Source organism: Lygodium microphyllum, chromosome 27, assembly GCF_053477565.2.
Source record: "Lygodium microphyllum isolate KBCC chromosome 27, Lygodium_microphyllum_v1.1.10, whole genome shotgun sequence".
Taxonomy (NCBI): Eukaryota; Viridiplantae; Streptophyta; class Polypodiopsida; order Schizaeales; family Lygodiaceae; genus Lygodium; species Lygodium microphyllum.
Genome location: NC_141161.1, coordinates 34366254 through 34510432, shown reverse-complemented (window position 1 = coordinate 34510432; position 144179 = coordinate 34366254). Strand labels below are relative to the sequence as shown.

At 40.7% G+C, this 144179-nt stretch overlaps 1 protein-coding gene across 8 annotated transcripts; it reads left to right on the top strand.

The window, feature by feature from the left end:
• The first annotated feature begins 42456 nt into the window (after positions 1-42456).
• On the top strand, positions 42457-103445 carry LOC148012202 (RING/U-box superfamily protein). 8 transcript variants are annotated; one of them, XM_087669486.1, is made up of 10 exons: positions 42459-42574; positions 43864-44668; positions 44781-44869; positions 70849-71877; positions 72237-72329; positions 100490-100717; positions 100888-100970; positions 101081-101180; positions 102885-102986; positions 103092-103445. In XM_087669486.1, exons 4-10 carry the CDS (start codon positions 70945-70947, stop codon positions 103149-103151), a joined length of 1599 nt encoding a protein of 532 aa, XP_087525612.1. In that variant the 5' UTR covers positions 42459-42574; positions 43864-44668; positions 44781-44869; positions 70849-70944; the 3' UTR covers positions 103152-103445. The 8 variants fall into 8 exon arrangements, with proteins under 8 accessions (XP_087525613.1, XP_087525612.1, XP_087525610.1 ...); XM_087669484.1 differs by having other exon boundaries at positions 44781-44888; XM_087669490.1 differs by having other exon boundaries at positions 43864-44888; positions 70849-71398; positions 71483-71877.
• Positions 103446-144179: the final 40734 nt, after the last annotated feature.

The following is a 144179-nucleotide window of genomic DNA, read 5'->3' as shown; positions in this document are numbered from 1 at the left end:
TAGGATAAAGTTAAAAGTTGTCTTAGAGAGAAGATGGGCAAGTTAGACCCTAATCCGACGTATCATGAAAAACATAAATGCATGTATTTGCCATTAAAGGGCTTAAGATGGGTTGATCTTCTACCCTAAATAGGTAGCCTTGATTAATAAAGGTCAAGGTGAAATCACATAGATCATTAAAAAGATCTAGAAGATAATCGTTAAAGTTGTTCCTTGAGCAAGCCTAGATCCCAAGGGGGAGAGTAAACCCTAGGGAGGCAGTATATCAAGACTGAAAATGATTTAAGTAGGGATAAGTTAAGTTTCAATGCAACGGTGGCTTAAGGGACTTGTTGAAGTGGTTTACCATTGATGTTTCTAATGAGGATTGACCTTATTTAAGATGGAAAAGAGGTTAGTAAGTAGAGTGGTTACTTGCTGGATTAGGAAAGGATGTTTTCCTAGTTAAAGGATGTTAGGTTGGTTGTTTCAGCTTGATTGTTTTCGAAAGGATACTTAAGGATTGGTTGTGGTTTTGGATGAATATCCAAGTGATTATATGTTCATGGCGGGAACTGTAAGGATTAATTGCCATGGGAACAAAAGGGATGTTTTTCCTAGTAAATGTTATTAGGCTGGTTGCTTCAGCTGTGTATGATTTCCTAAAGGGATAATTAAGGAAGGATGGCGCTAGCTACCCCCCGCAAACCGCCAAACCCTAACCAAGGGGGTTATGAATCCGCATCGGGAATGTGGACTGAATCCATGGATTTTTACAAAACATTGCCTAATGGAGTGAATTTGTGCTCGTGGGACATTAATGTGGTTGTGAATGATACATATATTCAATGGTAAGCCAAATTTAGCAACGACTTTTGAATCCACTGAGATTCTTCCACAAAATGATTTATGTACTTCACTAGAGATTTTGATGAAAATATTTTTAGTTCTACTTATGGTCTGGTTATGGTCAATAATTACTTTGAATATTAAAATTTATATATATTTCTTTGACAATGAAAGATCATTGATAACATGAGTAAAGGTTCCAATAAACTAATATGGAAAGAATTATGGATCTGCCAATGAGGAGGAATGCCCAATCTAAATACATTATTATTGATCTTATGAACAATGTGAAATGACCCATAATATCTTGGAGCTAGTTTGATTTATTGATGCCTTTCAATGGGCTTTCAATGTTGCGTAATCTTCTCTTTTCAATGAATAGTCATAATAGCATTATCTTCATAAGTAAATATAAGGATAGAATCTATTAAATCATGGTTGTATTACTTTTATAGGTGGATTATAGTCTCAACTCATTTCTGAGGATCTCTATCATAGAGTAATGAGAGATTGTTAGGTTTTGCTTGTAACCTCTTCTAGGATCTCACATCATTAGTGGCTAAAGCATTAGTTACTAGAATGCCATTGGCTATAGTAATATAAGGACATGTAATTTATTACCATAAACTTCCTCAATGGGTGTTTTGCTAGAATTTGAATAGACAAATAATCATAATTTGATAGCCAAATACTTTAAGACATATAGACACTTAAGTGAGTGATTGAACCCAAATAGTTGCTTATTGACTTTATTTGATTTCTTATTAGTAGCTTATTTATGCTTTCATGATCAAATGTACATTTAAAAAATAATAAAATTATCTAATGCATGAGACCATCAATGAATGGCACAATCTTTTGAAAAATTGACTATTCATTCACTCACACAATCAATTATAAAATATGTTGATAAACAATTCTACAAATAATGAAATTGCACAATCACTTGCATACACTTTTGAGAGAATAAACAATTGATTGTGTAATATCTTGACAACAAAAATTGCACAATCACTTAAATAGACTTTAAAAGATGATTTATTGGCTATGTTTAAAAATATATTACTTGATATAAATGTTGAGGTGTTCTTAAATAGCAAAGATACAGCAAGACTATAGCCACATGTGCATGGTCTATATTACTATATAGTGATGTGTACAAACACACTAAGGGATCATCAAGGCACTTTTTCTCTCTCTAGCAACTTTTCTCACACAGCCTTATATGTATGCCTATTCACTCTAGGATATAGTAAGTCTTGTAAATCTTTAACTTTGATATCACTCTGTGTAGGGTGCTCTAGCCATACCATAAGTTCCACATTTGCTTATCCAAGAGAGCTAGAGATACATGGGATACACAATTATATCAAGGAAGAAACGAGGCCTATGTTGCTTACTTACATAAGCAATTACAGCTAAACATATGGATGAAGGTGACCCTATTCACATCTTTTGGACAAAGATCAAATATCTTAAGGAACAAGTAATTGCTACAATTTAGATTTTACCAAAGAGTTTATATGTGCAAATTGCTCTTAATAATAATCTTTATGATTATTGTTAAAGACTTGCATATACTCTCCATCTGATAATGAAAGAAAATCCCAATTTTGTATCATTTGATGGTTTGGTTTTTTTCTTGCTATTGTAACAAGAATAATCTCGATAAAATAGATCCATTATGCATGTTGCACAAGCTTTTGTGTAGCTAGTCAAAAAAGCAAGAAAAAACTACATTTTTTGCTAGTAGCAAAAATTTGCAAATACTATTTAGACAAAGAAGATTGATAAGCATGAAAAGAAAAATGATAGTAAAATTTATCACAAATATTATTAGGCAAGAGGCCATATCATTAAGGAGTATCCTAAATTGGCTACAAGAGAGGATAAGAAGACAGAGGCTATTATGGCTATTGCCAATACCTCTCCTTCTACTTCAGAATCATCAGATATTGTGTAGAATATAGAGTGGGAATTTAATACATAATTCAATTTATGACCCTTCTTAATATGATTCTTATATGTTTATGGATTCAAATGCATGGTACTTTGATACTAGTACCACTATTAGCAACACAATTTGTTCAATTCTATTGAGTTTGCCTCTAAGGATAATATTATCACATATGTTAATAACTCCTCTTATCTTGTTTAAAGTTGGAAAATTTACATTGATTGCTGATAATAGGAGTACTTTACATTCTAAGATCCTTCCTATGTGCTACATATAAACAAGATTTAATGTTAGTCTTTCCACTTACCAAGATTGGCTTGATTGTGAAGTTTATGGATGAAAATTGTAATGTTCATGATCTCTCATGTGATGACATAATTATTTCATTTGGTTCACTATGTCATGGGTTGTACAAACTCAATAATTATAATTAAATTTATGAAAGATATGGCATCTGTAGTTGTAGATTCCCAAGCTATTTCAAATACAATTATCATCTGACTTTAACTAGTTTACTACACCTATAGAAATATGACATAGTGTCTTAATTGCCTACCCTTTAGGCACCTACAAAATACACATATGAGGTTTGCATATAGGGTAAAATGCAACATGATTTCTTTCCAAAATATGGTTCAATGAGAGTCATTTCAAACTATATCTTCTTGTACACAATCATATTTGTGGTCTAGTACAAATGCTATCTTTTGGTAACTACTTATACTTTGTGACTTTTATTGATGATTACTCTAGGCATACATGGATATATTCTTTAAACACTAAGTTTGACATGACTTGATGCTTCAGAGAATTTGCAACTATTGTTCGAAATTTTTTAGGATCTAAAGTGGGCACTCTCCTTGGGAGGTTACACCTAAAGTGTCACTTATAAATATGTAATTATATCATGTGGATTCAAAAGAAGGGATTTGTAAATGTATTTTTTACGTACTTTTTAGATATAAATGGGTTATTCATAGATTGAATAGAAAAGAGGGTGTGTTTTATTTAGAAAAAAATTACAGATAAGGGTATTTTTTAAATAAGACTTGAATGCACATGATATATGGGGCTTATATGCAATGAATTCCTCGCGCTCCATTTATCACATATGTGCACATGTGTTAAGACAAGGGTCCTGAGTGGAGAAGATCTGTAGGATAGCTTGACCATAGTGCTAATAGTAGGTAATGGACCACTATGTTAAGGTATTGATAGGGTTAAGAGGTCAAGAGATAGTCTACATTAGGGCACAATGATATATGGATCAAAGGGTCAAAGGATATGCAATCAGTGTGAATGGGCACATTAAAAGTTGAGGTCTAAAAATAGTCCATGGATCTGCCAAAATATACCAATGCAATGCAAAAAGAGATTATCATCCTGAGTGGGTAGGATATTAACCAAGCTTTTCCTAACTTCTATGCTTGTTGAAGGCAAGCCATTCATACGTGCATGATAGTGGTATTAAAGTGAGGTTGCAGTGATAGATCATGGATTTTGCAACACCATTCAATAGTAGTCAGGACGATTGGCCCTATAACCGCACAACTGCACGAATGTCCCACTCATACCAGTACCCTTTTATGGTGGCAACAATTAAGACATAGACTTTGATATACTTAGCAATGAGGCTATGAAGCTTCATTGGTAATGTTGGTTGTGCATGAGGTGAAAGCATTTGCTTGAAGATAAAACTACCCAAAAGGTCACCCATCCCACTATTGTCTACATCCAAGTATGCTTAACTCCAAGGCAACTAACCATCAAGTTAAGCCTTGGAGTTGCTCCAAATTACAAAGAAACTCTTCAAAATCCTATTGGGAGGAGATAAAGAGCTTTCAAGGTCTTTCAACTACCTCTTGGTATATAGCACCTATGGAGTTCTACCATAATGCTCTTCTAATTTGTGAATTGTTTCACTATGAAGACATTAAGGGTAAGCATTATTTTTTCTCTCTCAATTTCAAGCATTGCACCATGTTCTCACTTTCACATTCACATCATGACGAACATGTAAACATGCACAAGGATGGAACCATGAATGATTTAGATGCATTTGAACTAATGGACAAAGAAGAATTTGGTGCTCTAGTGGCTCACACAAAGGCACTAGAGAAAAATTTTCCTGCTCTCAACGAAAATGTTACATAGATCTCAAAACTTTTAAGGCAATTGGTACAACAACAAGCTTCACGTGTCCAAGTATGCCTCTTAAAGGTGGAGTTGCTCCTAGTGCTACTCTGTCAATAGGCCTACCTTAAGGTGCTGAGGCCTTTGTCTCTCTTGGTACACATGTGGCTAATAATATGTTAAATAAAATGAAGCTCTTGTGTTTCGAGGAGAGGAAGGAGATCATAACAAGGATGCACTTAACATTTTTTTTAAAAAGTGAAGTGACTTGCATCAGTTATATCGTACCCCAAATTTTGTTAAAGCAGTTGAGGTAAGCCTCGCACTTGAGGGCAAGGCCTACAATTGGTGGATGAGTCTTAATACCACTATTCATCTTACAACATAGACCAAGTTTGAGAAAATGTTTCAAAATGAATTTCTTCTGGAGAATGAGAAGAATCAAAATAGACTGCATAGGATAAGTGTCAAATGGAGGGTCTAATACTAACCTAGTACATCTCCAAATATAGTGAAATCATTCTCAAACTTGATGGCTTATATGATTTTCAAAAAGTTAGAGGATTCATTTGAGGCTTAGACAATGAGAACAAGGCCAACTTAGAAACTCAATATCCTAAAACACTAGAAGAAGCCATCAAGAGTGCACAAATTTTTGATGATATGCTAGATAGAAAAACATATCCATATGTATCTACATGTTCAAAAACTACATCGGCATTAGTAGGGAAGAGAAAGTTCAATGCAACATCCAAAGAGGAGAATACTAAGAAGCCTAAAGAGGCTAAAGGGCAACTCTTAAGCAAAGAGCTCATATGAGCACGTAAGGAGAAGTTATGTTTCAATTGCTTAGGCCCTCCTTGAAAAAAAGATGGGACAAAACTTAAAGCCAATAAGATTGATAAGAACAAGAACAAAGAAAAAGCACTACAAATGGTACATATGCTTTCTTTAGAAGCTTATTCTAAATATTTTGTTGTATAAGCTAGCCAACAAACATATGAGCATGAGTGATACTTGACTGTTACACCATGGCAGCCCATGTTTGGCCTCCATGACTTCATCCCAATGCAAAAAGTATGATTGATGGAAAACGAGTCCATATTCTCGTGGATTATGGGTCAACTCACAACTTCATTAATTATATGTTGGTTAAGAAGCTATATTTGTTCCCAAGTACCTAGGACTCATACTTATGTCAACTCTCTCATAAATGGGGATGAAAAGGATATGTGGGATACAAAAGTCCATGATGTTCCATTGAAAGTGCAATTGCATATTATGAAAATAAATTTTCAAGTTATGGACATGACTATAGCAGATGTGGCATTGAGCTGGGAATGGTTGTACATAGCCGGATGGCTAGACACGATCGCTAACAGTCATGTTGGCTTTTAGTCCCTTTTAGAGCTGTAAACTGACCCCCATATCCCCATTTGACTTTGGTCGAGTTGAGTAGTGTAGCACAAACCCTAGAGACCAAAGAGAGTAGCCAGTGATTGAGTATAAATCCCTATTTGTCCTAGAACTTAGACCAGAGTGCGGAAGCTGCATTTGTTGTCTCATCTTTCACACCCACATTGTTTTCAACACTTGAAGTGCACTTGGAAAAATTGAAAGCCTAATTTTTCACAATGCATGGAAAAGAGCACTACGCACACACTGAGTGAATGTAAATTGAGAATTGTTTATAAATAAAAAGAAACGCACCTAGACTTGATGAACAAAATGAATCCACCAATAGAAGATGACCCTCAAACCTAGACAAGTGATCAAGCAATCCCAATTGGGTAGGGCCGAGTCATGGACACAACACGGAAGGCTAGACGCATCGAAGAAGCAACACCATTGGGAGTGCAACACTGCTCATCGAATTGATCAACCTCATCAATAATTTAATGGAGCAAGAGACGACAGATTTGGCAAAACCCAATATAAATCGCAAAAACAGAGCTCAACTGGGAGATTTCCCAGTCGAAATCTAGCGAATGGTGAACAAATATGACTCATAAACCAGGTTGGATCACCATGGCAAACCATCAGAAGAGATCATAGCAGACCTCAAGGAGGAAAGAAAGCTGGCATAGAAAGCCTTGCAAAGCATAGTGGCATGCAACTAGCAGCAGTGGACCAGGAGATTGTGCAATAGGACATTGAAATGCAAGAAGTCCACTAGCTCTAGCAAATAGAAATCGAGCATGACCGAACGCAGAGAGAGAAAGAGCACTAGAGGCAGACTTAATGTTGATCGAGCTTCTCACGAAGTGACTAATAAACAACACATTAGCAAAACAAAGTGCGGCAACACTAGCAACATCATTGCTTGGAGGATTAGGAGTTACCCAGGGGCTCCACGAGCTAGTCGAGGATCCTCGCAGTTGCGAAGCAACTAGACAGGTACCAGCTAAGCAACAACCCGTACATTTTTGTAGAGATATTCGAGTAATTCTACGAGGCTAACAGCCTCACAAATTCTCGCTCAGCACTCACAAGCCTTCGGCCTATGCTTAGGCGATAAGCATAGAACATGGTACACAATCCTAGATGCTGCGGAGCGCAACAATTTCAATGACCTTAAGAGTCTCTTCATTAAGAGATTCTCGAAGGCCGGGTACTCAAATAATCTTATCGTGTGGCTGATGAATGTCAAGCAGGGGGAAAAAGAGGACATTAGGGACTATGTTACACACATGTAGAGTCTCTATAAGAGAATCCCCACTAACGAGCGACCCAACATCAAGAGAGCGATGTCCACAGTGTTCATCAACAAAATATGTAATGAGGAACTCTATAAGGCCTTGGCATGCAACTCAAGCTTGCAGAGAGGCACACTAGCCAGGGTTTTTGAAGAGGCCATACAAGTGGACGACCAGCTTAAGGAGAGAAGTTCCAAGGCCTCAAATTGAGACGATGTCGACTCTAGAATCCTAGAAAGGGCAATGCCATCTAGCGAACAATGAGGCCCAAGAAACCAAGGTAAAGGGAAGGGCGCTGACCCAAGCTCGGAGCTAGCAAATATGAAAATGGAGCTAGCCAAACTATACAAAATGATAAGGAGACCTACTTGATCACATGTCCAATGCATGTATTATGACAAAAACTACCTTCCATCTGAGTGTCAGGACCCTAGGTCCCGACCTTCACCCGTTGTGTGGAAGGTCTGGAGCTAGCAAAGATGAAAATGGACCTAGCCAGACTACATGAAATGATAAGGAGACCTACTTGATCACATGTCCAATGCGTGTATTGTGACGGAAACTACCTTCCAGTTGAGTGTCATGACCCTAGGTCCCAACCTTGCGCCAATTGTGAAAGGTTTGGCCATGATGCCATGGATTGCAGAGACTGCCTAGAGACTCCCATAATCACAGCTTTATAACCAACCTTACCTAGGGAATAGGCCTCTGAATTTCTTCAAGAGAGGAGTATCGTTGGCCCTTCTAGCACCTAGCGATGCAAAGCCAGCCATCCCTAGGATACAGATCAATCCCAGAGGCATACCTAGACTGCTTGGACCTTTCGTAACCCATCCACCACCAAGTGACACTCGAGTCCACTATGTGAAAGAATCGAATGATGAGGAGCCTTACGTGAACCCTATGTCTTGTACAACAAAAAGGGCAATCTAGTTCTCATGGACTATTGACTAGTGTCAGTGATGGCATTAGGGAAGAGGGAGAGGCAAAGGCTTAGGAGGGCAAACCCAAGATTTGATTTCTTGTTAGACTTGGTCACCTAGAGCACATCTCTTCGCGTTGCTTCGAGAGGGAGTAAGCCAATCAAGATAAGACTAATCTCAGATGCACTGAGTGTAGAATCACCCACCTAGAGCACATCTCTTCGCGTTGCTTCGCCAATCAAGATAAGACTAATCTCAGATGCACTGAGTGTAGAATCACCCACTTGTTTGCTGACTACCCTAGCCAAAGACCATCCTCTAGTTTGGCAATGGTACCATCAGATCCATTGGGGTTGTTTGGCAATGAGACACTCAACGGGGAGGCCACGCTCATCCCGTTGCATGTCATGACCCGTGCGCAGACAAAGCAAGCTAGCATATCATTGCTAGGGCCTAGTAACCTAAATGCAGCCTCAATCGAAAAGTAAAGTCGTAGATGAAGAAAGAAGAAAAGTGAAGAAAAGATCACATTGAAAACTGAGAGTGCAGCAACACTGACTATCGAAAAGAAAGTCACAAATGCTAAGGCCAAAACATCCACTCTAAAGACAATTGAAAAAAGAAGTGCCAAGGTAGGGGAGTATCCCAACCCGAAGTGCCAACTCAAAGCTATAGAAAAGATAAAGGAGTGGGTGAGAGAAGCCCAATAACATCTAAAGGATGCTGAGCCCATTTTGGAGGATGAGTTCAATGATCTCTCTAGCGTGAGCACACCAGTCTCTCCCACATGATGATTTTGCATAGAACTCTTAGAGGATATGAGCGACAGCCATATCACTAGCTGCAACCATCCCTTCCTATCCATTACTCCTCTTAACGCTCAAATAGGCCTAAAAGGATACATCCAAAGTAGACAATTTCCTTGCAAATCCATTAACGCTCCAACCTCTCCCTCTCATGACTCTGATGATGAAGACTAGATTTTCATCTGCTTTTTTTTTTTACAAGAAGAAGAAGAAGAAGAGAAAGAAAAGAAGAGAAGAGAAAAGATAATGAAAGAGAAAGAATAAGAGACCACTCGAAGGAAATCACAAGGGAAGCAACTCAATGATCTCGTTACATGTAGGCCACAATCACTACACCTAGGGATCCTCAAGTTAGGTGCACCGGTAGCTTCAGCCAATTGGGATCTGTCTCTAACCCCCTAGCCCATTTTTATTTTCCACATCACACTTAGGGCACATCAAGGGCAGGACATACCTAGGGAGGTAACCCTCACCTATGTTTAGACCTATCTCCCTAAGCCACACTCACTAAACCCCCTTAATTGGGTCCTCGAGTCTAGGACAACACCCAGGCGCAAGTTCTACTAGCACAAGCACAATGGACCACACAATAAGGTAGACACATCCCTAGGTAGTGTACCTTCTTTTCTTTATAGGTAACTCCAAACAATGCAAGCCACCAACTTTGATGGCCCCATCATCATCAGCCCATACGGCTGCCTCTCAAATCATTGAATCTTCATCAACTCAAGCCTGCGAGTGCCATGGGACTGGCACTCATCTAGGAGGAGGGTAATGTTACAAGACATGTCACAAACACGAACCATGTAGCCAAAATGAAGGAGAAAAAGACCAAGGAAACCTAAGTCAAAAAGTGAATGAAGAAGCTCATTCTGCCTAGAAGGCAAGAAAAGTGGAGGAGAAAGCAAGTGTTGGGGGTAAAGGCGCCTTTGCCTAGTCACCCGTGTATTACTACACTGGCAGTACCCACCACTACACACTGTAGGTGGCAGGCGCCCATCTCACCATCACTTTATTCTTTATTCTTTTAGTGATAGTTTGAATAAAGAAAGGCCCAATCACACATTGTGAGTGTTGGAGTTCCCATTTTGTGTCTCTCTCTTTCTTGCTCTTGCTCTCCTGCCATAGCTCTTCCAAGCAAGCTTCGATCCTTCTCACCTTTCAACTGGTATTAGAGCATGGTTTTTTGAGTATTCGAGCTTGGTTCATGACTCCTTCAGCTTCCTATTGAGTACATACTTCCTGGAGATGGGGTGGCAAGTGGTGGTTGTGATTGGGCTATGCTTCTAGGATTTCTCTTCATAGGCACACATATCCAAGTGTTGCCTTTGCAGTATCCTTGGGCTCGCAACATATCTTTGGGGATCCATTGCGGCTGGATTGTGTGCTCACTTAGGTTTCAAATGATAGTTGTTAGCCATGTGGGGCTGTGTTTGCCTACTGCACGTAGGGCACTTTTGGTGCCTTGGCACCCATTTAAGTGTGGGCTCTATCGCTTTGGGGATGGCCTTAGTTGGCGATGGTTTTGTGGTCTAGGTGGCCTTAGGTTTGGTCTTAGGTAGCTCTATTAGTGGCACAACATGCTTTGGTGGAGCCTTGCTGCCCTTGCTGGAGGCTGTCACAATTCAAACGTTGCCAATAGAAAGGTGAATCCGTTGCAGATCATAATCCATGTTGCAGTGTGCTTGCTTCTTGAAAGTGCATCCTAATAGCATTTCTTGACCTACATCCTTTCGTATTTGGCAATACATAGAAGATGACTAGTAGGCTCTTCGACTCGATAGAGACTACAATCTTGCACTTCCTCAAGAATGCATATGACTTGCGCAAGAATGGGCTGATTTTAGCATTGGTGGGTTGTAACCGTGGCTGACTAATCAGGGTCCAATGAGCATAGGTCAAGACATTGAAGTCAGCTCCCTCGTCAATCAAGACATCAAAAGCATGCATGTGCTGAGCGGTGGCCGTGATGCACAAGTATGCTGGTGCTACTACCTCTTCATCCTCGTCCTCTAGTTTGGTGATGGTGGCTACTGGAAATTGACAAGGGCTTCCAGCCCAGGGGGCTCATGCAGTGGGTGTGTGGGAGTATAGTACTTCTTCATGCAACTGCCATTGAAAAAGCCTATGCACTCACCTTCGAGGGTTTCAAGTTCGTGCCCATCCTACTAATGGTGTGCACTAGGAAAGGTCCTCAAAATTTCATTTTTTGCTTGTGGCCCTTTGCCGAGTAGAGCAAATCAAGGTCTCCCTGCTCAAACTCACGTTGTTTGATGTGCTTGTCACACCACATCTTCCCTTGTGCTTTTTCACTAATGGATTGGGAGTCCTTGTACTCATCATTGGAATTAGCTTTGCTTGACTGCTCATCATCCTCTAGACTCTTGTCTCTAGCCTATCCTTCGTCGGTGATTAAGGTTCAATTGTACATTAAGTTCAGATCTTTTAGTCGGGCAAAGTTTGCTTGCTTTCCTACATCTAAGCTAGTGTACCACATCCTACCTTTACTGCCTAAGTAGCACCCAAACGCCTGGGAGCGTTGTGCAAGGTCCGTGAGACCGTTGACCTCACAAACTTGCTCAAATTGCTCTACAAAGCCATATGTGTTGCTACTAGGTTGGTACTTGTCTAGTTGCTTGGCTACTGCAGGGGTTTTTTATTAGCTCTTCGTCCCCTGAGTAAATCCCAGGCGTGAGAGTACAGAGGTTGCTAGTGCTGCTGTGCTCTATTCGATAGCCGTGTTATCCATGAGCCGCTTGGTTTGCTCAGTGTGAGGTCTGCCTCTAGCATGCTCTCTCTCTCCACGTTTGGTCTCGCCTTGCTTTTACCAGCTAGGGCTAGCATGAGTCGAGCTTTGTGCACATCTACGTCCTGCTACAGCTTCCTAGCTCTCTGCTCGCGGTTGTAGGTCGCTATGCCTTGTAGCGCCTTTGTAACTGCTTTTCTTTCTTTCTTTAGGCTTGCCACTACCTCCTCTACTGGTCTACTATGGATTACTATTCTAGTTAGCAAGTCGTATTCATTGATCATGTCTTGGACCGCAACTGGGAATTCACCCAAAGTCTAGCTAATCGTCTCCCTGGTTGCTCTTGACATCAGTCTTGCTTCCTACTCTACAAGGTTGTGGATCAATCCGAGTTGCTTTGGTAGCGCTTTGCTCTCAATCTTGCTATCCTTTCGGTCCCCCTACCATCTTCGCGGGTTCTGTTAATGGGGCTTTGAGGTACCAGACTATGTTTTAGGGTCTCCTCCTGCTGGTGGGTTCCTTCGAGTTATTTATGTCTGAGTGTGTTCCTTGTTATTGAAAATAGTCCTCAACTTATGTACATTCAGTGATGGGTGCTCTGTTGTGCATGGTGCAAAATTAGGCTTTCCGTCCTTTTCTAGTGCACTTATGTGGAAGAAATCACTGTGTGGGTGCACCTGCAAAATGATTATGCAATACTAGCTATCCCCCCCTTTCTTGTCTACGACCTAATATGACTCTAACTGCGATCTTTGGTCGCTCCTAAGGATTGTGCTATTGCTTCTATATTCTATCAGGGCTGGGTTACAGTTTAGAGGCCAACCTTTGGGCTACACATCTAGTCAGCCATGTGACGAGCTCCTAGAGTTTACCTTTAGGCCGTACAATCACGATTTCCTCTAGTTACTGGCTTTGGCAATCCAAGGTGGGTTTCCAGGGGTGTTCTGGTTTCTCGATCCTAGCTGGCTTTGAGCCATGGAACTGGTCCTGAGTCTATACTTTCTTATTTTGCTTTGTTGGTATGATTCCCAGAATTGGACTATTCGCCGATTCTGGGTGGTTCGATAGAGTCGGATGGCCTGACTGGGCTGGTCCGATGAGTGGTCCGATATTGGATAGCTTGGTCCGATACCTAAGATGGTCCAATCATTGTGCCAAGTTTGACTATTCGATTGACACGGGTCCTATTGGATATGTCCGATAGGATCAGACAATGCTATTTGTCTGATTATAAGGGTCGATTGTCATGATCAGATGGTTCAAGCATCTCATCTCGGACGATAGATTGTGTGTCCGATTGGAGTTGGTTGTTCAATTCCTATGGTTGGTTCGACAAACCCAGACACAGTGGTCCAATTGTGAAGCGACGTGGGGCACATGATTATTTTGGTCGATTTCTTCAAGCTTGGTCCCTAGCTACTTGTGAGGCTCTCCAAATCACATCTATGCCAATTAAGGAAGGGTTTTGCATACCTAGATCAAAAGAATAGCTCCAAAATCAAGTGCTCCAATCTCTTCTACTCAGTAGCTCTCTCTCTCTCTGTCAAGATTTCCTTAATCACTTAAATGCAAAATGAGGCCTCCCTTGCCACTCCTGGTCTCTTATTGCCCTACATAGGCCTACATTCACCTTAATCTTGCTTCTCTTACCAACATTTAACCCAGAATTTCATTTTTTGCCCTTCTTTTTCATGTTTCAGCCTGTTATACAGCAGCAGAAACCCTGTTGTGTGCTCACACTGTTTTGCTCATATCCTATCTAAATGTAAACAAAAATCATTAGGAGAACATCTACACTACTCCAATATGCTTTTCCAAAATCTGAAAAATCAAAAACCTACTTGCTAAGGAGATCAAATACCTCTTCAACTCCCTCGCTTCCTACCTATCTACCTCAAACATCGGTTCAGGGAAAACCCTACTTCAATGCTCGATTCGAAGCGTGCAAGTGCTCAAGACTTGAATCCGTTGGTCTTGGCAACGGAACCAAAATGTAGAGGTGATCAATCACCGAGACCCCACGGACCGCTTATTGCTTCAAGCGTTCCAAGTCGAGCACTAATGGCTACCTCTCACATAGCCGATACACTATTCATCCCTACGAGTGTAGTGAGCTTACCTCCACGCTTGATCGAGTTGCCTCCTCTCCCAAGCACTCTGGTAGCTCTACGATCCAAGTGCAAGCTTCAAGAAAGCTCCATCCTCAAGCTCCACACTCCAAGCTCCATCACCATGAGAGCAAGAGAAGAGAAGAGAAGAGAAGAGAAGAGAAGAGAAGAAGAGAGGAGAAGATGGAGAGCTTCTCCACCACAGTCCCTCACCCTCACACACTCACTCCCTCTCTCAAGCACAAGCTCAAGTAAGCAATAAGAAGAAGAAGAGAGCTATTTTTGGCCACACACAAGAATGAGCTTCTCATTCACTTTTCAACTTTATATACAAAGCCCTAAATCCCTTTTGGGCGGTCATCCCCTTATCCCTTTTTTTACATGGCCGGCCATAGCATAGGCCCCTTTTTCCATTGTCCTCCTATCTTGCTAGCTTCCTTCCTACTATCCATCTACCTTTACAATTTGCACGAGTGAGAGCCCGACACTCTTAAAATAAATCGTGGTGCAAGACTTTTTTGCACTTTTGTGTTTCCACATTTCTCATGGCGCACCTTCACCTCCCGTTTCACTTTTGCCTTGACCTTATCTTTTGCTTCAGATTTTCCCGATTTTCCTTCTTGTTCATTTGAGGGTTAACACCCATAGGATCTACACATATGCCCAACAATCAAAACCTCTTCAACTCCAAAGATAGACTTTTGTCTAGAAAGAGTTAAATGCACCTCTTCTAGATGCGTCAAAATCCTCTTACAATCCACAATATGGTCAACAACAAACTATCTGCACCCATGAGCATCCATCTCTTCATTCTAATCATCCATTGCACACCCTTTGATTGGAACTTTATCAAAGAAAGGCATTGTCAATTGTGATATAAAATCCATGAGTACCCTATTCATAGCATTTGTCATGTGTGCCACTGAGTTTGTTGCACCCTGTGGAAGAGTACCCGTCTGTACTAACCCCAAGGGAGTCTTCATGGTTGTGATATCCTTGCTTTCAACTGCAAGTTGAAATTGATCATACCTCAAGTAAAGATCACCCAAATAATAGATCGCTCTACCTACAAAAGCCTCTACAAATTCATTAACTACAGGACCTACACCCACATTTCTTATGGTCACTTTATTGACCAGTTGCATGTCTTAAATAAATATCAAAGCCCCATTCTTTTTGGGTATAGTAAACCAATAATTTGAGTACGGGGCTGAAGAGGGCTCCAAGATCTTCATGCAAATCTTTTCATTTAGCAAATCCATGAGCCTTGGCAAGTAAGCTTTAGGCATTGGAATAGGCCTCAAGTTCCATGGTACATGTGGAATAGTAAATATTACCATAGGAGGGACAACATTTGGATCCACACAACCTATTTCAGTTGGCTGAAATGCAAATGCCTTTCCATGCCTAGCCAACATCATCATAAAATAATGTCTTTTAGTAGGCAAAAGAAACCCTTCTATACCAACTTTGAATTCCTGTAATGTTTCACATGTAAATTGATGACCTATATCTTTAGGATCTGGTAAGCTTGGCTGCCTTGACACTTTTTTATACAAACCCTCACTTTCTAGTGGAAGTGGCAAAGCAATTGGTTTCATTTTTTTATCAATTGTCTTATACTTTGTCTCCACAAGTGCTTCAACCCATTATAATCCTTCCTATTGAGAAAATAATGCTATAACTTCATACATGTCTAAAGAACATACTGGCAACACTCTATTTTCAGCCTCATTTTCTACATGTATAGTTGCTGAAATTTCAGCCATAGTGTCATTAATATTCAACCCATAAAAGATGCCTGAAATGCCTTTATTTTCAACTAACAGTCCCAATGCTTTCAATTCCTTAGTAGCCCGTTTCATAGATATGCGTTTAGCCTTCATCAAGCACCTTTGTTTCCATACGCACTCATGTAATATAGGGATGTCCCAAAATCACTACATATAAGGAATTATCTTACACAAAGAATTGTTGCTCTTCTTGTACATCACCAATCGTTACTTTTACATTAGGACATGCAGCATAGAGCTCTCCCGAAGAATTATCTGCATCCCTCATATGCCAACCATGATCAGTGTCCACAGGCCATGCACCATTTTCATACGATTCATGCTCATTAACATTAATCTCAGATCCAGAGCATAAAGTGACTAAACAAGCTTCAGCCCTAGAGTGTACAATAGTGATTTATTGTGTAAAATTGAGTATTTCATGCCACTAAATCAGCTCCAAATGATGGCCAATCAATATGCCGCTCGACCAATCTATCCACCCAAACAATAGTTGAATACCCTAGAATCATCTAAGCCCAAAGCACCCCAATAGCTACACAAGAGGAAGGCAATGCACCATCTATGCCATTGGAGTCACCCTTAGTACACCAAAGCAGCATTAGACACACGGATCTGACTACGGAGCCACCCTTAGACACACCATTGTCAAGTCCGCTGCCACTAGAACCATCATTTTCTAGCCCAATTCCACCCCAACCACCAACAGGCCTTGGGCCTTCCTATGAGTGATGTTCATTTCTAGTGGTCGCCAATGATCTTGTTGAGAATATGGGAGATGACTTGATGACTTACATCAAGCTCTTGGATGACATGTTTACCAAGTTCACTAGGAGCTATGACAGACTTGACCTCGGCTTGCTTGATGAACCCCTTGCCTCTGAGGTTTGTTCATTATCCTGCACTTGGGAAGAATACGAGTTTATAACCGTAACATCCCCCAAAGTGATCGATTAATGGTGAAATCTCAAAAGAGCACGCATTCATCATATGATTGATAACATCCTACTGCAAGTCCCAAAGTCCTGTGTCAACCATTGAGATTGAGAAACTTACTCGCCTCGCTGACTCTAACTCCTCGTTCCTATAAAAAATGGGGTAATCTACATCTCCAATGGGAGAAGCGGGGTTGCCAAATAATGACTAATGTTGAGCAGCGATGCGCCATCAAGACAACTCTGAGTATGACCCGACTTACATAGCACCAACCTTGTTTAGAGTCTTGGCCATCACTTGCTCTAAATACCTAGACAAATCCTTACATTGATCATATCCTTACGTAAGAAGAGCTATATGTGGCTAGCCACATCAACTCGAGTGACTTTCTAATTGATGTCCTGACTTACATTACCCAAGTATGCATTAGCCTTCATAATCTCGATCGTCATGCCCAATTGAAATACAACCCTGATTTCTATAATTGGCTGATGCCCAAGTTAATAGCACTGTTAACCCTCAAACGAACAAAGGTGGAAAATCCGGAAAAGCTAAAGTAAAAGACAAAGACAAAGGCCAAGGCAAAGAGAAACGGAAGGCAAAGACGCATAAGGAGAAGAGTCCTAAATAAGGGAGAAAAGCGCACAAGGAAAAGCGCAAGTCAAAACTTTTGTAAAAGAGCGTAAGCGCATCATGGTTTAATTCAAAGAGCGCCCGGCTCTCACCCGTGCAATTTGTAAATGTAGACAGGCGGTGGAAATGAAGCTAGGAAGATAGAAGGACAACGGGAAAAAGGGGCCTTGGCCATGTAAAAAAGGGGAAAAGGGGATGACTGCCCAAAAGGGATTTAGGGTTTTGTATATAAAGTTGAAAAGTGAATGAGAAGCTCATTCTTGTGTGTGGCCAAAAGTAGCTCTCCTCTTCTTCTTCTTCTTCTTCTTCTTCTTGCTTGCTTGAGCTTGTGCTTGAGAGAGGGAGTGTGAGAGTGTGAGGGAGTGAGTGTGTGAGGGTGAGGAACCGAGGAGGAGAAGCTCTCCATCTTCTCCTCTCTTCTTCTCTTCTCTTCTATTCTCTTCTCTTACTTGCGGCAATGGAGCTTGGAGCGTGGAGCTTGAGGATGGAGCTTGCTTGAAGCTTGCACTTGGATCGTGGAGCTACCGAAGTGCGCGGGAGAGGAGGTAACTCGAACGGCACGGAGGTAAGCTCACTACACCCATAGATATGGATGGCGCGTCAGCTATGTGAGAGGTAGCCATTAGTGCTAGGCTTGGAATGCTTGAAACAATAAGCGGTCCGAGGGTCTTGGCGGTCGAGCGAAAGCTCCCACATTTTGGTTCTGTTGTCGGGACAAACGAATTCAAGCCTTGAGCGCTTGCGCGCTTCGAATCGAGCATTGGGGTAGGATTTTCCCCGAACTAGTGCTTGAGGTAGATAGGTAGGAAGTGAGGGAGTCTGAAGAGGTATTTGATCTCCTTAGCAAGTAGGTTTTTGGTTTTTTGGATTTGGAAAAGCATGTTGGAGTAGTTTAGGTGATTGCTTTGTGATTTGTATGCATTTAGGATAGGAAAAAACAAAGAAAAAGAAGCAAACAGTAGGGTTTTCTATTGATGTATAACAGGCTAAAACAAGGAAATAGGGGCACAGATCCTTGGAGTGCCATTTGATTCGAGCACCACAGTGATTCCAGGCATGTCTGGCATTCCCTTGTAGTGTCTTGCACCTATCTGGAAGGCGCTGGACGATTCAGTGTAGTAGACGTCAGCCTAGAGGCATTGCGTGTAACTCGCGGGCCATCGGCCGCGTAGTCGGACCAACTCGTCCGAGTCCCAGAATCGGACCCGTCCAGAATCGGACCACCCAGAATCAAACCAGTCCATAATCGGACGCTCGGACAACCGTCCGATCGGACCACTCGGACCAACCCGTCCGATTTTGGAAATCGGACCACTTGGACACTCGGACTCAGACCATCCTATCCGATCAGACGCTCGTCCGATCGAGGCAATCGAACCACCCTGTCCGATCCGATTCCTAGAATCGGACCACTTTTTCGATCTGACTCCCAGAATCGAATGTGACCAAAATCGGACCACTGGGCCGATCGAACCACCCAGAATTGGACGTCCCATTCCGAAAATCAGACATTTGAAAATCAGACATCTGAAAATCAGACAGAAAACTATCGAAATCAGACAGGTATCTAGAACACAAATTTTGACACATCTAAACCCCAAGATTGACCCCAAAGGCTACGTAGAGCTAAAGGCACATCACAAATCCATCACTGGGCTAAAATTTAGAGCACGTAGTTCAAAATTTGGCTATAAACGGTCCTCCAAATTGTGCATGGCTTTTATCGTAACGGCGCTGCGGGCCGGGGGGATTCCCCCCCCCCCCCCTCCCCCCCCTCCCCCCTGCAGAGGGGGCTCTGCCTCCGCACCTCCCCCAAGTAGGTTGGAGGGAAAACGCACGTCATGACAGGTCCTCCAAATTGGACCCTAGTGAAGTAATGGCTCTATACGAGCATGGATTCTCACTTACAAAAGAGCAGCCAAAGGCCCATACCCGAACAAAGAGAAACAGAGACCCTACAGTGTTTGTTGTAAAGAAATTCCGGCACTATCTTTTGGCTACACCTTTTACTTTCTTTGTTAACCATCAAGCCTTGATGTATCTGGTCAACAAACCATGCGCCATAGGATGCATTGCCAGATGGCTTCTTGTGCTCTTGGAGTTTGATTTCTCCGTGACGGTGCGTAAGGGGAAACAACATTACATGGCTGACCATCTGTCTCGCATCCTCATGGGAGAACTGGCTGGACAAGGCATTATCATCGCTTTCATTATGCGATCTTGTATTTATTCTATGTACGATCAGTCTTATGGATTCAAGTACACTTTGCCTTCATTTTGATGAGCATTGTACACTTTATTGTAACTCTTTTGTATGGCCGCCCAACATGAGATGCATGACATACTGACAGAGACACATGATGGAGTTGTAGGAGGACACTTCAACAGAGACACAATAACCCGCAAAGTGTTGCAGTCCCAGCTGTGGTTGCATACCCTCTTCCGAGATGCGACACGATTCGCGAAGCATTGTGATGAGTGCCAATGAACTAAAGTACCTATTTTAAAGATCGCATGGAGCTAACTCCAATTATCACATGACAACCTTTCGAGAAATGAGGGATTGACTTCATTGGTCCCATCAGTCCTGCGGCATAATATTCATAGGCTAAATACATCATTGTGGGCACCGACTATCTAACCAAATGGGCAGAAGTGCGAGCTACAAGAAAGAATGATGCTTAGACCACTTCTAAGTTCCTGTGGGAGCATGTGATCTCACGATTCAGCTACCCCATCGAACTAGTTAGTGACCAAGGCACTCACTTCATCAACAAAGTGATAGCTCACCTCTTGCCCTCCTTTCTAATCATCCATCAGAAATCTTCACCATATTACCCACATGCCAATGGTCAAGCTGAATCAACAAATAAAATCCTAGTGAACGTCCTAACCAAGGTCATCTCCACGTCACGCAATGATTGGGATAACAAATTGATGGCGGCCTTGTGGGCCTACCGCACGACTTACAAGACGACGGTAGGACAGAGCCCCTTTGGATTGAAATATGGCACAGAGGCAATCCTTCCCTTGGAATTCTTCGTACCAAGCCTCAGAATCGCCCTTCAAGAAAGATGGGATGGGAAGGGGGCATGGACCAAACTCTTGATTGCACTTCGCTTAACGAAAACCCGGTTTCTAGCCACCAATGCGCTCATATGAGAGAAGGCAAGATGCAAAAGATGGTTCAAAAAGCATGTCAAGCATCGCAACTTCAAATAGGGTGACTTAGTACTGCTGTACTCAGTCAAAGGACATAAGCAAAAACTGAAATTCTAGGGGCTAGGACCTTTCAAGGTTCGAACCAATAGCCGAACTGGCAACATAGAACTTGAAACCCTAGAGGGAAAGGGATAGGCTTCTTCAATGGCAGCCGCATAAAGAAGTACTTTCCCCCCACACACACCCATTGCATGAACCCCCAATGCCAACGCTACTTGTCACAACGTACGAGTATCCATTATCACTGAGATGGACAGTGAGGATGAGGAAGCAGTACCACCAGCTTATCTACGCATGACGGTCACTGCCAAACACACATGCACCATCAACACATTGATTGATGAGGGAGTTGATTTTAATATCTTGACTCATGACCATTCGACCCAAATTGGCAAACCGCAATTGCAGCCCACTAATGCTAGTCTCACCTCTTATGGAGGCTGACCCTCCAAACTTCTGGGAAAGTGCAAGGTTGCAGTTTCTATCGAGTCTGAAAGCATGCCGATAATTTTCAATGTGTTGCCCAACACTAAGAATGCAGGCACATATTCGTTGTTGGGACGAACTTTCAAGAAGCAAGCTTGTTGCAATGTCGACTACGAGTCGCAGCACATCCACCTCACCATGGGTAAGGTCCGCATAGTTACAGCTTTCATCAAGGGCGGTGTGACCCTTTCCAAGTCCACAATGCCACCAATAGAGAAACCCACCACCAAGGCTAAGGAGGGGGGTCGTGACTCATCACAACCCACCCAATCTCGGGGCCAGCAACCCACTAGAACCCACACTGAAGCCCATGAACCCTAGTTCAAATGGGTACCTACATAGGGAGCGCCACTAGGAATGGAAACCCACGACCTTGCAAAGCTCATCATCTGCACTACGAATAGCGCTTACTAAGGGCTTCCCCCCTTAGCGGCAACAAATAAAAGAGTTTCTTTTAGGACACCCAACAAAATCAATAAGTTGCCAATAGCACCTTGGAGCCTCTGGCTCACTTGCTCCGGCAATATAAAGTGGTTTTCTAGTGTCTAATCTTATTTCCGTTTTTTCAAGCTCACTGCATGCTAAGCTAAAGACTATTTGTTTCTAATGATACTTGTGTAAAAAACAAGAGCCCATAATTTATAACACATAGATATCTCATAGCCAAATGGTTTTGCACCTTCACATTTGAAACCTTGCAAACATAATAAGGTTTCATCAGCACACAAAACATCATTCCAAAAATACGGAGCCAGATCAGATGCACAGAAATTTTGTTGGCTTTAGTCATCAAATAAGCTATCTCTTTTTCATACAGGATATAATTGGTTGATTTGTCTGTCTTCCTTTCCAACTTATCTATCATAACTGACATGAAGCACTCCTTGCTGTTCTTATCCTAACATATATTGATATTATTGCAAAAATGGATCCTAATCTTGCTTGCCTTTCTGTCTGCCAGCGTTTCCGAGGCAAAAGAGAGAAAATCTGCTTTATTTAAATCTCTTAGGTTAATCCATTTTCAGTTCCTCTTCACAACGCATATAAGCCATAATAATATTGCGCGTATCATGGAGATAACTCAATAGAGAGACACCAAGTCAACCTCAAAAAGGTCTCAAAGAACAATTGCACAATAACATTTGTATATGCGAATAGATTTCTTTTTATGTCTATAGATATATTTATGATTAGACATTTATTTATTCGTGTATGCGTATACGGGTGGTTTGGAAATGTTGTCTAATGAAATTTTACTTTCCATAGAAATAGATGACAGTTTATTTTCTTTGGTTACAAGTTTGAATTGCATTGCCTTTTCATTTTTTCACCCTATCCATTCGGTCAAGTATGGCAAGCAGACGAAAAAAAGTTTATTACATTTAGCCAAAAAAAGCTATTTTTAGGTCCTAAGATTCCAAGCAATTTGCACCATGGGCTTTCCAAACCGTAAAAGAAAGATAGTTGATTTTATTCGCGATGCATCGTGATGCAAATTAAATGGACCCTTGCCCTCACAATAGCCAGCTCATATAGTAATTTTTCTTAATTAAAGCATAGTTATAAGTTATTGTACAACATTTTTGTCCAGACTCCGCTTGCCTGATGACAAAAGATGGGCCTTTAGACGGCTCTTAAGCGTACTTTCATAGCTTTTAATATAACCTTATATCATATCGGAGTGTTGGTTAGGGTTTATAGCATACTCTCTATTTTATTTGGGGATATTTTGCTTATAAGCAAATCAGTGGAATTTTCTTTACGTATATATTCAAAAAACCTAACCACTCAATGCTGCAATGTCTAATCTTAAATAACATAAATAAGGTTTATTTGATGTAATCACCAGCTCTTATCCTAACCGATAAATAGTTCATCTTTTTACATTAAATCGGACCAATGGCTTATATGATCAAGGCCAAAGACTCAATTTGTCCAATCAATTTAGTTTAGGTTATTGTATGCTCCAAAGCAATCCATAATAGATATACAAAAGTTTATGTAATTAAGTGTTCCTAGCCCCAGTGGACATCTTAGTGAATGTCTTAAAGAGGGCCTCTCCAGCCCGATGAAATAGATATCCATTCGCTTCGACCATTCCCAGCTTGTCTCAGGTCACGCTCATTCCAAAAGAAAGTAAAGATAAGGGCACTTAAGGGATCCTTGGAAGGACCCAAGAAAACACATAACATCACACCTCCGGAACTTCCACTCTTAAAGACATCTATTCCGCTCTATTCTTTCTAATTCCAACTCTGCGCTGAGGACTTTATCCATCGTGAAATGAAATAGAGGCCATGTTTATATGGATCGAAATCGAATCTCCCTGCATAGTCAATCAGCCTGTCGACATTGCTTAAGGATGTTTATCTAACAAATAAAATTATATATACATAGAATAGTTTGTATGTGAACCTCTATACATATATAGACAAAAATACGTATAAATATGTGTATTGGTAATTGGCCAGTCGTACCCAAACAATAATATTCCAAAAGAGGATTCACTTAGAATAAAGTATTTTAAGGCAGCTTCTGTAGAAAATTCAAAATTTCTTCTCGAGGCTACGATCACATAAAAACATAAGCTTTAGGGCTCGATGGCTAGATACATGGCAATTGAATCACAAGCTGAAATCATAAAAGGCATGCTACGGATGGAAAGTGGAATCAACACGATAGATTCAAGGGCATTTAATCCTTCCCGCCCGAAATAATCAAGGCACATAGCAGGAATACTAACTATACTTAACAATAAAAAGATTTCAAAAAAATAGGTTAAATCATCTTTTATACAAGTATTATAAAGTAAATTAGCAAACATTATAGGTGCGACGGCAGCGACTTGTATAAAGGTTATTGGAAACCGGTGAAATAGATTTTAATATTCCGATCAGAACCATACATGCAAGTTTCCTTGCATATGGCTCATTTATGATAACTTCTAAGAATTGACGAAACAAAAAAAGACCAAACCTGTATATAATGGAATGTGCTTTTTGCATAAGCTAACCTTTTGGACATCTATTTTTATATTCAATGCATATAGCTATATTATGCCTTCGTTCATTGTCCATCCATTTGCGGTGTTCAGCCAAACGATGGCGAAGCAAAACTAAAAAAACAAGTCCGCTGACATACGACGGCATTACTTGTAATAATGTAGCTTCGTTATTTCAATATAACTCTGACAAAAAACAAAAATAAACAAAGGGTGAAGAGAAAAGGTCAGTTTTTCACAGTCACAAATTAAACTAAAAGAATTCGTTACTTCCTTTTTTTGAGTGCTATGAAACAAAATAGTTTCTTATGTGCTCTGCAGTTTCCTAACCAGCCATTCAAATCAGATAGTTTCCAAGCCACCTATCCAATTCGGTTAGCTTGTGAAACAAAGACCAAAATGAGAGGAAGCTTTGATTGGGTACTAAAGGTCCTATGATCGCCAATTGGGGATTTATTTTACCCTTGGATTTTGCCGATATAGCTCATCATCTGCACCACGGCCTTGCAAAGCTCATCATCTGCACCCAAAACCTAGGAAGCCAAGACTTTTCCATAAATGTTGATGCACGGTCAAGCCACGATGGGCCCCCAAGACCTTATTGCAAGCGTAAGACTACTATGCGGGTAACACCTAGATTTGGCTACCTAAAGCCAAAATGACCAAAGGTCTTACTCAAATGCTACCCTCAAACTTGACCACATGGAACATCATGCCAAAGACACTCACAACACAAGAGAATCAGGCTGCTAAGTCCGTAGAACCTCCAAAGTCTAGCTAAGCAAGACCTGAACCAATTTATCGCCCAAAATCATAACCCGCTACTAGCAAAATTTCTAGCTCTAGCGCTAATAATACCTCTCACATCTCAAAGGCATCTACTGGCACAATAATCGCAACTCCCACTAAACCCATCGAATGTGAGGCCAAGCTCCAACCTAATGAACAACCCAAATTGCAACTATTGGCTATTGAACTCTCTAGTCTTGTTAAGCCTCAACCCCCCCACCGACCTTCGACCCTCTTATGAGCGACGATCAATCTTAACCTTGGCCACGGACTTAGCTGAAAATACAGGGGATGACTTGGTTTCTTGCCTATGATGCTTGGACACTACCTTCATGACCCTGACTAAAAGATACGAACGATTAGACTTAGGCCTCTTGGGTGAACCTCTAGCAATGAAAGTATGAGCACTCCCTTGCTCTTGGGAAGAGTCAGAATTTGTATTTGTCAAGGCTTTTGAAGCAGCTAAGAAATTAATTATAACTGAGATATCCCACAAACAAACCATCAAGAAACATCTCATTATGTCATATAACAAGACTACAACCCCGGCCACAAAGCAAGAAATCACAGAGTTAAAACAACTTGCCGACCATAACTCCTCCTTCTTACGGAAATGGTACACTCTACGATTGCAATGGGAGCAAGTGGGACACCAAATAATGACTAATGCTAAATAGTGGCATGCAATCAAGGCATCTAAATATGACCCAATCTATGTCGCTTCTACTTCCTATAGGGTGTTGTCTTCTATTCGTAACCGACCCCTAGAAGAGCACATTGAGGGACATCCATTTTTAGATCGCATCATCACAGAGGAGGAGTTGCATGTCGCTAGTCGAACGGACTTCGATGACTTCTTGCTTGACATCCTCACTTATATTATGCACATAGGCATTCGCCCTTTTGACATGGACAATTATGCTAATCTCGAGTATAACCCGAATTTCTATGCCTGGCTCATGCAAATGTAAAACTCTCACATTAGGGCATCCTCTAACCCTTTAATCCTAGGAAGGATTCTTCTCAATTCAAAGAGGGGGACGTATGGTAAAACAAACCAAAACACATAACAATAACCATAAAGGAAAATAACACATGCGGGACATGAGGAACCTCAATGGTAGGATGAAGTAACTTGTGACTAAGGAATTGACAATAAAACTTGAAAGCAATGGGCTTAGACTATTGAAGGAAAAAGTCTAATCATGTACTAAAAATAGGTTTATCTACCTAGCATGAAGTCTTGTCTTTCGATAAAGCTACGTGGAAAAGCACTAATGGTAAACCATGGCTTATGACAAGAGCTAAAGATGTCACAGCAAGACCGAGCCCATCGCCTACCTTTCACAGAAGAGGAAAGAGCAAAGTATGGCCTATCCCTTGAAAATTGGGCGTACAACCAACTCAGGTTTAGGAGCATCCACAATATCGAAGGAGTGGTGAGCAGCAAAGAAGCTATAAGGAGGATTATGCATTAGTGAAACCTTGCCACGTAAATTGAAAAGTTCGGACAACCACACTAGGTGTGTGGAATTCATGAGGACGTATGACCCTGACAAGAAGAGTGGGACAGTGTCCTTGGTGAGCAGGGAAGGAACTAAGCAAGTGTTGCAGGTCCTGCTTAGCAAGACCTTAGTGGAAAAGGCATTGGGGTTGGAACCCAAAGGTGGAGAAGAGGCACAAAAGAGACATCTATGCCATGCTGGGGATAAAGAAGGAAAGTGTCTTAACAAATGATGGCATAAGCATCCAGGACATCCCTGATGTGGATATTAGATTGCAAGCAAAGGTGATCCACACCCTCTTCTCCAGCCTAAGGTACAATTCACTCATGTATAGAATCGGCGTGCTCGTGTTGGAGAACGTGACGGCTCATTCGTTGCATGAAGTAGATTGGAACGGCTATGTTAGGAAAACCATTAGACCAACCAACCAAGACGCTCGCCCTCGAAAGTAGACCGGCGGGTGGAGAATCCCTAGCATCAAAGGAAACTGACAAAAAGAAGCCCTCGGACAAGGCCACATTCATAGGGTATGGAGGAGTCTTGATTGCCCTTATCCGAGAGGCTATAAAAGAGGCACAAGACAGAGAAGAGGGATATGGTGAAACACCTGAGAAGTCACCTCCTTGTCACAACAAAGAACCATCAAGTGAGAGGACGACTAGTGAAGAAGAGGAAGAGCAAGAAGCTCAATCCATCAAACGGAAGGTGAAGACGCCTAAAAGGAAGGCAAAAAAGAAGAAGCAAGAGGAAGAGACAAAGAAACAAGATGAAGTAGACCTACTTAAAGCCAAGGCTGAGTCAAAAAGAGCTACAGAATAAGAAGAGGAGTCGAGAAGAAAAGAAAAGGAGGACCTAGCATAAGCTGTACACATGTCCATTGAACATCAGTGTAGGTAGGAGGAACTAGCATCAATGAGCCCGCCTGGGCAGGACAGGCCGAGAACCAGTACCCAAGTGGTAGAAGACTTGCCTCCACCCGTCCCGAAAGGAAAGGGCAAAGCCACACTCTACCCTCTTTCCCACTATCCCAACCATTACAGCAATGCTAGGCACCCTAGCCATAGTGGACTCCAGCAACCTCATGGCATGGGCGTAGTTCTCAGTCAATCAGGCACATACCCCAATGCCCACCTCCAATGCAGGAACCCCAACCACAGGAGTGAAAAGATCAACTGGTGCAGACACCAAGTCTCAACAGGAACCCCAGCGACCAAAGGTAGATGCCATCACCATGGAGCCACAGGCTGTAGACTAAGACGAGCATGTCAAGGAGCTCTACACATACCCCAATGCCCACCTCCAATGCAGGAACCCCAACCACACGAGTGAAAAGATCAACTGGTGCAGACACCAAGTCTCAACAGGAACCCCAGCGACCAAAGGTAGATGCCATCACCATGGAGCCACAGGCTGTAGACCAAGACGAGCATGTCAAGGAGCTCTACACTCAGTTGGAAAGGAAAAATGAGGAGAAGAGATCAACGGTGGCAATGCTAGACATGGAAAGGAAAATGGCAAATGCCTCCCAGCTAGAAAAGACCCACCAAGTGGCCTTGCAACACAAACAAATCCATGCGCTGAAATCAAAGCTAAGGGCCAAGGAAGAGGACGAAGAATAGTGGTGAAAAAGACTTGAGGAAGAGAACCAGGAGTTGGTCATAATGCAAAGGGAATACAAGCTCCTAGTTCTACAGAAAATAGAGCTCGAAGCACATGTGAGAAAACTTCAAGAGGGCATGAAAGATTTGTCATGCTAGAAGCAGAGAGAGCACAAGAGCAGAAAGAATGGAAGCAGAGAGAGCACAAGAGCAGAAAGAATGGAAGCAGAGAGAGCATAAGAGCAGAAAGAATGGAAAAAAGAGAGAGAAGAAGTAGAACGTGGAACACAATGACAAAGGGAAGAACGAGCAACACTAGAGGAGAAGATTAGGTGCCTAACAGAAGAAAAAGAGGACCTTGTACAAAAATGGAAAAGGTAGGAGCTAGTGATAGTGGCGCTGTCACAAAGGCAAAGCGAGGGCTTGGAAGAAATGAGAGAGAAGGCAAGGGAATGGGAAGCCAAGAGCGAGAAGCAAGTGAAGGATCTAACGAGCCGCTTGGCCCTTGTAGAGGGAGGCCAAATATTAGCAGAAGGCAAGGCGGCAGGCACCACTCAAGTTAGCCTTGAAATCCAACAACGTACCTTCCTTAGCACAATCTTAGACATCACACTCTCTGAGGAGGAGGAGGAGGCAGTTGATGTGATTAAAAGGAAACTAGAAATAGCCCGGAACGCGATCAAAAAAGGGTTGTGCTCTCAGGTCCAAGATGCAAGCCTTGACCCGATCAGTCAAGATCAGCAAGAGAAACGGTTTGGAATAGGCTTGACACCAAAGGAGATTGATGCCCTGAAACTTCAAGAACAACAACCCCAGGAGGTAGGGTAGGGTCAAGCTGTGAAGGAAATCAACAAGATGAGGAGTGGATCCCACCACAACCAGAGCCCCCTTGAGAACAAGATGCCACAGCAGAAAGGAAGGCAGAAGTAAAAAAAGAAGAGGGCCGTAATGTTAGATCAAGCACGCAAAAAAGCTCAACCACTTGCAGTTCCACAACTACCCATCCCATTAGAAAGGGACTGCTTACCCATGAACTGGAATTAGAGCTGATAGTATGGGAGCAGTGGGAAAATCATCGCCAACCCTTTGACTTCACCTTCCGATATCCAGTAGGTTTGAGCAAAGTACTATCCACCAAAACAGTAACGAAGGTAATCACCATGGGAAAAAGGCTTGGTGAAAGATGGCTCGCTGAAAGAGAGAAAAATCCAACAGCTTGGGGGCAAAGTCCCTAGATTACTAGGAAAACAAGGTTAAGGAGGTACCCCACACGATGAAAGGCCACGAATCCCAACCTAAGTGGAGGAAAAGAGTCTAGAGGAATGGCAATGTGGACACGTGGATGTTGTTTTGTGGCTCCCTGTCCTTTGAACGGAACGACCCGAACTATCTACCATATCCTCGAAGGGTGGGAGTAGATTTTGACTCGGACATCCATGGCCGATAGAGGAGGCACTCACCTTCTCAAAATAAGATCTATGGGACTCCATGGCCCATTTCCTAATGGAATTCTCCTCTTGCCTACCCCCCACCTTTGTAACAACATGTAACTATATTAGATTACTTAGGACTCTCCTCAAGCAATCCCCCGCACGGACAGAGTACCATCTTTCGCCGCTCTTTTTTTACATTAATGCGGGAATAGATGGGTGCGCCATGACTTGACTAATGTTGCACATTGCTTTACTTCCATCCTTTTGCATGGCCCTTCTTGAGGACGTGAATGACAGCCAATTTACCAAATGTAGCCACCACCCCTCTCCACGTTAGAATAGGCCAAAAAGGGTATATGCTAAGCATGCACTTCCGTAACAAATCATTAAAGCCCCCAACTTCCCCATCCCATGCCCACAAACCCTGAAAATAAATATATCATATTGTACTACTTCTCTAAATTCAAGAAATTATTATTCACAAAAAAAAAAAGCAAGCTGCACATCGATCATCGTCACTGCACCTAGGGGTTCTCAAGTTAGATGTGTTTGGTGGCTTCAGTTGGTCAGCTCCATTCCTAAACCCCTAGCCTCATTTTGATCCCCCACTTCCCACTTAGTGCACATCAAGGGCAAGACAAACCTAGGGAGGTAACACTCACCTGTGATTAGACTTGTCATCCTAAGCTCCACCCCACTAACATGTGCACAATGCACCACGTGCCAATGGCACACATCCATTAGTGCACATCAAGCGCAAGACACACCTAGGGAGGTAACACCCACCTGTCGTTAGACTTGTCACCCTAAGCTCCACCCCACTAACATGCGCACAATGCACCGCGTGCCAATGGCACACATCCACATGTAATGCACCTTTCTTTTCTGTCTTGGTACAACCGAAGGCCCCACCACTAGCTTCAACGACCCCATCATCCATGCAATGTACTCCCCATCTTATGAAACATCCTACCATGCCGACCCAACAAACCAAGGGGCGGACACCACAACCCCCATCGAAAAGTGAATGAAGAAGCTCATTTCAAATAGTGCATAAGAAGGTCACTGGAGAGGGCCAGGTGATGGATCCATCCAATGCAATATTCAATTTCAATGCCAGATCCGCCCACCAGCCTCTCTCCATGACCAAGGCTCAGTCCAAACTCAAGGGCCTTTCAAGTCCATAAATCCCTCCAACACAAGGGATCATCTCCAACTCAAGGGCCTCACAGTTCCATAAATCCCTCCAACACACCTTCCAACTCGACTCGTACACAAACTCAAAGAGCTACTTGGCTACTCCAGACATAGAGCCCAACTCATCCCCGAATAAGTGCCATGGGACTGGTACTCAACTAGGAGGGGGTAATGTAAACCCTCAAACGAACAAGGTGAAAAATCCAAAAAATCTAAAGGAGAAGACAAAGACAAGGCAAAAGCGGAATGGAGAATGAAGGCACGCCAAGAAAAATCGGGAATCACAAGAAGTGTGAAAAAATCCTAAATCGAGGAGAGGTGCTCAAGAAAAGCGCAAGCCAATACTTCTGTAAAAGAGTGCAAAGCGCACAATGGAAAAAAGGACCTAGGCTATGACCGGCAGGGGATGACCACCCAATTGGGATTTAGGGCTTTGTATATAAAGTTCAAAAAGTGAATGAGAGCTCATTCCTTGGTATGTGGCAAAGTGGACTCTTCTTCTTCTCCCCTTCTCTTCTCTTTGCTTGCTTGTGTGTGCTTAAGGGAGGGAGTGTGAGAGTGTGAGGGAGTGAGTGTGTAAGGGTGAGGGATCAAGGAGGTGAAGCTCTCCACCATCCTCTCTCTTCTCTTCTCTTGTTTTGTACGTGGCTATGGAAGATGGAACTTGGAGGTGGAGGCTTGAGGATGCTTGAGCTTGCATCAAGAATCGTGGAGCTATCGGAGTGTTAGATATGCTCAATGCCCCATCCTCATAAGGTGCCACCAATGATCCATGGTGCTCAATGTTATAAGGCCCCCACTATCATGATTAGGATGTACTTTAATATTTGGTTTTGATATGTATCCCTCGAGCGTCTCACTATACCAGTAGCATCTCTAATCAATCAGATCTAGGTTTCAACTTGTCTTTGCGCCATGCCTATCTCTAGCCTCTAATATCAGTTAGACTAAAGTCACTGTTGGAGATTAAATTAGTATTTCTACTTCTTGAGTAGCACTACTAGAGATTGATCATCAAAGTATTGCTATTTCTTGATCTTTAGGTTGGTGGAGCTCTTTTTGGTGTCTTATTCATAGATTGTAGTCATTATCATATGTGATTTCTTTAGCTCTAGGCTACACAATAATTTTTTATGAACATTATCTAGTTTTACCTTACTTTCAATGAGCTTTTAATATCATTAGAAAGGTTTTATAAGCCAAATGTGAGCCCGAATATTGGTTGAGTTCTAACTTGTATATCAAATGAGGTCTATGTGACCAGATGGCAAAAAGGTGACCATTGTGGGTCTAATCTTTGCGTTGGACTGAGTAGTTAAGCTGGTAGCAACTCGAGGCACATTGCATCGAGTTGCGGGGTAAGGGAGTTAAAAGGGGCCCCTACTTTGGGGTCTGGAGGCCGCGAAAGCGGCCCTTGGCGCTAGCCCCTAGTGCTTGCCCCCCTAGCAGGGGTTCAGGGACAGCGCCCTCAGCCCGACGATAAAGGGAATATTCCCTAGCCGACTAGTGGAGGCTCATATGGTAGGTCACTCATGCCGATCTAACCGCCTTCACGGGCTATAAAAGCTAAACCCCTTCACAGTCATCGATCATCCATCTTTTACCCAATCAGAGTTGTTCCAACTAGCCTTAAGCTCTTCGCCTATCTTCTGTCTATATCACCATCTAAGCTTCACAGTGGAAGTGCACAGGTGGACAGAGTCATCTCTGTATTAGTTGTTTGGAGCTAAAGAAATTTTCTAATTCTCCTCTTATCTGTTGTGTACTCTCTATCTCTATCTCTTTTCTCAGATTCGGTTCACTGCGTCATGTAATTTTTTTTACACGGAGTGCTTGAGAGAGGAAGCAACTCAATCAGGCATCAAGGTAAGCTCACTACACTCATAGAGGGATAGTGTGTTGGCTATGTGAGAGGCAGCCATTAGTGCTCACTTGAAATGCTTGAACAATAAGCGGTCCATGGGTCTTGGCAGTAGAGCTTGCGCTTGCCACTACACTTGGCTATATGTAGCTAATTAATGTCCATCCTAATTATCTTTTGTTGTGTGTGTGTGTGTGTGTGAGAGGGGGGGTTGGGAAGAGAGGGAGGGGGTAGAGGCTATTAGAGGGTGGTAGGCTGCTAAAGTCAAGAGAAATACATTTTTACATAATAGATGATCCAAGTATAAACAAGCAACACCATTATCAAAACATATGTAATTAATGGACAAGTGATAATCAACGATGAACTCTCTTTGTTCTCCCCTCCCTCCACTGTTTATCTTTCTCTCCCCTTATTTTTCTTTTCTCCCCCTCTCTGTTTGTGCCTTTTCCCTCCCCATGCGTGTGTGTGTTCACGCACATGCAAGTGCATGCATGATGTTATGGGACTTTTGGGCTAAGCTTTGAAAGTGGATGATTACCCATACCTTGTAGAGTTCTGTGCGCTATCTTAGGACATGAGGAGACACACTTATGGGAGATTTACTTAGTGTATTGATTTAGTTTATATGTAGTCTTCAATGTTTGGAAGTCATCTATGAGGTTAAGTCAAGCAAAAGACTTAGTAAATCAAGGTTGTGTGGCACATAATGTATGGTTTGGGGGGGGGGGGGGGGGGGGGCAACTTGGAGGACCTTGGAAAAGGGATAGAAATGAAGTAAAGGAGAGCCGTTTATGCATGGAAAAATAGGGGAAAATAGGCTAGAAGAGGGCAACATTAGTTGCGACCTGAAGAGGGAGAGAGAAAGCGTGCAACCTAAAGAAAATCAAAGGAAAAGGGAAGCTCTAATAGGGAGGAAGGGGAGTCTTGTGTCTTGGCTTGATAAAGGGGAATTATATATCTTCTTCTTACTATCCAAAATAGGGATTTACAAGTGAAAGAATAGGGCAACTTGCTGTCCATAGAGTTTTTGAGCTCTAACAGTGATTGTAGGGTCGTCTCTTGGGTTCATATCACTCCGTATCATTAGGGAATGCTTTGTACTTGTCTAAGACCAAGTTTTAGGAGGATCTGGAGTAACATATGAGTTATTATTTGATGTTGTTATAAATAGTAAATGTAGGGTTGAAGTGGTATTTTGGTGCCCATACAACGATTTGACAAGATTCAATACTTCCTATTACTTAGCATAGTACTTTGACTCATGCCACATAGATGCATGAATAAAACATTAATTTTGAAGCCTATGTGAAGCTGAGCTGATGTACATTGGATATTTGATCTATACCAATGTATTTTTTGAGCTATTGACTCAAAGGGTTTAGGCAGTCGTCCCATCATAAGGTTTTGTACTATTACTTAAAGTGCATGCATTGGTCTTGACATGTTGTACAAGATATCAATCAAAAGGCTCTAATTTGGTTTCAATTGGTATTTTTGGGCTATAGTAACTCATAAATTGTATTTATTTTTATTCTCTCTTTCCCTACTCTTTGAATATCTTTTGTTCTAAAACCCTATGGTTAGACCTTCAACCCTACGTGCTTCGACATCGGTGAACTCGATATATGAAGGCCATCACACAAGGATTGCAAACATGGGAGATTCTTCATGTTCTAGTTCTATTACAAGAACTAGTGATTATATGAGACAAGTGCTATTGCTACTATAGTAGTAGTATAGCAACAACAAAGACAAGAAAACTATGATAAGCTTGATAATGTGGCCATAAATGCTTTGCAAGGTAGGTGAGCATGAATTGAAGCAATTCAATGGTCATAATGTATCAATTTATTTGTGGGTGTTTTGCAATAAAAATTGATTTTTTGGGGGTTCCACAGTATGCATTGAGCCAATACTTTGCTTGCCTTGCCATACAAGCATTAAAAGATCGACTTTGTATAGGGAAGATTAAAATTGGACTGAATTTTCAAAAGCTTTAAGAGAAGAGTTTTTTCTTAAAGACACTTGTTTGGTCACATGTAGAACAATTATGGATTTGGTTGAAAGACCCAACGAAGGTCTTGCCACCTACTGCTTTACTGCAAGAATTAGAGAACTGGTATGCACAGTTGAATGCTATTGAGCAACAAGATTTAGAGGGCTAGAAAATCAAATTATTTTTGAATGTTGTAGATCTAGTCTTGTAGGAAAATTTGGGGAACCATTTGGAAGATGAGACAACAAAAATAGGGCTAAAAATGAGTGGTTGCATGTAACATAAGCTATGAATTTGATTATTAAGAAGAAAATAATGAAATTGAGATTGGGTATAGTGGATATGCCTGCCACCTCTAGCAAACCACCAAAAATTGCAGCCAAGCCATTTGTTTCTTCAGTTATGCATGTTGGTCTAACTATAAAAGAGGAGTTTTTGGATGAGATAGTGAAGGGAATGTGTGACATTTAGTTGAAGTTTACAAAACTGGATAAAAAGGTGGAAGAAAGAGATCGAGCAGTGTGACAGATGCCAACACGAGAGGTGGGAGTATGCATCTTATCATAATGCACAAGCTAGAAAATTGATCTTTTGGAAGGATGGTAAGATCCATTTAAGAGAGATAGGTTTGGCTCTTGAGCCAAACTTTAGCAAAGGTGATATGCAAGAGTGTCTTGAGGAATTAGCAACAAGAAATGCATTTGTAGCCATAGATGATGTCGTATATGGTTTACAAATTGAGAGATCTTGTGGTTCTCTTGGTACATGCATGCTGACACAATGTCTGAAGTATGATCACATACTTTTGATTATGCAAAAAAGAATAAGACTTCTAAGATTGAATTTCCATGTGTCAATCAAAATGTTCAAAGTATGGCTAGTCGGGATGCTTTAGTTGACTCTTTTACAACCTATGCATACTTGGCAAAAGTGCAGAGTATTAATATAGTTGTGGAGAAAAAGAGGAGAAGAGATGATGATGTTGTAGGTACCTCAAAGAGGATGACACGAAGTGAAGTAGAGTAGCATAAGGCTACTAAAAAGGCCACTATGAAACACATAATAAAAGATGTAGTGTAGGAAAAGAAGGAAGAAGGAAAGAAGAAGGCAAGTAGCCTAGGTATAAATTGTAGTTTGACATATAGACTACCATTGACATTTAGAAAGTACTTGAGAAGCATATCCTCAATAATAGGGTTGAGTTTAAGCTTGGTGAGGTGTTGGGAATCGCTAAGAGAGAGAGCACTTAGGCACTAATGCAGGTTGACGAGAATATTGGTTTGTAAGGAATTCTATTAAAGTTTGCTTATGAATCCATGGATGTTTTAAAGCAAACTCAAGCTGAAAATGGATTGCTTAAGGGTGGAAAGGTTGTTATATTGGCTAAAAATGTTATTTGTGAATAGCACTACTCAAAGAGGTATTATGCAACCATAATCTCATGAGGAGGAGAAATCTAGCTTCATTCCTAGAAGCCATTATTTATGCACACACTAGGCTAGAGCCACTATAGAGACTATAGTGAAGATCGAAGAACAAGAGATTCCATGTATTGTATTGCTTGATCATGGGTCTAAAATAAATGTCATGACATGCAATTTATATGAGAACGGTGGTTGGCCAGTTAACATAGACCCTGGTTGGAGAATGCGAGCTCCTTTCCTTTTTGTTTAGGATTTAGCCATACTAATAACTCATCTCGGGATCTTTATGTTGCATGCCCAACTGTTTGGATAACTATTGGGAACATACAAGATAATTGACACTACTTTGTGTAGGATACTTGCAATTATCTGATTATATCAAGACAACCATACATTGTTGGGACGAGGATAAGGACTAAAGTGCCTGATGATGGATTAGCATATGCTCAATCATCCACGAAATAGGGATACTCTCAAAGATTAACTAGTGATGTCAAATGTCAAGGAATTTAAGGGTTTTTAGAAGGCGTTACTATAATGGGAGGCTATGTAGTGCTTCTTGGAGGACGTTCTTGCTTCTTGGTGAAGGGCAAAATGTTTTACTTCCAATTTCATGTATGGACAACAAATAGTTTGGGAAAATTCAGGAGAATTGAGACCATGTCCAGGGTCGAAAGGTTATATATACATAAAGCTGAAAAAGAGCTTAGAAAATATGCGGTTTTCCCTATAGATGACCGCATTTCAGGGTTATTTGATAGGTTATTTTTGTTAACACTATGGCTGAAATTACAATAGTCATTAATACGAAAAATATGGCTGAAAATTGTCTACAAGTATACACTTTTGATATGTATGAAGCTATAGAAGAATTTACTCAAAAGAAATGTAAATGGTAGCAAGATTGAGTTGTAGCACTTCTAGAAGTGAAGTACAAGACAATTGATAGAAAGGTTAAACCAATTGCTATGCCTTTACCTCCTAGTAGTGATAAGATGTTTGAGATAGTGTCAAAGTAGCTAAGTTCAGAGATCTAGGAGGAGTATTTGGGTTGAATGTATTATTTAATGGGTATTTACAATATGGTTTTTTGACCCAAGAGAAGGTTATGGAAGCATGTTACTCTAGTTGACTATTTAGGGCATATTTGGTATTTTAGAATATGGTGTTAATTGGAGATGTTCTAATGATGAGTGACACATCCAGGCTAAGCTTTTACACTTCAAAAATAGGACTACCAAGTTTAGGTGTCATATGAGTCAGTATGCCAGAGTTACAGGCTTTGGAAAGTCGATGTTTAACCGAGACTGTGCACATGAAAAGAGAGTTGTAAGCTATGCAAAATTCTTTTACTATAGAATCTGTTGGAATTTGATCCTAGTGTCGACATGAAAGTTGTAGATCAAAAGTGAACCACAATTTTGCATAGGGAAACTTGGCAATGCAAGTCATGAATCAAAAGTTCAATCAATTGTACCACTTAGGACACAACGGTCTCCTCAAAAGATGGGTATGGGAGTATGAAATTGAAGTTATGCTTTGGAAGAGGCACACAATGATATTGCTAGTGAAAACTTTGGTGCAATTGCTATGGCCAAAAAAGTGCTTCAACTTTGGTGGGCTACTCTATTCAATGATGCTAGTCGCTTTATCAAGCACTATGATGAGTACCAACATAATAAATTACCTATCCACAAGGATAAAATGGACATTACACCTGTTATTTTCCACCAATCTATTGAAAAGTGGAGCATAGATTTCATGGGACGAATTGGCCCATCCACTCAATACTCATAGAGTCAATACATTATCATAGCCATTGACTACATGAGTAAATGGATAAAAGAAAGGGCAACCTAAGCTTGTAAAAGATGATGAGAGCATTGAACTTACAATTGAATGATGAACGAGATCGAGAGTTTGACACAAACTAGAGGATGTATAAGTTTGGAGGGGGTGGATGTCGAGGGATTTTTGGGCTAAGCTTTGAAAGTAGATGATTATCACGTACCTTGTAGAGTTCTACACATTGCCTCCAACTCATGAGGAGACATGCTTATGGGAGATTTTCTCAATGTATTGACTCAGTTTGTACATAGTCTTCAGTATTTGAGAGTCATCTATGAGGTTAAGCTAGGAGGAAGACTTAGTAAATCAAGGTTGCACGGGACATCATGTATGGTTTTGGTTTGGGTGGGGGGGGGGGCAACTTAGAGAACCTTCTCAAAAGGGGAAAAGTGAAGTAAAGGAGAGTCTTTTATGGAAAAAAAAAGGCGGAAATATAGGGGAAAATAGGCTAGATGAAGGTAACATCAATCATGAATTGAAGAGGGAGGGAGAAGGCATGTAAACTAAAGAAAATCAAAGGGAAAGGTAGCAAGGAGGAACGAGTCTTGTGTCTTGGCTTGACAAAGGGGAGTTCTTTGACTTCTTCTTGCAATCCAAAATAGGTGTTTACATGCAAGAGAATAGGAAAGCTTACTACTACATAGAGTTTTTGACCTCTAACAATGATTCCAGGGTTGTCTCTTGGGTGGATATCACTCCCTATCATTGGGGAATGCTTTGTTCTTGTCTAGGACCAAGTTTTAGGAGTAATTGGAGTAGCATACAAGTCATTATTTACTATTATAATAAAGAGAAAATTCAGGGATGAAGTGTTATTTTGGTGCCTATACATGGATTTGATAAGATTCAATACTTCCCTATTGCTTGGTATGGTGCTTGAATGGGTAGGAGCTACCTCATTCCACATAGATACATGAATCAAACATGAATTTTGAAGGCCATGTGAATTCTTAGAGCTAATTTACATCGGGTATTTGATCTATACTAGGGTATTTTCTAAGCTATTGACTCAAAGGGTTTGGGCAATTGTCCCACCATAAGGGTTTGTACTATTATTTGTAGTGCATGCATTTATCTTGACTGTTGTACAAGATATCAATCAAAATGCTCTAATTTGGCTTCAATTGGCATGTTTGGGATCTATTAATTTAGAAATTGTCTTTCTTTATTTGTTATTGCTCCCTACTCTCTACATATTTTTTGTCCTCAACCCTTGTGGTTAGGCCTTCAACCCTACATGGTTCAATAATGTGTGTGTATCTGCCACCCCTATCTCTCTACCCTTTCCCTTTATCACTCTCCCCCCCCCCTCGACGCCAAATTTAAAAAAAAAACCTCATCTATGTTTGTCTCTTTAGCTCCTCTCTTTCTATCCTTCCCCCCTCTCATTGTGTCTATTCTTCTCCTCCCCATCTCTCAATTGCTCTATCACTCTTGCACATATGCACGCACACTCTCACTCACTCTCTCTCACACTCTCTCTATTGACACTCACTCACTTGCTCTCTCACACACACACACACGCACACACACACACACACGCACACACACGCACACACACACACACACACACACACACACACACACACACACACACACACACACACACACACACACACACACACACACACACACACACACACACACATCTCTCTCTCTCTCTCTCTCTCTCTCTCTCTCTCTCTCTCACTCACTCTCTCTCTCTCACACACACACACACACTCTCTCTCTCCCTCCCTCCCTCCCTCTCTCTCTCTCCCTCTCTCTCTCTCTCTCTCTCTCTCTCTCTCTCTCTCTCTCTCTCTCTCTCCAAATACTTGTGCACTTAGACTCTAGATCATTAGAAAGTTTTGATAACACTTTGTGAGTGTAAGGTTTGACAATTTAGGCCTCAAAATAAAATCAAAATGCCTTAAAAGCCCCAAAATTGACATTAATATGGGGGAATATTTTTTCAATTGTTGACTTGTGCACCATGTCATCGAGGTCTTTTTTATGGTTAATAACATGGTGGTTGTGACTCTCATGAATGTTATTATTATTACTAAATAAGTGAGTACATGAAACCCCTCACCTGTCCTATGGGTCAAGGGCTCCACATTATCAACCATTAGAAATTTGGTGATATGGATCCCAAATTGTTGGGGCCCAGATCACTAGCTTATAAAAAGTTCTCTCATGTTTAGAGTAAATATTAGGGCATTTGGCCCTTTTGAGTTCACTTTTTAGCTACATTGCCTCTTATTAGCTACCAACTCTTGACTACACATGGAAGATGTCCTCCAGATGTCTTGAATAAGAGGTAACAAATTCATTATCCTATATACTAAACTTGAAAGGGGTAGGAATCATTTAAAGTTTCACCTAACACACACCAATATGCATGACATCACTAGTATAAGGACATGGTTAGAATCTAGGATGTCCCTAAGGACATCATACTTGATATTAGAGAAAAACCATTCACTAGGCCACCACTTAGAACTAGTCAATCTAACTCCCTACCATATGTCATTAAGGTGGTTATTATGCCATGTAATGGTCCTAATGCCCTACCCCACTGGACTAATCACATCCACTGACAAGCTTTATGTGTAGTAATGGCCTTTAAGACTTTTCTATCTCAATTCCATGCAATCTCCCAAAGGAACAAAGAATCATCCTCTAGTCCCCACAAAGGACTATTCCTTGTGGTCCACTTTGCTAGCAATCCAATCATGATAGGCCAATTGAATTGCTTCCTTGTGGTCCACTTTGCTAGTAATCTAACTACAGTGGGCTGATTGGAGTTAGGCGTGTAGACTCAGAATACTAACATCTCTTCATTCCTAGTCAAACCTATTACCAACAAATCTCTACTATCATCGATGCACAAAATAATAGGAGTGCAAGATGTTTTAGTTTTGGGATCAAGGTTCCCCATTTTCCTCAAAAGTTAACATTTATGAATACTTTGTGATCTAAATCATTAAAGTTGATGTTTACTTTTGTAGCTTGTTTGGTTTTATATGAAACAACACATTTGTGTTTATTTTTCATCGCATGTCCCCCACATGCATTTTGCCTCCTCTCTAGATAGAGGCTGCACATGTTCCAAAAACTAATGATCATGGCCTTTCCTAATGCTATATCCATTAAAATGTGAAAATTAGGTCTTGGTAACCACATCTCCCAAAGCACATAAATGTTGGGTGAAGTTGTGTGCCATTTCTAGCAAGTTTCTTGACTAAGGTGCATTGTTCTTTGTTCCCTCCATCCCCTCTAGAGTCCTATTTTTGGTTGCACTAGAATTAATAGTAAGATTTGACATTCTTCTTATTAGTGGGAGGCTCTTACCTTTGCTTTTGAGATCAAAAGACCTCTCCTCGCTTTTGGGGCCTTGCTCTTAGTCTAAGCTTACTTAGCCAGGCTCTTAGGCTTATCTCGGGAAGGAGGCTAGCTCTCCTTGGATCTCCCCAAATTTTTATCATTGTTGACCTGCATCTTAGTGTCTTGCTATGTTGTTTGCTTTAAATCAGCTACATCAAAATGGTTGGATTCATCGAATAAGCATCCAAAAAGGGCGAGAATTGGACTTCACATATGATCAAACTCTCTTTTATCTTGTAGTTGCAAAACCTCTATGGGCTCAGCTTTATGGTCCTAAAGGATACATGCTTTTGTTTGTCCCTTGGGGTTGGAGGAGAGGGGTGGCACATACAGAACCTTGCAAGTGCAATAGCACCACTTTGAACATCAAATACATAAATAATGTGCAAGTTTGGAAATGAGACCCATGTATAGGTCATTCCATGAGAAGGACATCCTTAGGCGAAAATCTTGAAGACCGAGGTAAACAATAAACTAGGTTTCCTCTCAATCCCACAGAGCAAGATAACACCCAATCCTTTCTTTGGTGATCTCACAAGAATCTAGTAAAAGCCATTGTCAACAAACTTGCGATACACCAAAGAACAATGGGCCTAGTAAGTGTTGAGAAACCACCTTGGACTTTTCATTGGACAGTACCCTACCCATGAAATCTAACAAAAAACTAGAAATTGCAAAATTGTAGTACCTAACGTCGATAGCCTCCTTTGGTAAGGAGACATAAGCTTTGTGAACTTGCTTTTGGGTGCCAAGGAGCTTTCGCTGCTTGGCTTCATTGATCTTCTTCACAACAGCAAGCAAAGCCTTGGGCATAGCTTGGAAATCCACAGCTTTTCCCTTTTACATGAGCTGCATAGCTCTTTACCTCCATGTTCCTGCCGTCATTGGACATGGGCACTTTGGGGATAGTACAAGGTGCCTATTTTGCTCAGCATGTAGGACATGTCTTGATAGAGGGCTTTCCCATCACGTGCCTTTGCTTTGCCTTAAGGCACTCAAACACACATCTACTCACTTCTAAGAGAAACGACTCTCTACTCCTCAAATTTCCTGGCAATACTATAGACATGGATATGGATAGAGAAAGATGTATATACATGCTAGGTATGAACTAAATATAGGTTGTTAAGATAAACCCGTTTATATAGGGGGCATGGTGGCGGGAGGCCGAGGAGCGGGGGCGGGGAAGGGGGCCGGGGGGAGCAGAAACCTATATAGGCCTGGAAACTTTGAAAGGGCGTTGGTCTGGAAACAAGAAGGGGAGAAGCCGAGAAGCCATCCGGGTTGGTGCATCTCTTAACTGTCTCAAACGTAAGCTTATGTCGATCTGTTTGTTTTTATGCTCCGTTCTCACTTGACCAGTTGAGTTTACTGCGTTTTCTCAGACTTAGATATTCAAAGAATCAGCAGTGGTAAGATGGATGTAATTCCCTTTCCCCCATATTCTAGCATCGATCAATGGTTAAAGGACTTCTGAGCATGGCAATTAGGGTTAAACAGAGTCTTTCCATAGGTTTCCCTCCGATCGCAGAGGGAGATGAGCTGAGAGTACTGAGTCTGTGCAGTGTTTTTGAGGTCTTGAATCTCTACAAGGCACCCTAGAACTTTTAGAAGCAGACACCCTACTGCTTGTTAGACTACTAGCAAAGCCAAAATGCTTGCAGCATGACGGATTGGTTGTCAAAAACCACATGTGAGCTGACCTAGAGTGTTAGCTAGCTACAACAGCCTTTCAATAGCCTTTGTGTCTGGGTGGTTGCCAGTTTTGGGGCCCTCTAGTGCATAAGGAGGTAGCATCGTAGCGTAGATTAAGTTATTATTATGGCTAGGAGAATTTCTCCACACTGCATGAGGAGGTATCATCATAGCGTAGATTAAGTTATTAGTGTCGCTAAGAGAACCTAGAAAGCTTTGTATTGCTTAAATTTTCTTCCTGAAGCCAATTATTTGACAAATCATTGTGTGTAATAGATTTCTTGATGCATTGGGTCTTCTTAGAACCTTGGTCTTTCATTTTATATCGGAGTCTAATTGGGAGCTCTTTCTATATTTCCTTGAGTGACTGATTCTCAATATAGGATGAAAATGCTATTTTGTAATTGCACTTGGAACAAAAGTAAGCAATGTCATTTTATGCACGAGTATAAAATTTATTATTGGCCTGCATATAGGCAAGGCCATTGTGTTTAATCTCTTTTGTAAATGCAATGTTACTTTTTGGAAAGAATGAAAGGAGAACATTTTCAAATTCTTGTTGGTTGAACGTTTGAAACATTCACTATAGAGTAGCGATGATCTTATGCTCTTGTCATCTTCAAGCTTTTTTGGCTTGCCTCTAGTGTGTAAAGAAACAATAGGGTATTGAGGGAGGAACGGAGAGTGTGTTAACATTATTCATGATTCATTATTCAGAAACATAGAGGTTGAACGGAACAATGAATCATGAATAATGTTAATACAATGGAGGAGAGCCTTAAGCTTGTGTGTCTTTGGGACTTGTATTGAGTTGAGCAGAGTTGAGTTGATGACACAAATTAGATCTTGAAAATGACTAACTGTCCTGAGTGATCAGGTGGCAATACCTTTGGACAAGGATAAGCTGTGGAGGGATTGAAACACAATCCTTTAGGCAAGGGGATTTCGGAGAAGACGTAGATGAAGGACAATAGTAGGAGCTGTGAGTGACGAAGTGATGATGTAATCTCTCTGGAATGTTGGCTGCTGTCAAGACAACTGCAAGGCAGCCAACTGGAGGAGAAAAAGCAAAAGTGTTGATGAAGGTCTCTATGAATGAGTGACTGCAACCGAGTGACTGCTGGGCAGCCTTCAAGAGAGGAAAACACAAATATGTCTGCTGATAAAGGGTTGACTGCAGCAAAATGCAGGGGTTGAGAATGATGGTGACAGCTCCCAAACATGAATGAGTGATGGGCAGCCAAGATAGGCAGCAAACATGGAGGACATTTGTTGGGTCAGAAAACATATGTGAGCAGCAGACTTTGACTGGGTGGCAGGCTTGGCAGAAGCCAATTGACACGGGTGGCAACCAATTGACATGGGCAAACCTCTGGCTGATGAGGCAGCACCTCTACACAGATTCAGGTGTGGGCAGCAGCAGCAGCTCTAGTAGGCAGCATCCATCAGGTGTTGGAGGAAGAAGAGGAACGATTGTCAAAGAAGAGGGAGACTAATTGGATGCAGCAAATGATTGAGATTATAAGAATGCCCACAACATGTGCTATTAATATGGGATTTTGAAGCATGTGTCTAACCATGTCAAGTAATGTTAGAGTAGCAGGTGCAGCAGGTACAGCAGGCGACAGGTGCAGCAAGAGTGCCACGTGGCAGTGGATGTGTCAGGCTCTAGCAGTTTTCAGGTTGGACAGACTGGTTGGTCAGATTGCTGAGTAGTTGGCTGCATTTAATGCAGCTGACCTAGTATTTTTTGGCATTTTTTGTTGGCCTATTTATTGGCCCTAGTTTTTGCAGTCCTCCGCGGTTGTGCTCCCAGTTTTCAGGTTGCAAACTGTCCTCGGGGTTTACAGAGACTTTGATCTTCAAGCTGGAGACATATGCAGGCATTCTCTCTGCACCCGTGTATATTTCTGCATCCTTATACAACATTCTTCATTGCAGATTTTCTGCGTTTCATTGTCTCTTTCTCGCTCTCTCAACTCTCTCTCTCTCCTTTCTCTGTTTACTCTTTGTGTTGGTCATTTGCTTTCACATTGCTTCACTCTGACATGATATCAAAGCATTGAAGGACTGACCTGTGAAGAAAACTGCTAGGGTTTGCACTGAATGAGGATACACAAAATGTATGACCACAATAGAAACACAAAGAGACAAACACAGACACAGAGGGAAAAACTCAAACCCTAATGCAAAACTCAAAACTCAAACACAAAAACTCAAACATAAACAGAAGAAGGGAGGGAGAGAACACAACTCTGAAGTGAATGAATGCTGTAAATGAATGTAAGAGTGTACAGTGTGCTCAAGGGCAGAGCAATGTTGGACGTCCATCGGAGATGGGTCCCGAGTCTGTGACCACCAGTTGGAGTGTAGGAGTGTTGAATAGTTAATGGCAGTAGGCTGGTCACCAAAACGCAGCAGTTTGGAGGCTGGAAACTGGTAAACACAGCAGCGTATGACCGATCGGAAGCTGGAAACTGTGCACAGGTGCGGTAAACAGCAGGGCGATAGCTGGAGAAGGTGTGTCGGAGAGTGTCAAGACCTACAATGCTGTAAACCTAGGCTGGATGGCCTTGGCGATGATGGACGACAGGCTGAACAGCAGTCTGGGACAGCTTGGAGCAGTCATTAGCAGTTGAGAGTTAAAGCCTACAGCAATGGACAGGCTGAGGATAATGTGGTTGCAATCGATGATGGTTGGACAGCAGATGGAGGCGGGCTGTGGGCTGGAAACTGGGTGCCAATAGTAGTAGAGGGTGTGTGGACTGGTGTAACCTGCAAACAAGGATGATGGCTGAATGATGGGTAGCTTGTCTATTTATAGATGTGGATTGGAGCAGTCATTAGCAGTTGAGAGTTGTCGCCTATAGCAATGGACAGGTTGAGGATAATGTGGTTGCAATCGATGATGGTTGGACAACAGATGGAGGCGGGCTGTGGGCTGGAAACTGGGTGCCAACAGTAGTAGAGGATGTGTGGACTGGTGTAACCTGCAAACAAGGATGATGGCTGAATGATGGGTAGCTTGTCTATTTATAGATGTGGATTGGAGCCTCCCAAATTAGGGTTTCCACTGAACTCTCTCGAACCGCTCCCCGTTTTAGGGTTTTTACTCTAAAAGAGTATTTTTTTAGTGTGTTTTGGGGCTGTTTAAGAGGCTAATCAACATGTAATGAATATTTTAGCTCAACATGACCTAGGTTGGACCCATCTGAAGAGCAGTTTTCAGCACGACACAAGGCTTCGTTTTCAGTGTTCTAGGGCAAGCAGCAGGGACTGTGTATTAGAACAGGGTTGAGACGAACATGGGTGTGCAAGAAAAGAGAAGTTTTGCTGAAGATGTTGCTGTTTTTTTGCTGTTAGAGAAGAAAGAGGGCTGCATTTTGGGCCTTCAAGTGCAGATTTTACATTTTCATTGCCTTTGGCAGGTGAAGGAGTGGGACGAGCGGTCAAGAGCCCTAACAGACTGTATTTTCATTAGAGAGGGTTGCTTTTTGTGTTTTGTGCAAGCATTACAGATGAAGATGTCTTTTTGTTGGGAATAAAGGTCCTCGCACCCTTTAAATGTGCTCGGATGTGAATATACCCTTAGCACTTATACTTTCATATATATATATATATATCTCTAAAAACCTAAAGTGGTACACTCGTCATTGTATCCAAAGAATCATACTCACTCTCACTCTCTGTCTCTCTTTGCTGCTAACAGCCACTAATTGTCTCGATCCTTGCGCTCCCAGTCACTACAAATTGGTATTAGAGCTTTGGCCAAGGCGTTCGTGCTCCTCCAAGTCCGTGCGAGACATCTCTAGTGTTTTTCTCGCACGAAATCATTAGGTCGTCATTGATCTCAGGCACATGTGTTGCATTGTCAGTCGACAATCTAGAAACCTAGACAGGTCGATTCTTAACCAGGCGACAGCAGGTGTTGACCTGGCAGGCAGTGGGCAGGAGCAAGCGTGACGGGTAGCAGTGGGCAGCAGCTGCAAACAATTGGACTTCGTGACGGGCAGCAATAGATGTGACATGCAGTAGTGAGCAGGCTCTAGATGGCGCATGTGGCCAGACGCGACACGCCACCTACCAACTAGGCACACAACGGACGGGACCAGCGAGGCTCACGAGTGCCAAGTGGCGAGTTAATGGACCCGTCATCCATTTTTTTTCTCTTCAAAACTTTCTTGAAATTTCTCTTCCCCTACTGAGGGTTCACGCGTGGAGGCACAACTTCTAATTTTCGCGCAATCTAAGCCCAGAAATTTGGGGCTTCTCCAGACTGAGTACTGTTCATGCAAAATTGAGGCATCCTGTCAGAAATTGCAGACATTGTGTGCATTTCAATTGGGGATTTCGCCAAAATTATTGAAATTTTGCTCATCTGAGTGAAATTTCTCAACATTGGACCCATAAATTTTGGGGCTCTTACCGTATTGGTGAAATTCTGTTCAGCTGAGTCAAATTGGTTGACATTGGTGCACATTTGGACTCGAGAAATTTGGGACTTTTGTAAAATTTTGTGAAATTTTGCTAATTTTACCGGTTTTATGCTTTTAGGAATATGTATTAATGCAATTTGAATACCTAGCACCTGGAAAAATTTTGGGGTTTTGCTGAAATCGCTCTATTTTGGAAATAGGCAGAGACAGTTCAGATGTATGGTTAATGCTTTGAGCACAAAAACTTTTGGGGCTTTTGACCATGTGTGTCAAATTGTATGCCCGTGGGTACATGTACAACAGAAATTGCAGCTAACATTTGGGACTTCTCATGTAATGTGATGCATTTACCCTTGGAACAGCTGTAATCAGTTGTGGAATGCTGTAGCACATGGTTTGGTGCTTCTGAAAATTTGCTTACAGATCTGAAATTTCTGCTTCTATGTGGTCATTTATTGCTGGTTGGTACTTGTTTGTACCTTGGTCACTTGTGTGACAATTTGGACCTGCATTTGCTGAATTTTTTGTCACATTTGGGTTGAAAATCATGGCTGGCAGCAGTGACTATACATAGTCCCTTGATTTGTGTTTGGACAATTGTGATCACTTGGTATCACATTCTCTGCTGATATCATCATCACTAGAGATTGGCGGACCTTGCGTTTGACCATTTTTGCCCCTTCCTTCATCAAGCGATAGTGCATTTGCTCTAGGCATCATCTAGCATTTGCATTTGATATCTGGGAGGTCATCTTCATCAGCCAACATTGCCCCTAGTGTCTCTATCTTTCGTTTAGCATTTGTTTGGCTCCCTTAGCATGTCATGACCTCTACCTCCAGTTAGCATCAGCATTAGAGGCCACTCAACCTTGGGTTTGATAGCTTGGGTCTATCACCAGCCATCATCTCTGTGTTGCGGATTTAGAGGCAGTATGCCTGTTTTCTTGATACATCTTTCCCTTGTCATCAACCTCCTCGAGTGGATGGATAAGCTTGTTCTATTTTATGATATGTTGGGTGTACCATCCCTACTTCCGTCTTCTTGGTTATTGTTACTTAATTAGCTGCCATTCATAAAATCAACTTTGTATGTATACTTAGGGCACGTAAGGGTGCAGTCACATATACAACTAAATAATTTACGTGTACTATACACGGAGGTGAAAAAGGGCCTGTATCCCAATGACCTCCCACTTAAAGGTCCAAAGTGAACCTCTAATCAACTCCCACTAGGCGTATGCAATGCTCATGTTGAGCCTCGCTTAGACTTCTAGTGAGAACATGTGCAGGGTTGTCCTGTGTTTTAATCTTGGTCAACGTGATTAGACCATCTTCCAGAATCTGTTTGATAAAGTGATATCGCACATCTATATGCTTTGTGTGTGCATAATACATGGCATTCTTAGCCAGATACACATCACTCTGGCTATCACATCCCAATACTGCAGTACCCATAGACATGGCGAGATCCTTTGCAAGTTTGCTCAGCCATATAGCTTCCTTAGAAGCTTTAGTAGCTGATATGTATTCAGCTTTAGTAGTCAGTGCTACGATGTTTTGTAGCTTAGAACACCAAGAATTGGCCCCACCGGCAACTATAAAGACATACCCGCTAGTGGACTTATGAGTGTCCAAGTCACTTGCCCTGTCTGCATCACAATAACCCTACAAACTAAGTGCACCTGGCCCATAGCAAATGCACTTTCTTTGTGTACCCTTTAAGTAACGAAGAATACTCTTGACAACTTCCCAATGTTGTTTGCCAGGATTTGACATAAACTTGTTGACAACTCCCATTGCATGAGCAATGTCTAGACGAGTAGCAAACATAGCATACATAAGAGAGACACAAGTAGATGCATAAGGGACTCCCTTCATAGCATTGGCTTCCACGTCATCTTTTGGGCTGTTGGTTTTACTAAGCTTAAGATATGGAGGTAAGGGCACCCCAAAAGGCTTATCTTCAGCCATGTTAAATCTGTCTAGTACCTTTTCAATGTACTTTTCTTGAGATAAGAGCAACAATTTTTGCGTTCTATACTTGCGAATCCTCATGCCCAAAATATGCTATGCATTCCCGAAACCTTTCATGGAGAAGGCTGATTTCAGCTGATCTTTGAGAGCATCCAAGCTAGTCTTTCCTTTCATGACTAGCAACATATCATTCCTTTCATGACTAGCAACATATCATCCATATACAATACAAGTATGTGTTAGCCTGCTCTTTATCATTCTCAGTCTGTCATCTCCTGGTTGTGAGCTCCTGTCAGAGTCTGACAGGAGACAGAGAAGCTCTGTCAGTTCGTTTAGTGGCTGCCCTGGTCAGTCTGCAGCCTGTGGGCGTCATACAGCCCAAACTGGGCTGTTATTCTGCAGTCAGCCCATTTTCTGGGCAGGTTGGCCAGATCTGGCCAAAGTCGGCCAGATCTGGCTGGTCGGCCAAATCTGGCCAGGTCGGCCAGATTTGGCAGGTCGGCCAGTTTTCTGGCCTGGGGGCTATATATAGCAGCCCCCCCAATCATTCCAGCATTGTACTCTGCAGGTTCAGCACTACCTCCGTCATCTCCGTCTCCGGCATTGGTGCTGCCCTCTCCTCTGTTTTCGTGTTCTTCTTCTGTTGCGCACTCTCACATGGTATCATCGCCTGATTGAGAGCACGGAGGACATACCCTCAGGAGTGAGATACCTTACTGCTGCTGCCATCTGATCAACAACTGCCAGGCGACTTCTTCAGGAGGCCTTTCAGCCTGCGTTTTGCTGCCCACGCTGCCTGTAGAGGCTGCCACGTCATCCAGCGACGCAGAAACCCTGCGTTTACCACCAGGCTGTCCCTCCTTCTGCTGGGCGACCTCCCTACAGGCTGTGTTTTGCTGTCCTGCTGGTCGCTTTCACTCCAGGCGGCACATTTCCTGCTGGCGACTTCTTTCCGGGCTGTTTCCTGGTGCTGGTGGTCTCTTTCCTGGTGATCGACATCAGTTATCTTTGCGTTTTGCAGATCCAGGTGTTTGTAGGCACTCTCTGCTTGCGTCTTGGTGGTTGGTGACCACATTGCTGGTCATATTTCGACATCGGCACAACTTTCTTTGGTATTTTGCAGATTGGAAGATGTCTTACCAGTTTTCAGGCTTTGATGACTCAGAGGATGAACTTCTTTCTCATCATTCCTCTGAGCGGAGGCGGGATTATCATGAGGTTCGACGTCGGGAAGAACCTCCTCGCACTCGTCCTTCTTCAGTCCATGCATCTCAGAGGGTTCCATCTACCGCGAAGGTTTCTTCCGTGAAGAGTGCTTCAGATGTGCGGATGCCTTCCTTGATTCCCTCTATTCAGGTGTCGATTCTCCCTTCCTTTCCGAAGGAAGATAAGTTGGATGGTTCCAACTACTCCCTCTGGTCATGCAAGGTGGCCTGCATTCTCGATACATTTGACCTTTGGGAGCTTGTTTCTTCACCCATCGACCGTCCCCCCGTGGATTCGTCCGATGGCACCTCTATGGACCGTGCAGCCTTATGGGATAGGCTCAACTCTCGAGCCCGTTCCTTTCTTTTTATGAGTCTCCATGATTCCGTTCTTGTACATGTTCACAGGTTACAGACCGCGGCGGAAGTGTGGAAGAAGCTTGCGTCTTTGTATCAGCACAAGACATTTGCCCACAAGATTTCCTTGGAGAAGAAGTTGCGGATGCTTAGTCTTGATGATTCTCCTTCCATGAAGGAGCACATCACGAAGATGGAGGATATGCGAGGCGAGTTAGCCTCTCTTGGTCGTCTGATATCGTCTGAGGATATGGCGATGATTCTGTTGACTCAGCTGCCATCACCCCGTTATGATGTCTTCTATACCAGCCTCATCACCTCGAGGACCCGTGAGACACTCCTATGGGAGGAGCTTTCTCCGCTTGTCTTGGAGCATGACGAGCGACTCAAAGAGGTGGGAGCCAGTGGCTCCATCAAGGCATTTACGGCCGGCACAGGTGGCGGCAAGAAGAAGAAACAAAAGAAGGAGAAGGCCAAGGACAAGGAGGAGGAGGACAAGAAGGATGCGAAGGAGAAGAAGCCCAAGTGTCCCCATTGTGGGAAGGGCACTCATCCCGAGGAGAAGTGTTGGCAGAAGTATCTCCATTTGAAGCCTAAGGAGAAGGACTCGAAGGCGGCCCCAGCCACAACAGAATTTGCGTTTGTGCATGTCTTTGTTGAGGAGGATACAGCCCTAGCTTCTACCACATAGGAGAGGCCTTGGCTCGTCGACAGTGGAGCATCTTCACATATGACCTTCCGTCAGGATTGGCTTCAGGATCTTCGTTCCAGAGGGGGTACCGTCACCATTGGTGACAATTCTACAGTCTCTGTTCGAGGCGTGGGGACCTTACCTATGTTTTTTGATAGGCGGTCTTCCTCCGCCCAAGTTCTCTATGTCCTTGATTTGGGTTTTAACCTATTATCTGTGCATGGCCTTACTCAGCTAGGTACCCGAGTTATTTTTACACAGGATGCAGTCACAGTGGAGGATGCTTCTACAGGTGATGCTCTTTGGATAGGTACACAGGAGGGTGGGCTTTATACGCTCACAGCCTTGGCTGCGCGGACTTTCCATGAGCTTGGGCTGCTTTGGCATGCTCGGTATGGTCATCTGAACCTCGATTCTCTTCGGCGGGCTTCTAGGAGGAAGATGGTGGAGGGACTTCCTGATTTCCCTCCTTTTCACACTTTGTGCCCTAGCTGCTTGAGGGGCAAGTAGCACAGGCAGCCACACTCTCATGTTGCTTTTAGGAGGGCTACTTCTCCGCTTGAGTTGGTTCACACCGACCTTTGCGGACCTATGGGCACGGCCTCCCTTGGGAAGGCCAGGTATTTGATGCTGATTGTGGACAACTTTAGTCGTTATGTATGGCCTTATTTCTTGGAGTACAAGAGCGAAGCGTACTCCCGTTTCTGTGAGTGGCAGGTGTTTGTGGAGACCCAAACAACTTCCAAGGTTCGTGGCGTTCGAGTTGATCACGGTGGTGAGTTCACTTCTCACCTTTTCTCTCAGTTTTGCAGGGATCATGGTATTCGGGTGGAGTATTCCCATCTGAACACACCATCAGAGAATGGTGTGGTGGAGCGTGCGAATCGGACCATGGTCGAGATGGCCTGATCTATGCTGGAGCATAGGAGTCTTCCTCATTTTCTTTGGGGTGAGGCGGTGGCTACAGGGGTGCATATTCGCAACCGCTCTCCGACTTCGGCTTTACAGGACATGACTCCTTATGAGGCTTTCTTTGGGAAGAAGCCTTCCGTGTCCCATTTTCGCATCTTTGGGTGCAACGCTTTTGTCCATGTGGACAAGAAGAAGAGGAAGACGAAGTTCGACTCTAAGTTGAGAAAGTTTATCTTCGTGGGTTATAGTACGACTACGAAGGGATATCGGCTCTACGACCCGACGACGCGGAAGGTTGAGGTGAGCAGGGATGTGATCTTTGATGAGGCTTCGGCCTCTGAGGATCTGATTGATGGTTCCATTACAGATGCTTCTTCGTCATCGACGGACGCCCCCCCCCCCCCCCCCCCCCCCTTCACTTCCTTCCAGGATACCCCTTAGCACCCCCCCTATTCCTCCTCCTTCGGCTTCCCTTTCTCCTTTGGTGGATGTGACTCCGTCTTCTACGAGCTCTTCCACCTCCACTTTGGGATCTTCACGGGATACACAGCCTTCTTTTGATGCGGAGGAACTACCTTCCCTCGGTGAGGGGGAGTCCCTCTCCGATTTGGGTGCTTTACAGGTTCCGGAGACCCCCCGGTCTCTCTCACAGCAGCAGGAGTCTTTCAGGATTCCTTTATGGTATTGCCGGCTCATGCAGGATTCAGGTGTTACTCACTTTCCTGCTTCTTCTACAGGTCCACGTCGATGAGCACGTTTACAGGCCCAGTGGGATAGTTCACTATGTGTGAACTATGCTCTCATGTCACAGATTCTTCAGGATTCCGAGCCTTCCACTGTGGAGGAGGCTCTTGCACAGGATATTTGGAGACAGGCTATGCAGGCCGAGCTCGATTCCATCGAGCGAAACCATACGTGGGAGCTTGTTCCGCGTCCCGCGAAACGGAAGGTGATAGGTGTAAAATGGGTCTTTAAGACCAAGTATCTTGCCGATGGCTCCTTGGACAAGCATAAGGCTAGGCTTGTTGCCAAGGGTTTTGCACAGCGTGCAGGCTTGGACTACTTCGAGACTTTTGCTCCTACAGCCAGGATGTCCACCATTCGAGTTCTTTTGGCTCTTGCTGCTTACCACCGTTGGCCTGTTTATCAGATGGACGTCAAGTCTGCTTTCCTGAATGGCGTTCTTGAGGAGGAGATTTATGTTTCACAGCCTCCTGGTTTTCTTGTGCAGGGGAAGGAAGATCATGTCTACAGGCTGCGGAAGGCTCTTTATGGCTTGAAGCAGGCTCCTCGTGCTTGGTACCAGCGGATTGACGGCTTCTTTCTACAGAGTGGCTTTGCGCGCTCCGCTTCTGATCCCAACCTCTACTTACGGGTTGTGGATTCTCTTTCAGTGTTCCTTATCTTGTATGTGGATGATCTTATCATTACAGGGAGCGACACTCAGCAGGTGGAGCATACACGGTCCATTCTTCAGCAGGAGTTTGACATGACGGATCTAGGGATCCTTCACTTCTTTCTAGGCCTGGAGATCTATCAGATGGCACAAGGCATTTTTATCTCGCAGCACAAGTACATCTCTGAGCTTCTTTCGGAGTTTGATATGGCTGAGTGTCGGCCTATCTCATGCCCCATGGACCCCGAGTCCAAGCTTTTGACAGCTGGAGTTCCCCTTTCAGATCCCACCCGTTACAGGTGCCTTGTCGGCTCTCTTATTTGGCTGCTTTACACTCGCCCGGATATCTCTTTTGTGGTGGCTTTATTGTCTTCTTTTATGCAGACTCCTACCCAGGATCACTGGCAGGCGGCCTTGCGGGTTCTTTGCTATTTACAGGGGACTCGATCTTTCGGGATCATGTATGGAGATGGGATTACCCTTTCTGGATGGAGTGATTCTGATTGGGCAGGTCATGTGGATTCGAGACGATCCACTACAGGTTATGCTTTCACCCTTGGATCCGGTGCTGTCTCTTGGAGCAGCAAGAAGCAGCCTACTGTGGCACTTTCTTCTACAGAGGCTGAGTATCGGGCCCTATGTTTGACCGCTATGGAGGCAGTTTGGCTCCGTCGCTTACTGGTGGAGATTGGCTTTTCCCAGACCGGACCTACGGAGCTGCGCGTGGATAACCAGAGTGCTCTTGCTCTGGCCAAGAACCCGGTGTTTCATGCTCGCACGAAGCACATTGAGGTTCAGTATCACTATGTTCGAGAGCGGATCGTGGATTCGGAGCTGGTGGTGGTCTACTGTCCTACGGCGGCCAATGCAGCTGATCTCTTTACGAAGCCTTTGCCTCAGGCTTCTTTGCTTCATCACATGCGGTTCTTGGGTCTTCAGACTCTCCCAGGATCTGAGAGGGGGTGTTAGCCTGCTCTTTATCATTCTCAATCTGTCATCTCCTGGTTGTGAGCTCCTGTCAGAGTCTGACAGGAGACAGAGGAGCTCTGTCAGTTCGTTTAGTGGCTGCCCTGGTCAGTCTGCAGCCTATGGGTGTCATACAGCCCAAACTGGGCTGTTATTCTGCAGTCGGCCCATTTTCTGGGCAGGTCGGTCAGATCTGGCCAAAGTCAGCCAAAGTCGGCCAGATCTGGCTGGTCGGCCAAATCTGGCCAGGTCGGCCAGATTTGGCAGGTCGGCCAGTTTTCTGGCCTGGGGGCTATATATAGCAGCCCCCCCAGTCATTCCAGCATTGTACTCTGCAGGTTCAGCACTGCCTCCGTCATCTCCGTCTCCGGCATTGGTGCTGCCATTGCTTCCAGTCTGTTCTGGTGCCTTCACTGACGCTCCGGGCTGCGTGCAGGGACTGCTCTGTCCATTTCAGTGTATTCAGCATTCATCTCAGTCAGTGCAGACTTTCTTCCTTCATTCTTTGCTTTCTCTCTCCTCTCCTCTGTGTTCTTGTTCTTCTTCCGTTGCGCACTCTCACAGTATGATGGGGCTGCCATATGTATCCTTTTTCATGTACAAACAATGATATGCATGGTTGCGTGTTAACCCATGAGAGAGCATAAAAGTGTTTTTGTACCACTACCGTGGTGCTTGCTTCAGCCCATACAAGCTGCATTTTAGTTTTCACACCATCTGCTCTTTTCTAGGAACTACAAAGCCCTCAGGCTGTTTCATGTAGATTTCCTCATCAATGTCACCATGCAGAAAAGCTGTTTTTATATCCATCCATTTGGTACAGCTCTAAGTCCAATATAGTAGTGAGAGCAAAAAGCACACATAGAGTGGTCATCTTCACAACATGTGAGAAGACCTCTTGGAAGTCAATTCCTTCCTTCTGTGCATATCCTTTGGCAACCAATCTTGCCTTGTACTTGGTTTTCCCATCAGCTGTCTTTTCTTTGTAAACCCATTTGTTTGGAAGAGTCTTTCTTCCTTTGGGCAACGACACAAGATCCCAAGTATCATTAGCTTACATAGATTTAATCTCTTCTTGCATAGCTGGCTCCCACTTATTGCTGAATTTGCATGACTTGGCCTCTTTGTATGTAAGAGGTTCATCCTCATCTGTAAGCATAGCATAATGCAAGGAGGGGTCATACTGATGTGGTTACCTTCTTGTGCATGTAGACCTGCGTACCCAATGATCTACATTTTTAGAAATTGGGCCTACATTTGGAGGTATGTTATCTTTAGCATTTATTGGCTGCTGTAAGCCATGTTCAGCATGCTGTTCATGCTATACAACACCTTCATTTTCATTACCAGCACCTGCACTCTCATAATCAGCAAGTCTATCTTGCTGTCCATGACCTCCTTGTGCTTTTGTTTGCTGTTCATGATCATCTGGCTCAAAAATATCCAGCTGATCATGAGTTTCAGCTTGTAGTACAACATCATGAGGCTCATCATTTGATGTAATAGGTGGCTGCAAATTTTGAAATTTGACATTTTTCATATCTTCATTAGAGACTAAAGTACATTTCAACAAATTTTTTTAAACATAACATTACGCATGCGAATAATTTTCTTGGATTGAAGTAATTGTTGAGATGTTTGCAATCACACCTACTTCAGTCTCTTTGTAAGGAGCAGTGAGGGCTCAGGACTAGAATCCCATATGCACAGTAGGAGAAGTGCTACCATCCAGTTTCCTATAAAGCATTGTACTTGCTCTCTTTTCTAATGCAATGTCATAGTACTTTTGTTCTTCAGTAAAGTCTTTGTGCCATTGTCAATCAATACACAAGATTGTGTTGATGAGTCCAAGCTTCCATCTTGGAACCTAATTCACTTGTGTAACAGTAAGTCATGTCAGTGTCTTCATGAATTCACTCTTTCTCTTCCAACCTCCATAGCTTCCGTATTTGCCATGCTCTAGATCCTGCATATTTAACATGGTATCAAAGTCCAGTTGGGCATGGCTTAGCTCGGCTTAGCTCTCCTTTGCTCTCTCTCTCAGCTCATCTTAATCTCTGGTTAGCTCAGTTCAGCCCATGACTTCATCTCTTAACTCTACCTTCACCTGAGCTTCCATAGCCAGCAGCACCCTGTCAGATTGAAGCTCTTATATCTCACTCCATAGGTCAAATCTCCTGGAGCTTCCTTCTAGAAAAGTGTTCCCCTACTTCTAGAGCTTCTTTTTAACACATCAATCATTGACATTGGGCAAGCATAGCTTCAGCATTGTGAAAATTCTCAGTCATTGCCGTAGCCTAGAATTTTAACCTACAGGACATACCGTGTTTGGAGTCCTTGGATCTCTCAATACAAAGTATATCTTCATGAACTCTCTTCTAGACATCTCTTTTTCCACTTATGGCGCTCCCTCCTAGCTCATAAATCATTAACATTAGTGCTCTCTGTCCCTAGCATTATTCGAAACGTCGAGATCTATTCAGAATTGCACTTGCTGTAATCGTCCACTCTGCGTGCCTGAATCCGCAAGTAATCTTGATCATCATTATGGGGCTTTGATAGAGTATCAAGTCAGCTATATTTCCGTAAAAAAAGTTTTAAAAATCATCAAGTATAGCTCTTGCAATGTCAAAAAAACCAGGCTCCCCTAGAAACCCTAACTGTGACTCCATAGCCATTTTCACCTAAGCTAAAAAATCTCATCATTTTCTCTCTCTTGCCACCTGGAGCAACCCATTGCCACTGTGATCTATTGTCCCAACATCAAATCAAGAAGGGAAAGGACCTAGAAAGATTGAAGAAGGATCGACAATCTCGAACTAAGAAGATTCAAGTTCGACATAAACTCAAACATAGTCTTTACATAGTGTGTTTTTCCACTGTCATTACTTGTGTCTCTTGACACACTGTAATTTGCTCTTCCATTGATAAAATTTGAGAATTTTGAAGTTGATTTGCTGCTGTCCCTGCAAATCCAACATGGGAAAATACTCTCCATCAGCTCGCTTCAAAGGAGTCGGGTTTCACACATGGCAAACCCGCATCAAACTCATCTTGATGAAGAAGGGCCTTTGGGCCATTACCAATCGCAAAGAAAAGAAGCCTCGTGATGCGGACCTTGTAGTCACTTGACAAAAGAATGATGATAAGGCTCAGGCCATTATCAAACTGGAGCTAGACGACAACTATATCCACCATGTAGATAACTGTGATACTTCACAGGATACATGGAAGAGACTTGACACCTTGTTTGATGCACAGTCTAAGTCATCAAAGTATGGTCTCTTGATTGAATTTTTCAAGCTTGAAATGAAGTCCAGCACATCACTTGCCACACATCTAAATTACATGGAAGGACTTTTAACCTAGCTTGTAAGAATCAACATTAAAATGGTAGAAGATGTTTGCATTGGTGTTCTACCTAAAAATTTGTCTCTTGAATATAATAATGTATCAACAACTCTAATCAATATGCCAAACCTTGAGCTTGTTGATATCCAAGCATCACTGTTAGAGAAGGAAAAGAAGCTAAAAACTAAGGAAGAACCAAGCATCTCTAGAGATGAACAAGCATTATATGTTGGCAACAGGTACAAAGGCAAGAAGGATCAGCTCTTCTGTGACTTCTGCAAAAGGACCGAACACATTGATAAGTTCTTCCATGCCAGAAAGAGGTCCCCAAAGGCCTATCTGGTTGCTCTTAAAGAAAAAGAAGAACATGGAGCAAAAGAAGAAGAAGCAGATGAAGACCACCAGGAGAAGGACAAATCTCACCAGTCCTTCTATTTGGATAGACTCTTTTAGCCTTGTATTGCCTAGCCCTAATGCTTTGGACATAAACTTGTAAACTCCTCATGTAGCCTTGTACTACAGCCTTTGTACACTTTGTGAGGACCTTGTTATAGCCTTTGGATGTCCATAATGTTTATGGTACCCACACTTAGCCTTTTCTTGGGACAGCCTTTGGTGTTTTGCCATGTTTATGGTGTGCACACACTTTGTAGGTGTTGTTTTTCACTAAAGCTTCTATACGCTTTGTACTTCTAGTTGTGATTGAGAAGGGGTGTTGAGATGTTTGCAATCACACCGTCCTTTTTGGCTCATATGGCCTAATCTCTTATGTGATAACTCCGAATGACAAGGAATTTTAGGAACTACAAGGAAGTTGTCACTCAAAGCTTTACAGTGCAAACAATACAAAGCGCCCTTCTTGGTTCCTTTTGCAATCAATATGGAACTCTTTTTCAATTTCCACAAACCACCACTAAACAATGTAGTGTAACCATGTAAGTCAAGCTGACCAATAGAAAGTAAACTCTTTTTGATGCTAGGCACATATCTGGCATCTTTTAACACAAGCTCTTGCCCATTATCTAAAGACAAGTGTACAGTGCCAATCCCAGCAATGTTGCAAGCATGGTTATTTACAAGGTATACTTTTCCATAATTGCCTGCATTGAAATAGTAAAACACTCCAAGCAAGGAGTTACATGGAAAGAGGTACCAAAGTCTACAATCCAAGTTTGAGTGACACCTTCATCAACTAACAAAAGTGCATCAAACACATCAGCCTTGGTAATCTGCATATCTTGCATATGATATACAAGGGTATTATAATCAACTTTACATAATACATCAGCCTTTGTATCTGAAAGCTCCTCTATGACTACAGTGGAGGCCACATTGGCCCTTTCCTTGCCTTTGGTTGCCTTAGATGCATCTGTTTTATTCTCTTTCTTCTTTTTGTCTCCTGCATTATTCTTTCTGTCTTGTTCCTTCTTGTAATACTTGCAATCAAGCTTCTTGTGGCCCTTTTGACCACACTGATAGCAAGTAATGTCCCATTTTTCATTTTCTTTGCTCTTGCTTCTGTTTCTTTGTCCAACATTTGCATTTTTCTTTTCAGTCCTACCTCTTACATTATAAGCTGAGTTGCTGCCTTTTCCACTAGATATACGTGTAATTTCTTCATTCAAGATTTAACCCCTCACACCATCACATGAGAGATTGGTGTTATTGCTGAGAGAAACCACCAAAGTCTCCCAAGAATCAGGAAGTGTCATTATCAGAAAGATTGCTCTCAACGTATCATCAAAATCCAAATTTGCATCCTTGAGCTCATTTAAAATGCGAGTAAATGCATTGAAGTGCTCAGCTGTCTGCAGGCTTTGACTCATCCGGTCGCATATTCACCAACTTGCGCATTAAAAGCACTTGATTAACATGTCTGGTGATCTCAAAGGCAGTTTTCAGCTTCTCCCATTTTGCATAACCAATATCTAAACCCTTAATGTCTGTTAAAATGTCATTAGTGACACCCATATTTATGTAAGCCATAGCTTTTTTGTTAACTCTGGCCCAACCTGCGTCAGATGTTTTTTTGGGTTTATCTTCTTGCAAAGCATCTTCACAATCCTTTAAGAACAATATGCCCTTCATACGGTCTTTTCAAAGGTCAAAGCCATGACCATCAAACCGTTTGATTTCCATCAAACTCTTGATGTTTGAACTGGAAGAAGTTGCAGCCACTTTTATCACAAACACAAGAGTAAGTGCACTGAACTGTAGAAGAACAAGCCGAACTAGCAAAATACATTGATGTTCTTGCCAAACAGTAATAAATCTGTACTATTTTTACATAAACTAGCCACCACACGGGCAAATATTGCAGAAATTTACCAAATTCTGTACAAAACCCTAAAGTTCGAGGTCCAACAGTGCTAAATGTCAGCCAATCTATCCCAGCTAAGCAAAATTTCGTCAAAATATGTAAAGCCCCTATTTTCCAGGGTCCAATGTTAGGAAATTTTACTCGAAAGAGTGAAATTCCGACAAATTTGGCAAAATTCCCAATTTGGTTGAGGTCAACATGCACAATGTCAGCAATTTTTGACATGAATGTTACTGCTAGGCACAAACGGGATTAAATCTGGGAAAAGCTTCAAATTTTCGAGCTCAAATTTGCACAGATCTGTAATCCGTGCTACCACACGTGAATCCCTGTTAAGAGAAAGGGGTAATTTTGAAATTAAAGAAATTTTTGATTTCTTGGAAAAAACTTACGAGGGAGGGGGGTTCGTTCACCACGTGATGCCGCTTGTTTGACTGCTCGTGCTGGTCGCCGCTCCCTACTAGACGCGGCGCTTGTTGCACACTCCGTCGTTGTTGGTCTACAGCGTTGCTTGCCCGGCTAGTCGTGGTGCCTGTTGGTCGCCACATGCCTGTTGTTTGCCGTAGGATGCTGTCACCTAGTGCAGATTGGTAACACTGGTCAGCAATGTGGTCGCCCGACTCCAGTCTGTGGTCATGAACTCTAGTCGATTGCATGCCTATCGCAAGCACGTGCACGATCTAACGATTTTGTACTGCAAGCTGTGATACCAATTGTTGAAGCTCAGTTGGAGGATTGAGCAGTAGCGCAAGAAGTGAGTAGGCAAGTGTGTGTGTGAGAGAGAGAGAGAGAGAGAGAGAGAGAGAGAGAGAGAGAGAGAGAGAGAGTGTGTGTGTGTGTGTGTGAAAGTAGGATTCGATTTGGGTGTACCAACAATGTGTTGGTACACAAAGAATAAAATGTATTTGTACTTAGGGCATGTAAGGGTGCATTCACATGTACAACTAAATAAAGCACGTGTACTGTACACGGAGGTGAAAAAGGGCCTTTATCCCAACAACCTATACCCTCCGATGCCTTGGTTGCTTTGGGGAGGGACGCCTTGGGGTAACCATTGCAAGCTTTCCCTTTTGGCTCAATTTTGGGCTTGAGAGGGGGTCTTAAGCTAAAACACACTTTATAGCTGATTAGTATCTTTAAATAGCCCCAAAGTACCCTTAATTAATGAAAAATGCAAAAGTGGTGCGCGGTTCGAGAGAGTTTCAATGATCCCCCAGAACTCTACTTTTTGGGGCACGTTTCAACATGTATAAATAGATAGGCTGCCAAGCATTCAGCCTCATTGTTTTGTGTAGGTTTCTTACTCTATTGTGTAAATTTCAGCTTTAAGCCACCTACCATCTATTGTCTAGCCATCACCGATTGTAGCTCATCACTATCCAGCCCTAGGCAGCCTGTTTTCAGCTATTGCCTTACTGTTTGGAGGTCTCCATTTGTTGTGTCATCGTAGCACTTGATTGGCCTGCATTTTTAGCATCTGGTAGCAAGCGACAGGCTATCACCATCTCTCCTGAGTGATTGCTGTAGTACTTGCATTTTTGTTGTCCACCAGGCCATCTACATAAGTACACACCTCTCTTGTTGTCCCTTGACAATTCTATGCCTTGGGTGACCAATTTTCAGCCTTCTGTGGTGGTATACTGCTGTGTTTACTCGACTTCAGCCTCTGACTATTGTGTTTTGGTGACCAACCTGTTGCCCTTCATGATTCAACACTCTTTCATCTCTGATTGGTGGTTACAGTGCTTTAGATCCATCTTGGGTGGATATCACTCTTCAACACTCCATTGCTTTGCCCTTGGGCATTCTGTACATTCTCACATTCATTTAAAAAAACATTTATTCACTTCAGAGTTTCTTCTCTCTATGTTTGTTTGTGTGTTTTAGTTTTGTGTTTTAGGGTTTGAGTTTTGCTTGTCATTGTCCAAGTCTTTGTGTTTTAGTCTTGGTCATATGTGTTGTGTTTCCTTAGTGCAAACTTTGGCATATCTTTACATGGTTTAGCTCTCTTGCGCTTCCCATCGGCTTTCTAGAGGGGGGATGGTGAGTGTGTAAATGAGTGAACATGAGAGGGGAGGGCTTCCATTTTTTATGGGTTGAGAGGTGAGGGGGTGTTGTAACTTGTGCCCAAGCAGAGGGTTTTGACCATAGAAATAGGGAACGCCCATTCCGGCGCATAGGAACGGATTAACGCGTTTCGGGAGGTACGAGCCCAGGAAACGCTGGCGAAACATTGTAGCCCGTTCCTTGGCCCGTTCCAGCCCGTTCCATTCCGTTCCCTGGCCGTTCCCTGTTTGGAACGGCCGTTCCAGCCCAGCCATGTAATTTTTTAATTTAAAAAAAAAACTCCTGTTTGACGTTTCGCTCCCGCCTGTCGCCTGTCCCCTGTCCCTTGTGCCTGCGCCTGGCCCCTGTCGCCTGTCGCCTGTCCCCTGCGCCTGCGCCTGTCCCTTGCGCCTATCCCCTGTGCCTGCGGCCGCCTGCTCGTGCTCCTCCGTCTGCTTCTGCTCCTCCGCCTGCTCCGTGCACCTGCCCCGCCTGCTCCTGCGCCTGCTCCTGCACCTGCCCCCCCCTGCTCCAGCTCCTCCGCCTGCTTCTGCTCCTCCGCCTGCAGGCTGCTCGGCCTGCCACACCTACCTCGCCAAGGCTGTGGGCGTGCGCCGTGCCTACTTCTGCGCATCTGACTCTCCCACCTGCCTCTGAGTCTCCCTCCTACGTCGCGTGCGGCACACGGTACACTTTGGACCTTGGTTGAAATTTTTGCAATTTTATTGAACTTTGACGCATGGATGTTGAAATGTTGGCTGCAAATTTCTGTAATTACTAATTTCATTGAAGTTTACAGTTTACTGATTATTTGTCACTTCTATATAGATGGCAGCATTGACATCTATGGGATCTTCATCATCCTCAGCAGGTACTTCGTCAACAACTGGACGAAGTCGAAGCACTACTTGGTCATGGTGGGATGAGGTAGATGCAGGGGTGCCATTGAGAGGTGGAGGGGCTCGCCCTTGGAAATGCAAACTTTGCCCTTATGCTCGCACTAGTGGGGCTGATAAAGTGAGAGCCCATCTTCTACATGAGGAGGGGAAAGAGGTGCGTTTTTGCACCAATGTATCAATTGAGAAAAGGCAGGAGTTACTTGACTGCATAGCCACTTCTATGGGGAATTCACATGCCAGGAGGACGCCAAATATAGCAGTGGATCCAACAACATGGACTCCAAGGCTAGCAAGGCATGGTGCTTCATGTAGAAGACCACCGGGATTAGTGGCTACGTAGCCTTCTCGTGGGCCATCAATGGCAACAGGTCGTGGTGTTAAACAGAGTTCATTGCACACTTCATGGGAACCAAAGAAGAAAGAGGAAACAGATGCAGCAGTGGCACGCTTTTTTTACCATGACCATATTGCATTCAAATCAGCCAGGTCACCTTATTTTTTAAATATGGTGACAAAGATTGCTGAGTATGGACCCACATATAAGCCCCCTTCATCAGAAACTATCAGGACTACATTGCTTCAAAAGGAGAAAGTAGCCATAGAGATTGCAACAGCAAATATTCGCAATCAATGGGCAAGAAATGGAGTGACATTGATAGTAGATGAATGGAGTGACACACGCCATAGGTCCATACATGGTGTTGTTGCATATTCTCGTGGAGATGTATACTTCATTGGTAGTCATGATGCTTCAGAAATTGGAAAGAGTGCAGATGTATTGGCATCCGAGTGGTGCGAGGCAGTGCAGGCTGTTGGGGCAGAAAATGTAGTGCAGTTTGTGGCAGATGGTGAACCTACAAATAGGGCAGCAGGAAACATTTTAATGGCAATGTATCCACATATCACCTTTAGTCCATGCATGGCGCATTGCTTGAATAACTTGTTGAAGGATATTGGAGACTTGCCATGGATTGCATCTCTTGTTGCGAAAGGCAACAAGATTATCATTTTTATATGTAATCATCAGTACTTGCATGCTGAGTTTCGCAAGAGAAGTGACAAAGAACTTCTTAAATACTCGGATACACGATTTGCATATAACTTTCTTATACTTGGTCGATTGCACTATTGCAAAGGTGCAATTCGGGAGCTATTTGCTAGTGATGAGTATGAAAATTGGACTGGGGCTGCCACTGCTACTGCTGTGTTATGTAATGCATATGTTTCTAATAGAGATTTTTGGGATGAGGGTAATCGCACCAACCAAATGGTTGATCCTATTATGCACATGTTGAGGCTTGCAGATGGCATGGATCCATGCATTGGGAAGATCTATGAAGGTATGGATCGCATGATTGAGAGGTTGGAGAGTTGGGAACCAAATGCAGATAGGTATCTGAAAGTGCAGACTGCAGCGGACTTCGAGGTGAACAGCAGGTTGTATCGTCGAGGTGGAGACATGCAGCTAGCGCACTGCGCCCGTGTATATATCTGCATATCTTTGTATTCAGCACACTTTATACAGCAGATCTTCATCTTCCACTGTCTCTCTCTCTCTCTTCTCTCTCTGCGTTCTCTCTCTCTCAGTCCTACGCTTCCGCACCGCTGCACTCTGACATGGTATCAGAGCAGTGTTAGAGGGCTGACTGAGCGCAGAACCAACCTGAAGAGAAGTTTCTATCGTGACACAAATTTGCGTTTTCAGCGTGGCAGACAGGAGGGCTGCGCCTTGGAACAAGGCTAAAGCGAGCGTGGGCGCGCAGGAAAGGAGTCCAGGTGGTGGATTTGCTGCTGTTTACTGCTGTTTGACGCGGAGGAAGTTTGCGTTTTCAGCCTACAAGTGCAGGTTTTGCTTTTTCATCGTCTCCGGCGGGTGAAGAAGTTTCAGGACGCGGAAGAGCCTTAGCAGGCTGAGTTTTCCCAGTCAGAGGGGGTTGCTTTTGCATTTGCGAAGGCATTACAGGTGAAGATGTCTACAGAGATTGACTTGGAGTTCCAGTCGATCATGGACCGGAAGGTGCCTCTCTTACCGGCTCTTTCCGCAGATCAGAAGCTCGACGGCGACAACTACCGCATTTGGCGTGTTATGATATTGGCCATCCTTGAGTCCTATGATTTGGCGGAGCTTGTACAGGAGGAGATCGACCGGCCCTCGGTAAGAGATGAGTCCAAACTCTCTTCTGATGCTCGGGCGGAGCTGGCCAAGGCTCAGTCTCATTGGGACAAACTGAATGCCAGGATTCGTTCCTTTCTTTTTCTATCTTGTACTACAGCTGTGATAGCTTACATCGAGCACTTGACGGTGGCTCGGGAGATATGGTTGGAGCTTGATCAGATGTACAATCGGATGACCCTTATGAAGCGGGTTTCTTTGGAGGTACAAATGCGGACCTTGTCTGTAAACAAGTCTTCTTCGCTGCGGGAGCACATCAACAAGCTAAGGCAGCTTCAGATGCAGGTTCAGAATGCGGGGACGCCGATTTCCTCCGAAGACATGGCGATCACACTATTGTCCCAGTTGCCGCCACGGTTCGGTACATTCTACTCTGCCCTTATTGCTTCGGGGCGAGAGTCTACTCTTCGGTGGGAAGAGTTGGTTCCTATGGTCTTGGACCAAGAGGAATAGCTAAAGGGACGGAATGCTTCCAAGTCGGAGGCACTGACAGGTCAAGCCTCTTAGAAGAAGGGGAAGGACCAAAAGAAGAAGAAGGGGGATAACAAGTCAAAGAAGGACAAGGACAAGGCCAAGGACAAAGAATCCACATGTCACATTTGTGGAAAGACTGGCCATTGGAAGAAGGATTGCCCTGACAAAGACAAGAAGGACGCCAACAAGAAGGACACAAAGGATTCTGAAGCGGTGGCTGCACCCTCATCAGCTGCATTTCTTCATCTAGCTGTCATTGAGGACTCTTCACCAAATGCTTCTGATGCTGCGATGACGGCTTCCCAGGCTCGAGAGTGGATCGTTGATAGTGGTGCCTCCCGGCACATGACTCCTTCATCAGATGGTGTTGCCCAATTGCGACCCTCGCGTGGGCAGATTCTCATTGGAGATAGCTCTTCAGTATCTATTGCAGCTTATTCGAGATGGACGAGGTGGTACCCATACCTCAGAGGTTTTGCATGTACCAGGTTAAGGGTATCATCTCGTGTCAGTTCATAAGATTTGCTCCCTTGGCCTTTTGGTGGAGTTTGACAGTACTACGGTGCGAGTCCTTGATCGTGAGTCAAGGAAGGTTCTATCATCCGGATATGAGGAGAACGACATCTATAAATTGAAGTCTTCCACCGCCCTCTCTACTCTTCTTCTTACCTCTCAGCCACAGTCAGAGTTATGGCATGCTCGGTTTGGTCACCTCAACTATGATTATCTTCGGAGGGCGTCACGTGGACAGCTTGTTCGAGGGTTGCCGGATATAGTGGTGAGCCAGCAGCCATGTGTCTCCTGCATTCGGGGGAAGCAACATAGGGATGCCGTTCCCCACACAGCTTTGCGGCGGTCTTCTTCACCGATGGAGCTTGTATCTACCGATCTATGTGGCCCTATGAGGAATGAGTCCTTGCGTGGGAGCTCGTACTTCATGCTGATCGTAGATGACTACAGCAGGATGATATGGGCCTATTTTTTGGCATTAAAGTCAGAAGCTTTCTCACACTTTAAGGATTGGCTTCTCTTTGAGGAGAACCGATCGGGCCGGAAGTTGAAGACCTTGCGATCCGACAAGGGCAGTGAATTTGTTTCTAATGAGTTTGCTCGGTTTTGTGCAGATAAAGGTATTCACCAAGAGTTTGCCAATACCAACACTCAAGAAAATGGCATTCTTGAACGGAAAAACCGCAGTGTGATCGAGATGGCGCACACCATGATGGAGCACCGACAGATCCCTTAGGTTCTGTGGGCCGAGGCTGTGGCTACTGCAGTTCAAATCCTTAATCGATCCCCCACTTCGGCCGTTGATGGGATGACCCCGTTTGAGGCTTACTTTGGGACTAAGCCAGATGTTTCTTACTTTAGGGTCTTTGGGTGTGATGCTTATGTTCACATTCCCAAGGCTCACCGTGATAAATTTGAAGCAGTTTTCCAAAGACAGGTATTTGTTGGCTACAGCTCCCAGTCTCAAGGCTATCGGTTGTATGATCCCGTCAAGCGGGATGTGTACACTAGTCACGATGTGCGGTTTGTGGAGGTTCCGGCTATATCAGTGGGTGAGGAGCATTCCGTTCTTGGAGATCCAGGGGAGAGTTGGGCTCCTGCTACAGTTCCATTGGAGCTCGTGCCTTTTGATTATGATTCTGTTTCTGACACAGAGTCTACTGTTCCACCGGACACCCCTGAGGAGTTACCACCGGTGGATATTCCAGAGTCTTCAGCTGATGGAGAGAGACGAGGGGAGGTTCGGCCTCCTCCTCGATGGGCCCGTGACACACTCCGTGATTTAGGGATCGAGGGGGTTCCTGAGGAGTGGGGACCGCAGGATGGTCCGTGGCGGTCACGGCGGCACCAGGCACATTCTACGGAGCTTGTTTGCTCTAACTATTGTTTGATGACCCGTGTTATGCAGGATCGAGAGCCCACCTCCGTGAAGGAAGCTTTACAGGTCGCACCATGGAAGAAAGCTATGGAAGCCGAGTTGGAGTCTATTGAGAGGAATGGCACTTGGTCACTCGTGCCCCGCCCTCTGAATAAGAAGGTGATTGGTGTCAAGTGGGTCTTCAAGACCAGATACCTTAGCGATGGTTCTTTGGATAAGCACAAGGCTCGCCTTGTTGCTAAAGGTTTTGCACAGCGACCAGGGATTGATTGTCATGATACTTTTGCCCCCACAGCTCGTATGGCGACCATTAGAGCTGTTCTTGCCTTGGTTGGCCATAGGAGATGGCCTGTTTACTAGTTGGATGTGAAGTCGGCCTTCCTCAATGGTGATTTGAAGGAGGAGATCTATGTTGAGCAGCCTCCTGGCTTTGGATTCTCAGATGGGAAAGTCTACAGGTTGAAGAAGGCCTTGTATGGCCTCAAGTAGGCTCCTCGTGCATGGAATGAGAAGATTGATTCGTTCCTCCAGTCTCAGTTGGGATATCGGCGTTCCAAGGCCGATCCACAGCTTTATGTTCACACTTCCGAGGATGGTTGTGTGTTTTTTGTGTTGTATGTTGATGATTTGATTGTCACAGGTGATGATGCACAACATGTCCAAGAGACGAAGTCAGCTTTACATCGGACGTTCGAGATGACGGACTTGGGTCTACTCCATTTCTTTTTGGGCCATGAGATTTATCAGTCTCAGAGGGGGATCTTCATCTCTCAACAGAGATATGTACAGGAGCTCTTGGTGTCTTTTGAGATGGAGGATTGTCGGACCCTTTCTACTCCTATGGATCCGAACTGGAAGGCCACTTCCCATTCAGCTTCTCCTATGGCGGATGCTTCCCGCTATTGTCAGTTGATTGGGTCCTTGATTTGACTTCTCAACACTCGGGTTGATCTTTGTTTTGCTGTTGGGCTCTTGGCAGGGTTCATGAGTGAACCTAAGACGGTGCATTGGCAGGCTGCTCAGAGGATACTTCGGTATTTGAGGGGGACGTCTGATTTAGGGATTCATTATCCCGCAGGGACAGATGGTTCAGATCTTGTACTTGCAGGTTGGAGTGACTCGGATTGGGCTGGTGATGTGGACCACAGGCGGTCTACTACAGGTTACTGTTTTACCTTGGGTGCAGGTGTTATCTCATGGAGTAGCAAGAAGCAGCCCACGGTAGCCCTTTCGTCTACTGAGGCGGAGTATCGGGCCGCGTCTTCCCCCACGTGAGGCTGTGTGGCTTCAGAGATTATTGGAGGAGCTTGGGTGCCCCCAGAGTCGTCCTACTTTGCTGCAATGTGACAATGAGAGTTGCATTGCCTTGGCACGGAACCCTGTTTTTCATGCCCAGACGAAGCATATAGAGATCCAGTACCACTTCATCAGAGAAAAGCTTCTGGATGATACCATCACTGTGGAATATTGCAAGACGGAGGACAATATTGCGGATTTGTTTACAAAGGCACTTCCCCAAGCTCTACTTCGGCGACATTCCAGATTCCTCAGGCTTTTGCCCTGCCCAGGCTTTGAGAGGGGGTGTTAGAGATCACAGCCTAATCAGGAGCAGCAGGGCAGGTGCAGTCGGACAGGAGCAGCAGTGACCAGTTGGACAGGTACAGCAGTGTGCAGTCGGACTGCATAGTCGGACTGCCACGTGGCAGTCCGACCTGTTTAGGCAGTCGGCTGTTTTCTGGCGCCCTGTTTTCGCCCAGTTTTCTGGCCATAAATAGCCGACATCTCCAACAATCTCCCACACTTCTCTGCTCGCAGATTACTGACCGGTGGCACGCGCAGATTCTGTCTTTGTTCGCAGATTTCAGACAGGAGACAGTGCAGATTGTAGCGGACTTCGAGGTGAACAACAGGTTGCATCGTCGAGGTGGAGACACGCAGTCCAGCGCATTGCGCCTGTGTATATATCTGCATATCTTTGTATTCAGCACACTTTATACAGCAGATCTTCATCTTCCACTGTCTCTTTCTCTCTCTTCTCTCCCTGCGTTCTCTCTCTCTGTCCTACACTTCCGCACCGCTGCACTCTGACAGGATGATGCTTGAGATCGAGTCCAAGGGGGATCCATAACACATTACACTGTACCTAGTCAAGGACTATCATCAACTTCAATAATACCCTCCAAGCAGACTACGACTACTTGCACCAAGCACCTCAGGTGGGGAATATCACCAGTTGAAGAAACTAAATTGACTATATAGATGAGTGAATGGACAGACAAGCAAGGAAAGACTTGGAGCCCACTCTTATGTTTTGGAACTCCTTGAAGATGCTGGGAAAAGATTATGAAACCTATCCAGAACATAAGAAGTAAACAAGGAAACATAGTAGACCCTGCAGATATGTTAGGAATACACTAGCTTATTGGAAACATTGACGATGGGAAGAAACTGGAACTTGTAATCTTAATTCATGCAGAGATTTGCAGACTGTGATTGACCACTTCTGCAACAACGTTGTCTTGTAAGCTGGACTATAATGAGCGAATTTAACTTCTACTCCTGGCAAGTATGAGGTTCTGATTGGAGTTAGATATTGTTGGGCTCTATTTTGCATATATTTGACTGGCTCACCAGCATAAGATCTTTTGTAAACAGATGCTGCAAATCTCAGACATAAAACCACAAAGGCATAAAACACTTGTTAAGAACATTCAGAATATTAGAGAAACTGGATCTCTATTTCTAACCTGTAGATTGTCTCATGTATTTTGCAGACTTGCTGATGTCCATTTGTGTGAAGTTTCTGTCAGCTTTATAATCTCCAAAGTATAGCACCTGACATGTAGAACTTTCTAACAAAGAAGAGAGAAATGACACAGCTCTTGACTTACAAAAGAACCCCGAGATATTCATCAAAATCAGGTATCAGGAAAGTTAAGAGATCAGGTATGCAGTTCCAAAACAGAAATGTGGTTGACTTGGAGGCTGAGAATTCTGCACAGCAGAGTGCATCACGGAATGCAGAAAGACCAGCATTTAAAGAATCTAGAACAGAGGGGTCACTGCCAGAAGGGGAAAATTTGGAAACAAGAGTTTTGGAATCACCTGAGCACCAGAAAACACTACTTACAAGCAACACACATGCACCAATACAGGTTATCTCTGATGATCCTTGCAAATCTCATTTAAAGGTTGAGATAGACTTGGCATCCAGTACTAAATGCTCAAGAAATGGGCTAAGATCCAGAGCTTGCATGCTGAAAGATAACCCAGGCTGTGCTGAAGATAACCTTGGAAAGACTAGCTTGGTACAAAATGTGTCAGGTGGGTTTTCTGGTCAAGCAGAGTCTAGTTCGTTCTTTTTGGGTACACGATTTGAACAGGAACATTCATGTGCTTCTTCATCAGCTAGAGAGGGGGTGCCTTCAAAACAACAAGACGTCATTGGAGATGTTGCAGGGCCTGGATTTGTCACTGCTGGTCAACTGCTAGGGGTCTCTTCCTCAGAACAGGGACAGGGAAGAGCGGCATCAAAACGAAAAGCATCATCAATTAATGACTCAGCTAGAAGTGCCCAACGATCTAGAGTCTTAATTCCAACTAGAAGTCAAAGATCAATGAGGAGCAAACATCTTTCTGCAGGTGCAGGGACCTCAAGGCCCATTGATGTTGATGCTTTAGAGTCCCCGAAGAGTATATGCTTAGAGGATGATCAAGAGTCACAAAAGGCAAGGCAGATAGAACATGATGCAATGTTGGCAAAAATTTTACAAGATGAGTTGAGTTCAGAAGCTGGTTTCAATGTAAGATTATTCGATTCCTCAATAACATTTTTAAGGCAGGAGCTAATGGAAATCAACAAGTCCATTAAAAATCAATCATGTGCAGCACATCTTGTGATGTCCTACTTTGCATATGTGAGCATCTGATGTTATCAGTGGAGAATGCTATTGCACTTGCAAAATCAGCAAAAATGTATTTAGATCATATTCTGGCAGGTGCTGGGATCTTACCTGTGATTGCATGTGCACAAATGACAGCAGGGCCTGTCTGGCTACATAAGCACTATTCATATGTTTACAGGCTCATGATGCACAATTTGTTTCCTTGTGAACATTTGTGGAGGTTTTAGTTGGGCTTTGTGTTGGCCGTGTTTATGCAGGATGATGATGCCTACCTTGCTACAATGTTGCAGGATGAGGAGAATGCCAGACAGTCTACTGAAACATCGATTCCCGTTTCTTCCTCCTCTTCTGTATGTTACGCACCTGTTTTCTTTATTGCATGCTAAATCAATGATGTGCTTTTACATGGTGTGGTTCACAACGTGGACAGGGATTCTTGTGCTTTACTCCAGGTTTGTAGCTTGTTGCTGATATTGGGAAAGGATATGAATTATGTGCTGTCTGGAGATTGTATGAATCTTAGTGCATGCCTCAAACCCATTTAAATTTTATCAACACCAAACAATATGAGACCATGCTCTTGAAATTAATTATCATGTGCAAGTAAAAGGTTGCAAAAATAACATTCAAATTTATATGTGCTTTTACACTGATACAGTCCTTTCTCACTCACACAGAAGTAGCATCCCAAGCACTACATAGAGTGGCAGTTGGCCAAACACAAGGTTCCATTGGAGTGAATGAATCCTTCATTGCTTGAAAGGTTCCGAATAAGATGAAATTAAAATGAAATTACTTGGCCAAACACAAGGAAATTACAGCCACTCCTCACTTTATTAGAGTGAAATGCATCCTTCACTAGTTGAAGGTCCCCACCAACTTTCAAAGATGACCTGAAAGTCTTGCTTATTAAAAGCTGAAACTGAAAGAAGATTTAGGTAATCTTAGGCACAAATAATACATCCATAAGTGGAAAATCTGATCCATCTGTAGCAGTGATCACAATCGTACCAATGCCACAAACATCATAAGTAGAGCTGTTTGCACAAGAAAGTCTCTTCCCTGCAGGGGCTGATTGCGTAGATGTGAACCAACACTTCCGAGAAGTGATATGCATGGATGTCCCCAGTCAAAATACCATGTGTGATGTGTTTCAACGACATTAAATGCTGAATCAGCCATAGAAGTATCATAATTGCAAGTGAGAAATGCATAATCCTCCTCAACAAAATTGGTTGAAGCATCACCATTCGAAGACCGAGTGGTTGATGTTTCTTGGACAGCTAAAGTGGAGTCATTTTTCCCTTTGCTAACCTCTTTCTCCAGTCATCTATGTAGTGGCCGAGTTTATTGTCGTAGTGGCATTTACCCTTTTTCTTCCCCTTGTCTATGTCTTGGGCAGTCTTGTCAGATAGCTGTCCTACATTAGCTTTGGGCTGATTTTACCCTTGTTGCTTACCTTTTGCCTTTGCCTTTATACCTTGAAAGTACATCACTTGATCTCATAGCCATATTCTTTCGAGTTTGTTTCTCTTGTAACAAGAGACTGGTTAACTCCATGGATGATGTTGTAGAGTAGGGCGCAATTGGCAACAGTCGGTGGCAGATCAGGCTGGAGGTGTTGGTAGGTAGCAAGCGGCTGTGGTTGAGGCAACATAGAAAGCAGAGCAGCAAGCTTCTTCCTCTTCTTCTCTTTCTTGGTAGGTGGAGTCAACGACAACGAGGTGACTTGAGGCTCGAGGCTTAAGGTGGCTGTGATACCAACATAGCACGAGGGAGTTTTGGAAACAGGGGAACTAGAAACGAGGAAAACCGGTGTCGTGCCACTACGCGCACACCGTGTAAAAAAATCTAGAGTGTGGCTTCCTTTTAGATTTAGAGAGCCAATGCCACTTTAGGCATTAGTGTTAGTATCCATGGTTCAAAATATTGGATTTTTTTGAACAAGTTTTTAGTCAATTTTTGATATTCGAGATATTATCTCTTGTAAAGATCCATAAAACTATAGACAACTTCTAGATTAGGATGATATGTATAAGAAAGCATGTAGCTTTCAGTCAAATTGAGAGGATTTTATGTAAAAAGAGAGATTGACGAAATCGCGTGACGCGCGATCGCTATTTTTAGGTAGTGAATAACACTCCGAAGAGGAAGATGAAGAATGAGTGATTTGGTAGAATTCTAGCTAGGTGCGCTGGTATTTTATCTCCCCTTTCGGAGCCAATGGAAGCATCAGATTGGCGATCTGAGCAGCATAGAGGAAGGTATTATTTTATGGACGTTTTTGTCTATTAGAGTTATATATTCTCTGTTACAAGACTGTGACAACTATTACCTTTTTGTTGATTTCTTTATTACATACTTTATTTGGACAGGAATGTCTAGTGAGTCAAGACTGGACAGTTAAGGTCCAGTACAAGTCTGGAAGAGACTGATGGCACTGTAGATTGACAAGCCTGGAAGAGACTTGTGAAAGTGTATATGGACAAGTGTGTTGAAAAACTAGCCTGGAAGAGACTAGTTCAAAGTGAAGATGGACAAATCTGCAAGAGATTAGTCCATGTGGGGTTATCAGTGGAAATTCACTTTCAGTTGAGCTACATTGCAAATCTGGATGTAGCCATAGTCTGCAAAGATGGTTAGAAGACTAGTGGGATGCAATGGAAGCAACTCCTAAAATTTAGGGAGTTACTATTTTTGGACCTCAGAATCAGTTCGCGTCATTATCTTCGTTTTTGCATGAGGATCAATCTTTTGGTCTGTGCCAAGGTCAAATTCTACACCGAGGATGGAGAATTTTAGACCGAAAGGTTTAAACAGGAAAATTGTTACATGTATGCTATGTGTCACAATTTGGGCATAAATTCCCAAAAGAGAGAGAGAGAGGGCAGCACAAAAACGAGTTTCAATGCATGGGGGGCTCATTTTTTATGAAAGGGAGATGGATTGCTGTAGATGGAGAGCTCTTGAGAGCTGGTCTACCTTGTCTATGATGCACAGAGGCTTGAGCTTGCTTCCTACTCTCTCTCTTTCTCTCCCTGACAGTATGTTTATGCTGCAGAATCAAGGGCTTTTCTTTTGATTCAGGTACAGCTATGTGGGAATATGCTGTTTTTGCATGAGGCAAGAGCCTCCTTTCTCCAAGAACAGGAGCAGTTGTATGCTGTCCCAGCAGGGACAGGTGAGGGTGGTAACCTCACCAAGTAAGTGTCTGAAACAGCACTGAATCAGTACTGTTTTTGGATTGTTCAGAGGTTAATTCGAAGCCCAATTGATGTCAGAGTCAAGGGGCACTTGGCCCAGATGATGCATGACAGTGCAGGGAGCAGTATGAACTGAAAACAGGTTTCAGAACAGGTCTGAACCAGTAATTACAGTGGGCTGAACAGTACAGGGAACAGTATGAGTTGTAAACAGGTGTCAGAACAGGTCTGAACCAGTAGATACAGCAGGCTGAAATGGTCAATTCTGCACTTCAACCAGAAGTTTTAGACTTGGGCAGAGTTTCCCCTCCTGGCCAGCTTGTTTTGGGTCAGCAATTGTACTGTTATGTTGCCAAATTTCACCTAGAATTGGTGAAAGACAGCTCATTGTAATTTCTCTCTTTCTAAAAATAAAGAAATACTGCAAGGGGCGCCTAACTTAGGGGCCAACAAGGTGTATGTGTTGCAACAGGAGCATTCTAGCTTCCTGTATGTCTTCTTGATTCTGTGTCTTTAAGTTCAGGTAAAGTGGGCGACTGTTAAATTGGGTGAAAGCATTTATTTATTTTGGTTGTACACTACCGCCCTTCCCAGTGAATAGGCCGGTTACATGGTTCCATTGCCGGGATTTGAATAACTTTTTCCCTAAAGAGTGAGCCAGGGTTTGTTTGGGTGTAGACACAGAATTGTGCATTATGGCTGATAGAAAGGAAGACACCAGAGAGGAAGCGTTTTCATCACAGGAGATCCCTGTTGTTCATGAGGTGGGAGAGTCTTCTAGACCTCCACAGTTTGTTACTCCTCCTGTTATGGTTGAGCCACAAGTTCATACGGCTTCTTCTATGGATGAAGACATTTTCAAGACTCAGTTAGTTGCTGCTGTGAGTATGTTACTCAAGTGATGCAGAATCCAAGGTTTTTGGCATTTTTGCAGCCCTCTCTTCCTTTACAGCAAGTTGGGCAATCCGCAAAGATTTCGGATCCAGTAGAGGTCCAGGATAAGGGTAAGCATGCTGCAGATTTAGTGGAAACACCAAGGCAGCTTGCGGAGTCAATGGAGACTCCAAGATTGGTTCCGATTGTCCAGGAACAGGTGGCGGAAACGCTAGTTACACAGGCATTGCCAGTTCAGCTCGCCACTTTATAGCAGCCAAATGTTGGCCTAAATGGACAGGGAAGCAGTTTTGAGGCTTTACCACAGGTTTTCCCACCAACGTCTGTACATCCTGGGTACTTTGGAGGTGGATCTGTATTTCAGAGTATGGCTGGTTATGCGCCTGGAAATCAGATTTATGTACCAGGAACAGTGTTTGGGCACAGGGCACTTTTGGTATGGCTGGTTATCAAAATCAGCAAGCAAGTATTGCGTCTACAAGCCCTGTAGTCAGTGGTCCGCCAACTCCCATGCCACTTGTTAGTGTTCCTATGTTATAGGCATATCCTATGGACCCTTTGATGGCTCATGAGAAGCCAAAGCCATACAAGGAAGGTGGTGTAGCCGTACAGTTTGATATCTTTCGGGGATTTGAAGATAGGACTAAGGCTCTTTCTTTCTTACAGCAGTTTGATGCCGCATTTGTAGGAGGGAACTTTACAGAGCCTTTTAAGGTCCGGAAAGCTGCCACTTTTCTTAAGGACAATGCTAGTCAGTGGTGGAGTACACTGTTGATGCAAGGACAGGCTCCTGCCACTTGGACTTACTTTAAGCAAGTATTTGCTTCTGCTTGGTTGACCAATGAATTTGAGATTGATGTTATGTCAGCTTGGCACAATTTGGATGCATCTAAATGCAAGGATCTGGAAGACTATAATAAGAAGTTTTGGAAGGCTTTGCTTCCAGTCACTTCTTATAGGGTTGTGTCATTGACCGAGCAGATAGAGAAATATTGCTGCGGGTTGTCCAAGGAACTCCGGAATTATTGTACAAAGACAAAGGTCACCACTTTGACTCGGTTAATTGAGAATGCTACCACAGGAAATGCATTATTGTTGGGACAGTCAAGTGGTTTTGGGGCAGCATTAAACATGACAAATCTGGAAAATTTTCAGCAAAGAAGCCATTTGGTAAACAGTTTCTCAGATTTCTCAAAGCACAAGTAAACCTTGGCAGTTCAAGAAAAATCCAGCCAAGTTCTTTGGATAGCAGCCAAAGGACCAGAAGAAACCTTTTGTGCGCAAGTCTCTTGAAGAGAGAAAGGCTTTAATGGCTGAGAGGAAGTGTTTTATCTGTGAGCAGACTGGTCATATTGCGTCTAACTGTACGGACAAGAATAAGAGACCAGCTGATGATGATAAAGAGGACAGGAAAGGAAAGAAGCCCAAACCTTCAGCAGGTTTAGTACCAGATATGCTTGGAGACAAGCCACACTCAGATGCTAATGAGCTTTCTAGAGCTTGGGGTAAAGTTAGGGATCAACATGTACTTATTTTCTTTGATACTGGAGCTAAGGCAAACTTTATCTCACCCGAGTTGGCTTCTACTTTGGGCATCAGAGCAGATGAGATGGGTTACACAGCAGAGGCAGGGTTGGTATGTCCTGGCCACTCAGAGTCTGTGACACCCATTCTTGGAAAGCTGCGTCTTCATATATAGTCTTATGTTGATGCAGAAGAATTTTATATCATGCCACTTGAAGGCTGTGATGTCTTGTTGGGAATGCCATGGATATTCAGAAAGCATGGTGTGTTGGATGCCTTTAACAAGACACGGACTTTGGAACATAGGGGAAAGACTCATGTGCTTGATGTGAAGCTTAAAGGAGAGTCTGTACCTGTTGTATGGGCTTCTGCCATTACATTTGTAATAAAGAATCATCTTTCTGCATATTTGGATTTTGCACGTGATGTCAAGGATAATGATGAGTCAAATCTCTCTATGTTGAATAGAGACAGGTCTGCTTCCTTGTCTCAGTTCAGTGATTGTTTTTCTGACTCATTACCATCACAGTTGCCACCAGAGAGGTCTGAGGATCATGCGATAGATTTGGTGCCAGGCAGTAGCCTACCAAATAGACCTCCGTATAGGGTTAGTGCAGCCCAACAGAAAGAGATATTGAGCCAGGTGAATGAGCTGTTAGAAAAAGGGCTGATTCGGCCAAGTTCATCTCCCTTTTGCTCACCAGTGCTCTTAGTGCAGAAGAAGGATGGCTCTTGGCGCATGTGCATAGATTATCGTGCATTGAAGAAGAGTACCATCAAGAACAGGTTCCCCATTCCAAGAATTGACGTCATCCTTGATCGTTTGGAAGGAGCGTCAATTTTCAGCAGGATAGATTTGAAGAGTGGATACCATCAAATCAGGATTAAGCAAGAGGATGTGCATAAGATTGCATTTAGGACCACGTTTGGTCTCTATGAGTTCTTGGTAATGCCATTTGGACTTACAAATGCTCCTGCTATGTTTAATTGAATGATGGACAAGATTTTTCGTCCATACAGACAGTTTGTTGATACATTCTTTGATGACATGATTGTCTTTTCAAAGAATGAACAGGAGCTTAGAGAACACTTGAAAGCAGTCTTTGATGAGCTTTGCAGTAATAGGTTGCTTATCAATGGCAAGAAGAGTGAGTTCTTCTTGGAAGAAATCCAGTTCCTGGGGCACATAGTGTCAAAGGATGGTGTCTGAATGGATCCTGCTAAGGTTGAAGCAATTAGAACATGGCCAGATTTGAAGACTGTCCATGATGTTCGAAGCTTCTTGGGTTTGTGTTCTTACTACAGGAGATTTATTCGCAATTTTGCAAAGATTGCTTCACCTTTACATGCTTTGCAGAAGAAAGGAGACTCTTTCTAGTGGACATAGAAAGAGATTTCAGCTTTTAATTTTCTTAAAGAAAAGATGACTTCTAGTCTAGTGATCGTTCTGCTAGATCTTAGGAAGTCATTTGTTGTCCAATGTGATGCCTGTGGCAATAGCATTGGTGCAGTGTTAATGCAAGATGGCCGGGTAGTGGCTTATGAAAGCAGAATCTTGCGAGGGCAAGAGAAGACTATGCAGGTCTATGAGAAAGAATTGCTGGTTGTGATTCATGCGCTTTCTTGTTGGAAACACTACCTACTTGGGGCAGATTTTGTTGTCCAGACAGATCATCAGACATTGCATTATTTCTTAACTCAGACTAAGCTGTTAGAAAAGCATATGCGTTGGGCAAACTTTTTGTCAATGTTCAATTTTCAGATTATGCATGTGGAAGGCAAAAAGAATGTTGTGGCTGATGCTTTGTCAAGGAAGCCACAAATTTCAGCTGTGTCAATTCCTTATCATCATGAGCTTGATGATATGAAGGAACAGTATGCTGATGATGAAGATTTTGCAAGGATCTTTGATCAGCTTGTCAATGGACAGCATCATGAGCATTATCTTCTCAAGGATGGTTTCATGTTGATGCATGGTAGACTATGTGTGACTATGCCATTGAGACGGAAAGTTATGACAGAGAGTCATTCTTCACCGTATGCAGGGCATCGTGGTATTGATGCAACAGTCAAAGCAGTAGAGACATTCTTTTATTGGCCTACTTTGAGAAGAGATGTGGATGCTTTTGTGCGGCAGTGTTTGATTTGCCAGAAGATCAAGTGTGATAGGCAAAAAGCACCAGGGCTTTTACAGCCATTGTCTATTCCAGATAAACTATGGGAAAGCATAGCTATGGATTTTATCTTTGATCTTCCAAGGACACAGACAGGAAATGATGGGATATGGACTATTATTTGCAGGTTTAGCAAACAGGCTCATTTCATTCCTGTCAGGAAGAAGATGAAACCGGATCAGATGGCACGTTTGTTTATGTGCAATGTCTTCAAGTATCATGGTATGCCACAGTCTATTGTCAGTGACCGTGATCCACGGATGACAAGTCTATTCTGGAGAGGCATATTTGAGAACATGGGCACAACGCTTAAGTTCTCATCGTCATTTCATCCACAGACTGATGGACAGTCAGAAGAGGCAAATTCTACTGTCTTGGATCTGCTTAAGTGCTATGTGTTAGAGCACAAGTCAAAGTGGGAGCAGTATTTGCCTTTGGTCGAGTATGCATACAATAATATTGTGCATTCGTCAACAGGCAAAGCCCCTTTTGAAATTGTTGAAGGTGGTAAAAAGGTTCCTCCCATTTTGTATACAAAGGATAAGATCTTTCAGGCAGATCAGTATGTGCAGAGTATAGGTGAAATGTATCAGAAAGTTAAGCATGCCCTTGAAAGGACTCAGGCAAAGCAAAAGAAAGCTGCTGATCATCACCGTCATGAATTGATATTTTCACTTGGTGATTGGGTACTGTTGCGGTTTGAAAAGGCACGCTTAAAGAAGCGGAAAGGCAAGGAAAGTCTTTTCAGTAAACTTAGTATGCGATACTATGGGCCTTTTCAAGTAACAGAGAAGATTAATGATGTCAGCTATAGGCTGAAATTGCTTGACAATTGGAAGATTCATAATGCTTTCCATGTAAGTCTTCTTAGACCTTATATGGGTGATGTGCCATAAGATATGCCAGTTGAGGAACAGCCCGAAGTTGAGGAACTTGATGAAATTCTTGTTCCAGAACAGGTACTGGCACACAAGGAAAGGAAAGTGAAAGGCAAGGTTGCTAGAAGGTATTTGGTTAAGTTCAAGAACTATCCAGGTATAGATGCTAAGTGGATGGATGAAGGTGAACTTGCAGAGTCACCTAATGTGTTGGAACTTTATCTTGAAGCATTTCGCTTGCAACCTACCTTAACCCCTTGTATCTCTAAGCTGAAATAGATTGTCAAAGTGACAATTGCTTAAGAAAGAAATTATGTACAGAAACAGATTTTGTACAGGTAAACACTTATTGTGTCCATATGGTTTTCTCAATGCTTAAGAAGTAAGTATTGCTTGCAAGAATACAGTTTTTACTTCTATTGAATTGAATACATGTTGTAACAATGATTACTCGATCGGGCATGTATTTTGTGAATTGTCTTAGTGGGGATATCATTTTGATGTACCGGCCACTAGATCTCTAGTCAGGGTGATGTGGACTCATCAAATGAGAATTTGCCACTATGGGAATATCATTGTGGTGTACCGGCCACTATATCTGGAAACAGTGATGTGGAGTCACATGATGATAGTTTGCCATGTTTCATAGTTAGAACATACATGTGTTAACAGTGTGTTCAGTACACAATGTTGACTGATAGCATGTATGTGTTGTACATGTGCTGTCAGGTGTAAGTTCACTGGGTTAGCTGGAAGCATGTATAACATTCATGCAAACGAGGACGTTTGCGATTTCGAGAGGGAGGTATGTCACAAGATTGTGACAACTATTACCTTTTTGTTGATTTCTTTATTACATACTTTATTTGGTTTTTCTTTTTGGAAGGATCCCTTTTGAAATCTAAATGCCTGAGTTGCATGGCCAGTATGTGAAACGGACAGGAATGTCTAGTGATTCAAGACTGGACAGTTAAGGTCCAGTACAAGTCTGGAAGAGACTGATGGCACTGTAGATTGACAAGCCTGGAAGAGACTTGTGAAAGTGTATATGGACAAGTGTGTTGAAAAACTAGCCTAGAAGAGACTAGTTCAAAGTGAAGATGGACAAATCTGCAAGAAATTAGTCCATGTGGGGTCATCAGTGGAAATTCACTTTCAGTTGAGCTACATTGCAAATCTGGATGTAGCCATAGTCTGCAAAGATGGTCAGAAGACTAGTGGGATGCAATGGAAGCAACTCCTAAAATTTAGGGAGTTACTATTTTTGGACCTCAGAATCAGTTCGCGTCATTATCTTCGTTTTTGCAGGAGGATCAATCTTTTGGTCTGTGCCGAGGTCAAATTCTGCATTGAGGATGGAGAATTTTAGACCGAAAGGTTTAAACGGGAAAATTGTTACATGTATGCCATGTGTCACAATTTGGGGATAAATTCCCAAAAGAGGGAGAGAGGGCAGCACAAAAACGAGTTTCAATGCATGGGGGACTCATTTTTTGTGAAAGGGAGATTTCCTGCAGATGGAGAGCTGGTCTACCTTGCCTATGATGCACAGAGGCTTGAGCTTGCTTCCTACTCTCTCTCTTTCTCTCCCTGACAGTATGGTTATGTTGTAGAATCAAGGGCCTTTCTTTTGATTCAGGTACAGCTGTGTGGGAATATGCTGTTTTTGCATGAGGCAAGAGCCTCCTTTCTCCAGGAGCAGGAGCAGTTGTATGCTGTCCCAGCAGGGACAGGTGAGGGTGGTAACCTCACCAAGTAAGTGTCTGAAACAGCACTGAATCAGTACTGTTTTTGGATTGTTCAGAGGTTAATTCGGAGCCCAATTGATGTCAGAGTCAAGGGGCACTTGGCCCAGATGATGCAGGACAGTGCAGGGAGCAGTATGAACTGAAAACAGGTTTCAGAACAGGTCTGAACCAGTAATTACAGTGGGCTGAATAGTATAGGGAACAGTATGAGTTGTAAACAGGTATCAAAACAGGTCTGAACCAGTAAATTCAGCAGGCTGAAATGGTCAATTCTGCACTTCAACCAGAAGTTTTAGACTTGGGCAGAGTTTCCCCTCCTGGCCAGCTTGTTTTGGGTCAGTAATTGTACTGTTATGTTGCCAAATTTCACCCAGAATTGGTGAAAGACAGCTCATTGTAATTTCTCTCTTTCTAAAAATAAAGAAATACCGCAAGGGGCGCCTAACTTAGGGGCCAACAAGGTGCATGTCTTGCAACCGGAGCATTCTAGCTTCCTGTATGTCTTCTTAATTTTGTGTCTTTAAGTTCAGGTAAAGTGGGCGATTGTTAAATTGGGTGAAAGCATTTATTTATTTTGGTTGTACACTACCGCCCTTCCCAGTGAATAGGCCGGTTACACTTCTCATAATGTTAAAAGAAACTGACAGGCTTCATCTCTGTTAGTATTCTTTTACATTTTCTAATTCTTTTTTTGAGTATTCTTTTACGTATTCAATTTCTTCAAACCCCTTCTCTTCCGTTTACTCCTCTCCCTTAATCTACCTTCACCCTGCTGTCTCTTATCTTCAAGAACTTAGCTTGAAACTTTCAACCCTTCTTTTATCTCTACCATCTCCGGAGTCTAAGCTCTTGAACCCCCATATATTTTTCTCTTACTAAACCCCTGTGGTGACCTTCAATCCTACGCGCTGCGACATTGGTGAACCCGACGTGAAAGTCGGTGTAAGAGAATTTCCAAGAAGGACGATTTTTCAAGAGATACTCTATAACAATTGGTGCGCATACTGCAGCAGACTCAGCAACAACAAATCCAAATGTTACAACAACAATAACAAAGGCAAGACGAAGAGAAGATTGATTCCACATCTATTAAGGCCCTAGAGGAAGTTGGACGGGAATAAAAACAATTTAATGGTTAAAATGTCTTTGTTTTTATTCGCTTGTATGTTGAAAAAATGCTTTTCTTTGGTGTATCACAACATGCATGGAGTCGCTATTTTACGAAATTAGTCAAGCATGGTCTTCAAGAGAGAATCCATGGTCTTTTTCAGCAAGATGCGGATTCAGCTGTATTCAAGAAAGCCCTACGCGAAGAATTCTTCTTAGAAGACTCTGGCCTAATGACGAAGAAAAGTTTTATTGATTGGGTTGAGAAACCCAACAAACAACAGCTTTATACCATGAATTTAAAAGTAAATTTGGATAACTTGATGCTGAAGACCTATAAAGTATGAAAGGTCAGAAGATTGAATTATTCCTTAAGGCTGCAGATTCCATTTTGCAAGAGAAGCTTGCTGGCCTAGAAGAACCTACCTAATCAATTAAAAGTCAAGACTGCATGGACAGATGTTACTAATGCAGTTAACACGATTGCTCGAAGAGAGCGGATTCGACTAAGATTGGGCTCTACTTCAACTTCAACAACTCCATTGATGGAGCTTGTTCCATCTTCAAAATCCCCTATTCCTTTGACTAATCAACCAACTCTTTCTTTTTCTGTTTCTTCTAAAAATAATGTCATGGATGAACTCATTAAATGTATGCGTGACTTTCATTTGAATCTTACAGAAATTAGTTCCAAGGTGGAGAAGTTGGATGTCAAAGTTGAAGAACGAGGACGTTCATCAACTCAAAGACCCATGAGAGAAGGCTTTAAGAGGCGCTGTATTTGGTGTGACAGCCAACAACATGACAAGAGGGAGTGTTTTGCCTTCCGTGAGGTTAAAGCACAGAAGCTCGTCTTTTGCAAAGACAAAAAAATTCATGTAGCTGAAACTGGTTTTACATTGGAGCCAAATTTTGGCAATGGTGGAATGAAGAAAAGATTAGAAGATTTAGCTGTAAAGAATGCCTATGCAGCAATTGATGTAGCTACCTATGGGCTGCAAATTGAGCCAATTAAATCAAGTTTGAAAGCATGTAAAGCTAATGTGTAATCTAAAGTATGGATGTAGGCACTAGATCAAATGGAACATGGTAAAGCAGCTAAAGAAGATTTGGCTAATGCCAATCAATGCATTTGAGGAATAACTGGTTGGAAAGAACCGATAGATTTTTTTTCCGCCTTTGCACATTTGACTGACGTCAATCATAAAGAAGTCTTGATTGAAGAAAAGAGAAGAAGAGAAGATGAATCAGGGCCTTCCTCTTCTGGCCCTCCGAAACGGCTAACTAGAAGAACACCTAAACAACCAAAGCTTGCTGAAAATATAATCCCAGATTAAGAGATGGAAGATGTGCCACAAACAAAGAAGACCGAAGGAAAGAAGAAAGGCAAGTAGCTAGGCTATAAATTGCAGTCTGACATAGAATCTGCAACTGATCTCAAACGAGTTTTAGAAGAACAAATTCTAGGAATTCAAAATTGAATTCACCTTAGGCGAAATTCTTGGAATTGCCAAACGTGAATTCCATGATGTAATTATTAATGTAATCAAAAGGAAAAGGCAATATGTTGGTGATGAAGTTGAAGAAACAGTGCATGCTTTTTTGCAAGTTCTTCGAGTTTTTGTGCAGGATGAAGAGAAGCTGATCTCACAAGGAATTCGACTTGAAGTAGTTAAAAAATTAATTGCAGCAATTGAAGCTAAAGATAAAGAAAGCATGAATGCAAAAATTAAAGAAGTGAAACTGAAAATGTAATGGTCGGCTGGTCCAAACTAGTTGGGCAGCCCACCTCTCAAGAAGGTCGTCTACAGCACATGCATGAGAAGGAAGAGGCTCGGTTCATTCCAAGCAGTCACTACTCCCGTACGCATTGGGCAAGAGCAACAACAGAGATAGTCGTCAAAATTGGAGAAAAAGAAACACCATGTATTGCACTCTTAGACCATGGCTCGGAGATAAATGTCATGGCAAGGAGTCTCTGTGAAAGTGGTGGATTGTCCATAGATGTTGATCCAGGTTGGCGAATGAGAGCTGCAAGCAACTCTTGTGGAGAGTTATATGCTGCATGTCCTAATGTGCAGGTAACTATTGGAGACATAAAAGACAATTTACAATTTTTTGTTTAAGACTCTTGTAGTTACCCTATCATTCTTGGGCAATCTTACATTTCTGAAGTCTGCTTGGAAACAAAAGCTCTTGATGATGGTTCTTCTTACGTTTGAATCCGAAGCAAGGATAATGAACGAGATGCCGAATTTTTTACTGTATATGTTAACCATAATCGAAACAGAGATCGACTGCGTGATTATCCTGTGCCTCCTAATGCCCGAGAATTCAAGGGTTTTCGGGTTGCATTGCTATAAAAGGAGGCTATGGAAGTGCGTCATGTAAAAAGATTGAATCTCCTCATGCTACAGAAACTCTCTCTAGCAAATTTGTATGTATGTACAGCCAATAGTATGGGTTGTTATAAGTCTCTTCCAGCCATGACTAAAGCTGAAAGAAAATACTTATGTCATGTAAAAAGGGAGCTGAAAACTTATGACATGATGATGGTTGAAAATGAAGATATTTCGGGCATTTTTTTTGGACTGATTACTATTGACACATTGACTGAAATATATGCAGCTGCTCATATAGAAAATCAGGCTGAAAATCAATCCATAGAAGTATGTACATCGGATTTTTATCAAACAATTCAAGAATTTGTTGAGTAGGAAAACATTGGTTTACTCAACAAGGCTGAAGTGCAAGTGGAGACAAAATACAAGACAGTGGATAAGAAAGTCAAGCCTGTGGCAGTCCCACGTCTTCTGAAAGCGAAGGGCTGGCTGATAGGGCAGCAAATCAGCCAAGTCTTCGTGATCGATTCAACATTGGTCACAAGTTCACATCTGAAAGTATAAAAGAGCTCAAAATAGGTGAAAATTCTTTTCTTTCGCCAGGTAACAAATGCTCTTTTATGCAAATGCTAATGAAACATGGAAAAGCTTTTGCATTTTAGCTAAGTGAAATAGGTTGTGTAGATCCAAATATTGTGGCTCTTATGGTTATTTTTACGATCCCACATGTGCCTTGGAATCTCAAGCCTATTCCTGTTTCAAAGGTGCATTTGCCCAAATTATTGAAACTTCTAAATGAGAAGATTAGAATGAAGATTTTGGAACCTTCTTCAGCACCTTACTCAAACTGATGGTTTACCGTGCCGAAGAAAAATGGATCTTTACGATTCATTCAAGATCTACAGCCTGTTATTTGTGCCACAATCCGAAATGTTGGTTCGGGTCCAATTGTTGACGAATTTATTGAAGCTTTTGTAGGTAGAGCAATTTATTCTATGGGCGACCTATATTCAAGATATAACTAATTTCAGCTTTCATTAGAAAGCCGAGACATTACCATAATGAAGACACCTCTTGGATTGGTCCGCATGTGCACTCTACCACAAGGTGCAACAAACTCCATAGCCTATATGATGAATGCCATGCACAAAGTCTTAAGGGACTTTATTCCACAACTTACTCTTCTATTTCTTGATGATGTACCTATTAAGGGATGTAAAGTCAATGAAGAGAATGAGGAGCTTGACGAAGATGGTTGCAGGACATTTCTAGTTAACCATATTCATGATTATGATAGGATTTTAACAAGGCTAGAAGAGGTATATCTTACCCTTTTTGGAGCTAAGTCGATTTTTGGAATAGAAGAAGTCCTAGTGGTCGGTCATCTATGTGGCCCCTATGGATGCAAACCTTTGCCAATCAAGATAGATGCCATCAGTAGAATGCAAGAAAAATGCACAAATATTTCAGAAGTAAAAAGATTTCTTGGCGCATGCGTATTCTATCTCATATGGACACCACATTTTGCTCATGTAGCTGAAAATCTTTATCAATTATTAAGAAAAGGCCAAAGATTCTGTTGGGGTAATGAGCATACTCTCACTATGCGTAAATTAAAGAAGTTGTTAATTTCAACCCCCTCTCTCAAAAGGGCTGATTATTCAAATGGTCAACCTATCATCCTTACTGTGGATACAAGTCTCATTGGGATAGGATGAGCTGTTGGCCAAGAGGATCTTGAAGGTAACATGTATACAATTCGTTTTGGAGTAAAAGTTCTCAATGAATGTTAAAGAAGGTATGCACAAGTAAAAAGGGAATTATGGGGAGTTGTAGCAGCATGAAGGTTGTGATTGTGAATACTTTACAGGTGCTTCCGTAGTGGTAGAAATTGATTGTCTTTCACTCTTGGGCATGATTGCCCACTGCTCTACACCCGACATTGCTATGCTAAGATGGATTGTATATATTAAATCTCTCAACCCCGAATTAAAGCATATTGCAAGAAAGACGAATCCAGTTGCTGACATGCTATCACGTGCAAGATATGGCAATGAAGAAGAGCTGATGGAAGAAGATGAAGTTGAAGAATTATACTTCCTGAATTTCATTCCATGGCTGCTAAAAATACATTTTCAGTTACTGCATATACTGGTCCAAAGCTGAAAACAATAGGGTGGTCAACTAGAAGCCAGTATGCTCATTGCATTGCTCAAGTTCTAGTTCATTTCCTTGAAGAAGATTGGTTGAAGATTGGCCAATATTTGAGCACAATGAAAAAGGAGACTTGGACTGATGAAGAGTTCAAGCATATCAAGGGGAAAGCTTATGGCTTTTTTTATAAAGAAGGACATCTATGGAAGCACACAAAGAAGAAGAAAGGAGCGCCTGTCCGAGTTTTAGGTAACAAAAGATTGCAGGAAGAGGTAATGAAGGAATTTCATGAAAGCTTGTGGGCTGGCCATAGAGGCATATGGGGAACCTTTAGTAAAGTCAAAGAAAAATATTGTGGCAAAACATGTATCGGGACATAGCACATTTTGTTGAAACCTGTTATGTGTGTCAAATGTATTCTATGGTCAAGCATTGAGATGGGTTACAACCAACTTATCCCTTGTCTATACATTATAGATGGATTATTGATATTGTAACCATGCCTACAAGAATACGGAATATGCGATATTTAGTGCTTGCAAGAGAGGATCTAACCAATTAAGTTGAAGGCAAAGCCTTAAGAACCAAGACCACTCAAGATGTTTGTCGTTTTTTGCTTGAATATGTGTTGTGATTGTGTGGGTAAAGCAACTGAAGATAGAGGAGAGTTGGATGCTGATGAGGCACGTAACTTCTTTGCTCAATTGGGTATCAAGTTGGCTTTGACATCAATCTATAATCCTGAAGGCAATGGAAAGAGAGAGAGGTCATCAACTTATTCTCAAAGCTCTAGCAAAGTCTTGTAGAGGAAAGATCAAAGAATGGCCTAAAATACTACCTTTTGTATTATGGTCTGACCGGACTACTCACAGTTCAGTGATTGGCTATATGCAAGCTGAACTTATGCATGGACAACGACCAATTATGCCAATTGAAGAATCTATTCTCACAGAGTCTTCTACCTTGGGAGGAAGGCATCGATAGAGAAGAGTTGCTAACTTTGCGCATATGGTAGCTAGAAAGAAGGCTTGAAGATGTTCAAGCAGCTATTGAGAAGCTAAAGACAACAAGACTAAATAACAAAAGAATATTTGATAAGCGACATCGACTTCGGCCAAGAGCAATTTAAGAAAATGATTGGGTGCTTGTCTATGATAGCAGCCTAGACAATCAATACAGTGCTTCTAGGAAGATAGTAAAGCGTTGGTTTGACCCGTATATAGTAAAGGTCATTCATGACAATGCCACATATTCATTGGTTGAATTGGATGGGACTAGCATAAAGATACCCATAGCTGGAAAAAGAATCAAGCTCTTCAAACGAAGAGAAAGTTCAACATATGAGTTAGAAGACTTGAATATAATTCAAGAGTATGGAGACATAGAGGAAAAAGAAGAGGCAAAAGATGAAAACATTGACATGGGAGAAGATACTTCTTATGACATTGCAAATCCGTAAGACTTTGGCACATGTCAGAGGATGTGCAGGTTAGGAGGGGATGGATGTCGTGCCGCTACGTGGACACCGTGTAAAAAAATCTAGAGTGTGGCTTCCTTTTAGATTTAGAGAGCCAATGCCACTTTAGGCATTAGTGTTAGTATCCATGGTTCAAAATATTAGATTTTTTGCAACAAGTTTTTAGCGAATTTTTGATATTCTAGATATTATCTCTTGTAAAAATCCATAAAACTATAGACAACTTCTAGATTAGGATGACATGTAAAAGAAAGCATGTAGCTTTTAGCCAATTTGAGAGGATTTTATGTAAAAAGAGAGATTGACGAAATCGTGCGATGCGCGATCGCTGTTTTCAGACAGTGAACAACACTCCGAAGGGGGAGATGAAGGAGCGATCTGGTAGAATTCTAGTCAGGTGTGCTAGTATTTTACCCCACTTTCGGAGCCAATAGAAGCATCAGATTGGTGATCTGAGCAGCATAGAGGAAGGTATTATTTTATAGATGTTTTTGTCTATTAGAGTTATATCTTTTCATAATGGTGAAAGAAATTGATAGGCTTCATCTCTGTTAGTATTTTTTTACATTTTCTAATTCTTTTTTTCGAGTATTTTTCTATGTCTTCAATTTCTTCAAACCCCTTCTTTTCTGCTTACTCCTCTCCCTAAATCTACCTTCACCATGCTGTCTCTTATCTTCAAGAACTTAGCTTGAAACATTCAACCCTTCTCTTATCTCTACCATCTCCGGAGTCTAAGCTCTTGAACCCCCATACATTCTTCTTGCTAAACCCTTGTAGTAATCTTTAACCCTACGCGTTGCGACACCAGAGTTTTGGAGTTTTGGCCAAATTTTGAAAATGGGAAAACAACTTTTCAAATTGTACGCTAAAATAAATACAGTATTATGTGGGTATGTAAATATAGCAATGTCTATAACAACATGTACCCAACTTTCATGCAAAACTTTAAGTCTTGATGTCATATGATTGAAATCATGATTCATTACATATGTCACGACTCATGAGTGAAGATTAAGGAGTCAAGGCTGAGGACTCAATGGTTCAAACCTAAGACAACTTAACACAATTAAGACTTAATTTTCAAAACTTAAGGCAACAAAATGAATTAGAATTTATGACTCATGAATAATCTATGATCTAAAGAGCAGTGAAGATTGACATCAAGAACAATGAAACAAGAATCAAGATGCATAATAATACAATGATACATGTAACTATATCATGTGAATAATCTGTCAAAACTCCAAAGTCTAGTGAGACTATAAGTATCAGTATCAATTAACAACTGGCAACTGTAGTTTGGACTCTGCACTGCTAAATTGACTACTGTATATCACGAGTCATGACTTATGACTCATCTAGACTCTGAGAATCTATACACCATCTCCTCGTCCGACTCTGAGAACCTTGATCAAGAAGTTGATGAAGCGGTTTAAGCCTCATCCCCAGACTCTGGCTCAGACTTTGCCTGTGATGCATAACCATGTGTGACTCTCACTCTATCCCTTCTCTGTGCACGAGTCTTATGCATTGGTGCCAATAGCTTTTCATAGAGCATGGAGTAGATATCCTGCTTCTCTTGTGGTATCTGTGGAATGTCACGTACCTTCTTTATATCAACCTTGTCAACATTCACATGTAAAGGTGAACGAGTAAAGATATATAATATGAGAGGAGATTCAATATGTTCAATGTTTATACATATCACAATTTACAATTCAACTTCCAAGCAAATTAGCAATGTCAAGTGTCAAGGACTCAAGGTTAAAAAGTTAATTATATATATAATACTAATTATTACCAATTTACTTGTGAAGGCTCAGGGAACAGAGCGGTCCTCCCAAGAAGCTGGAGATTGCAATGGTAAAACACTAAACGCTTCAGTTGGGCAGTTATGAGCTTGTTACTCTTTTTGGTGTGGTAGAGGGCCCATATGCTCCAGTTCCTCTCAACGGGCTCTGAACTACAATCTTACGAGAGGAGCTAAATGGCAATGCGTTTCTATTCAAATTTAAGAGATTGAGGTTAAGGAATTGGCAATTGCTAATATGTAAGTCGCAAAATCAACATTTAAGTTGGCAATAGATTATAGAATCTGTTACCTAGGTTGCATAATGGATTAGATAATCAAGATTCAAAATATAAAAGTCACCAGTCACATACCAAAGTAGGAGCACAATTGTCGTATTTCTCTCACTAAGAGACAAGCTGAAGCTGTGTCTCTCGAAGCCTAGCCGTGGGTGGTCAAAATGAAGAGAATGATCGCAGAATACCAATAGATATTCTCTACTCTCCTCATCATATCTATATCATTCCTTTTGAGGCGCCTCATGTACTCCATGAAGCCCTCTTAACTTCTCGCTAGTAAACTACTCCTTGCTGCGCCAAAGGGGATGCAGGATATGTGCGACAACATGGATTGGTTAATGGAACCAATTTCATCGTGCATTCCATACTACACGAATCTCATCAAACCTTCCAAGCAAAGGATAATAGATCATAGATAACATAAGTTAAAGACTTAGAAGTTAGAATAATGATCAATCATCAAGGAGTCATTTATACCAAATAATTACATGTGTAAAAGTTAAACAAAAACTTACGTATCTTGGGGCAAAAAGCTGTTGCGAGGCAAGGTCTCGCCAATTTTATCCATATATTCATATAGAAGTCCTAAAGTACTTCTCTTCATATCATTGATGCACAATACAATGTAAATAAGAGTGAGACTTTTCACCAATGCCTTTGCCTCAACCCACCAACTCATTTAAAATATTGTGCCTAAAAGCAAGAGTCTTTGGAGATTCTCTCTCTTCATGCAAGCCATTCCTGGCATGCAATGGTCTGTATCAAATATGGATGGACCCGTATCAAACTCTCCAATACAATAAACATATAAGCAAATGCCACGAGGACATGTAATTTTGAAACCTCACTTAACATGTGGATTGATTTCTAATCACATGATTAAGTAAATGTTGCACAGGTGAGGTGCAACTGGGGTTAAAGTAAATTTATGAGTCCGGGACTCGAAGAAACCACGGGATGTCAAAGGCAAAAGTTGCTGTAAGTTATGCCGCATAGGTACTTGGTGGTATCTGGTGCCAATTGTTGGTCTAGGTTATCCATTTGGCCATAAGTGTCAGTTGGGACACTAGAGAAGTGGCGTTTAATGGTACCTAATGTCAATTTGATGTTCAAAGATGGCGTAGAGACACTCGGGAATGGAAGTTACCTAGCCAATTTAATTATTGGCTAGTGAGATTATTTTTCAGGGCACCAAAATAATTATTAGATTACTTTTCAATATTTTAAGGCTGAAAATTAATATTTAATCATGAAAAATGTTGGAAAAACCATTTGGGAAGGTTGCCACTTGTGAAAAATGCCTATGCAAGATTGAAAAAAGTCTTTAGAGGCTGGAGAGAGACATTTCTATAAATTCAGCTTGCAAGAGAGAGGGAGGGGAGGCTGCTGGTCTGATTTGCAGCTATTGGAGGACCTTTGGAGGTAGCCAAGGGCAAGAAAAGACCAATCAACAGCATGTGATAGTATCTACAGGGTGTTGAGATGGAGCAGCAGCAGTAATTGATTGATTTTTTTCAGTACTTTGCATCTACAAGTTGTTGTGGTAGGGCAACAGTTGCATTTGACTGATTTTTAGTCATTCTTCGCGACAAAACTCTGAATTTTTCTCTCTACAGCTTTCCCTCTCATCTCCTACCCATTTCACAGCCTTGCTTCGAAGATCTCAGCATTTGGACCCTTGGAGGTTGAGAAATTGCAAATTTCTCTGCTGTAAGTCCTAATTTACAACAGAAATTAGGGTTTAGCAACAGCCTTGGGAAGCGTGTCAGAAATTGGAAGCTCCAAGACTTGGATTTAACAAGGTCTGAAGGTGAATTTCAGTTGAATTCAGGTGGAAGACTAGCTAGCCATTGAATTTGGGGCATTTTCATTGTCCATGAAGTGGGTGAAGGCCAATTAAGTGCCCGAATCAAGGGGCAAAATAGATTGAAGACTTGCTGGTCACTTTGGACAAGAAGGGGAGTTGAAATACTGAAAGGGATTGGAAGAATCCCATTGTAAATCATTTTTTCAATAAAGCTAAAGAAATACCGAAAGGGGCGCCAATTTTGGGGCCAATTGGGTGTAGATAAATTTGTATTTTCAAATTTGTGTTAATTGTTTGCTGTTGTAATTAAGTTGTAATCAAGGATTTACCACCCATCCACGGAAGGAAGGTTGGTTTCATCAAATCTAGTGGTAGAGGGCTTTAATAGCTTAAGTGTGCTATTAGCTTGAAACATGCTTGTGATGGATGGCCTCTTTTTCACAAATTTTACCATGCTTGTTGCCATCTTGAAAATGTCATCCACCCAATATATTTGCCCAACATCTTCAATAAGCAAGTCAAGGCAATGGGATGCACATGGAGTCCATACTATGCTAGGAAACTCCTCCTTAAGCATCGTCTCATAGACACACAATTGCTTCTATTATTTGTCACCACTTGCACTACATTTTGGACTCCTAAATAAAAGCACCTGTGATGGTAAGGCGTAAGGCAGAGGCATCGATGGCCTTAATGAACATGGTGTTTTTAATTGAAGACACCAAAACAATGTAAACATTCCTTCAGTGCATATTCGACCATCCATTGCATAATATTGTGTATCCATATTTTATCCATGTCTCCTTCAAGGGCTCCAATTGAGTCTCTATGGATGCTTTCACCTTTCGAAGCCCTTGTGTGCGTAATGCATTTGCGGATGGGCCTTCCCACTCACACCCTATGCAGCTTACGACCCTAATTTGTCTTCTTTCATTGATGTGTAGTGGCCATATTGAAAGGGATAGCACACCGAATAAATAAGCGTGTGAGTTCCTTAGCTGTCTCCACAATTGCTTGCCTTTGAAGTCTTGCATGGACACTTGCACCATGCAAGGAGTCCTTTTGCCCACCACTACTAGAAGATGGCAACGAGGTTCTTTTTGCACTTGGACTCGATACGGATATGGATGCACTTTTTTTTGATGGGCCACTGGCACCTCCAATTTGGCTAGCGCCATTAGGCCTGCTAGCCTCTCTTTGCCTCACTTGTGTTTCATTAGCCCGGTGTGGTGTTGGATGAGAGGATTCATCCTCTTCTAGCTCAATACCCATACGCTTTCGGCGCCAAAGATAGAGACTTACTGTCACTTCTGCCAATATATTTGTGCAAGGCCTGATGTCTTTGTTGGGAATGCATGCCAAGTGGTCTTTTATGTGCATTACGCTCCATGATTTCTCCAATTCACAATAGTTACACCGCTACTGTTTTGATCCGCTAGAGCCCTCGTATCCCTAGATTGGAGTGACGTGTCTCCAATATGGGTCCGGCGCCATGATATGATGATTATGGAAAGAAGAAAGAAGAAAGAAGAAAGAAGAAGAGGAAGAGGAAGAGGAAGAGGAAGAGGAAGAGGAAGAAGAAGAAGCAACAACAACAACAGACTTAGAAGAAGCAGAAGCAGAAGCATAAGAAAAAGCAGAAGCAAAAGCAATAGAAGCAGAAGAAGGAGAAGACGAAGCAAGAAGAAGCAGAAGGAGAAGCAGATAAAGAAGAAGCAGAAGCAGAAGAAGACGTAGAAGAAGAAGAAGGAGAAGCAGAAAAAGCAGAAGGAGAAGGAGAAGCAAGAAGAAGTAGAAGCAAAAGCAAGAAGGAGAAACAGCAAGAAGAAGTAAGAAGCAAGAATAAGAAACAACAAGAAAGAAGCAAGAAGAAGCAGAAGCAAGAAGAAGCAGAAGCAAGAAGAAAGAAGCAGAAGCAAGAAGAAGAAGAAGAATGAGCTGTGTCGTAGTGCATTGATAGCTCCACTCTCCACCTGTGACAAAGTCCCTTGCTATGCCTCCGGCTATCTTGTAAATACTTTCTTGCTATGAATAGGACATGCCGCCCTCAAGATTGGCCCTTGTGCCCCGTGACGTGTTGAGATATCAAGATGGCAATATTGGGCAAAGGGAGGAGGAGGAGGAGGAGGAGGAGGAGGAGGAGGAGGAGGAGGAGGAGGAGGAGGAGGAGGAGGAGGAGGAGGAGGAGGAGGAGGAGGAGGAGGAGGAGGAGGAGGAGGAGGAGCAGCAGCAGCAGCAGCAGCAACAGAAGGAGAAGAAGGAGAAGTAGAAGCAGAAGGAGAAGGAGAAGGAGCATAAGCAGAAGCAAAAGAAGAAAAAGAAGAAGAAGAAGAAGAAGAAGAAGAAGGGAGCAGGAGGGGGAGGGGGAGGGGGAGAAGAAGAAGAAGAAGAAGAAGAAGAAGAAGAAGAAGAAGGGAGCAGGAGGGGGAGGGGGAGGGCGAGGGGGAGAAGAAGAAGAAGAAGAAGAAGAAGAAGGGAATGGATTATGGGAAGAGGAAGAAGAAGAGGAAAAAGAAGAAGAAGAAGAAGAAGAAGAGGAAGAGGAAGAGGAAGAAGGGGAGGACTCAGGAGGAGGTGGGAGCTGGAGGTCCGAGGGGAGGCAGGAGCTAGAGTGAACACGATGCCGTCTATATTGAAGCCTGGAACCGGACTCAAATCGTGATTTGGTGCGCTGGATAGCTAGCATTGAAACGGGCCGTAGGATCACAAAACGGTGGTCTGCCCCAGTCCAAAACGGCCGGTCCGTTTCGGAGCTGCCGAAACAGTGTTTCGAGATACTATGGATACTAAATGTGAGATCTAGCTATGGAGGAGAGAGAAATGAGAGACAATAGCCAATCATTGACATGCACCTGTGGCCCTCTAGCCTAGTTGGCCTTTGATGCTATTGGTAGAGTCATCACTTCATGGGATTGCAAGTATCTTAGTTCTATCTTCCATCTTGCAAATGTGCCTTCTTCCTCAGGGGCCAAACATTAGCGATCCAATCCCTTCATGGTATCGGGAGACTTCTTTGAAGATGGTGTATTGGAGACATTGGCAGCAAAGGCCAAGGCCCATGCCATAAAATCTTGTCAAGACTCTTGATCCTTTGTGAAGTGGCTCGTCTAGCTCCGGTGTGCCTCTTGCACTCTTGTTCTTTTGCTGAATTTGTTGTATATGGTTTATGCATGATGGCCTAGAGCCATTGTGCATCTTGTAGTCTTGTAGTCTTGGAACTTTTTTTCATAATTAATACAATTACCTACTACGAAAAAAAAAAGATAGTGAGAATGAGAGCAGAAGAGAGAGTGGGAGTTCTCTTCCAACATTACAATTGATTGCCAAGTACTAGATAGAAGTACAACAAAGTTCTATGATTGACGTGACTAACCTTCCACACACTAACTAGAGTGAAATTAACTAACTCTAGGGCCTAGTGTCACCACATTAAAGTCCCAAGACACAAGGTGTCCACACCACACTTTGACACTCTTTAAGTGTCCATACACCACACAAATTACATTGGACACTACCTTGAATTGACAAATTCTAACAAGAGAGAAGAAAATGAAGTGGTAATTAACTAACTGTAGGGCCTAGTGTCACCACATTAAAGTTCTAAGACACAAGGTGTCCACACCTCACTTTGACCCTCTTTAAGTGTCCACACACCACACAAATTACATTGGGCACCACCGCGAATTAGCAAATTCTAACAAGGAAGAGAGAAGAGAATGAAGTGATCATTTGCACTGAATCTGAATGGAAGGCTGAATGCAATGGCAGATTGATCAGTCCTTGCATACATCCCAAGTTGTCAGTGAGGGCACTAGATCATGTTGATATAGCTGCATAGATTGCGAAAAAATTGGCACAAATCCCAACTGACTTGCACAAAGAATACACACCCTAGCCACTGAAAAATAAATGCAAACAACTAGTGCCAGTGTGAACACACCCTAAACGCACTTAAAAAGAAATGCACACAAAACAGAATGGTTTGAAATAGGTAGGGCTCTCCATCTTTGTCAGACTCTTAACTAAGCTCACAACCAAGAGATGACACACTAACAAAATATAGGTTAGCACCCTCTCTCTGATCGTGGGATTGTTTGAAGACCCAAAGAACTCATGCGATGAACCATAGAAGCTTGAGATGAAAGCTTTGGAAAGAGATCAGCTTTGGAAAGAGATCAGCCCAGTCACCCATTTCACACCAATGACATTCCGCTTCCTTAGACTCAAAATCAACTCCCAAATCTGATTACGATCGATGGAATCGAGCTTCTTGTGCATAGCACAGTGCCATACATCCTGTGCAAGAGCCTCATCAATAGTAGTAGGCTCATAATCCTATAGAACGAGGCAATAAGGGTATAGTTCATGCAGGGTAAACTATTTTACTTGGTTGGTATCCAAGTTGTTCTATGTGGACAGTTGGTATAGTAAATGTTACCACTTAATCTTGAACATTGGATACCCAATTGGCCCCTAAATTGGCGCCCCTTGCGGTTTATCTTTAACTTCTATTGCGAAAGGCTGAAGTACAATGAGGTCCAGCTTGATCCCCTCCAATCTTCAATACATCTTACTATCCATAACAACGAGTAAGCCTTTCAAACCAATCTGACCCTTGGTTTGCTTGGGGATTGGCCTTCACTTTGCTCTTTGAGATAGATTCTGCTCCAAACTTAATTTTGATTGGTTGGCCTCTTGTCATTCTTTGAAATCCCCAAATTTTAGCTATTGAATTTCAAGTACTAGGCACTAAATTTTGAGCATTCTTCACAAGGTGGCTTGTGAACCCTAATTTCTGCTGTAAATTAGGATTTAGCAGCAGACGTTCTTCAATTTCACCGTGTTGGGATTGAAATTGGTTGAGATCTCTTGAGGGAAGTTGTGGATTAGTCGAGAGAATAGAGAGGAAATTGAAGAGAGAAATTTCAGAGTTTCATAGCCAAAATTGGCTGAAATTTAATCCTGCCCTGCTGTGAATGACTGATTGATTATAGCCCACAATCAACTAGAGCCCCATATGTAGTCACTTGCCCTTGTAGGGCCCAAAACTGCTGTCACTTACCTGTAGACAACCTATAGGGGTTGTCACTTGCCTTCAATGGCCTCTTGACCAGCTAGGGGCAACTCTCTAATAGCTTCCAATGACTCGGCTGATCACCAATGGCTGGAAAATTGAAGCAGTAGCTCACTCTCTTCCTCTCCCAACCTCCATCATGTTGGAATGAGGCTCGAACAGCCTCTGATAGTCTTTTCCTCACTTGCATGGGCAAGTTTTGCTAAGTGGCAGCCTTCTAAATGCATTTTTCAAGCCCAATAAAATTACTTTCAGAATATTAATTCTGAAAACTAATTCTATTATGAGTTCATTCTAAAAAAAATGATTTTATCAACCAGCAATTAAATTGGCCAGGCCAAATTGTCATCCAAGTATCCTTGAGCATTTATAAGTCCTTGGATGGGCATTAATTAATTAATTAATTAATGTCTAGTTCCTAATGTCACCATTGACATTTATGGCTAATAAAATCTACTAGGCCAAGATGTGATACCAGCTACCACCTAGTACTTGTCAAGTACAAATAATCACATCTTTTGCCTTTGACACCCACTGATTTCTCAGGGTCCTTGGGTCGTCATTGTGAAATAACTAACTTGCACATTACATCTGCACCTCACATTTTCACAATTGATTAATGCACAATCGATTAATGCTTAATCAAATGCTAAGCAAAGCATCAAATTTGAAGTCCTTATGACAATCTATCTTTAAGTTGCACATTTTATGTGTGTGAGCTGATTTTATATATAATTTTATATGTATTTTTTTTAATGAACATACAAAACAACGTATTCTATCCTTAAAATTTATGTGTACATTCCATACCATGCATAATGTGTGGTACTAAACATATGAAACCACCCTGATATGAGTAGTACAATCGTATGGTGTGACTAGTTAGCTGGAAATCCCTCACAAACTGCCCTATTAAAAGTACAAGCCAACATTGGTGCATTATCACAAGCATTGCAAAGTGATTTGCCACTAAGCCATCATGATCATGAGTTGTCACATTCTTTAACCTCTATATGGCATGCTTCACTCTCTTTTTTGTGAAAGAAATGCAATACGTTAGCCTAGAGACTGAGGAGAGGGGCACATGGTCTTGACCTGGAACATCATAAAACGTACAAGCATATGGCAGTCATTATAGGCCTAGGGATTCACCCCAAACCCTAACTGTAAAATCACACACCCAAAAAAAAAAAACCCCACCACACACACACACACACACAGGTCTGTTCACACACTCAGGTGGTAGATAACTAGCAGAGTTGTCATACAGGTACTCAGATGATAAACTTTGAACAAGTTGTATCAAGTTGATTTCTTGCTTGTTGAAGTTGGATCTTGTAAGTATAGACTGTGGTTTCAGTCTGATACTTGCATTTGAGCTAGCATCAATAAGCTAGTTGTAGCTATGCTTGTTGTTAGACAGCCATGCAGGTGCTAGTGCCTTATCGAGGTTTTGTTGTTTATTAGCAGAAGTCTTTATTCTTAGTGCATATAGTGTGGTCTAGTTGGCAAATAACTTATGCAGATTGAAACCCTCGATTGTCTAGGTTTTGGGTTTGGTACCCTAATGACAGCATCTCATACATGACACTTAGTGACTGCCTCTATCTCGACTTTTGCTATGTATCTAGATTAACTCCCTGTCTGTACTTGTGCCTTTGTGCTCTTCATTCCCACACCCTTCCTTTTCTATTCTTTGATAGAATAAATTCACACTTGTACATGAGTTTGTGTAACTTTACAAGTAAGTGTTTCCTCCAAGATGGGTTTTTTCATTGGATTGCTTGGTGCTAATGTTAATGGGTCTAAGAGTCGTGTGTGTATATTTTGTATTAAACTTGTGCTTCTTCTACCCAAAGATGATTGCACGAGCATGGGTATTGAAAAGCAAGTTGTATATGATGCTTCATTAAACTTTGAATGTGTTATAGTAATTTGAAACTTATCACAAATCAAATACCAATTCATTGAAAGAGCTACTGTGCACCTCTGCTCAAACAGACTTATGTTTGTCTCTTTTCTTGAACAACCTGACAGGCAAACGTTTCAGCATTGCAAGCAGTCAGAAGACAGATGCAAAGGTTTATGCCTTCAATAAACTCTGTGTCTGCAAGGTCCCCTTCTGTGTCTACGAGATCAAGGCTCATAAGAAATATGCAAAATAGAAGTCATAATCAACAAAGGAGGGGTTATCATCTGGGAGGAAGGGATTCAAACATTGATGGAAGTCATCTCCATTTTCCTGATGGAGTCGATTTAGATACTGTAAAGTCGTTGACCTAAGATGATGATGTTATAACTCTGGTGATTTCTGCCAAATATTTAAGTGAATGTGCTCAGTGTGTTTTTGGCTATTCTAGGAATTCTTGTAACAAGACTTATAATCTAGCTGGCATGCCCATTTTTTTCTATTGAAACCCATCTGCATTTTGCAGAGGTTAGACATCCTTGCAGTGCTGGAGTCTGCGTTACAAGGCACATCTCCTTTGTTGGAGCAAGTTGATCGAGATTTCAATGAGTTCTCTCTCAACCGTGCTCTCGCTTATTTTTTTTACAAGCAACTGTAGTAAAATGTGGGATTTATCAAAGTTTTATGCAGATATTTGACGACTTATATTTGCATGACAGAGGTGACTATGAAATGTTACTTGCTTTGGATGATGCTAATACTCGGCGAAATGGTGCTTCAGTTGACAGAATAGAGCAGCTACCAGTGTCAGTAATTCAGGTAGATGTTGGTTAAAGGACTTAGAAGGATGCTTCTTTTGGACTGTAGAAAGATGCATGTTTGGGATATCCCACCCTGGAGAATAGTGCAGTTGCTGTTTTAATGCAAGTGGTTCATGCATTACATGAAGGCTGCCTCAATGACAGCCCTTTTACCAGGTGGTGAAGTCAACTATTTTGATCTGCTTTTATCTAGTATGTGGAGTCTCCTTATGACACAGTTTTCTCTTTTGCTTTGTGAGGAATAGTACATCAAGACAACATTTCCTGAGGGAGAAGCAGGTGAAGGAAGTCTAGTGCTATGAGGAGAAACTTGAGATACTAGGAGAAGTTGTGTTACAAGAGAGAGAGAGAGAGAGAGAGAGAGAGAGAGAGAGAGAGATTTATGAGAATGGATTTAGAAACACTCATAAATGTATACGGACAAAACGATAATTCAAGCCAGGTTGAGTAGGTTTTATTGAACAGTTCAAGAGTGTATATACACTACTTGAAAGATGAGAGAAGAGAGAATTATAATAAAAGATATGTCAAGCATGTTGCATAGGTTGTGTAATGTAGTGTGTCTAGCACTCTCTTGGTGCACAATTCTTGCTGAGTTTGAGGACACATGAAGTGATTCAGGCTTTCATAGATCAACAGGGTATTCAAGCTAGTCACACAACTCAATATTGGACGTGTTATTTTCCTTGAAATCATTACCATTGCTTTGATCTCCATCAATCTGGCTCTCTATATTAGCCTGATTGTGCTTGCAACTTGTTTTCAAGCGAGTTGTATGTTCTTGTGAGGCTGCGCAGTTGATTTGGAGGGAGCTTGTACTATACTCCATTGCATGGAGCCCAGCCTTGGGCCCATCACCTGGTGTGCTTTCTGCTGGCAGGCAGAGAGTCAAAGACATCACCTATTCTATGAGGTGGAGATGCAGGCCACCATCTTTATCATTGAGACTGGCTTGTGTGCAGTTGTAGTCCTGGAGGCTCTGCCGCAGCTTCTAGGTAGTCGTAACTGGAGCCTTCTCCATCACGATTAGAGGTGTGGGAGATTATTAGCAGCCTCACAGTTACATGTAGGGTTGCTTTAGTCTGTTTTTCAGCCTGCAGGATGATAACCCACTCCTTCCTGGCTTCTTTCCCTCACTCCCCCATAGACTTCCTTGAAAGGCCTTGTTATATGTGATGCAATCTGATTTGCATCCAGTCCAGCTGGACTGTTGAGCATCTGTACTTCATCGTATACTTTACTTTTGAGTAGTATAATTAGCCATGATTTGAGGCATGGGAGATTATTGGCATCTTGAGAAGGCCCGCTGTGAGTTGGTCTTCAGTGGTCAGAGCTTCTTGGTGTATGCCACTTTGGTGGAACTCTGGTCATCCACAGAGGCTACTGGGAGTAGATTCAGGGGGACTGGGCATCGACGGGACCTTTGGCAGCAGTTCCTTGGGGCGTAGGATTTCTTTAGCCGTTCTTCCTAGAAAATCACCACCAAATCCATACTCGCTATCTGATTATTTGTTGTATTACATAGATCATACTTACATTGGCTGGTTTGTGTGAATGTGCTGGTTGTTTTAAAGTTAGTCATGTGAAGAATTAGATTGCTCACCATGTATGTATATTTGCCAAGAAAATAGTTTGTTAATATGTTGAAAAAAGTTTCAGCAGTCCTGTCAACATTAATTGATTTAATTTTATCATTGGCCAGCCTTCAGATGTATATGAGGAGATTTGCTCTATTTGTTTGGAGAGACCAATTGTAAATGAGATAGTCCGACGGCTTCCTTGTATGCATGGGTTTCATCAGCAGGTTTGATTTCTTTACTTTTCATGTCCTGATTAAGAGCACTGTTCTCTAAATCACCACATTTTTCCATGACTATAGTTGACTTACGGACTTGTCAATTATTGTTAGTGCATTGATGTATGGCTGGAGCAACAAGCAAATTGTCCCATCTGCAAAGTCTCCATTTGAATTAAGAGATCGTGAAGTTGAGCAGCTGCTGACTGGAAACTTTTGAGGCACCTGAGTTGAAGACTTTGTATTTCGAGTACCTTTTGATGCCTCTAATCAGGACTTATTAATCAGCAGCAAATTTACCATCTTGCCCCTGAGAACCATGGGCAATATTTTTTTTCATATGAGCTTTCAGAAAATTCTCATATATGATTTGGTTTTTATAAAGCCAAGTTGCAGAATTGCATGATTTGCAAGAGAGTTCTTTTTCACGTGTCCTAAGCCTTATTATTGAAATATCTTCAGAGGCTATCTGAATTCAAGTCACCGTTTCTGAAGTACGTGGATAAGATACATGGTTGCTTTCCAAATTCTTTCTGGAGAAGAGATATGATTGCTTTAACTCGGTTCTTATTGAAGTGGATAAGTGATATGGTTGTTTTTGGAATTCTTTCTGAATTAGAGGTATGATTGCTTTAACTTGGTTCTTATTTTAGGCTTTTGCCAACCGGTTTGATGTACTAATTCTACTTGCACACCGAAAGGACACACTTTAGTTTTTGTTTGGGGGAGGGGGAGGGGGGATGAGTAAAAATCAGAATTTATTTTAAACATTGGAAAACACATTAAAGTGCTGCTGATTCACGTCTGCCTGCAGATGCACTTGCAAATTGATGATATTCTTTGAATGTCTAGTAGTTTGCATGGAGTGGCTGTGTAGGTAATCCAGAGTGCCAAAAGTGGCAGGAAAATCAAGGAAGCAAACATAACAATTTAACAGGAGCAGTTTGGAAACATAGCAGTCAGGATCATGCCACATGCAGGTACTAACTAGACTTTCCTGAAGTGAAGTGAAGTTACCCTCTTTATAGTAAGTGTGAGGGTGAAAGATAGTAAGTGTGAGGGTGAAAGGTGCCACATGAATCTCATTTTACTTGCCAGACTTCCAAAAGGTGTAGCAAGCTATGTCCTTGGCATTATCTTCAGCAGTGTAGAATGTCCAATCGAGAAGGCAGGTGTTCAAGTGGATGGGACTGCTGTTGATCATTTTTGAATGTCTTTACATGGCAATGTACATGCATTTAACACATAGAATTCTTGCCAGGGTCTTACTGAGATGCAATGTCAGTCCTGTATGATCTACTGCGATGGGAGGCCTTTCAATATTTGTTAAATACACCTTGTAGTTTGCTACCTATCCACTTGCACTTTCATCCTCTTGCTGGGGAAGGCTTTGTTTCTCGTGTAAGCACACTCTATATAATCTTGGGGTTAAACATGGTACTGTTGCATGCTTCTTCGTGCATCTGCTCACTCTTACTCTCTACTCCATAGCATGCCTATTGAGCTGTGCATTCAATCCAACAGTGGTATAAGAGCAGATGTGTTGTCAGCCGCACCTCATTGCCGCATTGGTTACACTGTCAGCTTTTAGATGTGGAGTCAGTCCTTCACGTCATTGCTGCCCATAGCCTATTCTCTCCAAGAATCACCACATCTTTGGTTGCCGCCAACCATCCATAAGCTTGCTACTGCATCCAGCGCGCCAGTATGTTGCCGCTAGCTGGTGCCTGTCGCCACTAGCCTCTACGCAATTCTTGCCCGCCCGATAATCGCGTGTAGGAACAACAGTGCCTTGTTGGTCTCGGCCGCCTTCAACCTGCCATCAACGCCTCCATACTGTCGTACTGTTGCTTGTGCAGAAAATCAATGCCGGGAGCCTCGGAAATGTCGACGCTGCCTTCGTGATGGCTATTCGACACGACCCTTCCCTCATTGCACTCCCACGTCACCATGACACACATATTTATTTGAAAGAAAAACTCAGAAACCTTGAAAATGCAGGAATCTTATTTTTTGGAATTTGGGGGTTTTCCAAAAATTGTGTCATTTTTAGTATGTCTTGCACGTCTCATTTTGAATTTCCTTAAACTTCAAATTTTAAGCACTCCATGCCCAAAAATTTGGGGGGTTTTCAAGCAAATTGTCCAAATTTTAAAGTTTCTTGAAATTTCCACATGCAAATTTGGGGCTTTTGCTACACACAAGATGATGGATAAAATGGATAGTATTTGAGGCATACCCGTTTAGGAACCTACTTGCTTTTCTATATTTATATATTTCTCGTGTTGAGTTCGGAGGCATTGGGAGGCATTGGCTACAAAATACAGTGATGTAGTGTAGATACGAGGTGATTCCGAGCACGGAGCAACCTTGTGTATCCCTTGTGTCATTGCATTTTGTGGCCAATGCCTCTAAACTTGACATGGTGTAGATATAAACATAGGAAATCAAGTGCATTCTTGGTGGGTGTGCCTCTAAATGCTGCGGAGAATGCAAAATCTTGGTTGTGTGAATTGACAAGCCTTATATTAAACACCCTCTTATTTTGTAATCATAACTTTTATATGTTAAAAGTTGTTTTGTTGCTTATAGTATGATTCATATAGTATTGAATGCTTTGTAAATTTTCTCATTAGTATAGCGATATTCTATGTGAACTTAAAAGCATATTGCTATTGTTGTGCAACATACTTTATGCACTTGAGCATTTAATATCTACAATTTTTTCATTGGTATGACAATAATTCTTGTGCATTCAAGCATGCTTATGTATCTTATAAGCAATGCAACAATAATTTTTCAAGTAGTTTAAAGTGAATAAAAAAGTAATGAAAATAAGTTGAAAATGTTGAATAAATGTATAATTAATTGCCTAATAACAAATAAAGTAGAGTCTATTTAGTAAAGGTATGAATGATCAACTTATAAATGATACAAATGGTGTAAGTGATGACCCTCAAACAATTGACTCTAAAGCAATTTAGTAAAGGTGCGAATGATTAAATGAGGTAAATGATTGGCTTGCAAGGGATGGACATCCACAAAGGTCATCATTAAATATTACAAACATTGAATTTATGTTACAATAAAAGCTATCCATAAAATAAGGGACGTCAATTGCTTGTTGCATCTATCTTAATGAGAAGCTTTATATATCGTTGTTTAGATGGAGACTAAAGTATTCATGGAGTTGAAACCCATGGGTGTACTCCATTATAAGGTCAATAAATTTCTCAATGCTTAAATGTTGGTACGATTGATCCCTTTTCACAGCTAAGCTAGTAAGTTTGTTTATTAACTTTTCAAAGATTTGTTCCTTGCTACTCTTACATCGTACACCTAGTGAAAGGAGTTTATGTACAATATAACAAATGGAGTAATTTTCTTGCCTTACATTAAATAGAGGAGGATTTGCTAATATACATTTTGGAGCAACATGCTTGCAAAGATTACGTTGATGTATTGTTTCATCCAATGACTGGTTTGGTGGTTGTGGATGATGTCACGTGCATATTAAACTTTGTTGTCATACCCTAATCAATGATTGATAAACACTCTCCTTGATGCCTTGGAAAGTGAAATACATTTTCAATATGCAAGTCATTATAAAGTAATTTCTTTATGTGCAATACACATTTCCAAATCCAACCATAAAGGAGAGGGCATTACCTTGGATATGTGCATACCAATCATTTTCTTGGGGCAGGCTAACAAATTTAGGGGCCATGACATTTGGATCTCTCTTGGAGCTCAAAAAACCCATTTATGTTGGAGATTTGAACCATTCCAATAGTAAGAAAACAACACACAATACAAGGATGGTGAAAGTTTATATGCATGCTTTCTAACAAAGCTTGCCCCTTGCATTGGAATTGTTGCACTTTTGTCTTTCAAAATATTTTGTGGCATATATCACCTTTGGGAAGTCATCATCCCTCACATTTACAACTAGAACCATGCTTGAATTTCCATAGCCCAATGGATATTTAAAACATCAATTTATCTGATCTATGAACAAAATCTTCATGCCCAAGCAAGGTAGATTGGATTGCTTGTGCAATCAAGCATCTTTAGCTTGTGGATTCTCGTTGTGAAATGTTGTCGCTTCCTTTCTCTTTATGCCAACGCTTTGTTCACATTCAACTATATGCTTTTATTCTGGGTGCTCTTGAAGAATGTATAATTTGTATAAGCTATTGGGACTTTGTTGACTTATTTGATCCAAACATTGCTAGGTAGCTGTGAGTATAGGGACGAGACCTGTCTTTTTATATGTGCTTATTAACTTTGCCACTAGTTGAAGCTTCTCTTTAAAATGGAGGGAATCAAAGATTAGATTTTCTCAGGGATTTTCTTCCTTGTTAAGTTGGCCAATCAATGTGTCGAACCTTGTGAATGAAGGTTTTCAAGGCTGGTTTGTTTATCATGCCTCCATAGTTATTGTGGCTCACTATCTCTTGATATCCTTGGTTGGCCAAGTGTTATACAAACGTCTAGTGTGCATTGACACTTCAAAAGTGACCAACAAAGTACTCTTTTGCCATTCTTCGAATCACTCCATCGGCTTTGCTTTGCACTCTAGTTTTGTGAGCATCTCTTTCTTTATGCTTTTCACCATCACGTATCATAGCAACCTAAAAATACACATGTGAAATTGAATTAATTTTAAAAATATATAATAATGATTGATAATTACATATTTTATTAAATATTATTTGATAATTATATATTAAAAAAGAATCATAGCTAATAGACGAATCGTTTTATAAGCTCATATTTCATAAGAAAATTAAGAGGTATATTAGCATAAGCATGCTAAACAACATAAACATGTAAGTGCACAAAAAATGATGTATTACTACATTCTAAATGTGCTTTATGGATGAATTTTTATTTTTTTTCTTTATATGATATAAGGTTTAAGTGCATTACACAAATCTAAGGATTTTCTAATCACTTAAAAAAATAATTTTTTAAAGCACTCATTCTTGAGATATTTCTAGCCTTAAGATATACTCTCTAATCTTAAACACATTGGTATAGGATATATGCAAATCGACACAAGGTGTAACTAATTTCTATCAGATATTCATCCTTAATGAATATTTTTAATTCTTAGCACATTGGTGCACGATGCATACAAAATAGCACCAATTTTTTTATTGATTTCTAATGTATATTTGTCTCTAATGTATATTCATTCCTAATCCTAAACAAGGTGTAGAATGTATGCAAACTAAGACCAAGATGTTACCAATTTTTAGCACAGTCGTTTACATTATTTATTTATTTATATTTTAATTAATAAATTATGATTAAAATTAATTAATTATTTTAATTCATTAATTTATTTTCAAAAAAATTAAACAATTGAGAAGTTTAAAATTTTTAATGTGTAGAGGTACAGTATTATTTTTATTTAAAATCTTATTGTTATGATGATAGAGTTGCAATTAATGTTTAATTCTTCCATACAAACCAATTTTGATTTGTACTCTTGTAGTTATATATGAGAGTATATCTTTCATACAAAATATTTTTTCATACAAAAACATATTTCATATGAAATATTAGTGACTATATAATAATTAGGGTATTGTACGGCTTGTACAATGTATTACAATTTTTTGTATGAAAAATGATTCATACAGAAAAATATTTCATACAAAAGATTAGTGACTATATGATAGTTAGATTAATATAAAGATTGTACAAGGGTATTTAAGCTATAAAACATATTCAACCTAGACTTTTGTATGTGTAAATGTGCGAAGAGCATCTAGATTGTCATTTGCATTGGTTGTATGCTCTTTCTCACCTCATTTTATTTTTAGCCATTTTTTTAACACGCAAGTGTTGGGGTATCAACTCCCTTATACATTTTCAGACAAATTTGAGTAGTTGCCTTAGTCGCATTTGTGTGTACAAGTATGGCGCATAATCAAAATAAGTTGTTTGTGACACTTTCTGCTAATTACAAGTGAGATGGTACTGACTATTTCACTTGGTTATACATGATGAAGCATCTATTGGTTATTAAGAAAGGAATTTAAGAGATTTTCATGGATTTGCATGTATGTTCAGTAGGCCCTAATGCACCTAGAGGTATGTCTAGTAGGCTATAGTGCATGTGCAAGTGATAGTACTGGTACATCAGGTGATTCTACTACCACTTCTAGCTCTTCAAAAGTTCTGGGTTACTCTTACTCCTAATACTCAAGCACACTCTTTGATTGCTCTTTCAATTAAGATACTTATTGTTTGGTACATTCACTCATGTTGGACTGTGAAAAGTGCTTAGAATAAGCTCTCATCTTTCTATTAGAATAGGAATGAGAGACATGTTGCCTATTTGAGGAAGTAGTTAGATATTGAGAAGATGCATGAAGGAGAAAACATGGACCCTATACTATATAGATTTCAAGTTGGCATGAGTGAGTTGGTGAACATTGATGAGGAGGTATCCGAGGACTATCTTGTCTCTAGTGTGCTTGGTGGACTTCCACAATCCTATGAGATGCTTGCTACCACCTTGTACGTGGTCTCTCATGGAAATGGGCATTATTAATCTCTTTGATGAGTTGATCTCACTTCTATTGCAAGGGGAGTAGAGTCATCTCAATCACCCTTCTACTACTTCACATGGTTAGAACTCTACCTCTTCTCATTATATGGGAAAAGGTGATTCCTCATCCAATCATCAAAATGGCAAGGGTAACTCATCATTGTGTTCTTTGCACAACAAAGAGGACAAGTATAAAAAGATGAGATGCAACTATTGTTGCAAGTGAGGACATGGGATATTTGAGTGCTTCAAGCACAAGGTTGTAGAAGAGAAGAAGAAACAAGCCTCATGGAGTGTCACGACTACCACATCTAGTACTCCCAGTGGTGGGAAGGATGAGCAAATCTTCTTATCTTATGGGAACTTTTGGTTCATATGCTTTTGTAGTGTCTTGTACTTTATGACCCCACCAAAAATGATGTAGGCATTTCAATAGAGGACAATTTTTAGCATTGATATTTTGATAGTGGTCCTAGTAAGCATATCATGTCCTTCAAAGATCTATCATTTCTTTGGTTGGTGCTACTTAGGGGGTATTGTCACATGTGCCAACAATATTGCTTAACCACTCAAAGGCATGTGGAAAATCCTTATTACTGCAATTCATGTGGATATTGTCACCTCAAAGGATGTTTTACATGTACTTGGTATTCAGAAGAACATGTTATCAATGTCAGTCATTGTTAATTATGGCTTTGAAGTTTTCTTTGTTGGGCCATGATGTGTGGTTAAGGACACACATGATGATGATGTGATTGCCATCATTGATACTTTATGCAGTGGCTTCTACAGACCTAATTTTATGATAAATAAACTTGTTTGGACGTTATGGTTGTGGATGCTTTTGTCTTATGTACTATTGAGCCAGTCATTGCTACTTGTGGCTTTGAAGTTGTGGATTGTCTTATGTACTATTGAGCTAGTCATTGCTACTTGTGGCTTTGAAGTTTGCTTCGTTGGGCCACGATGTGTGCTTAAGGGCATGCATGATGATGATGTGATTGTTGTCACTCGTACTTTATGCCTGCTGTTGATTGTAGACTTGATGTTTATGATAGACAATCTCACTTGTATTCGATTCAATGGTTGCATATGCTTTTATCTTGTGTACTATAAAGCTCTAGCAGGTTCAATTTAGGCACTTGAATTTTAACAACTTGTTGTTCTTGGACATGCATGATATGGTGCATGATTTTGTGCAAAATGCAAAATGCCCATTATGTGAGTGGGTGTTTTCTTGTCAAAATGCATAGATTTAGCTTTCCTAGGATGGCAATGTGGGTGTCACATGGAAATGGTAGCTTGTGCATAATGACATATGTGGCCCTATGCACACTCACTCTCTTAATGGATGCATCAACTTTTTTACTTTCATGGATGACTACACATCACACTTAGGTGGTTGGCTTGAAGGACACATTAGAGGTATTCTTATGATTTCAACATTTTATTGCCATGGTTGAAAACTCTAGTATGTCTCTACAGATTGGTCTCTCTACACTAAGAGAGGAGGGGAGTGTAATTTCAAAGGAATTTGTAGCATTTCTTTCTTCTAGGGGTATTATTCATTACCTTATACATTGCAAGAGAATGGTCTCACTAAGCACAAGAATAGATCTCTTATGAAGATGGCTAGATGTATGCTTATGAGAATGTCTTTGTTAGATAAGTTGTGGTTGGATATGAGTTTTACAGCTTGCTATGTGTTGAACCATTCTCCTAATTAGATATTAAACATTGTCATGCCTTATGAGGTATGCAATGGAAGAAAACCAGTGGTTGCACACATGCATACTTTTGGATGTCTTACCTACACTTATGTTCCATCTCAAAGGAGACACATGTTCTAGGACATAATGAATAAATGCATTTTTATTATGTATAGTAGCAAGAGTAAAGGATTTTGGTTATATCAATTGGTCATAGGCAAAGTGCTTATTAATAAAGACATTATCTTTGTACAAAGGTGATGCACAACACTACTTTGACACAAAATAATAGCTCATTGAGAGGGACCTAGGCAAAGAGATGTAATAGATTTCTTTCAAAGACCAGATTCCACATGTTATATTGGTTTAGCAGTCACAGAGTGATCCTGCTAGACACATCATCCATCCCATGCCGTGGAGTCACACTAGATAGGGCCATTGCACTTTGTAAAGGACGAAGACGTCAACCACCTCTGATAGATGACTGAGGAGCCATACTATAGTAAGATTGGAGCCATTATTGTGAGACACAAGAGACTTATCCCTTGATAAATAAGCAAAGTAGCCTTGGACCACATCATAGGTGTGAGCATGTGTGCTGACCATGAGATTTAGAGTGGAGCTACTGTAGTTTTATATCTTGTACATATAATTTCTAGAATTAAAAGATATTTAGATGTTAGCCTTATACTATTACACTTTTCTTTCACTTTACAATGCCATGACATTGGACAAAGATGTACATTGGTCTTGTCTCATAGGCCACATTGGTCTTTTCTAGATGTTAACATATATTTTTTCCTTTCTTTCATCTCTCTCTCTCTCTCTCTCTACTCCACTTCAAGTCTATTGAGCTGTGCATTTGGTCCAACATCATACTATTTAAGAAGTGGGTGTTAAGAATTATATTGCAATAAAATTTCCTACCGCAATATGTGCTTTCTACCATCAACTCTTTCTACTACTAGAGCTGCCACCATACAAAGTACAAAATGGCATGTCTCCTCCTTTAGTGTGTCCTCCCCTTCTACTGCTCTTGTTGCTTCTTGCTTGAGTGTGCTTATGCAACATTTTCAGCCTCCCTAGCTTTACCACTCTTACACCTCTATTTCTCTTCTTCCATGCTTTCACATTAGCTTCCTCTCCTTCCTACCTACCATCTTTCTCTTCCATTCACTAACTTTCCTTCCTTATCTCACTCCCCCCTCTTTGGTAAATAAATGCTTGAATAGAGATAGAGAACTCAAAAGCATATGACAAAGATAGTGAAAGAAATACAACTTAAGGAGAAGAGAATTCAAACTGAGAAGTGAATGGATGAGTAATTGAATCTCTTGCCTCAAGTGGACAAGGGATGAGGTGAGTTGGAAGGGGAGCCAGAGACATCAATGACAGTTTTGAGTGTGTCACACATCGAATGGATCTTAAAAAGTAATCAACAATCTTTGATGATGTTAGAGCTAGCTAGAAACACATATTAGTGTGGATGGAATGGCGAGGGTATATGTTGGATTTTGCCATAATACACTACCATAGTAGACTACCAAATATAGCTTGACCACTCTATGATGAGTAAAAGGAAAATATGCTACATAGATGCAAGAGTTTTCATCCTTGGATAGACACTTGCAAATATAGGTTTTCCTCCATCCAACACATCCCACTTGTAGAAAAACACAATGTCAATGCATGATGGAAGGGATAATGCAAGGTATAATGCTCAATAGAATGCATAGTATAGAGGTGCCACTTGAACAATGCCTTCATGGGGAAACCATTTGCTTTCCCAAGTGCCCTTTTATATGCATGATCATTGAGGTGAATGCGAATAATGATACAAATACATACAAAAAATAAGAAGTAATGAAGACCAAAATCATGTAAGCACCAAGAGATGTAGCCACTCCCTCTCACCACAAGATGGTGGAAGGGAAGGTTGTGAGACCCTTTCTCCCCATCATACAAATGCCAAAGGAGATAAAGTATCAACATTGACCCGAGGAAGGAGGTATTGGAAGATCATGCAATTGATTGGTCGGTTTGGTCAAAATGTTGATGAAATTGCTAGGTGTGATGCCACAAAATGTAGCCAAATGGAGCCTAGCTCCACTTGCTCTCTAGTAAAATCATAGTAGATGTCGATGCACTTTGTCTTCATATTGATGATGGGGCTGCTAGAAAATTTCTATGGCACTCTAGATATTTCAATAGATCGTAGTCAAGATTGTGCATGAAAATTATAGCTTTGCTAGCAGTCTCTTTTAATAGATGGCCTCGGGTGGTACCATCATAGAGAGCTCGATACTTAGCCTCAGTTGAAGATACAACAACTATGTCCTATTTATACATTGAGAAAATGATTAAAATTGAGATTAGGTACAACATACTTGGTTGAAGATGCAACAATTGTGTCTTGTTTATAGCTTGACTAAATGATCAGATCCAATCCTAGAGAGAACATGTAGTTGCCATGGAAACGTTGGCTATCCAGCTCTTTGGTCTAGTAACAATCAGTGTACTTGGCCTAATCAAAATCATTATATTCTAGGAGGGTTCGGCCTTTTGTGAAACTTTGATCTTAAGTAGTTTTGACTTACCTTTACTTACATAAACAATAGATCCGATGAGACATCTTTAGTACATTAAAGTTGTTGAAGGTTAAAAGCTAGATGTACCTAGCCTCTTACATTTACTTGTATATAGTACCCGCACATCTGTACACTACAGGTGGTGGGCATCCATCATTGTCACTTTATTCTTTATTCTTTTAGTGGCAATAGAATAAGGGAAGGCAGGTCATAGATTGTGAATGTTGGAGTTTCCACACTCTCTCTTCTTGCTTGAATCTCCATCGGGCATTCGAGGAGCTTCTTCATCACTTGCTTCAGCATGACAAGAAGATATTCACTTTAAGCTTTCACTCATATGGCAGTCCACATCCAAGGTATGCATTAAATCTATGGGTGTTTCTTGCTTGTTGGAGCTTGTTTTAGGGACTTTTGGTGATCCTTTGACCATTATTTGAGGCTCCATTCTAGCCTACACAAGTAGGATCCCTCTTGGACATTCGTACCATACTATGCTACGCCGATACGTATTTATGGTTTTACTTTTTTTTTAGCTACTGGGTTTTATGGATTTTATGTTATTATAGGGACCATTTTTTTAATAATATGTAGTATTCGTCAATATATGGGTTATTTTAGCCCCTCACATCACTTCGGTTTTGAAGCAGCTGCTTGTAGACAGTTTGTGGTATTTTTTATAGCCTTGTTCATTGATTTGTAGCTCACATCTCAGTCATTATTGCCTCTTGGATCCTTCCCCTATTAGTTTGTTGTGTGCAGGTGGTTTCCACCACAACACACGCAACACACGCATTGGATGTGAGGGTGTGTTGGTCGTCTCATCATTTCTTGTAATTTGGCTAGCTCTATCTTCACCTGTGCTAGCTCCTGACTTGAGTCTGTGCCCTTCCCTTTATCTTGTCTACTTAGGCTTGATCTTTCACTTGACGTTGAGGATAGTTTTACTATCGTCATTCACGGGTGGACCAAGGCACATGTATCAATTATATCAGGATGCTTGGCATTAATGTATATGCCTAGATATGCTCATGATGCACTTTGAGCTTCACATTTGAGCTCCATTGGATGTACTTGGACTTTGGGCATTTTCTTAAGTGATTATTCACTTGCGGATTTGAAGACATATTGAATTTATATATTCAATGTATATACGATGTGATTGAGCTTCCTAGATGATATGGCAATTATGTCTTGAGCTTTGCTTGCTCACTTTACATTTCACATTCACTTCTAGTGGGAGACACTTGTATTTACTTTGTAAAGATTGGTTCTTTAGAGATTATAGGAGTCTCTTGTTTATATACATGCTCAATTTTGATACATGCATACATTTTTCTTGTAGATACTAACTCTTATGGGTTGATTTTCTTTTGAGCATTTGGATACCATGTACCTATCATTGTGAATGGTTGTTAGTGGTGGTTGCTTGACACACATTGGTTGCATGCATCTATGTATTTGGCGCTATGTATGCTTTGGTAGTTTTTTTTTACTCGGTTGCTATACTACTAATTGTATTCTATATATATGAGATTGCTACCCAAATATATCGCTAGTAGTGGAAGCGCACTCTGTTGGTCATTACCTATTGATTTATGGTCATTTATTACAGTTTTATGGACATCAATATTGAAGATTGTTTATGAGTAGTTTCTTTGAGCACAGATGCCTTGTTTGAGCACTTTATTGTATATCAATACCCTCTTTGGTTCTCACCCTTTTGCTCACCCTTTTGGCTTAGTTTTGGGGCTATTTTGCTATAATTACAGTAGCCCATACTCTTGTACTTTGGAGTCATTTGCAATCATAATTTGATATTGCAAATTTCAACATTGAAAAACTTGATGGCAACAACTTCCAATATTGGAAGATGCAAATATGGTGGTATTGGTGCAAAAGAAGTAGATTAGGCCATTGAAGACCAATTGTATAAATGTTGAGAATGTAAGCATGTGAATACTCCTTATGTTAGAGAGGATAAGGATAGTTGAGTGTGAATAGTCATGAGGGAAAGGGAAAACCCTAATCCTAGCCATCTAGGGCTATATAAATAGCCCATGGGTCTACATTGTTTGATTGAGTGAGAGTGACCCAAGTTGTATTTTCATAAACAACTTAATAAGCAAGACTTGTTCTTGTAATTTGAGCTCTCCTCTCCCTCTTGTGCACACATCGCAATGTTGCTTCCACTCTAATTTTCAACATGGTATCAGAGCCATCTCTGATCTCCTCAGCTTCCTTTAGCATCATCTATCACTAAGTGCACATGAGCCTTCATCTTCTTCATCTTATCCCTCGACCTCCATAGCCACAGCTTGAACCCCTAACCTTGGAGAAGCTAGTGTGAGTAAAGGAGGCCATATCAGCTCTAGATTTCTTTTGGAGACTTTATCTCCAACTCAGGGTGTTTCAGCATGACACATCAAATCCCAACATTGTCGATAGTAGAAGACAGCATTGCTAAAAAACATGGACGGGCGTAGCCTGAAACAACATGTAGATTTGTGGCAATAAGCAGGCGGTGCAATCCCAATGACTATGGTGGGGCTTTGTTAGCCCTTGTAGTGGGCCACCTCCCCCTAAAAGGGCTTGGCTTAACACTCTTCCTACTGTTTCTTGCTATTGTAGACAAAACCCTAACTATGGGTCATAGTGGCATCCATAGCCACAAACTTGAAAGCTTAACTTTCTTGCTTTTTTCACCTTTTGGGCTATCATTAATAGTGATTTTAATAATTGAGTCACTACCTCTAGAGTCACTTTTTGATCTGTGGTCTTCATTTCAATGGTGACTTGTGGGAGCTTTCACTCAACCGCTGAGACCCTCGGACCGCTTATTGTTTCAAGCGTTCCAAGCCGAGCACTAATGGCTACCTCTCACATAGCCGATGCGCAATGCCTACCTTACGGGTGTAGTGAGCTTACCTTGATGCCGTTCGAGTTACCTCCTCTCTCGCGCACTCCAGTAGCTCCACGATCCAAGTGCAAGCTTTAAGCAAACTCCATCCTCAAGCTCCACACTCCAAGCTCCATGTCCGCGAGCAAGAGAAGAGAAGAGAAGAGAAGAGAAGAAGCGAGGAGAAGATGGAGAGCTTCTCCTCCTCGTTCCCTCACACTCACTCCCTCACACCCTCACACTCCCTCTCTTAAGCACAAGCCCAAGCAAGCAAGAAGAAGAAGAAGAAGAAGAAGAGGAGAGCTATTTTTGGCCACACACAAGAATGAGCTTCTCATTCACTTTTCAACTTTATATACAAAACCCTAAATCCCTTTTGGGCGGTCATCCCCTTTTTCCCTTTTTACATGGCCGGCCGTAGCCTAGGCCCTTTTTCCCATTGTCCTTCTATCTTCCTTTCCACCGCCCGTCTACATTTACAAATTGCACGGGTGAGAGCCCGGCGCTACTTGAATTAAACCATGATGCGCTTGCGCTCTTTTTCAAAAGTTTTGACTTGCGCTTTTCCTTGTGCACCTTTCTCCCTTATTTAGGACTCTTCTCCTTGCATGTCTTTGTCTTCCATTTCTCTTTGCCTTGGCCTTTGTCTTTGTCTTTTGCTTTAGCTTTTCCAGATTTTCCACCTTTGTTCATTTGAGGGTTAACATGATTCTTCATTTAGTGGGCATCACTAAGCTTGCCAAGATGGATACTTATCATCTCAAGTGGTCTTAACTTTGAGAGGAGTGCTTCTTAGCATTAAAATGCATTTTGTTGTCATTATTTGCTTCTATTCTTTTATGATAAAACAAAAATATGAATGTAATTGAAATCTCCTCGGATTCCTCTACAAGTATTGAAGTTCTCGATCAACCTTGTTCAACCAAATACTCATCCACTACACCATAAGATTGGGAGGAGCTAGAAGTTTAATCCAAGTTTACTTCACTAAAGCCCAAGAAGACAATCAAACCTAAAAAAAGTGTTGTCCAAAGGAAAGGACCACCAAAGTCCTATTTTGAAGTACACATGTATGACTTTCAACCTTTCTCATCCTTATAGTTTTAATTGTTAAGTCTACATTGTTGTTGTGAGGCTATGTGGTATCTATGAACACATAGACAATTTCCTTCATTTGGTTTGCAAGTATTGGCCCTTATTGTAAAGGATTAGAAATCGCTACTTGCATTTAACAACGAGTAAGACCTTCCTATGCAGAAATTTGAAAATTTGCTGAAAATGGCTTTCATCCATGGCAAGTGCTCATCAAATACAAGATGATGGAGAGGGGTTATTGGTCTCTTATTATGGGGATCAGGCTTGTTGATCCTTCCAGCCCAAATGATATGGAATACGATCAATGAGCTCAGGCTATTATCATGCTTCATCTTGACGAATCCTTAATACACCATGTAGATCAAGACTCTACTGCTACCAAGGCCAAATGGGATGAGTTGGAAAAACTCTATGGTGCCCATGGAAAAAATTCACAAAATTATCTTAGAATTGAGTTTTTCAACCAAGAATATAATCAAGGGGAGGATATGGGAAAATTTATTTCCCATATGAAAGGGCTTATGGCCCAACTAACTTCCGTACAAGCACCATAGGTCGAGAACCGATGCTATTGTTGTCCTTTTCAAGTTGTCAAGAAAATTTTCCCTACTCTTGTAACAACATTAATGAACATCCCAAATCCCACCTTGGAAAGTACTATCCAGTCATGCTTGGATGAAGAGAAGAGAAACTATAAGGAGGCCACTTCAGCATCTACTTCCCGTGATCAATTGTTGATCCATACAACTTCCACAAAATGTTCTTTTTGTCGTAGAAAAGGGCATCTTGTAAGTAATTGCTAGAAGAAGTGCCTAGAAAAGATGAAATACAATAAATGCAAGAAGACTAGGCATATTACCAATAAGTGTCCTAGTGTGCCAAAACCACCTAAAGAATTGGAGGCTAACTTTGCCTCTCAACCATCTGACTCTTTTGAGTCTTGTAAACTCTCTACCTATAACCATCTTTGTAGCCTGATTTATAAAGGCATCTCATTGTGGATTAAGGGGGGGCATCCTATCATGCTTTGTAATCCAATGCCACCTATCATTGAGGGGGGTATTGAGAATGTAAGCATGTGAATCCTCCTTATGCTAGAGAGGATAAGGTAGCTGAGTGTGAATAGTCTAGAGGGGAAGGGAAAACCCTAACCCTAGCCATCTAGGCTATATAAACATCCCATGGGTATACATCATTTGATTGTGTGAGAGTGTCCCAAGTTGTACTTTGATAAGCAACTTAATAAGCAAGACTTGTTCTTGTAATTTGAGCTCTCCTCTCCCTCTTTTTCACACATCTCAATGTTGCTTCCACTCTGATTTTCAACATAAAAAGCTAGAAGGTTGAAATAGAGATGATTGGAATGAGCTTGATGAGTTATGCAACTCACTATCATACTATCTTTGTCTAAGTAGGTATATTTCAACGTTATCTCTAGTATTGGTGGTGCATATGATTTATGGAAGAAGATATGAGATCTTTATGACAAGAAAGTTCTACGTCTCAATCATATTGGTTGAAGAAACCTGTGGAGCTTTACATGAGGGATATCATCCCTACATATACTCAGTTGAATAAGTTCCACAATATTTTCAACTAGCTTATCTCACAGGACATCAAGTTTGAGAATAACATAAGGTATTTTTTCTTGATTTCACACTACCAAAATCTAGGAATACATTTTGTAGTGCTATGAGTGCTAATCCTCTTGAGGATGGTTTTAAATCCAGTGATGTAGAGAGTGCTTTACTTATAAAAGAAGTAAATACAAAGAATAAGGTCTCTCACTCTTTATCTTTAGGTTTAATTTCAAAATTGAGCCTCTTGGAAACTTTAGACTTAATGTTAATGTTGAGCCTACTTCTTCAAGCTCAATTTCAAAATTAAGTCTTTACTTCCCTTTTCCTAAGCTTAAATATAAGACTAATTAAATATAAGCTACCCTTCTTAGACTTAATTTCTTAGTTAAGCATGTAGCTCCTCTCATTGTATAGCCTAAGCTTTAAATTTTTGTATTTAAGAGGCTAACTTCTCTTAGGATAAATCTTAGAACTGAGCCTTTGAGTGTCTAGCTCATGCCCCCTCTACTAGGGTTAATTCCAAAATTGAGCCGCTAAGAGACTTTAGGTTTCAAAGATTAGCCTTGTGCTCCTTCCTCCTCATGCTTAAATTCAAAAAATTATTGAACCTTCTTTTCCTTGATCAATTTCAACATTAAATCTCTTTTTTAAGAGTTTTAAATTTGAGTTCTAATATACATTATAATATCTATATTGCTTATTCAACATGAACTAGCAAAAAAGACTATACATTATCTCAGTTACCACAATATTTTGCTAATATTTTTACTATCATGAAGAGTCTAAAGTTCATATATGGAGCTTGGCAATGAATCTTAAAATTGGATTGTGTAATGAACACATGTAATACTTTTGAAAATGATACATTATATACACAATGATTGGGTCACTTTGGAATGGTAACTTCAATTATTGGTAGCTGAGTAGTGTCAAAATCACTAGATCAATATTTACAATGGATAATGTTACGATTCCCATGGTGAATCCACATCCTAAGTGAGAATGATGGAATGAAGTGAAGTAATCTCATAGTAGGTTGGATCAAATTGAAGTGTACTTACTCCACGTCATTGCCTTAGTTGTCATGAGGTGATTTTAGCTTTGAATATTTAATAAAACTTATATTTTTGATTTCATATTCAAGCTTTGAATAATCATTCATTTTCTTGTCAATTGTTTTTGTGATGTACCGAGACTAGGGGGCATCATTTACTAGTTGCTAGGATACCTCTCCATGAATAGCACTGTCCATATCCAATTTGGATACATAGACTTAGTTGGTTGGGTGGTCTTCAAGTCTACCCCACAACAAAACATCAAGGCCTCAACTTGAAGAATTGACATGAGGGTTCCTAAACTACAAAGTGTTGAGATAGCAAGCTCAACACATGTGGACATTGATGATAGGCCACTTAGTTAGATAGGTTTGCACATCTACACTTAGCATGTTAGTGGCCATTATAATCCTCACATGACCATTGACTTACCACTTATTATATTTGGCTAATTACACCTACCTATAGCTGGCATAGTTATCGTATCATTCGATTAGTATAGACATTTATGCACTATTTGACTTAGTAGGACACTTTCCTTTATGTTGCATCTTATCTATATTTTGTGTACATCACATTATTGTTTGAGAAAGAATAAATAAAATCAACAAGAAAATGTTTTGGTTGTATTGCTTATTAGTTTGTTTTGTACTATCATAAGCATTTCGACATGGCTAGTAACATTTTGGATCAGTGATAATTGATTACTTACATTGTTCCCCTATTCATTGTAATATCTAACAATATAAGGGCATCAATTCCCAAGTCTTCATAGACAAGCGATGCTTCTTCCTCTAACCATGCATAATGCAAAGTTGAGTCCGAGTTGTAAAAAGAAATCACCATGGGTAGAATGGCAATTTGCCAAAAACGTATTGGGTGGATGTGAACATTGAAAGTGCAATTTTTATCACATTGTAAAGTCCGATGATATGCCTCTTAGTAGTATGAAGAAATGCATACATGTATCTCAACACCTAGCCACCAAAGAAGTAGCCAAAGCTATTTGAGAGCACTATGAAAGCAAGAGGGCTTTTATTGTGCAAGAGTGTCATGTGTTGATGTTAAGATATTTGACTTCTACATTGATATTTTCAACCAAGTGAATGCCTCTTAGTCTTAGACACCCCTTGCTTCTAACTGTAGAGACAATTATGACATGATGGGAAAGCTATTAGTCCAAGAAGATAGCGGCTATCCATCAAGCCTCTCTCCATGAGAGTTTTTGTGTGACACTTTTAGAAGAAGCACAAATGGCCTTGGCTAGGGAAATATTTTTTCTAGCCATGCAATGATCATTGTGTGGACAATGATAATTGGAAATATGCATGGAAGAAGATTGGGGAGTTTGGGGCTGCTGTCTTATCACTCAATATGGCATGATGTTCTTGAAAAGTGCCACTTAGAGATGGACCCCCTTGATAGGGCATTCTACAAAACTTGGATATGATTAAATATATCATTGTATTAAACAGTTGGTCCAATATTCAATAATGACCATTAATAAACATCATATTGGTTTTGTCAAGGGGGAAGACATTCGTAAATGCCATAGATAGCATTAAAAAAAATCATGGGAATAAATTGTAGAGATTTTATGCAAAACTATTTAAGAGATAAGGCATCACCATGTGATGCAAGTGGTTATGGATAATGAAATTAATGAAAAAATGTCACTAGACTTATAGAGAAGCATTGTCCATAGATTACATGTTGCAACACTTGCTCACTCAATCTAGTATTGGTATGAAAAGGAGGATATAGCTTACCTCACTACTAGTATTATTGATGATTATAGGAGACTTATAAATTTTGTCCTCAAGAAAAGTCAAGTGCTTGAAATTTACTAGGTTTGAATGTCATGCACGCTAAAGCTTCCTATAGAGATATGGTTTTGCAAACAATTTTTACAGTTTGGAGTCCTTGCTTTGAAACAAGGGTGCTATGATAGATATGTTGTCATGCATGGACATGTATGAAAGGGATGCTAATCAAAGTGTGAAAACGAGGAATAAGGCTACCAAGTTGCATTCTAATTGTCTAAATAAGGACAACAAGTGGAAATTTGTGGTTGATGTGTACCATGTAATGATATCATGTATGCCATATGTAGCACGGTTGAAAGGGTGGCAACCATGGAAAAAGTATGGATGAGATAGTGCAACAAAGTTTAGAGTTCCCTAAAGGAGATTAAGGATTCCACTACAAAGCCATGGAAAAAATAGTTTAAGGCATATTTGAGAAAGATGTTGCTAATATAGAGCTAATATATGTGATGAGAAGGTGGATTTCCACCCATACACCATTGTATAGTGTCACCACGTATCTATTAGATCCTAATTAGTATTTGGGCTTGGATTTTTGGAGCCCTCCCTTATAAAATTTTATAGATTAAATAAAAATTCATGAGAAAAAAATTACAAGATAAAAGGAAAATTAGAGATGATGCAAGATTCAATACAATCCCCCTCTATACATCGGTGAGCACTTCCCCCATACATGTATTTATGGATTTGTATTGATCTTTTTGTGCTAGAAAATGATTGAAAAGAATCTCTTTTTGAGCTCTTTCTTTTTTGTATGAATGCTTTGCTTTTATCATAGTATTTTCTCTCTTATTCAAATAGACCTGTCCAAAGAGTTACAAAATACTAATCAAGCGGTCTAGGCATGACACAATCATTACATCCAAGTAAATAAATTGCACGTATGTATATACTATATCCTCACACTAAGAAGCACCCAAAAATACAATAAATTCCATGCTATTAAGAATTCAACTATAAATAATTCATATGATATAAATACACTTCTTTAAAATATTTATTTTATATAACTATATCTAATAATCTATGTACCATAACACAACATATTAGTATCCTTCCATCTATCTACCATGCATAATGTGACTAGTGTTGGCATACAACATACACATGATATTATAGCCCTTCACTAGATAATTACATGAAGTAACTAAAATTTCAAAAAAATACAAAGTATAAGAGAGAAGAGAAAATAGAAAAAGCATGCATGTGAGAGCTGGATTTTGGGACTTGTTTTTGAAGTGATTGAGCCCATTCTTGGAGCCCATTTTTGAAGTGTCAAGGACCAAATTTTCATGCAAAATTGAACGGTGGTAGATGGTCAAGCTAGAGTTTTACTAAGTGGATTTCGAAGCCAGGAATCCAATGCAAGTCTCTGTTCGTCGATCATAGGTCGTTTGACACCCATTTAATCTATGCAAGGTTTAGCTCTCTAAAGTAGCTATGTGGTTCAAGAGCCAAAAAGTACACGACAGGGTTAAGGTTTATAGATTTTGTTATCATGGAGCTAGTCCTCCAGTCGGATCGCAATTCCAAGTCCGTTTGCCCCTCCAAACATGCCGAAAACCCTCGCGGAGCAGTGTGAAAATGGTTTTTTCAAAGTGGACATTTAATTGACATGATATGAAATGTAAATGGAAAAAAAACATGAAAATTCTTGCCCGATAGGAGGAGGGGGCATTTTTTGTTTTGCGCCCCATTTTTGGATGGATTTGTGCCTCTTCAATACACCTCAAGAGAGAGAGAGATGGAAGTCTAATCTACATGCCAAGAGCAAGATTTTGATTGTAAGCATGAGAAATATGATCAAGGAAATGAAATTGTGATTTCTTAGTATTTCTCTCTCCTCTTACTGCCCGTTCATATGCTTGATTCTATGAGAGAAGGGGGTGGGATTTGATGAAAGCTGCTGATGGAATGATGGTGTGCTAGAGCACAAAGGATCATATATCGGACTATGGAAGAGTGTCAATGGCGAAGGAAGAGCATCAATGGCCTCTAAACCTTGAAATATGAGTCTCAGAAAGCGTATTTTAATGTTTAACCGACCATTCTACTTGTTTTATGATAGATTTTGGTTGAAATTATTTGAAAATGGTTATCTTTGGTTGTTAATGTTGTAATCTATCAAAGATGCTGAAGAAAATAAGAACATTCAGTCACATAATAATTTATACATAAACCCACAAAACATGCGACTACATGGTTTTAAGGAAAATTGTCAATTTTGGGATTTTGGTGGTGTTTATGGGGTGCATGTGGAATAAAAAATGATATAAAATTAATTCTCAGTACACATGATAATTCCAAATTATAAAATAAAAAAATCATATTTTAAGCATAAATAAATAAAGAGAAATAGGAAAAATGGAAAAAATAAGTTTTTAATATTTAAAAAATAAGAAAAAATAAGATTTATGTGTGTGGATGTGTGACATGGATGGAGCATGAGGGATGAGACTCAGCTCAACCTTGTCTTTGTGTTAAAGTGGAGTCTTTATCACTTTTATAAAGAAAAACACATAAAAAATTGCTTCCTACACCTTTCAACACATGCATAACCTAAACGGTAGGGAGAAGGAGGGGTTTTAAGGGTGAATAATTGATGATAAGATTCTAAATTATAATCTTTTACTGATGCATGGCATATATGAAATTTATGGTTTAAGTTTAAGAGGGTCTAGCAGCACGAGAATGCTCGGGTACTGACCCTCAACAATGCAGCATTACGTGTAGATTAAATTCATTGAAAGAAATATCTTTGCACCTCACAATGCTGATTTCTAAATGATAAAATGATTGAGCACTATGGTTAATACACAATCTCATTACATGCAACTCATGCTATCATTACTGGATTCATTGCAATTGTATTCATGCATATGACTTATGTTGAGTATGTGAGATATCCTAAGATGTAGGTTTAGACGATCAGTTTCCTTGGAGACTATTTAGTGAGAAAAATATCTATATATCTTGGAACGTTTGAAAATAAGAGTGGAGTTTGTGATGTACGTGCTATTTGTGTTAGTGGTGCATCGAGTGGCCAATCCTCGAGGTGTAGGAGCCACAGTGGGGCCGCGGCATTGACCCAAGGGGCGCCTCCTTTGTCTGTGCTTACGTGGTGTTTTGCACCGATATGTGTAGGGACTCCCTCTGAGGAGTGTGGGGAAGGATTAACCATTGGATTACAATCCAAAACAAACACGAAACTTATGATAGAAGTTAGGGTAGTGTGTCCCTTAGACGCTCCTAGTCGCGAGGCCGAGAGGGTGTGTTCTTTGAGTGTAGAGAGGCTCGGCTAGTGCTTAGAGAGTCAATGTTGGGCCCATTTTGGGTCCCGACAGCATGATATAAGGTTAGGTACAAATTTTCTCCCATATATGGATGAGCACCTCCATGATGCATGTATTTGTGGATTTATATTATGTTTTTGTGTTTTAAAGTGATAAAAAAGCATCTCCTTTTTGGGGTTTTGCTTTTTGCATGAACACCATCCTTTTATCCTAATATTTTCTAACTCCTATTCTAATAAAGCTATTCTAAAGTATACAAGAATAATAATCAAGCTCTTATATAATTATTAAAGAAGTGAGATAGTCTACTGTTCATACATTAGAAAGTCTAAAGATGGCAGCATGATAATGTTGATCCTTTATGTGGATGATATGTTTATAGGTGGAAAAAAACAAGTATGAAATCGATGCCTTAAAGAAAATGTTAATGGAAACCTTTAAAATGAAGCATTTGGGACATGCAAATCACATTCTTAGCATACACATAATTAGGAATAGAATAAAGAGGTGCTCTATGTGTCCCATAAGAATTATGTCAACAAAAGTATTGAAGCGTTTCAATATGGAGGGGAGGAAGACAATTAGTACTCTATTGCCTCTATATGCAACACTTTGTTTTGATGCTATTTTGGATTTTGTTGCATAATGTCTAAGGGATTTAATTAGATTATGAGTGACAAGCTTGACAAGCATAACTCCTATGCTTGGAATTTTAGGTTGACCAATTTCCTAATGGTGGGTAAGGTTATTGAGATTACATTGAAGGAGATAACATTGAGACTCTAGAGTTATTAGAGGAAAATGCCATGCCTGAGCAAGCTAAGGCAATTAAGGAATGGAATTATGGTGCTTGAAAATTTATATATTGGATTTTTGTTAATGGTTTAGACAATGTGATTGGGCATATACAAGATGTAGGCAGTCCTGCAAAAGCATGGAATAACCTAGTCAAGCTGTTTGGTACAAATACCAAAGCTAGAAAGTTACAATTGAAGTCTAAGTTAAACAATGACAAGCATGGAAATCTATCTACCAATGATTATGCATTGAAGATTAAGAGCATTGTTGAAGCTCTTGGATGTATTAAAGTACAAGTTGTTGATGATGATATAGTGGTTGCATGTTTCTATGTTTTAGGTGTTTTAGGTGAGAAGTACAAGCAGTTATGAACCTCCATTAACATAAGAGAGACCATACTTGATTTTACAAATATAATATCTATGTTGATATTAGAAGAGAAAAACTTGGGACTTGTTACATCCTTGTCATAAAGCAAGAACAATTCAGAATATGTGCTTTGCTCTAACACAAGTAGAGGTAGATGTCATGGTGGTAGAGGCTATGGTGGTGGCCATTATGGGAAAAATCAGGGGCAATCTCATGACTCATAAGATTAGTTGCATACAAATGGTAGAGACCAATATCGAGGCAAGGGCAACTATAGAGGATGTGGTAGACAAAACACAAGTTATGATAATAGAGAATACTATGATGGTGGTCAGAAAGGTCACATTGCATATAGCTATTAAGAAAAGAGAAGAGGTGGAAATAATAGAAATAGAACAAGATAGCATGACAATTAAGCATTTACTAATAATTAGATAATAATTAAAAGTTATTTATTATGTAGTTTTAGAGAAATGAATAATCATGAGATGCCTGGTTTTGTAGAAACAAGGGCAACAATACAGTGCATCCTATGGCTATATTGGGAGTATCCCATTTTCTATGCAGGCTAGATAAGTTAAGAATTTGGTTAATGTGTAGGTGCCAATACATTGCATCCTATGGCTATGCTAGGATTGTCCCATTGTCTATGTAGGATAGAAAATTTAAGTGTTTGGTTAGTGTATTGCATATACCAAATGTTACAAAGAATTTGGCTTTTGTTGGACACAGTAGGGATTGCAAGTAAAGTTCAATTAGGATGGCTTCCTTTATATAAGATTTCAAGAATGGATCTAAATTGGTTGCAAAAGGCAAACGTATAGGAAAAATATTTACCTTAGATGTAAATACACTTGAGTTGAAAGATGTTATGTTTGCATAAGATGTAGGAATTATAGCTGATATTGGCATTTGGCATAAATTTATTAGTCATATAAATGTTTAGCAATTAAAGAATATGCAATCACATGAAATTTTGATAGGCTTGCCTAAGTTCAAAGTGGTTAATATGCAAAAATTATGTGAAGCATACCAATTTGGAAAATAGACAAGGCATGCATTTCCTCATGATAAACATGTAAGTACGCGATGTACATTTGGATATGTAGGGTCCTACAATCAATGGGTAGATGTAAATAACATGTAAGTAGGCATTTATTTGATGTTGTACATTTGGGTAGGTAGGGTCCTACAATCAATGGCTAGATGTAAATATTACATAATCTTTATTGATGATCATACAAGGAATACATGCATGTATTTCATGAAGGAGAAAAGTGAGGTCTTCTCTCACTTTCAAAATTTTAAAAATTTGGTTGAGAGGATAGCGCATTATCTTGCCTCTATTGGTTTTCATGTTAGAAAATGCAAATCACTCGCTTTATGGATGTTAAAGTGATAGGGATATTATTGTGATTACCTTATATATGGATGGTTTGATAATTAGGGGTGATAATGTATCAGAGTGATAGGGGTATACTATTATGATTACCTTATATATGGACAAAGTATGATATGATGATTGTAAGTCAATCTCAGTGCCGTTAGATCAAAATGTGAAGATGAATCCTGATAAGGATGAGATCTTGGAGGATCCCACAATCTACAAGACGAAGATGGTGGAAAGTTTGATTTTTACTACTATTACTAGGTCTAGGCAGGCAATGTGTCTGGCTATGTATTTTCCTTTGGGAGTAGGGCTGTGACTTGGAGCAATAAGAAATATCCCACTATTGTATTATTGAGTACAATTGTAGAGTACATGGATGCTACTATGGCAACATGTGAGGAACCTTTGTTCCAAAAGCTACTTGATGAGTTGGTGTGAGGAACCTTTGTTGCAAAAGCTACTTGATGAGTTGGGGATATAGATAAACAAGAGTATTGTCATTTATTGTAACAATATGAGCAACATACAATTAGTAAGTTACTTGAACTTTCATATATGCATGAAACACATTGAGGTTCATTACCATTTCATCAGAGAGCAGGTCTTAGCATGTGACATTGATATTATATATGTGAGTATAGAGGAGTAGGTTGTAAATATTTTAACCAAGGCTCCAGGAATAGAAAAACTTCAACAATTTAGAAGCTTACTTGGAGTACAAGTCATGGAAACTTGAGATGGTTTAAAAGGACTTGTATAATTGTTAATTTAACTTTAAAATTTCTATTAGTTGAGAAATAATTTAAAAATCATTAAGATAAAGTCTAGATAAGATAAGAATATGCAAACATGTGGATAAAAGGTTCCCATAGTTATCCCCATTATAAATATCCTAAATATTTAGAATAAGAGCTCACCTACCTCATTTAATGCACCATGTATATATACAACTACTAGCAATGAAATCAACAACTATAGTTCACTCTACTTCTCTCTCTCTCTCTCTCTCTCTCTCTCTCTCTCTCTCTCTCTCTCTCTCTCTCTCTCTCTCTCTCTCTCTCTCTCTCTCTCTCTCTCTCTCTCTCTCGTTGTGCATAGTGTCTTCTCATCTACTTATCCTCTAGTCTGTGTTTTCACTACATGGTATTAGAGCCCCAAGTTCTAGTTCCCTAGCCTATCCTATCTTCTCTACTATCTCCAAAATCACAAATCAGTTATCTCCCTTTACTCTCATTACTCAAATGGCTCTCATCAATGCAATTATATCTTACAATTGTCACATTAAGATCAACAAACTCAATGGTAGCAACTATGAAGTCTAGAAGCTGAGGATGGAGAACTATACCTATCCCAAGCTAGCCTCTAGAACATCATCAATGGCAAGGAATAATGCCTTGAATAAGGAGCAGACAAGAAAAATTAGATTCAAAGAGATGCAGCTACAAAGATGCAGATTCTTATCCATCATGGAGATTGACAAGGGCAACTAGTAAGAACAATACCCATTGCAAAAGGTATTTGGAATTTCATCAATAATACCTATGAACACACAAATATTGTATATTAAATGACCATCTTTATACCACTATGCCTGAAGATCCATTTGCCACTGAGTTCTTAGAGCATAGTAGTTCCTACTAGATGAAACCATAATATCTGGATTAGTCATCTTTGAAGAACTACAAGCTATGTTTCTCTCTCCTCTTTGCCACTTTCTTGGAGAGCATTTATCACCACTCAAACCTCCACTTATAAATCAAGCTTTAGCCTCTTATCGATAGAATCAAACAAGAGCAAGTCATGAATGATAGTCTTTCCACTTCTTCTACTCAAGAGTCCAAAGCTCTAGCTGAAACTATCTATAACCCCAAACATCTTCACAAAAGAGCTCACACCCTTCACCCAAAGCCTAAGTTTTCTACTCAGTCCAACTTCAAAGTAATCCTTGGCAATCCTCGTCACAAACATCATTTCAATCCTTATTCATTTCTAGAAACCCTTAGTACCCTCTTTTATATAATGTTTGTGAAAGACAAGGTCATATAGAAAAGGATTTTTCACAAAACGATAGATGCAACAAAAATCACTCAAGGGGGCAAGATCACTTTGTTAGCATAGGAAATTATGATATACAAGATCAATCAAACACCATCATCAGCTTAGCTACAAGTGTCTGGGTACCTCATCAAGACTCCAAAGAAGAACATACCTAGTTTCTAGACTTTGGAGCTACTCATCATTTGAATTTTCACAAAGAATGGTTAGTCAATTTCAAAGTGATGTCTACTCCACTTAGTGTAGTCATGGGGACATATAAGCTTTGAACATAATGTAATTCAAGGCCTAGTAATTTACAAACAAATGATGAAATTAATTAGTAAGCAATAAGCATAACATTAAAGCACATGTTTATAAAATAATGACAACAAATGATAATGAACTAATTTTGCCTAGTTAGGGACAAATAGTTTAATTAGCATCAAACAAAAACCATACCATGAACTAACATTACCCAAGATAGGATATCAATCTATTTAAAAAATATCACACATATTTAATTACTAGTTAGTATCTAACCCAATGCTTAATCTCTAGGATAACCCATAAGAGGACCAAATACCCAAGATATATAGCACTTTGTGATTACCCAAATGTTAAAAAAAAGAACCAAGAGTAGCAAATAATTAAGGATTATCTCTTACTCTCATGGGAAAAACCAACTTGATATTATCTACCATATGCTTTGGTTCCTTGTTTTTTAGTATTCCTATACAAAGAACGCAACCTAGCTCATTGATCTAATGAAGAGGACTTGAGAGGGACAAGAGAGGAGAGAGAAAGAGAGAACATGAGATAGAAAGACAATAGAAAGAGAGAGAAAGGTAGGGAGAGAGAGAAAGAGAGAAGGGAAGCCACAAAAGCTAAAGAAAAGGTGAAGAGATTTGATTATTTGATTAATTGATCCTTAATTGAGCCTTTCACACCTTTTACACCCTTGCTTGAGTAGCCGAGTATTTTCTCTTATTTTTTCCATGGTATTCCATTCTTCACATTTCATCCCCACTCGGATATTTTTTTCCTAAAAAACCAAAGATAGGACTTATGATATGGTTTTCCCAAGTAGTGGAAAGGGGTAGGTTACTGCTCTATTTAGACAAGATTAAAGACTTGAGTCTTTAAGAATTTACATGGATGCTAAAAAATTATTAGCTAAGGACCAAGTGCCACATATATACATCAAGATAAAACCATAAAAATAATATCTTGGTTAGCAACTCTTTAATTAAGAGCTTTTCTAATTGATAGTGACTATGTTATCTATCCACTGCAACCCTATTGTACTAAATCTACAATATTTTTTGATAGGCTGATCCAATCAGGGCATATGATAGCTCCAAAAATAGCTCTCATCAAGCATTTTCATCCTAATAATATAACTTGTACATTTCTATCATTAGTTTGGCATCAAATCTAGTGTAAAATAGAGCATTGTCTTGTGAAAATTTGTAGTGAAAGAGAGCTCATGAACTAGCATAATCTTTCTTCAATGGAGTCCCTTGAAGATGTTGGAGTGATTCTAGAGTAAGCATAGGTCTAAATAGAGCTTTTAATTTTCTAAGTGATCCACTAACCTCATGTAGAATATAATATTCAAGGTGGATCATAGACAAGAAGGGCCATAATTTTGAGAAGTAAATAAAATCACACCCCCTTATTGCATGAGCTTGCCTCTTAAATAGGCATAGTAGTACATTGGGTACATTGCATTGGGTTGAGTTTGACTACCTCAGATCCTTATTCTTCCAACTTGTCATCCTTAGCTCTTCACAATCTAAAGACTAATTTATATTACACTTTTATACAAAGAAGGCACCACTCTTACACATGCATAACCAAATGTTTTAGCACCCCCTTCCTTTGGTGCCTTATTCAACTACTTCAAGGTTGTTGTGTTGGTTAGATGATTGATTCTACAATAATTGATTGTCCCCACTCACTAGGTGCATTCTAGGGCTATTGATAGTAGATGGTCAAGCTCTATCTTTTCCTTTTTTTTTCCATATCTTCTTAATTCTCTTGTGTGGGTGCTCTTTTGTATTGCTGCTTTGCTTTGTCATTTTATTTGGCTTTTGAACTTTGACTTTGGCTCTATTTTTGATCTTCCTTTTGCTTTACTTTTGCTCTTTGACATGCTTTGGTAGGCTTCATAGTGTCCTTGCTCTTCTTGATTTTCTTGATTTCTTTTGTCTTCTTCATTTGCTTTGTCTCCTTGGACTTTTTCTTCATGGCCTTCATCTTTGCTTGATTGATAACCTTTTATTCATGTGAAGATTCAACATTAAAAAATCCTTTTGGTCATACTCCTATTTGCATAATCTAGATTGGCTTAATGGCTTCAAGGCATACATGGATCAATAGGGCATTACATGGATAATCATGGGATACATAGAATCTAGGATTTTGTGCTTTTTCTTATCATAGATATTATAGTGTTTTGGGCATTGCTCAATGGCTACATGACATTCACTAATTTTACAATGTCTTGAGATTACATTGGCATTGGATTCTATGTGATTTAGCACATAATAATGTGAACAAAGCTTTGAAAATAACTAGTTTGTGGATACAAAGGTGGTAAAGATGGGCTATTAATAGCTTGTGAAATTTGCAATCCAAAATCTTTACCATAATTAGAAGGGCCCATCTTGTTAACAACATTAGCTAAGATGTTGTTTCCTGAGTTTACTAGTAATTTTGAGGATGTGGCTCTAACTTTTGAATGGTGCTTCTTATATTGTGAATGCAACAGTAATGTCTCTTGGCTTATGGCTTTGACATTACAAAGGTTGCAAATCCAAGGCAGTGAGCCCTATAATCATGTCTAGAACATCTTGATTATGTCCTTGTTTATTGGGTTTCATAGCGTCAATACCCTTCGGTCCATATTTTTCAGCTTCAAAGACACGTTGAGTGTGGATGCTCTTCTTATTGAATGTAGTTCCGCAACCAATACATGATAACTTGCCAATAGAGCAAATGAAAAAATGGTCTAGAAGCTTGGGTTTCTTAAGGTTTTCACCATAATCTTTGCATTGGAACGGCACCATCATCTTCTTCTTCTTTCACAATGATATTCCTCAAAATGACAATGAGAAATGAACGGAATACCTCAACACCTCCTTGACCAATGCATTCAATGTTCTTACAAATCTTAAAACCAAAACCTTGAAATTCTTGAGTAGCACCTCCTTCTTTGTCTCTCAAACTCCTTTAACCTTGCATAGCTATGGATGCCTCTCTACCTCACAAGCCTCAAGGATGAGGGCTCCGATACCACATGTAGAACGGTATATTCAAGGTGGATCATAGACAAGGATGGCCATAATTTTGACAATCAAAGAAAATCACACACCTCTATTGCATGAGCTTACCTCTTAAAAATAGGCATAAGAGTACATTAGATAGATTGCATTGGGTTCAGTTTGACTTGCTAGCTAAGATCCATATCCTTCCAAATCATTATTCTCATCTCTCCAAACTCTAAAGACTAGTTCATATTACATTTTCATACAAAGAAGGAACCACTCTTACATGTGTTCAATCAAATGCTTCAATACTCTAGCATCAAAAGGAAATCTAAGAGCAATACCACCCATCAAGGCATGGTCCATAAAGTCAGCGTCAAGTGGGGTTGAAATGATGATTGTCCCATATAGTAAATCTGCAAGGACCAACATGATTATTGTAGGCCTTTCCATGGAGGCACTAGGGAGTAGGTTGTGCTACATAAGCTGAGAAAGTCAATGTAGCATCTTGAACATGTGCTATATCATGTGCTTCCACAGATAGATTAATAATGATTACATGGTTGAGAATAGAGTGGTTGCTACTCATAGTGATGCTTATGCTGCCCCAAAGAAGATGGATTATCATCATGGTTTTGCTAAGCCCCCACTTCCCATTTAGCTTGAAGATGCTCCTTCTCATGAAGTTCCAATTGATATGCTCACATCATGTATGGATGGACAAACTCGATGTTCATGACTGCACCAAGTAGCATTCAATGCAGGAATTTTTCTTTTTAGGACAACATGCTTTAATAAAAGATTTTTAGGCATTTCCACACGGGCTCAAAGATCCACATTATGAATACAAGGTGAAGTAGTATAAAGGTAGCACGGGCCTTTGGTCTTAACAGAGCCTATCTCAAGTAGCCTTACCAATGAAGTCATGTCTTCTATAATTGACCATGCCAATTGCTTGTCCAGAGAAACCCACACCCACTACTTGACCAATAGAGGTGTGCAAGCTACCATTGCCCACTCATTAGTAGTAACTTTGCAATAAGAATGGAGAGTAGTGCCATTACATATTCTTATCAATGCTAAGAGGATTGTCTAGTAATGACACGAGTGGCTAAACTAAATCTTGGCCTTGAAAAGGTTGCAAAAGAGTTATGTCATTGGTACACAAATCTCTGAGTGATTCGATTAGGTTAGTTTTCATCTCTACATTAAGCATTGGTATTATCCCAAGCCAAATAGTCTTGGCTTCTACATTTGTAGAGTGCATAAGACTATCATGGATCTAATAGCTATCATGAATGTTATCACTCTCATTATGACCTGCGACTTACCCTAATGGGGGGGTCAACTAGCCTCAAGCTTGGACTCGTTTGCTTTCTCTTGCACGTGAGTGGTGGCTAATTGAGTGATGAGAGTTGTAAGCTACTCAAGTATTTGTTGAGTCCATGAGTTGAAGAGGGCCATTTGTTCAATCACTTGATCCATTTTAGAGAGCATTTGGTAGTAGTTGGCTACCACGTCACTAAGTCTCTTTGTATGGAAAATCTCATGTTTACAGAGGATATGATTTAGCATGATGTAGGGTTCCATGACATGTACCTCTTCTTGCATCTCACCATGGTTCTCTTGGGCAGAGCTAGGCTCATTTGTAGATGCCTCAGAGTCTCTTATTTCCCTCTGAAGTTCCTCTTGGCCCTTCCCCTTTCCTCTATACCCAATCATTTTGATTGTAGTCCACATAGGCTCCCTACACTAAAATTGGAATAAACTATTGGCATCAGAATTCGATTAAAGAACTTTTTGATTAAAATCAAAGGGGTGAATCCTCTTCACAATCAGTTATAGAAATATTTGATAGAAACTATAGATAAAATTTTATAAGAAATATTTGTGATTGTTTGGAAATTTTTGCACCGTGTCTACTATCTTTGACCAATTTTCCAATGTTTGACCTTCTTATGGGTTGAATTCCATGTGGGACCCACTATGAGGTATACATATCACTACAAACATGTTGTGAACCCCATACACAGTTTGCAACTTATTGAGCAACCTTGCATAAGCCTAGGATAACATACATCCAACCCTTTGCCAATACATTTTTGTGTACAACCAATTGCCACTGTCAATCTCTTCAAATGGGGTGAAGGGGGATGTAAATGAGTGAATGGGAATGTAATTACACTTGAAAAAAATTTTGGGCTTTGAGAATTGAGGGGTGTGCAAAATTCCCTCAAATTGGGTTGTGCACTCCTTCAGGGTTGTTAGTAGCAACAAGGAAGGGTCACCTTACTCTTGTATTGCCACCTTGCTTGGCATCAACCTTTCTCCTCACTTGGAATAAACATAGAAATGGCATACTGATTCTAATCAAATAACATGTAATGTAGGGCTGATCAAAAGCGGTCTTTTAATTTCAATGAGATGTAGTAGCAACAATAAAAATGGGCTAAACGGGATTACCTCAATGGCTCAACGACTAACTGGCTACACTTACCCTTGTTACAAAATTTTTTGGGGGGTATTCAACCATAGGTAGCATAACAATCCAAGGTCAATTGAGTGAAGATTAGTACATAAATAAAGAGATTGACAAATGCTTATGAGATATCAAATTAAACCTAGACTTGGTGGTATGCAAGGTTGATCAATCTCTCTATTAGCAAATGGATATAGGTAAGAAAATGGATTTGAAGAGAGATTACAAAGAAAACAAAAATACTCAAGTGATATCTCTTCTAATGGCTTAGTGTTTTTTGGTTGACTAACAAGGCCCTCACCTCTCACGAATGGGAAATGAATAGTGTTGCAAATGAACTACTTATGCAAGCATCCCATGTAATAACAAACTCAGTTGCTTTAGAGTGTCACTTCTATCCTAGCACAGTGATGATTTTCTCTTCTAGATGCATCCCCCAACTCGTTTGTTGCCTAATGTCTTATTACAACAACCTTATGCTAAACCAAGGCAGCCATAGCATGTTGCTGAGTGAATGCTCTCCCAATCCACCTTCAAAGCTATGTTTAAAAGAGTTTCACCTCCTATGCTACTAGGAAAAAGCAAATACTTTGCTAAGTATTTCTAGCATGTTAGGCTCTTATCAAGTTAGCATGCCTGCTAGATAGGATGATGGCTATCCTATGTTAGTGTCTTTAATTGCCCATATCGCCTTTTGCCTGATATTATCAAATCTCTCTTTCTATTCCTTCAAAAAGGAGCTAAGCTTAGCTAAATTGGGCCAATGCCAAAAATACATTCAAAAAAAGGAATTGTGATGAAAGCCTTTCCAATGTTTCTAGGGCAAAGAGAAGAATAGATAACCACATGACACTTTGATGACCTGTGCCCTATCTTAAATCCAATGAATAACATTCACTTTGCACTAATAGTCTATTAGAGAGATTAACACATGGTCTTTTGTCTTAGACTACTATATTTTTCCTATATATCATTCCAAGAATCCCCTTACACAAGCCATTTGTAATAGCTCTGTAACACACAAGCTCCTTTTTCAGTGTTGGGCTACTGCTCTGATATTAGAGCTAGTGCATTGTGGTAAAAAGAGAAAGGAAACTTTGTGTCTAATAGCATGTTGGACTCTTCAAGATATAATCTCATGGATGATTTTACTAAGATGTAGAAGCATGCATCAATGCCCTAGGTTACATGCTTAAAAAATTAGATAACATTATTGACCTTAGCATAAGGTGTGAGAGAATCTTCATATCTTCTTGCATGATTTGATATGCTAGAGAACTAGAGTTCAAAAAGATATTAGTGATCTGAATTTGGCCAAGACAACATCCATCTCTTTTCCAAAAAAGAATGATTCCTTGCTGAAATTCAATCACAGTAGGCCTGATGAAGGCTATTACAAGGGTGGCATGTTTGTCTTTAGCTTCAACATTTCACCCTAAAGGTTGTTGCCAAGATGGTTGCCATTGCAACTTTGTGTGTTCAATATGAGATATAGGTAGCAAATACAATCACAAGTCCTTCTAAGTGTTTAGCCACCATCACAAGCCATGTGTTTCGTATGACATAGAGAACAAATTGGTTATATGGGTTTGACCTTGGAGCATCTATTGGACATACGATTTCTTGTGTTATTGATGGAAATTTGAGCATGGATATCTTGTCACTATGACTGTTGGCAATGAGAAGCTAAGGGGTGTCTTGTATCACATGCCATCTAGTAGTTTATCCCCCTAGTTGCTACAATCCATGGTATGGCTAGGACAATTGGATTTGATTCCAATCCTAAGATCCACAAGCAACACATGCATCGACTCAAGGATGAGATACCCAAGAAGGACCCCAATGCTTCTAAACCAAATACAAGTGGCTGTGATTTTTTAAAAAAAATGAATAACATACAACTAAAATCATTGCATCCTAATAAAGACAAAGAGATTAGAAAACTTGTGGAATAAGCAAACAAAAGAGAAGAGAGATATATATCAATGACAAGGGGTGAAGGACAATGTATAAGGGAGTTATACAGGAATATAAGGAGAGGCAACAAGTACAAGCTCATTGTGAAGGTACTGCAATTAGGGAAAATGTAGTTATGCACCTAGTTGTGGATACTCAAAGCACAAATAATTGGGGAGATGATGAAAGATCCATGAAAGCTACAATACAAACTACTTGGAGGGGTCTCCTAGAAGGAAAAGAGTGGGAATAAACTATTTTAGAGTCAAAGACATGGGATGAAGCATGATGAAAGAGAAAAAGCCTAAGAGAAAGCATAGTGCTACCTTGCTACCTCTTGTTGGCATGTAGCACTTGGCGATGGTACTTAAAATACTCAAGGATAGTTAAGGAAGGCTTTTGTAAGGCCCTAAATCCAGAGGGAATGAAGAATAAGAAGAGAGATGGGAGGTTTCTTTTGTTAAGAATCCATGGAAGCTTTGAAGAATGAAGAAGAAGAACTCTCTTTTGAAAAAATAACTACAATCAAAATTCTCCCCAAGTCGTGTGAGCCTTTTTCAACCAAGAACCCCTAAAATTTTACCTCAAAGTTGGTGATGACCTACTAAAGATGACCTCAATACCTCCAACTTGGTCGTGGTTCCTATAGGATATCCAAGAAAGGCTGCAAGCACCCTATGGTACTCCATCATTGTGCCTTACAGCTCCTATTCCTACTGTAACTATTTGAACTAGGGTTTTTTTTGTGTAAAATGTAACTGGATATATGAGGAAAGGGAAAGAAGAAGGGACCAAAGAACAAAGCTATGATATCAACTACAATGAAGAGGATTGGAAAGGGAGAAGAGTTGAGAGAGAAGACTTTAGAGAGGATAGATATAGGCATGGACAGATAGAGAATATGAGAGAGAAAACTAGAGAAAGAGAGAACAGAAGACACAAAAAAAATGAAGAGAAGATAGTGATACTTGATTATTTGATTAATAAATCCCTTGTTGAGCCCCTCACACCTTTTATACACCTACCCATGTATTTGGGTATTTTCTTGTATTTTTTCTATTTTTCCAATGATATTCCATACTTTATAATAGAAATATTCTCAAAACTATCCACTGAATGTAAGAGATGCTCTCAAGATTTGTGCTTATAAGAGAGTTATTCACCCATGTGAAAAGCTTGAGCTCTTGCAAAACACATAACAAATATAGAGAATACACACATGATAAGAAGCTAAAAACCCTAATCTTTCTTCTTCTTCTTCTTCTTCTTCTTCTTCTTCTTCTTCTTCTCCACTATAACAGTCTCGGGGAAGTTGTTATATGTATATCCTCTACATCATGTGCGTTCAAATCATAGTTATAAATATCCTTATTTGTGAATTTTTCCTGAATAAAACATAACCCTTTTCTATTCAATCTGTAAATAATCCCGCTATATTACATCCTTCTGTATGTAAAAAATGTATGAAAATGGTATTTTAAAAATACTTTATTTTGAACCCATGTGATGCGCACATATTCATGAGTAACTTACCTGGGATAATAGTCTACCAAGAATAAAGAGAGAATATAACATACATAACATACAAGTAGTCCATAGTGTGAACACGCTAACTAGAAAGATGACCGGATAAATATCTTATAACTCAAGTAGGTGGAATAACTGATGTCCTAGCTATAAAGTATCATTGGAAATATATATAACAATCATACCAGTGATATGAATGTGAAAATGGTCATCCAAGTATGTGAGTACTAGCTCATGTTGAGCTTGAAATCTCAACACTCTCTTATTAGAATAAGTAGGCGTCTCTAGCCACCCATAGCACCACCAATAGAAATATTCATTGTCTCCATTTTGGATGAGATTTTGTGTGCAAAGAGGTCAGAAAATTCTCACATAAGATCATAAGGGCTTAATCTACTTAGTTTTTCCATGGAAGACTACTTCAAGCTCCATTTTTGACTTGTAAGTGATGCACAATATGTTTTGACTTTTTCAACAAATTCTATGACAAGTTGCCTAGAACCTACATAATAGGTCAAGGCTTACACTGTCTACTATTGAGGTGATGTATATAGGTTACTAGAGATTGGTAATAACTAGTGGAAAATCTATTAAAAATAAGTAGTTTTAGGTTGCAAAAATTTTGCCAATTTTGTAGTACATCTTATTGCTTTGTAAAATTATTATCACTTGATAACTAATTGTTGTTTTGTACAAATGGTTTCATAATTTACAATGGACAGGGAATTATATAGCATCAATAAGTGTGATGGTACTAACTTCAATTTCATAGAAGAAGCAAATCCAAGATATCCTTATCTTAGAAGAAGAAGCTGAAACTCATAAGAGGCATAGATGCAAAACTAGCAAACATGTCTGAAGATGATTGGTTGGAGCTTGATGAATTAGTCAAATCTACTATTAGAATATGCTTAATAGAATCTATATATTTTAACATATGCCAATGAGATTACTATACATTACTTATGGACAAGCTCTATGAAACCTATGAGAAGGAAAGTACCTCTGATTAGATGTATCTCATGAAAAATTTATTTGAGTTGCATATGAAGGAGTCTCTACTACTATCTCCTTCCAGCTTAATGAATTCAACATTATGTAGTCAAATATAGGCTCAAAAGTTTGATTTCAAAGAAGAGGTTAAGGCAATCTTTTTGCTATGCTCCTTGCATGTATCATGGGATACCTTTAAAATAACCATCAATAATTTAGCTTTATATGGTGAGTTAAAGTTTAATGATATTACGAATAGTTTATTGGCCAAATGGATATACAACAAATCTGTAGACTAAGGTAGAAATGGTCAAGCATTGGCAACTCAAGAAGAAAGAGATAGAAATAAGTGTAAAGATAAGAATCAAGACAATGGATAGCGACACAGTAATTCTAGGTCTAAGAAGTACATCAAATGATCCCACAAAAAAATGCTTCAAAAAATGCACATTTGTTGATCACGAGATTAAGGAAAGGGCCAAAGAGAGTTTTCCATGTGTGTAAGAATATGGTATTCTTGTCTCCTCCTTTTTGGAGATAGTAGAGTCCACTTCGTGATTCTCTCCTCTCTTTTAGCCAAAATCTCCAAAGTTTGACATGTTTTGGTAGTCCCGGAGTCCTTATTTACTTATAAAATCTGACAAAGGACATGATAAAGATGTTGTGAAGTTAATAATGAATTTTTTGAAAGTTGCGAGCATTTGGCGCCCCCAATATATTTTCATTAGTCGTCTTAATATTCCTTTTAAGTTCATTCACCTTTCTCGGTGAGCTTCTTTCTTTGGTCATTTACCTTTTTCACTTAGTGCTTTTCTCTGCGAATTCAATTTAAGTATGACATCCAAAAGGTGCCCTTCTCATTTAATAAACTCCTGCACTCTCTATAGCTAAGGAATAGATGGAAATTGGGAGCCCAAAGCCTTTTGCATAAATGATTAGGTTACCATGTTACCTTCTTGCAAGGGCTCTCACAAGGTGAAAAGAAGAAAAAGAGAGGATATAAAACATCATTGGAAGGGACGTATCATTGCTTTCAAAATTACACATGAAGGGTGGTTGGTCAAAGTGCAACATGTTTACATGGCCAAGGATATGCACTTGTCTCTTAACAAATATGTTTGCTAGTAGACACATTCTAAGTCTTAAGTTGATAACATATGCGATATTTTTTTCATTTAAGTAAGTATTAATATCAAATTCTTGGTTGTAAAATTTTCGTCAACAATACTGAATGGCAATCTATGGAGAGTTTGAGTGGAATCAATGTGATTCATAAGGCATGTGTAGACATTATCTATGCTGATGAGACCGTCGGTTCTTTTAGTGAGAGAATGTTTTTTATATATTATGCACAGTATATGGTTCCATCTAGAGAGGGTACATATGGACATATCGAGGATTTTCCATTGCCAAGTTTCTCATCTCTAATTTGGGAGGTTCTTGATAAGGCAATGATGCATAGTCTTAAATTCAAAATATGTCAAGATATTCAAAAGTCCATGATAGCTAGAAGGATCTCAAGAAGAATATGCTTGTCATGGTTTATCCCCTTACATATCTTTGTGGGTTGCTTCAAAATAGCAAACTTATAAAGAACAAAAGTATCTTGGCTAAGTAGAAATTTTGCAGAAGCAGAACTAGGTAACATTATAGGAAGGCTTTGGAAATCTAGAGAGGTTGACCAAAAGGGAGACACCATGAGGTGTATTGTATGCCCTGAATTGTTGTCTCTGTGTTATAATATCTCACAACAAACTCTTGCTTTGGGCTTTTATTATAGGAGATACAAGACATCCAAAGTCACTTGGATTTTGATATAGATTACACACCCTTCAAACTTAAGGTGCAAGTTATAGAAAAGGAGGTAAATATCACTTCCAATTGGAGTCTTAAAGATGCAATGGATACCTTGGAGATGCTAGACTGTACATCCCTTGAATATAAGTTCAAAGTAAATGGTAAAATAGTTTGAACCCTCTTTCTCTTGTATGAGTTGCTTACCTCCCACAATTGTAATCTTCGAGCCATAAATATGAAAACATTGATTACACTTACATTTAACAAAAATCTTTTCATTGAATTAAGAGTTATGAAATTGAAGTGTAAATATACAAGGATCTTGCTTCGTTTGCATCTATTCGTCTTCTTTTAGCTTTGTAACTTCTTCATCACTTTCTACAAAGATATCTAATATCCTTATAGTGGTTTTTTTCTTGGTTTCTCAAAGAATTTGACTTGGATAGGGGGCCTCTCCTCTTCAGGAGGCTGATGAGGAGATGGATGAGAAAGTGTTGGTAATCCTTTCTTTTTGGAGTTTACCTTACTTGTCTTTGCCTTACCCTTACTCTTAGTTGAGGATTTTAGTGGAGGGGATTCAGGTCGACTCGCATGATTTCCCCATCCAAAATCAACTCAATACATCTCTCCCTTATCCACCATGTGTATGAATCGGGGTAATCTTGGCACTGCGAGGAAAATTGTAATAAATTGGAAAACTCAAAGACATGTTGCTCAAAAAACAATGTGAAAAATACTTACATTAAACCCATCTATCTTGAGAATCTTTGAATCTATTGTCCTATAAACATTTGAAATCACTCTCCATCCACAAGAATGCACATCATTTTACAAGGGCACTTCTTGTTGGAGAAAGCTATACGGTTTTTGAGGATCAACAATATCCTCATATGTGGTTTTCAAAAAGGTAACCACGAGCCTGCCAGCACTGTAAATGGAAACATGTTACTTAAAAAGACAATAAAATAAAATAAACAATAAACCAAAAAGTAAGCATTATTCTATTCAACACACATTTTTGCTTTGGCCGTGGATACCACTAAGAGAGTTCATAATGATAATTTCTCTAGTGAGAATATCAATATATATTAGGCTCCAATGTTCTCTACAAAGTGAAGTGTTAGTAAGAAATGTATACAATAAAGAATTATACATTAAGCCCTTTGCAAAAGTGCATACCTTTCAACATAAGGAAAAAAAAAAAGATAGTTTGTGATTGGATCAAACATTTTGAAAAACATTTCTATGTTTGAACGAGATCTTAAAAATAATTCCATTGATAACAATGGATCAACAATAAATATAGTTTTAGAGATTTCTTGCTTCAGAGAAGCAATCAATACCCTAAAACCAATAGCAAAAACAAAGGAATGTCATTTGCACTAAACAACACCATCATTCCATATAGTAAAAATTTTGTGCCAAAATGCCTTACCTTATGCAACAAAAGACTACCAAATTTGACAATTGAATATCCTTCTTAACAAGCATGGATTTGTCCTCAAGGGATATACTTAGATAGTCCTCTTTTGAAGAAGTGCAAGCGACATTCACAACCATTTGCTTGTATACCTCCCCATTCTATTGACCATACTAAAGTCTTTATTAATCAAAGTCACTTTATGAGCATGAGTAGCAACAATGCAAGCATCGTTCATAAAATCAATAACAAAGTCTTCAGCTACCACCTGAAGATGGCTTGCAAGTTGCCATTTCTTTTGGATGCCAACTTTAGTGGACACCCTTGATAATCTATAAGAAATGTCTTTGATAACTCTGATAAATACTATCTTTGGAATGACATGTTGTGCAGCTCTTTGTGCCTTCCTTATCTCACTAAAACATTTATGAAGATAATAAAGTCTAGACTTTCTCTTTCTCTTAGAATTGGAAGGCTCTTATCCATGGGCATAAGAGGATCCAAGTTGCTATATTTGCTGAATAAGGGCTATAAGGGAGGTTGGAAACTTGGCAGTTGTA

Excerpts from the sequence above, each read along its gene's own strand:
- LOC148012202 (XM_087669487.1), top strand. The coding sequence starts at position 70,945 with ATGACACAGCTCTTGACTTACAAAAGAACCCCGAGATATTCATCAAAA. Across the intron at positions 100,971-101,080 it reads GTTGATCGAGATTTCAATGA|AGGTGACTATGAAATGTTAC; the intron begins GTTCTCTCTCAA and ends TTTGCATGACAG. Across the intron at positions 101,181-102,884 it reads TACCAGTGTCAGTAATTCAG|CCTTCAGATGTATATGAGGA; the intron begins GTAGATGTTGGT and ends ATCATTGGCCAG.